Source organism: Staurois parvus, unplaced genomic scaffold (genome assembly GCF_062004578.1).
Source record: "Staurois parvus isolate SC_StPar_1 unplaced genomic scaffold, SC_StPar_1.0 ptg000321l, whole genome shotgun sequence".
Lineage (NCBI taxonomy): Eukaryota > Metazoa > Chordata > Amphibia > Anura > Ranidae > Staurois > Staurois parvus.
The window spans coordinates 11093392-11237570 of record NW_028318117.1 but is presented as its reverse complement, the minus strand read 5'-3'; the positions used below and the strand labels follow the sequence as shown (position 1 = coordinate 11237570).

The following is a 144179-nucleotide window of genomic DNA, read 5'->3' as shown; positions in this document are numbered from 1 at the left end:
CCGACAGCTCTTTGGTCTTTACCATAGTGGAGTTTGGAGTGTGACTGTTTGAGGTTGTGGACAGGTGTCTTTTATACTGATAACAAGTTCAAACAGGTGCCATTGATACAGGTAATGAGTGCAGGACAGAGGAGCCTCTTAAAGAAGAAGGTACAGGTCTGTGAGAGCCAGAAATCTTGCTTGTTTGTAGGTGACCAAATACTTATTTTCCACCATAATTTGCAAATAAATTCTTTCCAAATCAGCCAATGTGATTGTCTGGATTTTTTTTCTCATTTTGTCTCTCATAGTTGAGGTCTACCTATGATGCCAATTACAGGCCTCTCTCATCTTTTTAAGTGGGAGAACTTGCACAATTGGTGGCTGACTAAATACTTTTTTGCCCCACTGTATAATTCCCTTAAATATTTATTTCATATGTCTTCTTAATTAACTGATCGAGCTTTCATGGTTGAGAAGATCAGAATCACTGATTTTATTGCTGTATCCTCATTGGGAAGATTCTCTTTACTCCCTGTGTTTTCATTGGGACTTAAAGTGATAGGGAACCTCCCCACAGGGACAACAGTATGTGGGCATAATACATACCTGACAATGATTCTAAAGCTAGCCATACACTGGTAGATGATCATATGAACAATCTCAGCAATACATTTGGTGTTGCCAACAGAGACTTGATGAATGTCAAAGTATTGCAAAATTTATTTTGCTTCTAACAGTCAGTTTTGGTGTGAATTGCATCTCCCACATGCATTGTTGAACATTTGTTTGTGCTAGAAGAATTTTCTATCCTGCTCCATTGAATTTTCACTTTGGTCGAAACAATTGTCGATTTGACCCCAATAACCATGAAGAGATGAAATAAAAAACAAACATTTTTGAGCAAAATTCTACTAGTATATAGCCAGCTTAAGCCTTTTTTGCATTCTATCCAAATATATAATTCCACTTGTAAAAGTGTAATATTTTACTGATCACAAATTCAACTATACAAAATTCTCAGAAAAAATATTGTGTCCCTCGTGATTTATATTACATGATAATCTTATTTTGCCCTATAAAACATCTATGGATTATACCATAGGCAATATATTGTTTGCTTCCAACTTCATACAGACATACTACGTACTTTTAATGTAATGTGACCTAATCAAATGTATCTTGAACATACATACTGTACATGTCTGAAAAGAACGTACATATAAAAAAGTCATGATTTTGGAATGAGTAAGTGCAAACCAGTTCTTGATTTTTTCATGGTTCAATACAAATGCATCTCCGCACATTCTGATGTTTAGGGGCTTTGCAGTACTTGCAATGAGTGGTCTACAAGCATTTCCATATTTTTGCAATAGGTAATCAACTTCTCCACAACAGAATTAGGGCTTATTTTTATTGATGTTAGAGCTAAATTTTTAAGCAGATTAAAAAAAAAGTCATTAAAATTAATTTTGCTTTCACTTTTAAATTAAATTTGTTTAAATTAAATAAAAAAAATAATTTTCTTTTTAAAAATTACTTTTTGAATAACATTTTCCTAATTTCTGGTTTGCCTATGCACCTTCTGTATACAATACAAAATAGGTATATTGCAAGTAGCCATGAGATATTTGTTGCCTCCACTGCAAAGTTGAAAGCTCTTCAGTGCTGTGTTGTTGCTGACAGATATACTTTAGGCCTTATTCACACTGGCAATTACATCCATGCTTTATATGCATTTAAAGAACATTTCTAAATGCATATATACAGTCAGGTCCATAAATTATTATTCTGTCTTTTTTATTACTTTTGGTCCCTTAACAAGCGGGAGGCACATATGCAAACTGTTGTAATTCCTACACCGTTCACCTGATTTGGATGTAAATACCCTCAAATTAAAGCTGACAGTCTGCAGTTAAAGCACATCTTGTTCGTTTCATTTCAAATCCATTGTGGTAGTGTATAGAGCCACAAATGTTAGAATTGTTCGATGTTCCAATATTTATGGACCTGACTGTATATGCATGTAATGCTTTTGAATGGTATATTTTACATTGTGTGTTTACCCACATTTTAGGTGTATTCAGTTCAGCTGCAATTAGAGAAAATATAATTCTGTGCAGAAAATTTCATTTACAATTACATTCAAGCTAGCCTCCTGCGTTTGCTTTATTCAAAACGCAGGAGGCTAGTGAGAATAATATAATGTTTTGTTTCCTGCAACCAGGTAACTTAAGGGGGTCATAAAGTAAAATTTCTCTGAATATCTTCCTGTAAAGCCTGCTGCTCTAAATTCAAACATGCTGAAAGAACCCCTGAAATAGCTACCTGTCTTGGCAAAAATGCCAATTTCTGATTAATTGTAGGATCAATTGTCAAATTGGCTATTCTTCCTTCTCCACAGAGGTTACTATACCATATTTTCTGTATTTTCTACTACATTAATCAGAGCTCTCACATCATTACATGTGCACAGTGCAGTGCAGGACTAAGGATAAGTTTGCACTTGTTTTTTTCTATCAGGCATTCAGGATGAAAGCAGCCCTGTCCCTCCTAAATGCCTGTTTTTGTTTGTTGTTTTTTGTCAACTCAACATGGCACATTAAATTTGCCAGGCCATGTGAACAGCCCCTTTTGGCTGTATGGTAGGCTCTAGGTGGCTGGTTGGGGAGCATTAAAATTGTAGCTCAACTGCCTGTTTTTGCCACCTACCTTTCCCTCCTTTCAAGCAGCCTTGCCCCTCCTAAATGCCTGTTTTTTTTGTCAGCTCAGCATAGCACATTACATTTTTTGGGCCATGTGAACAGCCCCTTCTGGCTATATTGCATGCTCTAGGTGGGTGGTTGGGGAGCGTTAAAACTGCAGCTCAACTGCCTGTTTTTGCCACCTACCTTTCCCTCCTGTCAAGCGTCTGTGGTAGTGAGCCCTTGTAGATAGCCAACTCTGCGCTCCCAAGGGCACGGAGACTAAGCTCCACCCTGCTTCTTCACCAGAGCCCCTGATGGTGGGGATGGACTTGCAGCAAGCTAGAATCAGGACGTGGCCCCCAGGTACACCCACCTGTGAATGTGGAGACCGCTCGCGTGTGCAGAGTACAACCAGCAGGGGACAAAAGGAAATCCAGGAGACAAGCTGAGATCAGGATGGGTAGCAAACAAACTCAGATGATGAATGAAGCCGGGGTCAGAATACTGGTAGTCAGACACAGGATACACAAGTAACAATGACTGGGAGCTCAGAGAACTGTGAGGTTGCTCAGGCAATGTGGGCTAGACTGAGCATGTCTTATATAGGCAAGCAAACTAGGAGGCAGGCTAGGAAGTGATGGAAGTCAAGGAAGAGAATAAATAAAACCCACAGAACAGCAGGTGATGCCTATAGGTGAGCACAGCCAAACCACATATGTGAAAGGAAACAGGGCAGGAAAAGCACTGCAGCAAAGCAGTAAGAACACACAAGCAAGAAACTGCAGGCTAACTTGTGACACCTACCCTATGATACCAACAGCCTGGTCAGAAGATCCTTAATAGAAAGGTATGAATATATATTTTATTGCAAAACTGGAGTTCCTATACATCCCAAAGAGTGATTTTCACAAAATCAAAAATACCCAATTAAAGCAACTATCTATCCAAACAAAAAGTGCCCATAAAAATTGATCCTTTGAGAAGAAAGTAAGAACTTACCTCTATTGGTGAACACAAATCCCTTTCAGGGAAATCGTTGACTTAAGTGGTCTTCACAAAGTGATACTTTCAGGAGCCCCCCAAGAACAATAACTCTCAATGGGATAATTCTACCCCAAACTGAAATACTAGTTCTGGAAAGACAGACTCTGGCTGGCCATGAACAGCACATTTTGCGATTATTCAAAGATTTGATGAAAATATTTTTAATATTCACAAAAATGTTTTATCCAAATGATTGTAAGTGAAAGAACAGGAATATATTTTGTAATTATTTTGCATGACTGTAATTCCCCTGTGTGCTGATCACTGTACTAATAATACTTCATGAAAATAAAGCTGAAAAATCATTTAGACAAATATTTCCTACCTTAACAAAAATCAGTGATCGTTTTTGTCCGTGGAATGCTGTATAAAGAAAATGCAAAAAACACTCATTGACTCTTTGCCAACTCTTTCTGAAATCATCTATGGCCAGCCTTTAACCTTTTCTACATAAATAAAGAGAAAGATGTGATCTGTTTATATAAGAAGCAGCAAAGAAAGCTAAAAGCCCTTTAGTTGATGTAAGAATTTGAATAAGAAGAAGCATCTTATCAGGGTGTTGTGAACAGATATTTAATAAGAAGCGTGGATCATGAATCTCATCTGCTGTGCAATACACAGTTCCCTGTGACACTGCCGAGCAGCAAGATGAGCAAATTATAGATAAAATGTTTCCTTTTGATATGGAAATTCTGATCTAGATACCTGGAAATGGGTCTTTGGGTAACCTCACACAAACCAAGACCAGCAGACGTTGACGGGTCTAAGAAAACGTTTTCTCTGAATACACCTCTTGTTATGAAATAATAGTGAGGGGTTTTCAGGCATCTCAACATTTTCTGCTATGATTGCAGGGCGACTTTTGTATTGTTGTTGAAAAGGCTGAATATCAAACTAGCTGGAAAGGGTACAAGGTGTCTAAAATGTATTCTCTAACCTGCAATACATAGATTTATTATTTTCTCCAGCTTTACTACTTAAAATTTGAACATCTTTGTGTTTTTGGCCAACTTATATGAAAAGACTGCCATAAATGCAAACTGCAGGATTTTTTTTGTGCAGTTACTAGTCTAAAGCCAATTATAGATGGGTCAAATTTCAGCCGGTTCAGCAGGGACCATCCAAGATTAGAACCATGTATCAGGCTGAATGTACCCAAGTTGATCGATCGTTCAACTTGGGAACAACCAGCTTGTTGGATATTACATGCGATTATTGCTAGTGACTATTATAACTGCTAGCAGTAACCACTGTGTTCTCCCGTCAGGGATGGCTGCCCTCTGCCCCCCCCTTCCCACCGTCAGGAGAACACAATGGCTCCTCGGAAGGGATTTCTCCATCAACACTGACTGTGGTTGCAGGGAAGAAAATTGCTTTTTCTATGGCCAGCTTTACCCTCAATATAACTTAGTACCAAAAGGTTAACCAAGTTTTTTTCCCCAGTGATAAATGAAGTGTTAATTTAATTAATGGCCAGGTTCTCAGGCAGCTAGTGGTCTGTTTCAAGCAATGCGATATGCATTGACATACCTCCTTTAGACCTTGATCCATCTGGCTAGTGTGATCACCTGCTAAATAAGTGCCTGCCACAAACAGCTCAACTCTCCAGTAAGACACAGCAGTTTAATCCAAAGTAGGTTTACACGATAACTGTTCCAAAATAGCCAGGCCAAATTTACACGTCAGCTGGCAATTAGAGATGAGCGAATCGAAGCATCCGAAGTGGAATTCGAGTCGAATATCGGAAAAATTTCGATTCGTGCCGAATCCGAAAAACAGCCTAATTCGGACGCGCGAATCGAAATTTTTCCGAAAATGGCGGCTGACATGTGCGGCGACGGAGCGGGGATGTCGGGGAAGGCGCGCAGACAAGGCGCGCTGCCCCATAATGCATTCCTCAACGACATGTGATCGCATCAGCCAATCAGCAGCCAGCCAGCCAGCACTGTGTAATGGTCGAGGTATATATAGCGGCCATTTTGGAAATCTTCATTTGCCTGCAGTCATTGAACAGAGGCAGACCGCTCTGTACTAGGGACAGGGACAGAGTTAGGGCCACAGAAACGAGAATTGGGGACAGAGAGAAGTTACTTAGGGACAGAGAACCATTACTCAGGGACACAGACTTGTTAATGAGGGCCACAGAATCGTTATTTAGGGACAAAGAAACGCTAGTTAGGGCCACAGAATTCATACTCAGGGACAGACAGAATTGTTACTCAGTGCCAGAGAATTGTTACTTAGGGCCACAGAAACGTTATTAGGGCCACAGAATTTTTACTCAGGGACAGACAGAATTGTTACTGAGTGCCAGAGAATTGTTACTCAGGGACAGACAGAATTGTTACTGAGTGCCAGAGAATTCTTAGGGCCACAGAATTCATTCTCAGGGACAGACAGAATTGTTACTCAGGGACAGACAGAATTGTTACTGAGTGCCAGAGAATTGTTACTCAGGGACAGACAGAATTGTTACTGAGTGCCAGAGAATTGTTACTCAGGGACAGACAGAATTGTTACTGAGTGCCAGAGAATTGTTACTCAGGGACAGACAGAATTGTTACTGAGTGCCAGAGAATTGTTACTCAGGGACAGACAGAATTGTTACTGAGTGCCAGAGAATTGTTACTCGCACAGACACAAAATTGTTACTTGCACAGACACAGAATTGTTACTCGCACAGACACAGAATTGTTACTCAGGGCCACAGAATTCATACTCAGGGATAGACAGAATTGTTACTGAGTGCCAGAGAATTGTTACTCAGGGACAGACAGAATTGTTACTGAGTGCCAGAGAATTGTTACTCAGGGACAGACAGAATTGTTACTGAGTGCCAGAGAATTGTTACTCGCACAGACACAAAATTGTTACTTGCACAGACACAGAATTGTTACTCGCACAGACACAGAATTGTTACTCAGGGCCACAGAATTCATACTCAGGGACAGACAGAATTGTTACTGAGTGCCAGAGAATTGTTACTCAGGGACAGACAGAATTGTTACTGAGTGCCAGAGAATTGTTACTCAGGGACAGACAGAATTGTTACTGAGTGCCAGAGAATTGTTACTCGCACAGACACAAAATTGTTACTTGCACAGACACAGAATTGTTACTCGCACAGACACAGAATTGTTACTCAGGGCCACAGAATTCATACTCAGGGACAGACAGAATTGTTACTGAGTGCCAGAGAATTGTTACTCAGGGACAGACAGAATTGTTACTGAGTGCCAGAGAATTGTTACTCAGGGACAGACAGAATTGTTACTGAGTGCCAGAGAATTGTTACTCAGGGACAGACAGAATTGTTACTGAGTGCCAGAGAATTGTTACTCAGGGACAGACAGAATTGTTACTGAGTGCCAGAGAATTGTTACTCGCACAGACACAAAATTGTTACTTGCACAGACACAGAATTGTTACTCGCACAGACACAGAATTGTTACTCAGGGCCACAGAATTCATACTCAGGGACAGACAGAATTGTTACTGAGTGCCAGAGAATTGTTACTCAGGGACAGACAGAATTGTTACTGAGTGCCAGAGAATTGTTACTCAGGGACAGACAGAATTGTTACTGAGTGCCAGAGATTTGTTACTCGCACAGACACAAAATTGTTACTTGCACAGACACAGAATTGTTACTCGCACAGACACAGAATTGTTACTCAGGGCCACAGAATTCATACTCAGGGACAGACAGAATTGTTACTGAGTGCCAGAGAATTGTTACTCAGGGACAGACAGAATTGTTACTGAGTGCCAGAGAATTGTTACTCAGGGACAGACAGAATTGTTACTGAGTGCCAGAGAATTGTTACTCAGGGACAGACAGAATTGTTACTGAGTGCCAGAGAATTGTTACTCAGGGACAGACAGAATTGTTACTGAGTGCCAGAGAATTGTTACTCGCACAGACACAAAATTGTTACTTGCACAGACACAGAATTGTTACTCGCACAGACACAGAATTGTTACTCAGGGCCACAGAATTCATACTCAGGGACAGACAGAATTGTTACTGAGTGCCAGAGAATTGTTACTCAGGGACAGACAGAATTGTTACTGAGTGCCAGAGAATTGTTACTCAGGGACAGACAGAATTGTTACTGAGTGCCAGAGAATTGTTACTCGCACAGACACAAAATTGTTACTTGCACAGACACAGAATTGTTACTCGCACAGACACAGAATTGTTACTCAGGGCCACAGAATTCATACTCAGGGATAGACAGAATTGTTACTGAGTGCCAGAGAATTGTTACTCAGGGACAGACAGAATTGTTACTGAGTGCCAGAGAATTGTTACTCAGGGACAGACAGAATTGTTACTGAGTGCCAGAGAATTGTTACTCGCACAGACACAAAATTGTTACTTGCACAGACACAGAATTGTTACTCGCACAGACACAGAATTGTTACTCAGGGCCACAGAATTCATACTCAGGGACAGACAGAATTGTTACTGAGTGCCAGAGAATTGTTACTCAGGGACAGACAGAATTGTTACTGAGTGCCAGAGAATTGTTACTCGCACAGACACAAAATTGTTACTTGCACAGACACAGAATTGTTACTCGCACAGACACAGAATTGTTACTCAGGGCCACAGAATTCATACTCAGGGACAGACAGAATTGTTACTGAGTGCCAGAGAATTGTTACTCAGGGACAGACAGAATTGTTACTGAGTGCCAGAGAATTGTTACTCAGGGACAGACAGAATTGTTACTGAGTGCCAGAGATTTGTTACTCGCACAGACACAAAATTGTTACTTGCACAGACACAGAATTGTTACTCGCACAGACACAGAATTGTTACTCAGGGCCACAGAATTCATACTCAGGGACAGACAGAATTGTTACTGAGTGCCAGAGAATTGTTACTCAGGGACAGACAGAATTGTTACTGAGTGCCAGAGAATTGTTACTCAGGGACAGACAGAATTGTTACTGAGTGCCAGAGATTTGTTACTCGCACAGACACAAAATTGTTACTTGCACAGACACAGAATTGTTACTCGCACAGACACAGAATTGTTACTCAGGGCCACAGAATTCATACTCAGGGACAGACAGAATTGTTACTGAGTGCCAGAGAATTGTTACTCAGGGACAGACAGAATTGTTACTGAGTGCCAGAGAATTGTTACTCGCACAGACACAAAATTGTTACTTGCACAGACACAGAATTGTTACTCGCACAGACACAGAATTGTTACTCAGGGCCACAGAATTCATACTCAGGGACAGACAGAATTGTTACTGAGTGCCAGAGAATTGTTACTCAGGGACAGACAGAATTGTTACTGAGTGCCAGAGAATTGTTACTCAGGGACAGACAGAATTGTTACTGAGTGCCAGAGATTTGTTACTCGCACAGACACAAAATTGTTACTTGCACAGACACAGAATTGTTACTCGCACAGACACAGAATTGTTACTCAGGGCCACAGAATTCATACTCAGGGACAGACAGAATTGTTACTGAGTGCCAGAGAATTGTTACTCAGGGACACCTAATCGTTGAATTAAATAGTATGTCAGACAACATGCAGAGGAGTGGCAGAGGAGGCAATGTTTTAGGAGCGAGCAGACGTGGCAGCAGAGGAAGGGGTCGAGGCAGCAGTATTCGCAGCCAGAGGCCAGTGCTCCCGGTGTCATCCAGCGGTCGTGTCTCCACCGACAACCCTGCCGTCATTGATTGGTTGGCTCGGTCGTCTTCCTCTTCCCAGGTCACCTCTGACACCTACAGCCAACGGTCGGTGGGTACGTCAGACACAACCGTTAGTTGGCATGGCCCGGGACCAAGCCCACTGAAATCACGTGTCCTCTACCTGCCCCTGTCCTTTGCTGTTCCCTCACCAAGCGAAGTATCGCATGCTGTGGGCTCAGCCCCACTGTACAGTGAGGAAGAGCTAACAGAGGGCGGTCAGGAACGGGGGGAGACATCGGCCTTTTCAGCAGCCAAGCGAACAAGTACTGGCGAGGAGAGTGGCTCGGTAGCCGGTCTAGAGACAGGTCTGTCTCCTGACCCAGACGCAGCCGAGGGGGCTAGTAGTGAGGCGGAGACCCTACTTGATGATGAGGAGGTTGATCGCACTTGGCAGCCTCGTCGTCATCAGGCAATTTCTTCCGCATCATCAGGAGAAGAGGGTGGCAGCTTGGCAGCGAGCAAAACAGTCGGTGGGTTGCCCAGGAGACAGCAGCAGGGTCGCATCAGTGTCAGTGGAGCCAAACGTCCACGGAGTAGAGCACCAGCTCCACTGCAGCCTACCACCACGGCCAGTAGTGGTGCCGTTGCGCACGGAGGAAGTAGCAGTCAGCCAGTGAAGAGTAGCGGGGGCAAAGTTTCCTACTCGGTGGTGTGGCAATTTTTCCTCAAGCCGCCCGAGGAAGTAAACGTAGCCGTATGTCGACTATGTGGCCAGAAATGCAAGCGTGGCCAGGGGGCCCATGTTGGGACTACAGCGTTGCGTCAGCATATGCAGCGTCACCATTCGGTGGCCTGGGAAAACCGTGATAAACATACGGCGGTTCTGCCTGCCCCAGCCCCCGCTCCATCACCCGCTCCGTTACTTGCTCCGTCACCCGACGTCGTCAATCGCCCTCTATCAGCCAGTCAAGGCTCCAACACCTCTGCTGAGGGGAGTTGTCGCTCATTGGCATCTTCCGCTCGTTCAGATGCTCCTTCTCCTGCTACTCCTCTTCTCGGATTCCGTCAACAGTCTTTCTTGGAATCCGTATCCAAGAGACAACAGTTTGCGAGCACGCACCCGACGGTGCAAAAGCTGAACGTCCTCCTGTCCAAGTTGCTGGTGCTGCAGTCCCTCCCTTTCCAACTGGTGGACTCAGCACCTTTCCGAGAAATGATGGCTTGTGCCGCGCCGCGGTGGAGAGTGCCAAGCCGTCATTTCTTTGCCCAAAAGGCAGTGCCAGCCCTGCATTCACATGTAGAAGAGATGGTGGGCCAGTCTTTGAGCATGTCGGTCTCTGCCAAAGTGCACGGCAGCGCCGACGTGTGGAGCTGTAACTACGGTCAGGGACAGTACATGTCATTTACGGCCCACTGGGTGAACGTGGTGCCGGCACAGCCGCACCAGCAACTTGGACAGGTCACGACGCTTTTGCCTCCACGTTTGCACGTCCTTGGTCCAGCAAGCATGTCCGCCTCTACCACCTCTTTTTCCGCCGTGTCCTCAGCCGCCACCCCCGTGCCAAGTCCCATTACCCGACCGGCATATCACATGTGCAGGGCGCAACGGTGTCACGCTGTGCTGCACCTGGTATGCCTTGGCGAACGTAGTCACACAGGGGAGGAACTGCTGAGTGTAATGAACAGAGAAATCGACAGATGGCTGTCTCCGCGCAAACTAAAAATCGGAACCATGTTGACTGACAACGGAAAGAACATGGTGTCTGCTCTGCGTCAAGGAAGGTTGTGCCATGCGCCATGCATGGCTCACGTGTTCAATCTGGTTGTCAAGCGGTTCCTAAAATCCACCATCCCACTGCAAGACATCCTTAAAATGTCACGTAAACTGTGCATGCATTTCAGCCATTCCTACACCGCAAAGAACACCCTCATTGAGCTGCAGCGTCAGAACGGAATTCCACAGCATCGCCTGATCTGCGACGTTGCAACAAGGTGGAATTCAACCCTACACATGTTAGACCGCCTTTACGAGCAGCGAAAGGCCATCACCGATTTCCTGATGTTACAAGCGGATAAAGGTACTCCCCTGTGTAACTTAGATGTCAGCCATTGGCAGCTCATGCGTGACACCTGCCGCTTGCTCAGGCCCTTTGAGGAGGCCACGCTATTCGTGAGTCGGCAGGACTATGGGATGAACGACGTCATTCCTCTGTTGCACGTCCTGGAACAAATGCTGTTAACAATGGCTGGTCAGGGTGCGGTAGACGTGGCGCACAGATCTCAACGCCACATGACCCCTGTGGGGGCAGGACAGGAAGAAGAGGAGGAGGTAGAGGAGGACATTTGTGCTCAGGAATTATTGAGTGAAATGGGTGGTTTTTCCACTCAGCGGACAGGAGTGGAGGAGCAGGAGCATCTGGTAGAGGAGGAGGAGGAGGAGACAGAGGACCCAGACGCACCGTGGCAGTATGCTGTGGAGATGGAGGCAGGGAGTCCCTCGCATTCCTTGGCACAAATGGCCCATAGCATGCTCGGTTGCTTGCGTAGCGACAGCCGAATAATAACCATCAGACAGAGGGATGACTTTTGGCTGTCCACCTTGTTGGACCCTCGCTACCGGTCCAAAATGGTGGCCTTTTTCACACCTGCTGAGAGGGAGGCCAAAATTACGTACTATAAAAACCACCTATGTAGTCAGTTGGTCTCTGCCTTTGTGCGCCAACGTCCATCCTCAGACACTGTGGGCCCTGTGCGCTCGCGTTCCGCTGGCATGGCAGCAGGGGAGGGGTGGGGTGGTAGGAGCAGTGGCAGCTCCACCAGCAGCGGCTGCCTCAGTCTGCAGTCGATGATGAGTAGCTTTCTTCACCAGCGCAGTGAGGAAACTACTAACCAGCCGCAGCAGCAGCAGCAGCATCAGGTGGACCTGGAGCAGGAGCTCAAACAACAGGCTTGGGCCTACTTGGACAGCACCCTGCCAACCGAGGTAGACAATCCCCTTGACTACTGGGCAACGAAACTTGACCTTTGGCCCCAACTAGCTGAATTTGCCCTTGAAAGGCTGTCATGCCCGGCCAGTAGCGTGGCATCGGAGCGCGTGTTTAGTGCGGCAGGAGGTATTGTAACTCCGCGGAGGACACGACTGTCCACCCAAAGTGTGGAGAGACTCACGTTTGTGAAAATGAATCAGGCGTGGATTAGTCTGGATTTCAAACCACCAGTTCCTGACACAACTGACTAAATCCGCCATGAATCATGCCTCAAACATGTGCCACTTTCAGGTCTCCTCACACTGCTGGTGTGTTTAATTTTTTGACATAGGGTGCTGGCAGATTACGGGCCTCCTATAGCTGCTGCCAGGCCCCTAATCTGCCATAGGCCCCTATATACCGCCTCCTCATGCTGCTGCCAAGTCCAGAGTCTGTCATGGGTCCCTGTATGGCCTCCCATTGCTGCTGTCTCCATCGCCACACTCTGCTGCCATGTGCCACTTTCAGGTCTCTTCACACTGCTGGTGTGTTAAATTTTTTGACATAGGGTGCAGGCAGATTACGGGCCTCACATAGCTGCTGCCAGGCCCCTAATCTGCCATGGGCCCCTATATACCGCCTCCTCATGCTGCTGCCAAGTCTAGAGTCTGTCATGGGTCCCTGTACGGCCTCCCATTGCTGCTGTCTCCATCGCCACACTCTGCTGCCATGTGCCACTTTCAGGTCTCCTCACACTGCTGGTGTGTAGAATTTTTTGACATAGGGTGCTGGCAGATTATGGGCCTCCTATAGCTGCTGCCAGGCCCCTAATCTGCCATAGGCCCCTATATACCGCCTCCTCATGCTGCTGCCAGGTCCAGAGTCTCTCATGGGTCCCTGTACGGCCTCCCATTGCTGCTGTCTCCATCGCCACACTCTGCCATGTGCCACTTTCAGGTCTCCTCACACACTGCTGGTGTGTAGAATTTTTTGACATAGGGTGCTGGCAGATTATGGGCCTCACATAGCTGCTGCCAGGCCCCTAATCTGCCATGGGCCCCTATATACCGCCTCCTCATGCTGCTGCCAAGTCCAGAGTCTGTCATGGGTCCCTGTATGGCCTCCCATTGCTGCTGTCTCCATCGCCACACTCTGCTGCCATGTGCCACTTTCAGGTCTCTTCACACTGCTGGTGTGTTAAATTTTTTGACATAGGGTGCAGGCAGATTACGGGCCTCACATAGCTGCTGCCAGGCCCCTAATCTGCCATGGGCCCCTATATACCGCCTCCTCATGCTGCTGCCAAGTCCAGAGTCTCTCATGGGTCCCTGTACGGCCTCCCATTGCTGCTGTCTCCATCGCCACACTCTGCTGCCATGTGCCACTTTCAGGTCTCTTCACACTGCTGGTGTGTTAAATTTTTTGACATAAGGTGCAGGCAGATTACGGGCCTCACATAGCTGCTGCCAGGCCCCTAATCTGCCATGGGCCCCTATATACCGCCTCCTCATGCTGCTGCCAAGTCCAGAGTCTGTCATGGGTCCCTGTATGGCCTCCCATTGCTGCTGTCTCCATCGCCACACTCTGCTGCCATGTGCCACTTTCAGGTCTCTTCACACTGCTGGTGTGTTAAATTTTTTGACATAGGGTGCAGGCAGATTACGGGCCTCACATAGCTGCTGCCAGGCCCCTAATCTGCCATGGGCCCCTATATACCGCCTCCTCATGCTGCTGCCAAGTCCAGAGTCTCTCATGGGTCCCTGTACGGCCTCCCATTGCTGCTGTCTCCATCGCCACACTCTGCTGCCATGTGCCACTTTCAGGTCTCTTCACACTGCTGGTGTGTTAAATTTTTTGACATAGGGTGCAGGCAGATTACGGGCCTCACATAGCTGCTGCCAGGCCCCTAATCTGCCATGGGCCCCTATATACCGCCTCCTCATGCTGCTGCCAAGTCCAGAGTCTGTCATGGGTCCCTGTATGGCCTCCCATTGCTGCTGTCTCCATCGCCACACTCTGCTGCCATGTGCCACTTTCAGGTCTCTTCACACTGCTGGTGTGTTAAATTTTTTGACATAGGGTGCAGGCAGATTACGGGCCTCACATAGCTGCTGCCAGGCCCCTAATCTGCCATGGGCCCCTATATACCGCCTCCTCATGCTGCTGCCAAGTCTAGAGTCTGTCATGGGTCCCTGTACGGCCTCCCATTGCTGCTGTCTCCATCGCCACACTCTGCTGCCATGTGCCACTTTCAGGTCTCCTCACACTGCTGGTGTGTAGAATTTTTTGACATAGGGTGCTGGCAGATTATGGGCCTCCTATAGCTGCTGCCAGGCCCCTAATCTGCCATAGGCCCCTATATACCGCCTCCTCATGCTGCTGCCAGGTCCAGAGTCTCTCATGGGTCCCTGTACGGCCTCCCATTGCTGCTGTCTCCATCGCCACACTCTGCCATGTGCCACTTTCAGGTCTCCTCACACACTGCTGGTGTGTAGAATTTTTTGACATAGGGTGCTGGCAGATTATGGGCCTCCTATAGCTGCTGCCAGGCCCCTAATCTGCCATAGGCCCCTATATACCGCTTCCTCATGCTGCTGCCAGGTCCAGAGTCTCTCATGGGTCCCTGTACGGCCTCCCATTGCTGCTGTCTCCATCGCCACACTCTGCCATGTGCCACTTTCAGGTCTCCTCACACACTGCTGGTGTGTTACATTTTTTGACATAGGGTGCAGGCAGATTACGGGCCTCACATAGCTGCTGCCAGGCCCCTAATCTGCCATGGGCCCCTATATACCGCCTCCTCATGCTGCTGCCAAGTCCAGAGTCTGTCATGGGTCCCTGTATGGCCTCCCATTGCTGCTGTCTCCATCGCCACACTCTGCTGCCATGTGCCACTTTCAGGTCTCTTCACACTGCTGGTGTGTTAAATTTTTTGACATAGGGTGCAGGCAGATTACGGGCCTCACATAGCTGCTGCCAGGCCCCTAATCTGCCATGGGCCCCTATATACCGCCTCCTCATGCTGCTGCCAAGTCCAGAGTCTCTCATGGGTCCCTGTACGGCCTCCCATTGCTGCTGTCTCCATCGCCACACTCTGCTGCCATGTGCCACTTTCAGGTCTCTTCACACTGCTGGTGTGTTAAATTTTTTGACATAAGGTGCAGGCAGATTACGGGCCTCACATAGCTGCTGCCAGGCCCCTAATCTGCCATGGGCCCCTATATACCGCCTCCTCATGCTGCTGCCAAGTCCAGAGTCTGTCATGGGTCCCTGTATGGCCTCCCATTGCTGCTGTCTCCATCGCCACACTCTGCTGCCATGTGCCACTTTCAGGTCTCTTCACACTGCTGGTGTGTTAAATTTTTTGACATAGGGTGCAGGCAGATTACGGGCCTCACATAGCTGCTGCCAGGCCCCTAATCTGCCATGGGCCCCTATATACCGCCTCCTCATGCTGCTGCCAAGTCCAGAGTCTCTCATGGGTCCCTGTACGGCCTCCCATTGCTGCTGTCTCCATCGCCACACTCTGCTGCCATGTGCCACTTTCAGGTCTCTTCACACTGCTGGTGTGTTAAATTTTTTGACATAGGGTGCAGGCAGATTACGGGCCTCACATAGCTGCTGCCAGGCCCCTAATCTGCCATGGGCCCCTATATACCGCCTCCTCATGCTGCTGCCAAGTCCAGAGTCTGTCATGGGTCCCTGTATGGCCTCCCATTGCTGCTGTCTCCATCGCCACACTCTGCTGCCATGTGCCACTTTCAGGTCTCTTCACACTGCTGGTGTGTTAAATTTTTTGACATAGGGTGCAGGCAGATTACGGGCCTCACATAGCTGCTGCCAGGCCCCTAATCTGCCATGGGCCCCTATATACCGCCTCCTCATGCTGCTGCCAAGTCTAGAGTCTGTCATGGGTCCCTGTACGGCCTCCCATTGCTGCTGTCTCCATCGCCACACTCTGCTGCCATGTGCCACTTTCAGGTCTCCTCACACTGCTGGTGTGTAGAATTTTTTGACATAGGGTGCTGGCAGATTATGGGCCTCCTATAGCTGCTGCCAGGCCCCTAATCTGCCATAGGCCCCTATATACCGCCTCCTCATGCTGCTGCCAGGTCCAGAGTCTCTCATGGGTCCCTGTACGGCCTCCCATTGCTGCTGTCTCCATCGCCACACTCTGCCATGTGCCACTTTCAGGTCTCCTCACACACTGCTGGTGTGTAGAATTTTTTGACATAGGGTGCTGGCAGATTATGGGCCTCCTATAGCTGCTGCCAGGCCCCTAATCTGCCATAGGCCCCTATATACCGCTTCCTCATGCTGCTGCCAGGTCCAGAGTCTCTCATGGGTCCCTGTACGGCCTCCCATTGCTGCTGTCTCCATCGCCACACTCTGCCATGTGCCACTTTCAGGTCTCCTCACACACTGCTGGTGTGTTACATTTTTTGACATAGGGTGCAGGCAGATTACGGGCCTCACATAGCTGCTGCCAGGCCCCTAATCTGCCATGGGCCCCTATATACCGCCTCCTCATGCTGCTGCCAAGTCCAGAGTCTGTCATGGGTCCCTGTATGGCCTCCCATTGCTGCTGTCTCCATCGCCACACTCTGCTGCCATGTGCCACTTTCAGGTCTCTTCACACTGCTGGTGTGTTAAATTTTTTGACATAGGGTGCAGGCAGATTACGGGCCTCACATAGCTGCTGCCAGGCCCCTAATCTGCCATGGGCCCCTATATACCGCCTCCTCATGCTGCTGCCAAGTCCAGAGTCTCTCATGGGTCCCTGTACGGCCTCCCATTGCTGCTGTCTCCATCGCCACACTCTGCTGCCATGTGCCACTTTCAGGTCTCTTCACACTGCTGGTGTGTTAAATTTTTTGACATAGGGTGCAGGCAGATTACGGGCCTCACATAGCTGCTGCCAGGCCCCTAATCTGCCATGGGCCCCTATATACCGCCTCCTCATGCTGCTGCCAAGTCCAGAGTCTGTCATGGGTCCCTGTATGGCCTCCCATTGCTGCTGTCTCCATCGCCACACTCTGCTGCCATGTGCCACTTTCAGGTCTCTTCACACTGCTGGTGTGTTAAATTTTTTGACATAGGGTGCAGGCAGATTACGGGCCTCACATAGCTGCTGCCAGGCCCCTAATCTGCCATGGGCCCCTATATACCGCCTCCTCATGCTGCTGCCAAGTCTAGAGTCTGTCATGGGTCCCTGTACGGCCTCCCATTGCTGCTGTCTCCATCGCCACACTCTGCTGCCATGTGCCACTTTCAGGTCTCCTCACACTGCTGGTGTGTAGAATTTTTTGACATAGGGTGCTGGCAGATTATGGGCCTCCTATAGCTGCTGCCAGGCCCCTAATCTGCCATAGGCCCCTATATACCGCCTCCTCATGCTGCTGCCAGGTCCAGAGTCTCTCATGGGTCCCTGTACGGCCTCCCATTGCTGCTGTCTCCATCGCCACACTCTGCCATGTGCCACTTTCAGGTCTCCTCACACACTGCTGGTGTGTAGAATTTTTTGACATAGGGTGCTGGCAGATTATGGGCCTCCTATAGCTGCTGCCAGGCCCCTAATCTGCCATAGGCCCCTATATACCGCTTCCTCATGCTGCTGCCAGGTCCAGAGTCTCTCATGGGTCCCTGTACGGCCTCCCATTGCTGCTGTCTCCATCGCCACACTCTGCCATGTGCCACTTTCAGGTCTCCTCACACACTGCTGGTGTGTTACATTTTTTGACATAGGGTGCAGGCAGATTACGGGCCTCACATAGCTGCTGCCAGGCCCCTAATCTGCCATGGGCCCCTATATACCGCCTCCTCATGCTGCTGCCAAGTCCAGAGTCTGTCATGGGTCCCTGTATGGCCTCCCATTGCTGCTGTCTCCATCGCCACACTCTGCTGCCATGTGCCACTTTCAGGTCTCTTCACACTGCTGGTGTGTTAAATTTTTTGACATAGGGTGCAGGCAGATTACGGGCCTCACATAGCTGCTGCCAGGCCCCTAATCTGCCATGGGCCCCTATATACCGCCTCCTCATGCTGCTGCCAAGTCTAGAGTCTGTCATGGGTCCCTGTACGGCCTCCCATTGCTGCTGTCTCCATCGCCACACTCTGCTGCCATGTGCCACTTTCAGGTCTCCTCACACTGCTGGTGTGTAGAATTTTTTGACATAGGGTGCTGGCAGATTATGGGCCTCCTATAGCTGCTGCCAGGCCCCTAATCTGCCATAGGCCCCTATATACCGCCTCCTCATGCTGCTGCCAGGTCCAGAGTCTCTCATGGGTCCCTGTACGGCCTCCCATTGCTGCTGTCTCCATCGCCACACTCTGCCATGTGCCACTTTCAGGTCTCCTCACACACTGCTGGTGTGTAGAATTTTTTGACATAGGGTGCTGGCAGATTATGGGCCTCCTATAGCTGCTGCCAGGCCCCTAATCTGCCATAGGCCCCTATATACCGCTTCCTCATGCTGCTGCCAGGTCCAGAGTCTCTCATGGGTCCCTGTACGGCCTCCCATTGCTGCTGTCTCCATCGCCACACTCTGCCATGTGCCACTTTCAGGTCTCCTCACACACTGCTGGTGTGTTACATTTTTTGACATAGGGTGCAGGCAGATTACGGGCCTCACATAGCTGCTGCCAGGCCCCTAATCTGCCATGGGCCCCTATATACCGCCTCCTCATGCTGCTGCCAAGTCCAGAGTCTGTCATGGGTCCCTGTATGGCCTCCCATTGCTGCTGTCTCCATCGCCACACTCTGCTGCCATGTGCCACTTTCAGGTCTCTTCACACTGCTGGTGTGTTAAATTTTTTGACATAGGGTGCAGGCAGATTACGGGCCTCACATAGCTGCTGCCAGGCCCCTAATCTGCCATGGGCCCCTATATACCGCCTCCTCATGCTGCTGCCAAGTCCAGAGTCTCTCATGGGTCCCTGTACGGCCTCCCATTGCTGCTGTCTCCATCGCCACACTCTGCTGCCATGTGCCACTTTCAGGTCTCTTCACACTGCTGGTGTGTTAAATTTTTTGACATAGGGTGCAGGCAGATTACGGGCCTCACATAGCTGCTGCCAGGCCCCTAATCTGCCATGGGCCCCTATATACCGCCTCCTCATGCTGCTGCCAAGTCCAGAGTCTGTCATGGGTCCCTGTATGGCCTCCCATTGCTGCTGTCTCCATCGCCACACTCTGCTGCCATGTGCCACTTTCAGGTCTCTTCACACTGCTGGTGTGTTAAATTTTTTGACATAGGGTGCAGGCAGATTACGGGCCTCACATAGCTGCTGCCAGGCCCCTAATCTGCCATGGGCCCCTATATACCGCCTCCTCATGCTGCTGCCAAGTCTAGAGTCTGTCATGGGTCCCTGTACGGCCTCCCATTGCTGCTGTCTCCATCGCCACACTCTGCTGCCATGTGCCACTTTCAGGTCTCCTCACACTGCTGGTGTGTAGAATTTTTTGACATAGGGTGCTGGCATATTATGGGCCTCCTATAGCTGCTGCCAGGCCCCTAATCTGCCATAGGCCCCTATATACCGCCTCCTCATGCTGCTGCCAGGTCCAGAGTCTCTCATGGGTCCCTGTACGGCCTCCCATTGCTGCTGTCTCCATCGCCACACTCTGCCATGTGCCACTTTCAGGTCTCCTCACACACTGCTGGTGTGTAGAATTTTTTGACATAGGGTGCTGGCAGATTATGGGCCTCCTATAGCTGCTGCCAGGCCCCTAATCTGCCATAGGCCCCTATATACCGCTTCCTCATGCTGCTGCCAGGTCCAGAGTCTCTCATGGGTCCCTGTACGGCCTCCCATTGCTGCTGTCTCCATCGCCACACTCTGCCATGTGCCACTTTCAGGTCTCCTCACACACTGCTGGTGTGTTACATTTTTTGACATAGGGTGCAGGCAGATTACGGGCCTCACATAGCTGCTGCCAGGCCCCTAATCTGCCATGGGCCCCTATATACCGCCTCCTCATGCTGCTGCCAAGTCCAGAGTCTGTCATGGGTCCCTGTATGGCCTCCCATTGCTGCTGTCTCCATCGCCACACTCTGCTGCCATGTGCCACTTTCAGGTCTCTTCACACTGCTGGTGTGTTAAATTTTTTGACATAGGGTGCAGGCAGATTACGGGCCTCACATAGCTGCTGCCAGGCCCCTAATCTGCCATGGGCCCCTATATACCGCCTCCTCATGCTGCTGCCAAGTCTAGAGTCTGTCATGGGTCCCTGTACGGCCTCCCATTGCTGCTGTCTCCATCGCCACACTCTGCTGCCATGTGCCACTTTCAGGTCTCCTCACACTGCTGGTGTGTAGAATTTTTTGACATAGGGTGCTGGCAGATTATGGGCCTCCTATAGCTGCTGCCAGGCCCCTAATCTGCCATAGGCCCCTATATACCGCCTCCTCATGCTGCTGCCAGGTCCAGAGTCTCTCATGGGTCCCTGTACGGCCTCCCATTGCTGCTGTCTCCATCGCCACACTCTGCCATGTGCCACTTTCAGGTCTCCTCACACACTGCTGGTGTGTAGAATTTTTTGACATAGGGTGCTGGCAGATTATGGGCCTCCTATAGCTGCTGCCAGGCCCCTAATCTGCCATAGGCCCCTATATACCGCTTCCTCATGCTGCTGCCAGGTCCAGAGTCTCTCATGGGTCCCTGTACGGCCTCCCATTGCTGCTGTCTCCATCGCCACACTCTGCCATGTGCCACTTTCAGGTCTCCTCACACACTGCTGGTGTGTTACATTTTTTGACATAGGGTGCAGGCAGATTACGGGCCTCACATAGCTGCTGCCAGGCCCCTAATCTGCCATGGGCCCCTATATACCGCCTCCTCATGCTGCTGCCAAGTCCAGAGTCTGTCATGGGTCCCTGTATGGCCTCCCATTGCTGCTGTCTCCATCGCCACACTCTGCTGCCATGTGCCACTTTCAGGTCTCTTCACACTGCTGGTGTGTTAAATTTTTTGACATAGGGTGCAGGCAGATTACGGGCCTCACATAGCTGCTGCCAGGCCCCTAATCTGCCATGGGCCCCTATATACCGCCTCCTCATGCTGCTGCCAAGTCCAGAGTCTCTCATGGGTCCCTGTACGGCCTCCCATTGCTGCTGTCTCCATCGCCACACTCTGCTGCCATGTGCCACTTTCAGGTCTCTTCACACTGCTGGTGTGTTAAATTTTTTGACATAGGGTGCAGGCAGATTACGGGCCTCACATAGCTGCTGCCAGGCCCCTAATCTGCCATGGGCCCCTATATACCGCCTCCTCATGCTGCTGCCAAGTCCAGAGTCTGTCATGGGTCCCTGTATGGCCTCCCATTGCTGCTGTCTCCATCGCCACACTCTGCTGCCATGTGCCACTTTCAGGTCTCTTCACACTGCTGGTGTGTTAAATTTTTTGACATAGGGTGCAGGCAGATTACGGGCCTCACATAGCTGCTGCCAGGCCCCTAATCTGCCATGGGCCCCTATATACCGCCTCCTCATGCTGCTGCCAAGTCTAGAGTCTGTCATGGGTCCCTGTACGGCCTCCCATTGCTGCTGTCTCCATCGCCACACTCTGCTGCCATGTGCCACTTTCAGGTCTCCTCACACTGCTGGTGTGTAGAATTTTTTGACATAGGGTGCTGGCATATTATGGGCCTCCTATAGCTGCTGCCAGGCCCCTAATCTGCCATAGGCCCCTATATACCGCCTCCTCATGCTGCTGCCAGGTCCAGAGTCTCTCATGGGTCCCTGTACGGCCTCCCATTGCTGCTGTCTCCATCGCCACACTCTGCCATGTGCCACTTTCAGGTCTCCTCACACACTGCTGGTGTGTAGAATTTTTTGACATAGGGTGCTGGCAGATTATGGGCCTCCTATAGCTGCTGCCAGGCCCCTAATCTGCCATAGGCCCCTATATACCGCTTCCTCATGCTGCTGCCAGGTCCAGAGTCTCTCATGGGTCCCTGTACGGCCTCCCATTGCTGCTGTCTCCATCGCCACACTCTGCCATGTGCCACTTTCAGGTCTCCTCACACACTGCTGGTGTGTTACATTTTTTGACATAGGGTGCAGGCAGATTACGGGCCTCACATAGCTGCTGCCAGGCCCCTAATCTGCCATGGGCCCCTATATACCGCCTCCTCATGCTGCTGCCAAGTCCAGAGTCTGTCATGGGTCCCTGTATGGCCTCCCATTGCTGCTGTCTCCATCGCCACACTCTGCTGCCATGTGCCACTTTCAGGTCTCTTCACACTGCTGGTGTGTTAAATTTTTTGACATAGGGTGCAGGCAGATTACGGGCCTCACATAGCTGCTGCCAGGCCCCTAATCTGCCATGGGCCCCTATATACCGCCTCCTCATGCTGCTGCCAAGTCCAGAGTCTCTCATGGGTCCCTGTACGGCCTCCCATTGCTGCTGTCTCCATCGCCACACTCTGCTGCCATGTGCCACTTTCAGGTCTCTTCACACTGCTGGTGTGTTAAATTTTTTGACATAGGGTGCAGGCAGATTACGGGCCTCACATAGCTGCTGCCAGACATGTAATCTGCCATGGGCCCCCGTACCGACTCCTCATGCTGTGACGTTGCAACAAGGTGGAATTCAACCCTACATATGTTAGACCGCCTTTACGAACAGCTAAAGGCCATCACAGATTTCCTGATGTTAAAAGCGGATAAAGGTACTCCCTGTGTAACTTAGATGTCAGCCATTGGCAGCTCATGTGTGACACCTGCGCTTGCTCAGGCCCTTTGAGGAGGCCACGCTATTCGTGAGTCGGCAGGACTATGGGATGAATGAGGTCAAATCGGCCATGGGCCCCCGTACCGCCTGTTCACGCTGATGCTGGTCCCACAGTGTGACCTGGGTCCCTGTACGGCCTTCCATTGCTTCCACTCTGCCATGTGCCACTTTGAAATCTCCTCACACTCCTGCGGTTGTCCATTTTGTCATAGGTTGCTGGCAGATTACAGGCCTTCCATAGGTGCCACCAAGCCCCATATCGGCCATGGGCCCCCGTACCGCCTGGTCACGCTGCTGCTGGGCCCATAGTGTGACCTGGGTCCCTGTACCGCCTCCCATTGCTCCCACTCTGCCATGTGCCACTTTCAGGTCTCCTCACACACTGCTGGTGTGTTACATTTTTTGACATAGGGTGCAGGCAGATTACGGGCCTCACATAGCTGCTGCCAGGCCCCTAATCTGCCATGGGCCCCTATATACCGCCTCCTCATGCTGCTGCCAAGTCCAGAGTCTGTCATGGGTCCCTGTATGGCCTCCCATTGCTGCTGTCTCCATCGCCACACTCTGCTGCCATGTGCCACTTTCAGGTCTCTTCACACTGCTGGTGTGTTAAATTTTTTGACATAGGGTGCAGGCAGATTACGGGCCTCACATAGCTGCTGCCAGGCCCCTAATCTGCCATGGGCCCCTATATACCGCCTCCTCATGCTGCTGCCAAGTCCAGAGTCTCTCATGGGTCCCTGTACGGCCTCCCATTGCTGCTGTCTCCATCGCCACACTCTGCTGCCATGTGCCACTTTCAGGTCTCTTCACACTGCTGGTGTGTTAAATTTTTTGACATAGGGTGCAGGCAGATTACGGGCCTCACATAGCTGCTGCCAGACATGTAATCTGCCATGGGCCCCCGTACCGACTCCTCATGCTGTGACGTTGCAACAAGGTGGAATTCAACCCTACATATGTTAGACCGCCTTTACGAACAGCTAAAGGCCATCACAGATTTCCTGATGTTAAAAGCGGATAAAGGTACTCCCTGTGTAACTTAGATGTCAGCCATTGGCAGCTCATGTGTGACACCTGCGCTTGCTCAGGCCCTTTGAGGAGGCCACGCTATTCGTGAGTCGGCAGGACTATGGGATGAATGAGGTCAAATCGGCCATGGGCCCCCGTACCGCCTGTTCACGCTGATGCTGGTCCCACAGTGTGACCTGGGTCCCTGTACGGCCTTCCATTGCTTCCACTCTGCCATGTGCCACTTTGAAATCTCCTCACACTCCTGCGGTTGTCCATTTTGTCATAGGTTGCTGGCAGATTACAGGCCTTCCATAGGTGCCACCAAGCCCCATATCGGCCATGGGCCCCCGTACCGCCTGGTCACGCTGCTGCTGGGCCCATAGTGTGACCTGGGTCCCTGTACCGCCTCCCATTGCTCCCACTCTGCCATGTGCCACTTTCAGGTCTCCTCACGCTCCTGCTGGTTTCCATTTTGTCATAGGTTGCTGTATGGCCTCCCATTGCTGCTGCCTCCACCGCCACACTGTGGCTCCAAACACTGGTTTTGGCCCCGTGACTGGCCAAAGGAGTGAAGTGTGCAGTGATTCTAAGATCGACGGCACTCATCTGCATGTCATACTGACAGACAGTATTATTTCTCTTCCCCAGCAGACTCCAAGGGCATTTAAATTAAAGGTACAGTGTTCTGCACTAATATTAAGTCTCTCTGAAGCCTAGAAACACCCTTTTTTAAGTTAAATTCACAGCGAATTTATTCGACTCGAATCGAATATTGTCCACGAATTCGCCGAATCAGTCGAATCGAATTTTTCATTTCTTCGCTCATCTCTACTGGCAATCAAAAAGGGAATCTTTAATGATTTCAGGTTATTTTTTTAAAGATTGTAGGTTTTTAAACTATTGTCAAAACATGACATGGACACTTCCATTTGGTATTTCAGACCTAAACTTCTAAATCTTATCAATTTTCTATATACAGTGAGGAACATAAGTATTTGAACACCCTGCGATTTTTCAGGTTCTCCCACTTAGAAATCATGGAGGGGTCTGAAATTCACATTGTAGGTGCATTCCCACTCAGAGAGACAGAATTAAAAAAAAAATTCAGGAAATCACATTGTATGATTTTTAAAGAATTTATTTGTCTTGCACTGCTGAACATAAGTATTTGAACACCTAAGAAACTGCAAGATTTCTGGCTCTCAAAGACCTGTTACTGTGCCTTTTAAAAGTCCGCCTCTACTCCACTCATTAATCTAACTTAGTAGCACCTGTCTGAGCTCTTTAAAGACACCTGTCCACCCCACAGTCAGTCAGACACCAACTACTACCATGGGCAAGACCAAAGTGCTGTCAAAAGACACCAGAGACAAAATTGTGGACCTCCACAAGGCTGGAAAGGGCTACGGGGCAATTGCCAAGCAGCTTGGTGAAAATAGATCAACTGTTGGAGCAATTGTTAGAAAATGGAAGAGCCTAAAGACGACTGTCAGTCTCCCTCGGACTTGGGCTCCATGCAAGATCTCACCTCGTGGGATATCACTGATGATAAGAAAGGTGAGGAATCAGCCCAGAACTACAAGGGAGGAGCTGGTCAATGACATGAAGAGAGCTGGGACCACAGTTTCAAAGGTCACTGTTGGTAGAACACTACGTCTTCATGGTTTCAAATCATGCATTGTATGGAAGGTTCCCCTGCTCAAGTCACCACATGTCCAGGCCTGTCTGAAGTTTGCCAGTGACCATCTGGATAATCCAGAGGAGGCATGGGAGAAAGTCATGTGGTCAGATGAGACCAAAGTAGAACTTTTTGGCCTAAACTTCACTCGTCGTGTTTGGAGGAAAAAGAAGGATGAGTTGCATCCCAAGAACACCATCCCTACTGTGAAGCATGGGGGTGGTAACATCATGCTTTGGGGGTGCTTTTCTGCGAAGGGGACAGGACGACTGCACTGTATTAAGGAGAGGATGAATGGGTCCATTTATTGTGAGATTTTGAGCAACAACCTCCTTCCCTCAGTCAGAGCATTGAAGATGGGTCATGGCTGGGTCTTCCAACATGACAACGACCCGAAGTACACAGCCAGGATAAGCAAGGAGTGGCTCCGTAAGAAGCATATCAAGGTTCTGGAGTGGCCTAGCCAGTCTCCAGACCTAAATCCAATGGAACATCTTTGGAGGGAGCTGAAACTCTGTGTTGCTCAGCGACAGCCCCGAAACCTGACAGATCTAGAGGAGATCTGTGTGGAGGAGTGGGCCAAAATCCCTGTTGCAGTGTGTGCAAACCTGGTCAAGAACTACAGAAAACGTTTGACCTCTGAAAAGTGAAAAGTAAAAAATAACCAAAAACAAAGCTGCAGACACAAAAAGGAGAAATCACAAAAATACACTGTTTTTGCGCTAAAAAATATCAATAAATATCAATGCAATATTTAACTAGTCGATAAATGACAAAATTAAACTGTAGCCAAATTCATGCATAAATGATTTTGTGACACAATCAACAAATAGAGGTATTTAAAATATAACAATTTTAAAGTGTTCAAATAATAAATAAAAGTATATAAGGCGCACATACAAAAATAACTATAAATAACTATAAGGTCCCAAAAAGATTGAAAAGGTCCCTTTATGTGTACAAATAATTATTACCTTTCTTTCTCAAAGTAGTGCCAAATACATCAAACCGCCCAAGCTTACCATAAACCAATGACCCCCTATTTAAAGAGTAGTCAAAGAGAGCATAGGCGATGCAATCAGGTATCAATGGCGTTCCTCCATCAGTGTCACAGAGCCGTCACCGCGCAGCACAGTCGCTAAATGGTTAGCAGTTCCACCTGCCAGTACTAGGGTTGTTGGTTCAAATACCAGCCACAGCACCACCTGTCTGGAGTTTGCATGTTCTCCCTGTGCCTGTGTGGGTTTCCCCTGGGTACTCTGATTTCCTCCCACACTCTGGAGACATGCTGTTAGGTTAATTGGATCCTGTCTAAATTGGCCCTTTTATGTGTATGTACAGTATGAATGTAAGTTAGGGACCTTACCAGGGGCGGACTGACCATTTTGGAACTCGGGCACTGCCCGAGGGCCCAGGGTCAGTAGGGGGCCCTATGAGATGCCCCTGGTACCTTTCATAGGCTTTTTTGGGTGTGATTTGAGTGTGGGCGAGGACGCAGGGGCCCCATAATACCCTATTGCCCGGGGGCGCCATGAGTTGTCAGTCCGCTCCTGGACCTTACATTGTACACCCCTTGAGGGTTAGAGACTGATGTGAATGTACAATATATATGCAAAGGACTGTGTAAATTGATGGTGCTATATAAGTACCTGAAATAAATAAATCATCGAATATCATTCTCCAGTCACCTCCAGTCCTCAGCAATATAAACTCAGGAAAAGGCAAACATACAAATGCTCCGCATAGTGTAAAATATCACCTGGTGCCTTTATTTATTAAGATAAAGCACTCTCATAAATAAAAACAGCATTGCGCATTTATAAATCCCCATAGCTGGCAAACAGCAGCTATTCCCAGGTCACTTCCGGTACGCAATGACGTCAGCAGTAGGTTCCACCCTATGAGTTCCTTCTGGGGCATATAGTCAAATGACCACTTTTTGGAAAGTTGACAGTCCAATGTATTTAGTAAGATGCATGCTAAGGTTTGCATGCTGACTGAAGTCTCATTTTTGGGAAAATGAAGAAATTAAATATATTTTTTTCACAAATTTTTTTTATATATTGTCACCAGTGCAGTACAGCGTACTGACTGGTGACAGTATGTAAAAAAAAATTAAATAACTTTTATTCCATTTTTGAAACTTTTTCTTTTGCTTTTAAGTTATCATGTGATCACTATGATTGGACATAGTAATCACATGATACCCTGGCTGCTGTGATCTGCTGTCCACTGGGCAGTGCACATGTGCTGTGAGCCTGCAGCTGCTTTAAAATCTGGGCGGAAAATTGCTAAATATTATACTAATCATATTTAGGAGTTATCACACCCATAGAGAGCAATTGCCAACATCCCTGAGATGAACTATAGCAGGCATCACCAAATGGTGGACCGCGGTCTGGATGTGGACCTAGCCACTGTTACACCCGGACCCGATCACAGGGGGGGAGCAGTGCCATGAGGGGTTGATGTGAGGAGGGCAGAGAACACTACTGTTGGGGGGGATTTGTTAGGTGAGAAATGGGGCATTGCTGTGGCAGGGGTGATGTAAAGGGGGCAGTGTTGTAGTGGGGGGATGTGAAGGGGCAGAGGACAGTACTGTGGGGTATGGATGTGAAGTGGGGGGTGGGGTTGATGTGAGGAGGACAGAGTATACTACTGGGATGGGGTGTGAAGGAGGCAGTGCTGTGTGTGTGGGTAGGAGGGGGGTTGATGTGAAAAGGGCAGACAACACTACTGTTGGGGGGGGATTTGTGATGTGAGGAGGGGGGCATTGCTGTAGCTGGGGAAATGTAAAGGGGGCAGTGTTTTGGTGGGGGGATGTAAATGGGCAGAGGACAGTACTGTGGGGTAGGGATGTGAAGTGGGGGGTGGGGTTGATGTGAGGAGGACAGAGTATACTACTGAGATGGGGTGTGAAGGGGGAAGTGCTGTGTGTGTGTGTGTGGGGGGGGGGGGGGGGGGGGGGTTGATGTGAAAAGGGCAGAGAACACTACTGTTGGGGGGAGGATTTGTGATGTGAGGGGGTGGGGCAGGGCTGTTGGAAGAGATGTAGGGGGGCAATGCTGTGAGGAGAAATATGTAAAGGGGGGGCACAGTTGTGGGGGGATGTGAAGGGGCACAGTTCTGCTGGGGGTTGTGTGAAGGGGAAGAGGGCAGTAGTGTGGGGGAGAGATGTGAAGGGGGCAGTGGACAGTAGTGTGGGGCGAAGGTGATGATTTGAAGGGGTTTTGGGGACTGCACAAAATTATGGGGGTGTACTATAAAGGGGTGGGTGGGGGTGATGTTCAGGGGGCCTGAGAACACTACTGTGAAGGTGAAGCTGATGTGAAGTTGGGGACTGTGATGTATGGGGGGGGGGGGGGGGGACTGAGGACACAGAAGTATAGGGATTGTGATATACAGTAGGAGAGGGCTGAAAAAAAATGTGGTTTTGACCTCTTTTGGAAAACAGTTTCCTGGTGGGATCTCCATGAGTTTTAATTCAGTACCCCTGAACTACAGTAACAAATATGTTTAGGTGGGACTTTCTATGCATTCAGTGTATCCACACATATACATCAATAAATAAGTCATTTTTTTTAACAAATCCTAAAAAACATATATATGAGTTAAAAAACTTTAAAGGCTGACAAAGTAAATATACAATCCTAGTTGTTGTATACAGATCTAGTAATTCCTGACAAGTTTCAAAATTTCTTTCTTCCTCTGGGGAGAAGGGAATCTGTCCAAACAACCATATGGATGTGTGTGTATCCAAGCCAATAAATACAATTCCCACATTAAAAGGTTATGGTGTAGTCCTCTAAGCAAACCCAGGAGTCTCCTCCACTGCAAGAATCTCCATAGACAAGCCCTACTCTTAACTTCCATATAGGTATAGATATAGGTAGAGTAGGTGTAAAGTAAAGGAAACATTCACTCTTCAAATATGAACATCAAAAGGGCAAAAAGTTCAGATAACTCCATACAAGGATACTGTACCAAAATGTTAAAGGATTTTTTAAAATAAAAAATGACTTTATTGATGTACTGTATATGTGGATACACTGAATGCCTAGAAAGTCTCACCCAGACATGTTTGTTACTATAGCTTTTTAAAGAATAGTTCACAATTGTACTGGCTAGGCGGGTAGGCAAGAAAACTGCTGGTAGAATGGGTAGAAGGGCACATCGGTGGAAGAAACTGTGGATGAATGGCAGCCAGTGGTGGTTGATATGTAGGAAAACTGGTACTGAGCAGCAATTCTAAAGAGTGGAGGCAAACTCTGTGCAGAGGAAGATGAAACAGGAAGGCGCTTCTAAGTGCAGTATTCCAAGGTTAATGTTTAATAAAAGCGGTTAAAAACACTTCCAGTGTAGCAGTACAAACAGGCTCATAAGTAATCTGTCAATTGCGGGACATTTTCTCAAAGCTGCTGGCCAGCAGCTGTAGGGGGAGCTTGAGAAAAGGTGTCAAAGATAGCCACCGCTCTATCCGAACCACTGGAGCGCACACTAGAACACACGCTGTCCACCGACCAGAAGTGATGTGAGCATGGAGCTGTGACACGTTTCGGAGCATTTGCAGAGCTCCTTCTTCAAGACCGTAAAGGAGACATTCACTCTTCAAATATGAACATCAAAAAGTCAAAAAGCTCAGATAACACCATTCAAGGATACTGCACGAAAATTTTAAAGGATTTTTTAAAATAAAAATGACTTTATTTATTGATGTACTGTATATACAGTTGCAAGAAAAAGTATGTGAACCCCTTGGGATTATGTGGAGTTTTGCATGAATTGGGCATAAAATGTGCTCTGAACGTCATCTAAGTCACAACAATAGAAGAACACAGTCTGCTGAACATAATACTACACAAACATTAGATGTTGCCATGGTTTAATTGCACATAACATGTAAACATTCACAGTGCAGGGAGGAAAAAGTATGTGAGGCCCTAGCTTAATGACTTCTCCCAGAGCTAATTGGAGCCAGGAGCGAGCAAACCTTGACTCCAATCAGTGTGATGATATTGGATGTGTTGCTGACAGCTGTCCTGCCCTTAAAAAACACACACCTGTTTTGGGTTTACTGGTTTCAAGAAGCACTGTCTGATGTGAACCATGCCTTGCAGAAAAGAGTTCTCACAAGACCTACGATCAAGAATTGTTGACTTGCATGAAGCTGGAAAGGGTTACAAAAGTATCTCCAAAAACCTTGATGTTCAGTGTCTACAGTAAGACAGACTGTCTACAAATGGAGAAAGTTTAGCACTGTTGCTACTCTCCCTAGGCGTGGTCGTCCTGTAAAAATGACTGCAAGAGCACAGCGCAGAATGCTGCATGAGGTAAAGAAGAATCCCAGAGTGTCAGCTAAAGGCCTACAGAAATCTCTGGCACATGCTAACATTTTTGTTGACACATCTACAACAAGGAAAACATTAAACAAGAATGGAGTACATGGGAGGACACCACGGAGGAAGCCATTGCTGTCCAAAAAGAATATTGCAGCACGTTTGAAGTTTGCAAGAGAGCACCTGGATGTTCCACAGCACTAGTGGCAAAATATACTGTGGACAGATGAAACCAAGATTGAGTTATTTGGGAAGAACACACAACACTATGTGTGGAGAAAAAAAGGCACAGCACCCCAACATCAAAACCTCATCCCCACTGTAAAACATGGCGGAGGGAGCATCATGGTTTGGGGCTGCTTTGCTGCCTCAGGGCCTGGACGGATTGTTGTCATTGATGGGAAAATGAATTCCAGAGTTTATCGAGACATTTTGTAGGAAAACGTACGACCATCTGTCCGCCAACTGAAGCTCCGCAGAGGATGGGTGATGCAACAGGACAATGACCCAAAGCATACAAGTAATTCAACAAAACAATGACTGCAACAGCACAGAATACGCCTTCTGGAGTGGCCCAGTCAGAGTCCTGATCTCAACCCGATTGAAATGCTGTGGCATGACCTTAAGAGAGCGATTCACACCAGACATCCCAAGAATATTGCTACACTGACACAGTTTTGTGAAGAGGAGTGGTCCAAAATTACTCCAGATCATTGTACAGGTCTGATCTGCAACTACAGGAAACGTTTGGTTGAGGTTATTGCTGCCAAAGGAGGGTCAACCAGTTATTAAGTCCAAAGGTTCACATACTTTTTCCTCCCTGCACTGTGAATGTTTACATGTTATGTGCAATTAAACCATGGCAACATCTAATGTTTGTGTAATTTTATGTTCAGCAGACTGTGTTCTTCTATTGTTGTCACTTAGATGATGTTCAGAGCACATTTTATGCCCAATTCATGCAAAACAACACGTAATGCCAAGGGGTTCACATACTTTTTCTTGCAACTGTATGTGGATACATTGAATGCCTAGAAAGTCTCACCCAGACATGTTTGTTACTATAGCTATTTAAAGAATAATTCACAATTGTACTGGCTAGGCAAGACAAATGCTGGCCAAGACACAACACTAAACTTATACAAATATACTTTCATAAGCAAATAGGGGTAATCTTTAAAAATGGAGGTTATTAAACTCCAGGCATAATCCGCGACCAACCAGATTGTATTTGGAATCTGACTGTATTCTTTTTTTTTTTTTTCCTTCTAGATGAACCCTCTTCTATGGGAATTGAAGGCCACTGATCAAGTTATATTACACACACAAAAAGAAGAGGTAACACCAGATTTTTCTAACTTTTTAAATGACATTATTCTCCTATACTTCTACCAAGAGGCCCAGTGATTCACTAAAGAAATATTTACACTTGGCACACAGAACTATTTCTCTGTATGTCTTAACTAAATAGAGCAAGGGCTGAAAAATTAACCCCTTACATCTTCACATGATGACTATCTGATAAGCTGCGCAAGCTCACATAGAGCTTATGTCAACACTAATTTGAGAAGCTAAGAGCAATATAATCAAACAAAACAGGAATGTTATGAGCTGATGTAGTTTATGTAAAGAGCACGCAAGCCTGTACTCTGCTCCCATCTCACTTATTTTCCTTTGGACTATTTGCATAGGCTAACTGATCCTTTACACCTATTCCTATAGGCATGGAAAAAGACTGTTTATGTATGGGGACTGTAAACTATAACTCAACCTCTCAGACACATTGATGCTCTAAGAATGGTCAGAGACAGACAAAGATTTATATACACTGTACAGTGGAGATCGAAAGTTTGGGCACCCCAGCTAAAAATTTGTATTAATGTGCATAAAGAAGCCAAGGAAAGATGGAAAAATCTCCAAAAGGCATCAAATTACAGATTAGACATTCTTATAATATTTCAATAAAAGTTAGATTTTATTTCCATCATTTACACTTTCAAAATAACAGAAAACAAAAAAATGGCGTCTGCAAAAGTTTGGGCACCCTGCAGAATTTATAGCATGCACTGCCCCCTTTGCCAAGCTGAGACCTGCCAGTGTCATGGATTGTTCTCAATCATCGTCTGGGAAGACCAGGTGATGTCAATCTCAAAGGTTTTAAATGCCCAGATTCATCTGACCTTGCCCCAACAAACAGCACCATGGGTTCTTCTAAGCAGTTGTCTAGAAAACTGAAACTGAAAATAGTTGACGCTCACAAACCTGGAGAAGGCTATAAGAAGATAACAAAGCATTTTCAGATGTCAATATCCTATGTTCGGAATGTAATTAAGAAATGGCAGTCATCAGGAACAGTGGAAGTTAAAGCAAGATCTGGAAGACCAAGAAAAATATCAGACAGAACAGCTCACAGGATTGTGAGAAAAACAATTCAAAACCCACGTTTGACTGCACGATCCCTCCAGAAAGATCTGGCAGACACTGGAGTTGTGGTACACTATTCCACTATAAAGAGATACTTGTACAAATATGGTCTTCATGGAAGAGTCATCAGAAGAACACCTCTTCTACGTCCTCACCACAAAAATCATCGTTTGAACTTTGCAAATGAACATATAGACAAGCCTGATGCATTTTGGAAACAAGTTCTGTGGACCGATGAGGTTAAAATGGAACTTTTTGTCCGGAATGAGCAAAGGTACGTTTGGAGAAGAAGGGGCACAGAATTTAATGAAAAGAACCTCTGTCCAACTGTTAAGCATGGGGTTGGATCAATCATGCTTTGGGGTTGTGTTGCAGCCAGTGGCACAGGGAACATCTCACGAGTAGAAGGAAAAATGGATTCAATACAATTTCAGCAAATTTTGGATGGTAACTTGATGCCATCTGTGAAAAAGCTGAAGTGAAAGAGAGGATGGCGTCTACAAATGGATAATGATCCTAAACACACCTCGAAATCCACGGGGGATTACATCAAGAGGCGTAAACTGAAGGTTTTGCCATGGCCTTCACAATCTCCTGACCTCAACATAATTGAAAATCTATGGATAGACCTTAAAAGAGCAGTGCGTGACAGACAGCCCAGAAATCTCAAAGAACTGGAAGACTTTTGTAAGGAAGAATGGGCAAAGATACCTCAAACAAGAATTGAAAGACTCTCGGCTGGCTACAAAAAGCGTTTACAAGCTGTGATACTTGCCAAAGGGGGCAGTACAAGATATTAACTCTGCAGGGTGCCCAAACTTTTGCAGACGCCATTTTTTTGTTTTCTGTTATTTTGAAAGTGTAAATGATGGAAATAAAATCTAACTTTTGTTGACATATTATAAGAATGTCTAATCTGTAATTTGATGCCTTTTGGAGATTTTTCTATCTTTCCTTGGCTTCTTTATGCACATTAATACAAATTTTTAGCTGGGGTGCCCAAACTTTCGATCCCCACTGTACATATTCTATATGTGAAAACTGATAAGGGGTGCCCTGACTACCTGGACTACCTAGTCTTCATGCTCAAGGAGAAGACATTGCCTGATAATTAGAAGCCATGCTGAGGAGCATCACTTGTCTTTGTGGAGTCGTTTATAGTCAGTGAGATCATCAACTTTATAGACAGCATTTATTACCTACCTTGCTGCAATAATCCATGCCTGCAATAATCCTCTAAAGGCCATAAAAGCATTCTTTGTGCCAAACAGGAAATTTGTTCTGTGGGAGAAGTTCAGATACAGCTCTCTATGGTTCTAATTTGGATAAAGGACATGAGTTTGTAAAGCCCAAAGAGCCCATGTACAGTTGTGTTCAAAATAATAGCAGTCAGACATCACTAACCTGATCAATCACTGTTTTTGGTAGAGATGATATTTCTACATGGCAAATAATTTACTAGCAGTGTAGTAGAGTAATAGAAATCCAACAGACCCAACAGTCATGACATGCATGCTGCTGATTCTGTGTGATTGAATCACTAATTGAAAGGTGCATGTTCAAAATAATAGCAGTGTGGAGTTCTATTAGTGAGGTCATTCATTCTTTGAAAAACAGTTGGCAATTATTGCCCTTATTTAAGGAAGGAAGGCAGGAAATGTTGTACATGCTGGTTACAGTGCATTTCTCTCTGAAATTATGAGGAAAATGGGTCGTTCCAGACATTGTTCAGAAGAACAGTGGACCTTGATTAAAAAGTTGATTGGAGAGGGGAAAACATATAAAGAAGTGTAGAAAATGATAGGCTGCTCAGCTAAAATGATCGCAAATGCTTTAAAATGACAAACAAAACCTGAAAGACGTGGAAGAAAGCGAAAAACTACCATTCAAATGGATAGAAGAATAGCCAAAATGGCAAGGACTCGGCCAACAATCAGCTCCAGGAAGATCAAAGAAGGTCTAACGTTACCTGTGAGTACTGTTACAATTAGAAGACACCTATGTGAAGCCAAGCGATCTGCAAGAAGCCCCCGCAAAGTCCCACTGTTGAAAAAAAGACGTGCTGAAGAGGTTACAATTTGCCAAAGAGTACATTGACTGGCCTAAAGAGAAATGGCGCAACATTTTGTGGACTAATGAAAGTAAGATTGTTCTTTTTGGGTCTAGTGGCCAGAGACAGTTTGTCAGACGACCCCCAAACACTGAATTCAAGCCACAGTACACTGTGAAGACAGTGAAGCATGGTTGCGCAAGCATCATGATATGCAGATGTTTCTCATACTACGGTGTTGGGCCTATTTATCGCATACCAGGGATCGTGGATCAGTTTGAATACATCAGAATACTTGAAGAGGTCATGCTGCCTTATGCCGAAGAGGAAATGCCCTTGAAATGGGTGTTCCAACAAAACAACGACCCCAAACACACCAGGAAACGTGCAACATCTTGGTTCCAGACCAACAAGATTGACGTTATGGAGTGGCCAGCCCAATCCCCGGATCTTAATCCAATAGAAAACTTGTGGGGTGACATCAAAAATGCAGTTTCTGAGGCAAAACCAAGAAATAGAGAAGAACTGTGGAATGTAGTCCAATCATCCTGGGCTGGAATACCTGTTCACAGGTGCCAGAAGTTGGTTGACTCCATGCAACACAGATGTACAGCAGTTCTCAGAAACAGTGCTTATACAACTAAATATTCATTAAGTGATTCAAAGGAAAGCAAAATCTTCAAACATTTTTCAGTTTATATAGTGAATGTTTGAGTTTGTAAAGAAGAATACAAACACTGCTATTTTTTTGAACAGTCTAATATTCACTTTTTTTCAATTTTTTTTAGAGGAACAACACAAATTTGATCTATTTTTCTTCATGTTTTGATTTGGAATAGAATGTGTAGTGTTCCCAATGCATTTGTGTGTGTGGAAATAAAAGCTATTAGAAGGATTTTGAGCTTTATTCACTTTTTTCAACACACTATTATTTTGAACACAACTGTACATCATGATGCAGTGTACTGCAATACATGTGTTTTTGTACATTGAGATGCCTCAAATAATAAGAATTGGTATCAAAAAGCAAACGTTATCTGATTATCCCATATATCCTCTAAGATGGAGGAAGTTAACTATAAACTTCTGAGTAGATGGCTCTACACACCAGTCAAACTTCACTCCATGTTCCCAGACTCCTCACCTTACTGCTGGTGATATTGCCTTTTTGGAGGGAGTTGTTATCACTGATAGTTAAGATTCAAGGCTATTGAACTGAATCAGTGGTCAGTGTTATTTCATTCTACAAAAGAATCAACAGGTCGATATGAGTGCTCTATCACTCCGCATCTTCTTAGTGTGGCTAAATGTCTCATACCCGCACACTGGAAACAAACCCTCTGTTCCCGCTGTCATTAAATGGTTCCAGAAAATAAACAATATACTGTATGCTATATGGAAGACCTCACACAGATTAAACATGATTCCCATAATCAATGTAGCTCCCCTCTAGTTAGCCAGGGGGGAACTAGCTAGGTTTTAGCTGAGATGAGTTAGCCTGGGATAAGTTAGCCAGGTAACTTTAGGTCATGGCTGAGGGCTCTGCAGGTAAGTTCCCTGATACCTGCTCCTACTCTAGAAGTCTGAGAAGTTTCTAGAAGGCAGTGGGTGGGTGTGAGGAGGGGCTGATTTGAATATGTGAGGGATCTTGACCAATCACCAAGCAGGAGGCTTGGCATGGGGTCAGGACAACCCTCACATATGACTGAGCCTGATCAACAGGAAGGGATGAGTGTCGGGTGGAAGATGATGTGAGAAGGCTGGAGTGTGGAGCCTGGGAGGGGTCCCAGGGAGGTGTCCACGTGCAGGCAGGATCTTGAAAGGAGGATCTCTGAGCCTCAACTGACACCTGAAAGAGGACAGCTTGGGAAGTAGGGAAGGAGCCAGCCCAGCGTAAGCCCTGAAGACAGACACCAACCCACACGATTACAGGAGAGGACTGAGTGAGTAATCCTGCACCCCCTGGGCTGGATAAGGGGAGAGGGCAGTCAGGTGGCAAACCCAACTAGCTCCTCGTCTGGGGCTGCTCTACTACAGTGGCAGTTTCTGGGGCCACTGCTCAGGGATTACCTCAGGCAGCTGGGTGAAGAGGAGGATTCATCTGGGGTCTGAAGAGGTACACCAGAAGGGTTCGAGAACTCTTCAAGGAGAGACTATATGTCTATGGACTTGTACATAGTTGCTAAGGAGATTTGTCCTCAAGTTTGCAGTTCCTTGGGCATCCCATACACCCCTCAACCCCATCCAAGTTCAATACCCCTTAAAAAAAATCACAACAAACAAGCTCCAGGACAGTTTACCTTCTCCAGTGTGCAAGTTTTGAAGAAAATGCATGTTGCCTGGCTGTGCAGGACTATAGGGGGACCCAAAACTCAGTGACCCCTAAGGGAGTAGTGTTACATCAACACAGAAAAATATGGGCCTGCTGATTCGTTTTCAAAACGTCTACCACTTACCTTGATATTGTCTCTAAAATTGCATAATATTTGTTCATGTGGATCATTATGTTGTACATTGGATTCATCATATTATATTTAACAAAAGGTTGAGATGGGGACCCCCTGCCTCTCCCCTTACCTCCCACCTACCTACCACCATCCCCTCTCTCTCTATCTTTCCTTTCTTTGTGGTGTCAGCATATTCAGCATATTTCACCATTATACTTTAAAGGCCCCTTTCACACAGCAGGTCTAATCATGTCCACTTCTCAGTTTTTCAGTCCATTCACCCCTATGGACAGGCGGGTGTAAACACACTTGTGTTCATTTACACCTGCCTTCCTCCTGGTCCGATCCTGCCTGATAAAAAAAAAGTAAGGGAATCTATCCCCCTCTATTTAGGCAGATTGGATTGGAGTGCACATAGTACATAGTTAGTCTGGTTGAAAAAAGACACAAGTCCTCCAGTTCAACCAATAAAAAGGAGAAAAAAAACTATTTATACAATCCTATGTTGCACTACCCCATTAGGAGTTGCAATAGATTTGGATAAACTATAGTCCGTCACAGTTTTCATTCAGCCAGGAGACAGTGACCAGTCCTTGAGCTTGTTCTGATGTTTTATTAGGGGATGATAAAACTTGGATAGGGTGAGGGGTGTACAGGATGCCCAAGGAAACTAGAACTGAGAACAAACTTCCTGAAACTATTTACAAGTCTTTACAGCAAAAATCCTCTTCTGGAGAGCTAGCCATCCTCTCCTGTTGTACCGCCACAGACCCCAGATCTTCCTCAATTCAGGAGCTCTGGGTGAATCCCTTGACAAGGGATCCATTTATTCAAAAGATATACTGTTACTATGTTAGTGATCTTTATGAGACTGCTGCATGATATTTGTAATACATGTTGGTCTTTTCCTTTGGACCTTACTTCATCACCTTGTTTTTGCATATATATTCTTTTGTTGCAAACATATATCAAACAAAATAAAGAAGAATCGGCTGCCCACACACAAAGAAATTGGTTCTGTACAATTTGTTATGGCACAACCTACAGAGTATATCCATCTGTGCATTGCTCTATAATGGAGGTGTATTGTAAGGCAACATAGATGTGTTTTGCGGAGTAATTAACTTTGTAATGCAACACACCACATGGCACACCTAAAATATGTTACTAAGCACTACGGTAACATAATGTTGATCTTGAAGTCTTTCCCTGCCATAGACTGCGCTGTGAAATTAATAACTTTTAGATGCATTTGGAACGTGTCTCCACTATATTTTAGCCTAGAGCAGCTATTGTCAACCAGGATTCCGTGGATCCCTAGGGTTCCTGCAGAGGTTGGTAGGGGTTCCTCAAGCTGTGGCTGATTGACCTCCCATTTAATGGTGCCTTCATAGTTCCAGGGCCAACAACACCTGGTAAAGTCAGAAGCAAGACACTAATTATGTTTTTCGCTGTAGGTAAGGATGGTATTATGAAAAGTACTGTAAGGGTTGAATTCTTTCTACTGACTCCCAGTGCAAGGGTCCTTTTTCCTCCATTGACTCCTGTTGAATTGGTTTTAGTAAGGGCCTCTTAAAACTTGACACCTATTTTAGGGGTGCTTCAAGGGTTGAAAAGGCTAAGAAAGGCTGGTCTAGAGTGAGTGCCAATGGAAAAAAACAACCAGTGGTTTCTTATGTTTCAATGAAGGTTCCACAAATAAGGTCTCTCCATGTAGTCTCCCAGCTCTGTCTCCCAATGCCATTAAAAAACCAGCAAAGAGTTTAATTTCTCCTGCTGTATCTGCCACAATTCATTTGAATAAATATGTGTTTTTTTCTTGCATGAGTGATTTAGAATGGTGGTTAGAGATGAGCGAAGTATTCAAAAATTCGATTCGACTGATTCGGCGAATTCGTAGAAAAAATTCGATTCGAGTCGAATATATTCGCTGTGAATTTAACTTAAAAAAGGGTGTTTCTAGGCTTCAGAGAGACTTAATATTAGTGCTGAACACTGTACCTTTAATTTAAATGCCCTTGGAGTCTGCTGGGGAAGAGAAATAATACTGTCAGGCAGTATGACATGCAGATGAGTGCCGTCGATCTTAGAATCACCGCACACTTCACTCATTTGGCCAGTCACGGGGCCAAAACCAGAGTGTGGAGCCACAGTGTGGCGGTGGAGGCAGCAGCAATGGGAGGCCATGCAGCACCCTATGACAAAAATGGAAACCACCAGCAGTGTGAGGAGACCTGAAAGTGGCACATGGCAGAGTGTGGCGATAGAGACAGCAGCAATGGGAGGCCGTACAGGGACCCATGACACACTCTGGACCTGGCAGCAGCATGAGGAGGCGGTACAGGGGCCCATGGCAGATTACGGGCCTGGCAGCAGCATGAGGAGTCGGTAGGGGGGCCCATGGCAGATTACAGGCCTGGCAGCAGCAATGGGAGGCCGTACAGGGACCCATGACACACTCTGGACCTGGCAGCAGCATGGGGAGGTGGTACAGGGGCCCATGACAGATTACGGGCCTGGCAGCAGCATTTGGAGTCGGTACGGGGGCCCATGACACACTCTGGACCTGGCAGCAGCATGAGGAGGCGGTACAGGGGCGCATGACAGATTACAAGCCTGGCAGCAGCAACTTGGACAGGAGGACGTTCAGTTTCTGCACCGTCTGGTGCGTGCTCGCAAACTGTTGTCTCTTGGAAACGGATTCCAAGAAAGACTGCTGACGGAATCCGTGAAGAGGAGTAGCAGGAGAAGGAGCATCTGAACGAGCGGAATATGCCAACAAGCGACAACAGGGGCCCATGACAGATTACGGGCCTGGCAGCAGCATGAGGAGTCGGTACGGGGGCCCATGGCAGATTAGGGGCCTGGCAGCAGCTATGGGAGGCCCGTAATCTGCCAGCACCCTATGACAAAAAATGGAACCCACCAGCAGTGTGAGGAGACCTGAAAGTGGCACATGGCAGAGTGTGGCGATGGAGACAGCAGCAATGGGAGGCCGTACAGGGACCCATGACACACTCTGGACCTGGCAGCAGCATGAGGAGGCGGTATAGGGGCCCATGGCAGATTAGGGGCCTGGCAGCAGCAATGGGAGGCCCGTAATCTGCCAGCACCCTATGACAAAAAATGGAATACACCAGCAGTGTGAGGAGACCTGAAAGTGGCACATGGCAGAGTGTGGCGATGGAGACAGCAGCAATGGGAGGCCGTACAGGGACCCATGAGAGACTCTGGACTTGGCAGCAGCATGAGGAGGCGGTATAGGGGCCCATGGCAGATTAGGGGCCTGGCAGCAGCTATGGGAGGCCCGTAATCTGCCAGCACCCTATGACAAAAAATGGAACACACCAGCAGTGTGAGGAGACCTGAAAGTGGCACATGTTTGGGGCATGATTCATGGCGGATTTAGTCAGTTGTGTCAGGAACTGGTGGTTTGAAATCCAGACTAATCCACGCCTGATTCATTTTCACAAACGTCAGTCTCTCCACACTTTGGGTGGACAGTCGTGTCCTCCGCGGAGTTGCAATACCTCCTGCCGCACTAAACACGCGCTCCGATGCCACGCTACTGGCCGGGCATGACAGCCTTTCAAGGGCAAATTCAGCTAGTTGGGGCCAAAGGTCAAGTTTCGTTGCCCAGTAGTCAAGGGGATTGTCTACCTCGGTTGGCAGGGTGCTGTCCAAGTAGGCCTAAGCCTGTTGTTTGAGGTCCTGCTCCAGGTCCACCTGATGCTGCTGCTGCTGCTGCTGCTGCGGCTGGTTAGTAGTTTCCTCACTGCGCTGGTGAAGAAAGCTACTCATCATCGACTGCAGACTGAGGCAGCCGCTGCTGGTGGAGCTGCCACTGCTCCTACCACCCCACCCCTCCCCTGCTGCCATGGCAGCGGAACGCGAGCGCACAGGGCCCACAGTGTCTGAGGATGGACGTTGGCGCAGACAGGCAGAGACCAGCTGACTACATAGGTGGTTTTTATAGTACGTTATTTTGGCCTCCCTCTCAGCAGGTGTGAAAAAGGCCACCATTTTGGAACGGTAGCGAGGGTCCAACAAGGTGGACAGCCAAAAGTCATCCCTCTGTCTGATGGTTATTATTCGGCTGTCGCTACGCAAGCAACCGAGCATGCTATGGGCCATTTGTGCCAAGGAATGCGAGGGACTCCCTGCCTCCATCTCCACAGCATACTGCCACGGTGCGTCTGGGTCCTCTGTCTCCTCCTCCTCCTCCTCTACCAGATGCTCCTGCTCCTCCACTCCTGTCCGCTGAGTGGAAAAACCACCCATTTCACTCAATAATTCCTGAGCACCAATGTCCTCCTCTACCTCCTCCTCTTCTTCCTGTCCTGCCCCCACAGGGGTCATGTGGCGTTGAGATCTGTGCGCCACGTCTACCGCACCCTGACCAGCCATTGTTAACAGCATTTGTTCCAGGACGTGCAACAGAGGAATGACGTCGTTCATCCCATAGTCCTGCCGACTCACAAATAGCGTGGCCTCCTCAAAGGGCCTGAGCAAGCGCAGGTGTCACGCATGAGCTGCCAATGGCTGACATCTAAGTTACACAGGGAATACCTTTATCCGCTTTTAACATCAGGAAATCTGTGATGGCCTTTTGCTGTTCGTAAAGGCGGTCTAACATATGTAGGGTTGAATTCCACCTTGTTGCAACGTCACAGCATGAGGAGTCGGTATAGGGGCCCATGGCAGATTAGGGGCCTGGCAGCAGCTATGGGAGGCCCGTAATCTGCCAGCACCCTATGTCAAAAAATTCTACACACCAGCAGTGTGTGAGGAGACCTGAAAGTGGCACATGGCAGAGTGTGGCGATGGAGACAGCAGCAATGGGAGGCCGTACAGGGACCCATGACAGACTCTGGACCTGGCAGCAGCATGAGGAGGCGGTATATAGGGGCCTATGGCAGATTAGGGGCCTGGCAGCAGCTATAGGAGGCCCATAATCTGCCAGCACCCTATGTCAAAAAAATTCTACACACCAGCAGTGTGAGGAGACCTGAAAGTGGCACATGGCATGAGAGACTCTGGACCTGGCAGCAGCATGAGGAAGCGGTATATAGGGGCCTATGGCAGATTAGGGGCCTGGCAGCAGCTATAGGAGGCCCATAATCTGCCAGCACCCTATGTCAAAAAATTCAACACACCAGCAGTGTGAGGAGACCTGAAAGTGGCACATGGCAGAGTGTGGCGATGGAGACAGCAGCAATGGGAGGCCGTACAGGGACCCATGACAGACTCTGGACCTGGCAGCAGCATGAGGAGGCGGTATATAGGGGCCTATGGCAGATTAGGGGCCTGGCAGCAGCTATGGGAGGCCCTTAATCTGCCAGCACCCTATGTCAAAAAATTATACACACCAGCAGTGTGTGAGGAGACCTGAAAGTGGCACATGGCAGAGTGTGGCGATGGAGACAGCAGCAATGGGAGGCCGTACAGGGACCCATGACAGACTCTGGACCTGGCAGCAGCATGAGGAGGCGGTATATAGGGGCCTATGGCAGATTAGGGGCCTGGCAGCAGCTATAGGAGGCCCATAATCTGCCAGCACCCTATGTCAAAAAAATTCTACACACCAGCAGTGTGAGGAGACCTGAAAGTGGCACATGGCATGAGAGACTCTGGACCTGGCAGCAGCATGAGGAAGCGGTATATAGGGGCCTATGGCAGATTAGGGGCCTGGCAGCAGCTATAGGAGGCCCATAATCTGCCAGCACCCTATGTCAAAAAATTCAACACACCAGCAGTGTGAGGAGACCTGAAAGTGGCACATGGCAGAGTGTGGCGATGGAGACAGCAGCAATGGGAGGCCGTACAGGGACCCATGACAGACTCTGGACCTGGCAGCAGCATGAGGAGGCGGTATATAGGGGCCTATGGCAGATTAGGGGCCTGGCAGCAGCTATGGGAGGCCCTTAATCTGCCAGCACCCTATGTCAAAAAATTATACACACCAGCAGTGTGTGAGGAGACCTGAAAGTGGCACATGGCAGAGTGTGGCGATGGAGACAGCAGCAATGGGAGGCCGTACAGGGACCCATGACAGACTCTGGAACTGGCAGCAGCATGAGGAGGCGGTATATAGGGGCCTATGGCAGATTAGGGGCCTGGCAGCAGCTATAGGAGGCCCATAATCTGCCAGCACCCTATGTCAAAAAAATTCTACACACCAGCAGTGTGAGGAGACCTGAAAGTGGCACATGGCATGAGAGACTCTGGACCTGGCAGCAGCATGAGGAAGCGGTATATAGGGGCCTATGGCAGATTAGGGGCCTGGCAGCAGCTATAGGAGGCCCATAATCTGCCAGCACCCTATGTCAAAAAATTCAACACACCAGCAGTGTGAGGAGACCTGAAAGTGGCACATGGCAGAGTGTGGCGATGGAGACAGCAGCAATGGGAGGCCGTACAGGGACCCATGACAGACTCTGGACCTGGCAGCAGCATGAGGAGGCGGTATATAGGGGCCTATGGCAGATTAGGGGCCTGGCAGCAGCTATGGGAGGCCCTTAATCTGCCAGCACCCTATGTCAAAAAATTCTACACACCAGCAGTGTGTGAGGAGACCTGAAAGTGGCACATGGCAGAGTGTGGCGATGGAGACAGCAGCAATGGGAGGCCGTACAGGGACCCATGAAAGACTCTTGACCTGGCAGCAGCATGAGGAGGCGGTATATAGGGGCCTATGGCAGATTAGGGGCCTGGCAGCAGCAATGGGAGGCCCGTAATCTGCCAGCACCCTATGTCAAAAAATTCTACACACCAGCAGTGTGTGAGGAGACCTGAAAGTGGCACATGGCAGAGTGTGGCGATGGAGACAGCAGCAATGGGAGGCCGTACAGGGACCCATGACAGACTCTGGACCTGGCAGCAGCATGAGGAGGCGGTATATAGGGGCCTATGGCAGATTAGGGGCCTGGCAGCAGCAATGGGAGGCCCGTAATCTGCCAGCACCCTATGTCAAAAAATTCTACACACCAGCAGTGTGTGAGGAGACCTGAAAGTGGCACATGGCAGAGTGTGGCGATGGAGACAGCAGCAATGGCAGGCCGTACAGGGACCCATGAGAGACTCTGGACCTGGCAGCAGCATGAGGAGGCGGTATATAGGGGCCTATGGCAGATTAGGGGCCTGGCAGCAGCAATGGGAGGCCCATAATCTGCCAGCACCCTATGTCAAAAAATTCAACACACCAGCAGTGTGAGGAGACCTGAAAGTGGCACATGGCAGAGTGTGGCGATGGAGACAGCAGCAATGGGAGGCCGTACAGGGACCCATGACAGACTCTGGACCTGGCAGCAGCATGAGGAGGCGGTATATAGGGGCCTATGGCAGATTAGGGGCCTGGCAGCAGCTATGGGAGGCCCTTAATCTGCCAGCACCCTATGTCAAAAAATTCTACACACCAGCAGTGTGTGAGGAGACCTGAAAGTGGCACATGGCAGAGTGTGGCGATGGAGACAGCAGCAATGGGAGGCCGTACAGGGACCCATGAAAGACTCTGGACCTGGCAGCAGCATGAGGAGGCGGTATATAGGGGCCTATGGCAGATTAGGGGCCTGGCAGCAGCTATGGGAGGCCCTTAATCTGCCAGCACCCTATGTCAAAAAATTCTACACACCAGCAGTGTGTGAGGAGACCTGAAAGTGGCACATGGCAGAGTGTGGCGATGGAGACAGCAGCAATGGGAGGCCGTACAGGGACCCATGACAGACTCTGGACCTGGCAGCAGCATGAGGAGGCGGTATATAGGGGCCTATGGCAGATTAGGGGCCTGGCAGCAGCAATGGGAGGCCCGTAATCTGCCAGCACCCTATGTCAAAAAATTATACACACCAGCAGTGTGTGAGGAGACCTGAAAGTGGCACATGGCAGAGTGTGGCGATGGAGACAGCAGCAATGGGAGGCCGTACAGGGACCCATGAAAGACTCTGGACCTGGCAGCAGCATGAGGAGGCGGTATATAGGGGCCTATGGCAGATTAGGGGCCTGGCAGCAGCAATGGGAGGCCCGTAATCTGCCAGCACCCTATGTCAAAAAATTCTACACACCAGCAGTGTGTGAGGAGACCTGAAAGTGGCACATGGCAGAGTGTGGCGATGGAGACAGCAGCAATGGGAGGCCGTACAGGGACCCATGAAAGACTCTGGACCTGGCAGCAGCATGAGGAGGCGGTATATAGGGGCCTATGGCAGATTAGGGGCCTGGCAGCAGCTATGGGAGGCCCTTAATCTGCCAGCACCCTATGTCAAAAAATTCTACACACCAGCAGTGTGTGAGGAGACCTGAAAGTGGCACATGGCAGAGTGTGGCGATGGAGACAGCAGCAATGGGAGGCCGTACAGGGACCCATGAGAGACTCTGGACCTGGCAGCAGCATGAGGAGGCGGTATATAGGGGCCTATGGCAGATTAGGGGCCTGGCAGCAGCAATGGGAGGCCCATAATCTGCCAGCACCCTATGTCAAAAAATTCAACACACCAGCAGTGTGAGGAGACCTGAAAGTGGCACATGGCAGAGTGTGGCGATGGAGACAGCAGCAATGGGAGGCCGTACAGGGACCCATGACAGACTCTGGACCTGGCAGCAGCATGAGGAGGCGGTATATAGGGGCCTATGGCAGATTAGGGGCCTGGCAGCAGCTATGGGAGGCCCTTAATCTGCCAGCACCCTATGTCAAAAAAATCTACACACCAGCAGTGTGTGAGGAGACCTCAAAGTGGCACATGTTTGAGGCATGATTCATGGCGGATTTAGTCAGTTGTGTCAGGAACTGGTGGTTTGAAATCCAGACTAATCCACGCCTGATTCATTTTCACAAACGTGAGTCTCTCCACACTTTGGGTGGACAGTCGTGTCCTCCGCGGAGTTACAATACCTCCTGCCGCACTAAACACGCGCTCCGATGCCACGCTACTGGCTGGGCATGACAGCCTTTCAAGGGCAAATTCAGCTAGTTGGGGCCAAAGGTCAAGTTTCGTTGCCCAGTAGTCAAGGGGATTGTCTACCTCGGTTGGCAGGGTGCTGTCCAAGTAGGCCCAAGCCTGTTGTTTGAGGTCCTGCTCCAGGTCCACCTGATGCTGCTGCTGCTGCTGCGGCTGGTTAGTAGTTTCCTCACTGCGCTGGTGAAGAAAGCTACTCATCATCGACTGCAGACTGAGGCAGCTGCTGCTGGTGGAGCTGCCACTGCTCCTACCACCCCACCCCTCCCCTGCTGCCATGGCAGCGGAACGCGAGCGCACAGGGCCCACAGTGTCTGAGGATGGACGTTGGCGCACAAAGGCAGAGACCAACTGACTACATAGGTGGTTTTTATAGTACGTTATTTTGGCCTCCCTCTCAGCAGGTGTGAAAAAGGCCACCATTTTGGAACGGTAGCGAGGGTCCAACAAGGTGGACAGCCAAAAGTCATCCCTCTGTCTGATGGTTATTATTCGGCTGTCGCTACGCAAGCAACCGAGCATGCTATGGGCCATTTGTGCCAAGGAATGCGAGGGACTCCCTGCCTCCATCTCCACAGCATACTGCCACGGTGCGTCTGGGTCCTCTGTCTCCTCCTCCTCCTCCTCTACCAGATGCTCCTGCTCCTCCACTCCTGTCCGCTGAGTGGAAAAACCACCCATTTCACTCAATAATTCCTGAGCACAAATGTCCTCCTCTACCTCCTCCTCTTCTTCCTGTCCTGCCCCCACAGGGGTCATGTGGCGTTGAGATCTGTGCGCCACGTCTACCGCACCCTGACCAGCCATTGTTAACAGCATTTGTTCAAGGACGTGCAACAGAGGAATGACGTCGTTCATCCCATAGTCCTGCCGACTCACGAATAGCGTGGCCTCCTCAAAGGGCCTGAGCAAGCGGCAGGTGTCACGCATGAGCTGCCAATGGCTGACATCTAAGTTACACAGGGGAGTACCTTTATCCGCTTGTAACATCAGGAAATCGGTGATGGCCTTTCGCTGTTCGTAAAGGCGGTCTAACATGTGTAGTGTTGAATTCCACCTTGTTGCAACGTCGCAGATCAGGCGATGCTGTGGAATTCCGTTCTGCCGCTGCAGCTCAAGGAGGGTGTGCTTTGCGGTGTGGGAATGGCTGAAATGCATGCAAAGTTTACGTGACATTTTAAGGATGTCTTGCAGTGGGATGGTGGATTTTAAGAACCGCTTGACAACCAGATTGAACACGTGAGCCATGCATGGCGCATGGCACAACCTTCCTTGACGCAGAGCAGACACCATGTTCTTTCCGTTGTCGGTCAACATGGTTCCGATTTTGAGTTTGCGCGGAGACAGCCATCTGTCAATTTCTCTGTTCATTACACTCAGAAGTTCCTCCCCTGTGTGACTACGTTCGCCAAGGCATACCAGGTGCAGAACAGCGTGACACCGTTGCGCCCTGCACATGTGATATGCCGGTCGGGTAATGGGACTTGGCACGGGGGTGGCGGCTGAGGACACGGCGGAAGAAGAGGTGGTAGAGGCGGACATCTTTGCCGGACCAAGGACGTGCAAACGTGGAGGCAAAAGCGGCGTGACCTGTCCAAGTTGCTGGTGCGGCTGTGACGGCACCACGTTCACCCAGTGGGCCGTAAATGACATGTACTGTCCCTGACCGTAGTTACAGCTCCACACGTCGGCGCTGCCGTGCACTTTGGCAGAGACCGACATGCTCAAAGACTGGCCCACCATGTCTTCTACATGTGAATGCAGGGCTGGCACTGCCTTTTTGGCGAAGAAATGACGGCTTGGCACTCTCCACCGAGGCGCGGCACAAGCCATCATTTCTCTGAAAGGTGCTGAGTCCACCACTTGGAAAGGGAGGGACTGCAGCACCAGCAACTTGGACAGGAGGACGTTCAGCTTTTGCACCGTCGGGTGCGTGCTCGCAAACTGTTGTCTCTTGGAAACGGATTCCAAGAAAGACTGCTGACGGAATCCGTGAAGAGGAGTAGCAGGAGAAGGAGCATCTGAACGAGCGGAAGATGCCAACGAGCGACAACTCCCCTCAGCAGAGGTGTTGGAGCCTTGACTGGCTGATGGAGGGCGATTGACGTCGGGTGACGGAGCAAGTAACGGAGCGGGTGATGGAGCGGGGGCTGGGGCGGGCAGAACCGCCGTATCTTTATCACGGTTTTCCCAGGCCACCAAATGGCGACGCTGCATATGCTGCCGCAACGCTGTAGTCCCAACATGGGCCCCCTGGCCACGCTTGACTTTCTGGCCACATAGTCGACATACGGCTACGTTTACTTCCTCGGGCGGCTTGACGAAAAATTGCCACACCGCCGAGTAGGAAACTTTGCCCCCGATACTCCTCACTGGCTGACTGCTGCTTCCTCCGTGCACACCGGCACCACTACTGGCCGTGGTGGTAGGCTGCAGTGGAGCTGGTGCTCTACTCCGTGGCCGTTTGGCTCCACTGACACTGCTGCGACCCTGCTGCTGTCTCCTGGGCAACCCACCGACTGTTTTGCTCGCTGCCAAGCTGCCACCCTCTTCTCCTGATGATGCGGAAGAAATTGCCTGATGACGACGAGGCTGCCAAGTGCGATCAACCTCCTCATCATCAAGTAGGGTCTCCGCCTCACTACTAGCCCCCTCGGCTGCGTCTGGGTCAGGAGACAGACCTGTCTCTAGACCGGCTACCGAGCCACTCTCCTCACCACTACTTCTTCGCCTGGCTGCTGAAAAGGCGGATGTCTCCCCCCGTTCCTCTGTTAGCTCTTCCTCACTGTACAGTGGGGCTGAGCCCACAGCATGCGATACTTCGCTTGGTGAGGGAACACCAAAGGACAGGGGCAGGTAGAGGACACGTGATTTCAGTGGGCTTGGTCCCGGGCCATGCCAACTAACGGTTGTGTCTGACGTACCCACCGACCGTTGGCTGTAGGTGTCAGAGGTGACCTGGGAAGAGGAAGATGACCGAGCCAACCAATCGACGACGGCAGGGTTGTCGGTGGAGACACGACCGCTGGATGACACCGGGAGCACTGGCCTCTGGCTGCGAATAGTGCTGCCTCGACCCCTTCCTCTGCTGCCACGTCTGCTCGCTCCTAAAACATTGCCTCCTCTGCCACTCCTCTGCATGTTGTCTGACATACTCTTTAATTAAACGATTATGTGTCCCTGAGTAACAATTCTGTGTCCCTGAGTAACAATTCTGTGTCTGTGCGAGTAACAATTCTGTGGCCCTAAGTAACAGTTCTGTGGCCCTCAGTAACAATTCTGTGTCCCTGATTAACGTTTCTGTGGCCCCAAGTAACAGTTCTGTGGCCCTCAGTAACAATTCTGTGTCTGTGCGAGTAACAATTCTGTGTCTGTGCGAGAAACAATTCTGTGGCCCTAAGTAAAGTTTCTGTGGCCCTAAGTAACAATTCTCTGGCACTCAGTAACAATTCTGTCTGTCCCTGAGTAACAATTCTCTGGCACTCAGTAACAATTCTGTCTGTCCCTGAGTAAAAATTCTGTGGCCCTAAGTAAAGTTTCTGGGGCCCTGAGTAACAATTATCTGGCACTCCGTAACAATTCTGTCTGTCCCTGAGTAACAATTCTCTGGCACTCAGTAACAATTCTGTCTGTCCCTGAGTAAAAATTCTCTGGCCCTAAGTAAAGTTTCTGTGGCCCTGAGTAACAATTCTCTGGCACTCCGTAACAATTCTGTCTGTCCCTGAGTAACAATTCTCTGGCACTCAGTAACAATTCTGTCTGTCCCTGAGTAAAAATTCTCTGGCCCTAAGTAAAGTTTCTGTGGCCCTGAGTAACAATTCTCTGGCACTCCGTAACAATTCTGTCTGTCCCTGAGTAACAATTCTCTGGCACTCAGTAACAATTCTGTCTGTCCCTGAGTAAAAATTCTGTGGCCCTAATTAAAGTTTCTGTGGCCCTAAGTAACAATTCTCTGGCACTCCGTAACAATTCTGTCTGTCCCTGAGTAACAATTCTCTGGCACTCAGTAACAATTCTGTCTGTCCCTGAGTAAAAATTCTCTGGCCCTAAGTAAAGTTTCTGTGGCCCTGAGTAACAATTCTCTGGCACTCTGTAACAATTCTGTCTGTCCCTGAGTAACAATTCTCTGGCACTCAGTAACAATTCTGTCTGTCCCTGAGTAAAAATTCTGTGGCCCTAATTAAAGTTTCTGTGGCCCTAAGTAACAATTATCTGGCACTCAGTAACAATTCTGTCTGTCCCTGAGTAACAATTCTCTGGCACTCCGTAACAATTCTGTCTGTCCCTGAGTAACAATTCTCTGGCACTCAGTAACAATTCTGTCTGTCCCTGAGTAAAAATTCTGTGGCCCTAAGTAAAGTTTCTGTGGCCCTGAGTAACAATTCTCTGGCACTCCGTAACAATTCTGTCTGTCCCTGAGTAACAATTCTCTGGCACTCCGTAACAATTCTGTCTGTCCCTGAGTAAAAATTCTGTGGCCCTAATTAAAGTTTCTGTGGCCCTAAGTAACAATTCTCTGGCACTCAGTAACAATTCTGTCTGTCCCTGAGTAACAATTCTCTGGCACTCGGTAACAATTCTGTCTGTCCCTGAGTAACAATTCTCTGGCACTCAGTAACAATTCTGTCTGTCCCTGAGTAAAAATTCTGTGGGCCTAATTAAAGTTTCTGTGGCCCTAAGTAACAATTCTCTGGCACTCAGTAACAATTCTCTCTGTCCCTGAGTAACAATTCTCTGGCACTCAGTAACAATTCTGTCTGTCCCTGAGTAAAAATTCTGTGGGCCTAATTAAAGTTTCTGTGGCCCTAAGTAACAATTCTCTGGCACTCAGTAACAATTCTCTCTGTCCCTGAGTAACAATTCTCTGGCACTCAGTAACAATTCTGTCTGTCCCTGAGTAAAAATTCTGTGGCCCTAATGAAAGTTTCTGTGGCCCTAAGTAACAATTATCTGGCACTCAGTAACAATTCTGTCTGTCCCTGAGTAACAATTCTCTGGCACTCCGTAACAATTCTGTCTGTCCCTGAGTAACAATTCTCTGGCACTCAGTAACAATTCTGTCTGTCCCTGAGTAAAAATTCTGTGGCCCTAAGTAAAGTTTCTGTGGCCCTGAGTAACAATTCTCTGGCACTCCGTAACAATTCTGTCTGTCCCTGAGTAACAATTCTCTGGCACTCCGTAACAATTCTGTCTGTCCCTGAGTAAAAATTCTGTGGCCCTAATTAAAGTTTCTGTGGCCCTAAGTAACAATTCTCTGGCACTCAGTAACAATTCTGTCTGTCCCTGAGTAACAATTCTCTGGCACTCGGTAACAATTCTGTCTGTCCCTGAGTAACAATTCTCTGGCACTCAGTAACAATTCTGTCTGTCCCTGAGTAAAAATTCTGTGGCCCTAATTAAAGTTTCTGTGGCCCTAAGTAACAATTCTCTGGCACTCAGTAACAATTCTGTCTGTCCCTGAGTAACAATTCTCTGGCACTCCGTAACAATTCTGTCTGTCCCTGAGTAACAATTCTCTGGCACTCCGTAACAATTCTGTCTGTCCCTGAGTATGAATTCTGTGGCCCTAACTAGCGTTTCTTTGTCCCTAAGTAACAGTTCTGTGGCCCTCAGTAACAGTTCTGTGTCTGTGCGAGTAACAATTCTGTGTCTGTGCGAGTAACAATTCTGTGGCCCTAAGTAAAGTTTCTGTGGCCCTAAGTAACAATTCTCTGGCACTCAGTAACAATTCTGTCTGTCCCTGAGTAACAATTCTCTGGCACTCAGTAACAATTCTGTCTGTCCCTGAGTAAAAATTCTGTGGCCCTAAGTAAAGTTTCTGTGGCCCCGAGTAACAATTCTCTGGCACTCAGTAACAATTCTGTCTGTCCCTGAGTAACAATTCTCTGGCACTGAGTAACAATTCTGTCTGTCCCTGAGTAAAAATTCTGTGGCCCTAATTAAAGTTTCTGTGGCCCTAAGTAACAATTCTCTGGCACTCAGTAACAATTCTGTCTGTCCCTGAGTAACAATTCTCTGGCACTCAGTAACAATTCTGTCTGTCCCTGAGTAACAATTCTGTGGCCCTAATAACGTTTCTGTGGCCCTAAGTAACAATTCTCTGGCACTGAGTAACAATTCTGTCTGTCCCTGATTATGAATTCTGTGGCCCTAACTAGCGTTTCTTTGTCCCTAAATAACGATTCTGTGGCCCTCATTAACAAGTCTGTGTCCCTGAGTAATGGTTCTCTGTCCCTAAGTAACTTTTCTCTGTCCCCAATTATCGTTTCTGTGGCCCTAACTCTGTCCCTGTCCCTAGTACAGAGCGGTCTGCCTCTGTTCAATAACTGCAGGCAAATGAAGAATTCCAAAATGGCCGCTATTTATAGCTCGACCATTACACAGTGCTGGCTGGCTGGCTGCTGATAGGCTGATGCGATCACATGTAGTTGAGGCATGCATTATGGGTCAGCGCGCCTTGTCTGCGCGCCTTCCCAGACATCCCCGCTCCGTCGCCGCACATGTCAGCCGCCATTTTCTGAAAAATTTCGATTCGCGCGTCCGAATTAGGCTATTTTTCGGATTCGGCACGAATCGAAATTTTTCAGATATTCGACTCGAATTCCACTTCGGATACTTCGATTCGCTCATCTCTAATGGTGGTATTACAGATCCCATGCTGATCAGAGCAGAGCGGGTGGATTTCTGCAGAGAGTACATGGACAGAGCGCCCTCTGCTCTATGGGCGACTGGGAAAAAATGTTTACAACCGACTACCCTTCAATCTGCTCCACCTAAACGGAAGAGGACAGATTCCCTTCCTTTTTTTTAGCAGACCCGATTGGACCTTGTAGTTGGGTGCAAATGGACACAAGTCCATTTATGACTGCCTTTACATAGGGATGAATGGAGATTCCGATCAGGTCTTTTTGAAAAACTGACAGGTGGATCTCATTGAAATGGCCATGTGAAAGGGGTCTAAAGTCATTTTGTTTTGTAATTTGTGTATTCATTTTGGGACTAGACAAATATCTTTTCAAAACCATTTCCTTACATCTAGATCAGGGGTCTCCAGATTTTTCAGTACACGGGTGACACTGTTTATTTTACACCTATTTGCCATAAAAAAATACGTTTATCAAATCAAGTAATAGAATTTAAATGAATTAATAAGTTTTAAATGGAGCTTTCTTTCTAACCAGCATGATATGATTCAGAACAATAGAGAAATCATTTTAGTAAAACAGATCCTCCAAAACATTTACAGTATCTTCTCCCCAGCCACACCTTCTGGGCCTCCCACCCAGGGATTGGCTAAGGCCAATGGCTAATCCTCCTACTGTATTTCTGGAAGCTTCTTCCAGAGGCAGGCAGGAGTAATCAACCACAAGACTTAGGGTGACATAACCAGACCTAGAAAATAAATTGTTGCTCAGCTGAGGACAGCAGAGCCAAAATCTACATGTATCTGCTGCACAAAGCAAAGAAATTCCAAATAAACTCATAAAAGTCATTAAAGCGGAGTTCCAGTGAAAATAAAATAAATAAAAGTCAGCAGCTACAAAAATGTAGCTGCTGACTTTTAAAAAACAGCCACTCACCTGTCCCCCGATCCTACGGTGTCCCCCCCACAACCTGTTTCACCAGCCGCCCTGTGTTCCTGGCACCAGCATCTTCAGTGTGTGCACCCGGCTGTGACAGCTTGCGGCTTCACAGGCAAGTGCTCACTGCGCATGCGTGAGTAGCGCTGCGCTTTGTGAATGGTCCTGTAGTCTTCTGGGACCTGTCATGTGTCCTAGAAAACTACGGGAAGGGAGAAGGGGATCACCTAGGGCAGTGGTCGGCAAGCCGCGGCTCGCGAGCCACATGCGGCTCTTTACACACATTAATGCGGCTCTTCTGTGTGCCGGGCGCCCGCTCCCCTCCCTCCTCTCGGGAGGCCGCCCCAAAAGTCAGAACTCTGCAGCTAGCCCAGCAATGGGCAAACTACGGCCCGCATACGGCCCAGCGGACCTTTTAATCCGGCCCGCGGAGCATGGCAAACATTGGCTGTCAGGATGTAGGCGGGGCAGCGTGACGAACTCCTCTCCTCTCACAGTCCGCCCTGAAGACCGGAACGGCACGGGAACACAGCGAGAGGAACACGCGGAGCAAAGGTAAGTGAATTGACACAATATGGGGAATGAATTACTATAGAGGGGATGAATTACTATAGGGGGGATGAATTACTATATGGGGGATGAATTACTATGGGGGATGAATTACTATGGGGGATGAATTACTATATGGGGGATGAATTACTATATGGGGGATGAATTACTATATGTGGGATGAATTACTATGGGGGATGAATTACTATATGGGGGATGAATTACTATGGGGGATGAATTACTATATGGGGGATGAATTACTATGGGGGATGAATTACTATATGGGGGATGAATTACTATGGGGGATGAATTACTATATGGGGGATGAATTACTATGGGGGATGAATTACTATATGGGGGATGAATTACTATGGGGGATGAATTACTATATGGGGGATGAATTACTATGGGGGATGAATTACTATATGGGGGATGAATTACTATATGGGGGATGAATTACTATGGGGGATGAATTACTATATGGGGGGTGAATTACTATGGGGGATGAATTACTATATGGGGGATGAATTACTATGGCGGATGAATTACTATATGGGGGATGAATTACTATATGGGGGATGAATTACTATGGGGGATGAATTACTATGGGGGATGAATTACTATATGGGGGATGAATTACTATGGGGGATGAATTACTATATGGGGGATGAATTACTATATGGGGGATGAATTACTATAGGGGGGATGAATTACTATATGGGGGATGAATTACTATATGGGGGATGAATTACTATGGGGGATGAATTACTATATGGGGGATGAATTACTATGGGGGATGAATTACTATATGGGGGATGAATTCCTATATGGGGGATAAATTACTATATGGGGGATGTATTTTCAGTTTTAAAAATGTGGCTCTCAAAATAAATTTAAATCGTGGTTTTGGTGAGATTTGGCTCAGTTGAAAAAAAAGGTTGCCCACCACTGACCTAGGGGATAGCAGCGGAAGGGGGAACGGGTACCTGTCAATTTCGGGTACCCGCTCCCCAAAAGTGCCAATCCCTAAAGGGGGGTGGGGGACCAGTCCTTAAAGCAGAACTTCCCCTTTTAGGTGGAGCTCCGCTTTGATAAAGGTCCATCAAAATGGCATTCACTCTGCACCTATCTCATCAGTCCCCTTTAAATCAAAGTCCCCTTCAGAGTCCTTCTTATGTCAGAGTCCATCAGACATCAGAGCCTCCCTAAAATCGGGGTCCCTATCAAAACAAAATCTGTGCTTATCAGCTGTGAACTGAAGGTGTCAGGGTCTGAAGGTGATGATAGACCTTTCCTCCATGCTTCACATTAACTCATGAGGCACCAAGTCAGGGGCATCTGAGAGGACTGGTGGGTTCTTCAGTGATCACATGATCGGGACCTCGCACAGAGGTCCCGTATGATGATCGGCGTTCCACTGTGTCCGGAGGACACAGCGGGCACTGGATCGTGGTGCTGCGCGCTTCCAGGGATCACGCACAGTCCAGAATGGCGGGCGCCATTTATGAACAGCAACCCGCCCCTGGACTGCCACCGTTCGGCCGTTTATATACAGCGGCCGGACGGCAAGTGGTTAATAGGCTGAGAAGCATCCAAATACATTAAAGCAGAACTAAACTGTATTTGAGCACCAAAAACTGAAAACACTATTTGCTTCATTTTTAATAAAAGCAAAGTCACACATCCATCCATGTCTCTATGCTTTTTTTGTTGAGAAACCACTTTGAAAATCCCCCCCCAGCATATGTAGCCATTGCTATTCAAAGTTCAAAGCCTGGGATTTTTTTTACAACCTAACTCGGCTTTAAACTTTTCCCCAACTTTATTCCTGACCTGTCTGGTGTGTTCCTTGGCCTTCATGATGCTGTTTGTTCTCTAATGTTCTCTAACAAACCTCTGAGGGCTATAACAGCTGTAGTTATACTGAGAATAAATTGCACACATGCGGACTCTATGTACTAATTAACATCCCTAGCGGTCTGATTATGTCCATATTTCTGTGCTCAAAGCGGTACATTTATTTGCATGGAAATATGTATTTTATTATTGTAGGCCTCTAAATTTTAGGAATAACTCACTGAAATCTGTCCGAACAAGAGTCTAGTAAACATCCCGGGTATGTTACAATTTGAAACACGAAATTATAAATTATAATTTAATAAATAATCATAAAAAATAATAATATAATAATAATAAATTTAATTCAATAATATAATCAAACCAAAAACACTGAAATTTGAAATATAGCGCCAAGTTCGCACATCGCTGAGCAAAGTCGCAAAATTGTTTTCAGTGTCTGATGACGAATTTCCCCACGAATCATTATCACTCAATTCTGCAAGTGGTTCTAATTTACTATCGCTGTTCTCTAGCTGGTCTAAAACCACTTTTGACCTAACGGGATGCTTTTTGGACGCCATGGACATTTCTCAGTTTCCAGGCAGAAAGAACGGTAAAAATGTAGTCAGGCCACAGGACAAAGCACTAAGGACAAAATGTATGTGAAATGGTTTGATGCAGTAATGTTTTACTATGTGATTTTAGTGAATTTAGTGAATGTCACTTTTTGTCATTTTCAAATTTCCCGCCGTTCCGTTCCCGTACGTCCCGACGCTCACAGGGGACGGAACCCAGATGACAGATGACGGCATCCGCTGGAGGACATTACAGGTCCCCTGCAGGAGGGACATCGCGGGAGCGCAGGACAAGGCAAGTGATGAACAGATCCCGGTAAGCCCGAGTGTAGCTCGGGGTTACCGCTTGTGGTACTGAAACTTTACCCCAAGCTACACTCAGGAATACCGCCAGGGAGGTTAACTGACTTCTGAAGACAATTGGTTCCACTAGATTTTAGTTAGGGGTATCAGAGTAAAGGGGGATGAATACAAATGCATGCCACACTATTCAGATATTTATTTGTAAACAATGTTGAAAACCATTTATCATTTTCCTTCCACTTCACAATTATGTACAACTTTATGTTGGTCTATCACATAAAATCCCATTAAAACACATTTACATTTTTGGTTGAAACATGACAAAATGTGGAAAGTATGACTACTTTTTCAAGGCACTGTAATACGAATAATTGAGACACTGCATGTAACAGTACAGTAAAAGCAGCTAGGTGTTAGAGTGGCTTGAGACCCTGAAAGTAATATAGATGATAGATATTGCATGTAATAGAGAGGCATAAGGCATTATAGTGTGAGAGGCATAATGCACTGCGTTTACATTGGCCAAAAATGGATCGAAATTCAGCCGCTACAGCTAGGACTGGACAAATGTCGATCAATGTATGGGCAGGCTGGTTGTACAAAACTCTACTGATTGACTTCTGTACAAGCAGCCTGTTGGATTTTTCATGAATGATCTATGCCTTCGGCTATAGCTGGCAACACTGATCAGTGTGTTCTGAGGCAAGGAAGGCTCTGAACACAATAACATACAGCGGGAGTGATTCAACTCGCTGGTTGAAGGAAAAAATGATTAATGTATGACAAGCTTAAAGTGGTTGTAAACCTAAGACATGAAATATGAACACAGCATATCTCTCTATACTGAGTACTTATGTCAATTAAGAGCATTAAGTATCATTTCAGTCTGCTGTTTTGATCCTCTGCTGTCAGCATGAATCACTTCTGACAAGTTTTCCTGAGAAAAAGAGAAAAATGGTGACAGTGGAGGGACCTCAGCAGATTGACAGTTCCTGTGAGCTGTGTGGAGGTGGGTGTGCCCTTTCCCTCCAATCAGCACTTAGAGCTCTCTCCACTGAGCTATGCAGAGTGTAATTTCATCTCTCTTCCCCCTGTTTTCTGAACTCTCAGACAAGCTTTATAAATTCAGCACTTTGAATGGACGTAGAGAAGGGAATACTGCAGATAAACAGGTACAACTTACCTGTTCCATCGGAGGACTTGTTTGATTTCTGTTTATCACCTGAGGCCAGTCACTTCACTGGGTATATGTAAGGGTTTACAAATTAAGCGGTTTGAAGCAATGTGCACAACAAAGACAACAATTATGCTGACTCTAATCGTGATAGTATCTTATCCCTTCCTGAGACCCCATGTAATTGAGAGGCTCTATTATACGCTAGGTTTTGCTGTGACCCACTACATGCACTAATCCACTTTTTAAACCCTTCAATTTGTAGCAATGTGTGTTTAGCATGCTACTAAACTATCCCCATATTTCACCAGAGCATGCATCACAGTTCTAAATGTTTCCTGGCATGATCATTGCCTAACCAGACAGATAAAGGGAAGTTTATCTGAAGTCTGTAGACAGCACATCACCTCCAAAAATAAAAAAGACTGTCCTATGCAGGGACGGACTGACAACTCATGGGGCCCCCGGGCAATAGGGGATCATGGGGCCCCTGTGTCCTTGCCCAAACTCAAAAAAGCCTATGAAAAAGGTTCCAGGGGCATCTCATGGGGCCCCCTACTGACCCCGGGCCCTCGAGCAGTGCTCGAGTTTCCAAATGATCAGTCCGCCCCTGGTCCTATGCCTTCTAGGAAGGCAGAAGAACAAGAGGTGTACTGACCATGATTAGTATTCTTGTTAGTGAAGCATTGTTATATGAGATGATTAGATGTGATTTGCTTATTATGTCTGATAGCGGACTCTTGGCTTGAGACAACCATGCATGGAGTGAAAACAATGCCTGGGGAATAGGAGTTTACCACTGCAGCAGCTGCAGACCTGAAGCACAGACACAGATCATGCTGTGCACAGACACAGAGAATATTACATTTTGCAAGATATACTGCTGCAATTGTCAGTAAGAGGCCTACTCTGCTGTCCATCTGTCTCATTTCTCTCTTCTGCTCACAGAAATATAACCAGTAGAGGCGGGTTTTCTCTGTTAGTTTTGTCTTTGCATTATGCGGTGAAAGTATTTAAGCTTTAAAGACATTTAAGCACATCAAGCTTGGAAGTTTATTTATGTCATTGGCCACAATATTAATTTTTCCTGATGGTTCCATGTCCCATGGGGTATTGGGCCCACCCCTCCATACTTTCAGGACCTAACTCATAAATTTGACCCCACCTGCAGCCTCGGCGTTCCTCTTTTTTCCTTCTATGTGTAGGCTCTAGGCGTGCTCCTCTGTCTGGTCTAAACGCCTGGTTGTACGTCCATGTGTGTGGGATTAGGCTGGACGCAGGCCCTAGTGTACCAGCTAAATGACCCATAATCCAGAGAGACCCAATACTGGTCCTTGGGGTGGCTTTTATCATGGCTAACAGCCTTCCTTGTCTGGGGTCCACTATGTCCATGTGAAGTGGGCAGCGATGTTAGCAGATTCTCCACTAGCCTGCACAGTGTCAGTGTTTACAGTCAAATGGCAGAGGTTGGGTGAGCTAAATTTAAAAATGCATTGTATCCAAATGAATGCTGCACTGCTAGGTATTGTTGTGCCATGCTCTCTGCAGCCGCTGTGCATACCCTGAGCTCCTCCACATGTAGTACTCCGCGTAAGAGTTGCACAAAGTAATACTTCGTCTGTTCACACATGGCATCAGGGCAGCCATCAGAAATTTTGGGGCCCTTACACAGCTTTAGGCCTGCCCCCTGGGCCTGACCGCAAATATTCCCCAGGGCCCATCAACTAGCCGACCCACCAAATCTGCCCACTGGCCATCCCACTCCCAGTCCTTCAGTGCAACTACTTTTATATTAACATTCTTACAACCAGGGGTGGACTGACCATTTGGAAATTCGGGCACTGCCCGAGGGCCCGGGGTCAGAAGGGGGCCCCATGAAATGCCCCTGATACCTTTTTCATAGGCTTTTTTGAGTTTGGGCAAGGACACAGGGGCCCCATGATCCCCTATTGCCCAGGGGCCCCATGAGTTGTCAGTCCGCCCCTGCTTACAACTGAAATTTGTGAAAATGAAAAGTGTATAATCAGTGCTTTCAAGATTTAACAGTAAGCAATTATAGTTTGGCCAAAAAATATGAAGCTTCCTGATTCCGCAAAATGCATTTTTCACTTCCGGTGATTTGGATTCAGCCTGTGGAACACATGCCGGATCAGACATTAGGAGTGGAAGTGCTTAGCGGTGTACATCCATGCTATGTGGGTATTCCAGTGCCTGAAGTGGCATTTTTGAATGTGAGTGTAGTTCTACTTTTATCTTTTGCACTTTTAATAAAATTTATTACACTATGGGAGAAATCTCTTCTTTCTGAGTGTGTGTATTGTCATACTACATTGTCTAAAAAAGAAGACCGCTTCCTCTTTAGTCCTTTTATGCTATGCATGAATAGATGGAGATCTGGTAAGCCTCTAACCACTTTCCCGCTGCCCTATAGCAGAAATACTGCTATATGGCAGCAGGAGTGTGCAAAATCACGTATATATACCCTACGCCATTGGCAGCTTCACCTTACGATCACCGGGTCCCGGCTGGTGATTTTCCGCTGGCACCTGGCGATCACCGTGTATCACCGACAGGGGACAGACCTGTATGTAAACAATACAGATCTCTCCCCTGTCAACTCCTGCACATTGCTTTGTATTGCTCTGCATAGCTCTATCTGTGGGGAAAAAAAAGGATGTAAATTTCCTTTGGGTGCAGCATTGCATGACCGCGCAATTGTCAGTTAAAATAACGCAGCTCTGTATCGCAAAAAATGGTCTGGTCAGGAAGGGGGGTCATTCCTCTGGAGGGCAAGTAGTTAATCTTACCACATGTGGTGGTGATTTGTCTTCATGTGGAATTCTACATGAGTGTTGGGAACACAGTGGAGTGATGGTTTATGGAAAACCATTGAGTGGACTAAAGTTTTTTTGGACACTTTGATATATAAGTTGTAAAATGCTTATCATTTATTCACTTGGTATATGCATTTATACACTTTTTTGTATGATATTGAGTAGTATCATTTTATCACAATTGGGAATACCGCCTTGATCAGAAGGTATGGATTACACCCTGTATGAAGGCAAGGCTAAACCTGTGGTTGGAAAAGTGGAATCTCCTGCGATGTCAATTCCTTCTGAAGACCTAGTGGATGGTGGTGCAATTAGACTCCAGCAAAGTAATTGGGGAGCCCAATTTCCGGAACAATGCGCTCAGGACTAAGGACCTTTTTCAAGGGTCCAAGATTGTGTCCAACATCTTGGAGTTGAGAGCGGCATTTCAGGCTCTCCTAGCCTTCAGTCACTTTGTCTGGGGTGGGTTTGTCCTGGTGAAGTTAGGCAGCACAATGACTGTGGCCTACATTCAGAAACAAGGGGGTGCTCAGTCTGTCACAACCTGGTTTTCCTGCTGGCGGTGCTGTGGATCTCTGGGCAGAAAGCTGTAGTTTCAGTGTCCACCAGCAGGTGTCTGCCAGCAGGTTCCAGCAATCAGCTCCACCTGGCCACACCTGCTGGGAGAGTACTTAAGTTCCATCTCTGCTATTGCGCCTTGTGTCAGTGTTTAGATTGCCTCCCTTGCTAGAGCCTTATGCCTGTCTGTCCTACTCCTGAACTAGCCTTGGATCCTGTGCCCTGCTGCTTAATTTCTACTCCCCTTGTTCCTATACCCAGTCCTGATTTCCCCTTTTCTTGCATCCCTGGAATTTCCCTGTTACCCATCCTTTCTGTCTTGTCTATATCTTGTACATATTATATATAGTTAGTTTGTTAGTTTTCTGTTACTTAGACATTTTTGGTTGTGGGTCATGTGTTATTTATGTTTGCTATGTGCTGGTGTGTGATTATACTTTTCACTGTAAATAAATCTTTCTTTAAAGATATACATATGGTCTGGTCCCTGTTTTCCTTGTGTAGCACACAGATCTGTTCCTCTCCTGTGCTGACTCCTGACACAGTCTTTTCCTCCTGAAGGACATTTCTCCAGTTCTAAGGTCGTCTTTTGCAGCTTTGTGCCCAGCTGGAAGAATCTTCAAGCGAACTATTAGTCCAGGACGATCCTGGATGACAATGAATGGTCCAGACTGCCACAAGTCTTTCAAGAACTAACAGAGCTTGGTATTTTCTTCCAGAGGTAGACCTGTTCACATCCCCAGTCAACATCAAGTTGCCGAAGTTCTATTCCAGGGTACAGCATCCGCAGGCAATCAGGTTGGAGGTGCTGATCGCAGAGTGGATCTCCAAGACAGCGTATGCCTTTCTGTTTTTCTCTGATAACCTGCTGGGGCTGGGTAAGGTGATCGTTCTGGTGGTGACTCAAGCTAAGGAAAAAGGGGTCTTGGTACCCTCTGCTTCTCTTAATGAGTGTCAAGGATTCAGTCCCTCTGATCGAATCTTTTCCAAAGTCCCATTCGTCCAGCCCCCGATGGCTTGGGTCTTGAGAGGCAGAGGCTAATAGATCTCGGGTGCTCTGTAAAGGTTGTGAATATTCTTATGAAAGCAAGAAAGGACAACACTAACAGTGCCTGTGCAGAAAAGTATATGTAATAGGAGGATTTCATTTTTAAAAAATGATACATTTGGCCTGAGGTTTATGTGTATCTGTGGGGCACTTGCAAGGGGCATAATTTTTGGGTACAAAGACTATGGCATGTGTATGCCATGTATACAGTACGTTCAGGTTCAAGGTTCAGTTTGACTATGCCGCTTTATTTCACGCGCACTGTTCACTATATGGCCATGTCTGTGTTAATGTGATGCACTACAGCAAAATTTTTCTCTCTTCTGCATGTCTTGGGCCTTTCATAATTCTAGCATTGGCAATGCCTTCTAGCTATAAAGGCCCTATCCCTTAACCCTAGCCCTAACATGCGACTTTGGACACATAAAGGTTTCTGCACTACTTTGATGTGACTATGATGCTACTTGAATGCCAGAGAGCGTAAAGTTCAACAAGATGAACAGAAATACTTTTCTATTAGAAACAAAAAAAAGTTGCATCTAAGTCACACCCACCCAAAGTTGCATCCACCTAAAGTCGCATCAAACTTGCACCCATCCAAAGTGGCATCAAAGTCAATACTTTCCTATCGGCAAAAAAAAAAAACATCAAAAACGTGTGTTCAAAAAAGCAAAATGCATGTGAAATCGCACAATCTGCATAGATGTGGACCTAGCCTGAATGTTGACTGATTTGTACCTTAAGTACAATGAATTCTAAATGCTTTTTTTTCCCCAAACTATAAAAAAAACAATTTTTTATCCTTCAAACTTGTGATAATCCAACTGTCGCTGAAATATGTTACTACCGGGAAGACCGTAGCTCTAAATACACATTTTATTTGGCAGTGTGAGATCTCAGCTCTTCACTTTGTTTTTCAGATTTGTTGAAGCTTCCCTCCAAAAAATGCATGGCAGCAGTCACTTCCTTCACTTTCATCATCTTTTTAGAGTGGGCAGTGGATAGGCTAGCTGACATAATGATTCTCATATTTTTTTCTATTACCTTCAGCACCTGCTCTTCAGTGCTGTTCATTTTTAGCCATCAGAAGAATACAGTATTGTTACTCATTAGAGATTGTTAATAGTTCTACTAACAATCGTATGTCCAACATCTGAATTTTTATCCTCTGTTTGTTTGATATCATGCCATTCAAAAATAAAATCATTGCCTTTCTAGAAAGCAGAAAACAAATGAATATTTGATTGTGTTTTATGTTTTTGTTTTGTTTTTTTTTCCATCATGTTGTAAAAGCCTAGTCGCCAGAGCTGAAGACTGCCATAAAAACCAGCTGGTTACCTCTCTGGCTAATTAGACAATGAGGTTGATTTACTAAAACTGGAGAGTGCAAAATCTGGTGCAGCTGTGCATTTATATTGCAGAGCACTGAGCAAAATTATTATTATTATACAGTATTTATATAGTGCCAAAGGGTTTGCTCAGCGCCAGTCAGCTTCTAACTTGGAGGTTAAAAAAAATAATAAATGCACATTTTTTGAAGGTAAAATCATGGCATTTCCTTTTTTTTTTTGTAGGAGCCTGGAAAACTTTGTGCCAGCGATCAGCAGATTGTGGGTGCGATGCAGGACTCCTGCAGACTGTCATTGTAAACTGTCTGCCTGTACATTGTATGGGCAGGTTGCTACATTCTGAAAGGAAGAATCAATGAATTACTAGAGTGCTCAGCAGTGCCACGGTAGTTCATTGAGAACAACAAGCTGACATCCGCAAAGGATGTCAGTACTTGTAGTTGATTCATTCACAGAACTGAATGAATGATACAGCTGTGTGGGCCACACTCTTTTCAAAAAGTGACAGCTTGTACGGGGAACTTCTCCCTGTATTACTGTCACAGGGAGAGAGGGCATTGGCGAGCGGCTCCAGCAGTGGGAACTTGTTGCATGTTCCACCCTACAAATGGGTGGAACACGTAACATGTTCCCAGAGGTGACCTTATACTTTCAGCTTGTTCAATTACACCCTGTTCGCAGTGGGAGCGACTTGGCATGCAATCTGCATGCTATGCGACTTGCAATTCGTATGCCAAGTCGCACCCTATTGTCCGCAATTACAACGGTCAAATCGGTGCGTTTCTGACTTGGTCGGAGCTGCACTGACTTGTAAAATAGTACATGCACTACTTTTCATGCGATTTACATAGACATCTGTGTCAGATGACTTGCAAAACGCATCTGAAATCGGCATGTCTTCCGACTTTGAAACTGTGCAACTTCACTGTACGTCGCACGATTTCACAGTCGGGCTTGATGTGACCGGGGTGTAAACCACTTCAATACCAGGCACTTTCCTGCCCAGGCCAGTTTTCAGCTTTCAGCACTGTCTCACTTTGAATAAAAATTGTGCGGTCATGCAACACTGTACCCAAATGGAATTATTATCATTTTGTTCACACAAATAGAGTTTTCTTTAGTCATATTTGATCACCCCTGTGTTTTTCTATTTTTTGCTAAATAAACAAAAAAAGACCAAACATTTAGAAAAGAAATGCGTTTTTCTTCGTTATAAAATTTTGCAAATAAATATTAGTTCTTCATAATTTTAGGCCGAAATGTATTCGGCTACATTTCTTTGGTGAAAATTACCCAAATCAGCTTATCTTATTTAGTCTTTAGGAAAGTTATAGAGTCCACAAACTAGGTAGATCAATCCTGCCCAGAAATGTCAGGACTGTACAGATATCCCCCAAATTACCCCTTTTTGGAAAGTAGACAGTCTGAGGTATTTAGTAAGAGGTATTGCGAGTTTTTTGAAGTTGTCATTTTTGGTCATAATTTTTGGGAAAATTAAGAATAATTAAAAATAATGTTTTTTTCACAATTTTTTTTTCCTTTACATACTGTCACCAGTGCAGTACAACATAATTACATAGTTAGTCTGGCTGAAAAAAGACAAAGTCCATCCAGTTCAACCATATAAAAAAGAAAAAAAAAGTTATAATCTTATACCCACAGTTGATCCAGAGGAAGACAAAAAACCCAGCAAAGCATGATCCAATTTGCTCCTGCAGGGGAAAAAATTCCTTCCTGATCCCCCAAGAGGCAATCGGATATTCCCTGAATAAACTTTACCTATAAATGTTAGTATCCAGTTGTATTCTGTGTATCTAAGAAAGAATCCAGGCCTTTTTTAAAGCAATCCACTGAGCTGGCCAGAACCAACTCTTGAGGGAGTCTATTCCACATTTTCACAGCTCTTACTGTGAAGAAACCCCTCTGTATTTGGAGATTAAATCTCTTTTCCTCCAGATGTAAAGAGTGCCCCCTTGTCCTCTGTGATGACCTCAAGGTGAATAGCTCTACACCGAGTTCACTATATGAACCACTGATGTATTTATACATGTTGATTATATCCCCCCATAATCTCCTCTTCTCAAGAGAGAATACATTCAGTTCCTCTAATCTTTCCTCATAGCTGAGCTCCTCCATGCCTCTTATCAGTTTGGTTGACCTTCTCTATACATTCTCCAGTTCCCCAATGTTCTTTTTGTGAATTGGTGCCCAAACCTAACTGCATATTCCAGATGAGGTCTTACTAATGATTTGTACAGGGGTAATATGATATCTCTCTCTCTGGAGTCTATACCTCTTTTAATACAAGAGAGGATTTTGCTCGCTTTAGAAACCGCAGCTTGGCATTGCATGCCATTATTAAGCTTGTGATCTACCAGAACCCCCAGATCCTTCTCCACCATTGATTCCCCCAGTTGTACCCCCCTAGTATGTATGATGCATGCATATTCTTAGCTCCCAAGTGCATAACTTTACATTTATCAACATTAAACCTCATTTGCCACATAGTTGCCCAATTAAACAGTGCATTGAGGTTGGCTTGTAAAATGGAGAAATCCTGTAAGGACGTTATTCCACTGAATTTCATTGCTATAAGCAAGCATTTTACTGAATGAAATCAATTGTTGTGATTAGCTGTGTTTTGTTGTGATTAGCTGTGATTGGCCACAGCTAATCACATGACACAGATGGGCTGTGATTGGCCCAGTCTGTACCCACCTACAGGCAGGTCTCTGGAAAAGAGGATCTCCACTGCCTCAATGTCTCCCAGGGAGGACAGCCTGTGTCAGCAGAGTGTAAGGCCTGAAGGCAGCCACGAACCAACTAAGATAACAGGAGAGGAGAGTGTGAGTACTCTTACACCCCCTGAGCCAGATAAGGAGAGAGGGCAGTCAGGTGCAAGACCCAACTAGCTTCTCATTTGGGACTGTTCAAAATTAACAGCTCTTGGGCCCCCTTGCCCAGGGAATGCTCTCAGTGCAGCTGGATGAAGAGGAAGAAGATACACTAGAAAGAGCCCTTGGTGCTCTTCAAGGAAAGAGACTGTTGCTATCCACATTTTTGTACATAGTTGCTAAGGAGATTGTCCTCAGGTTCTATGGTTCCTCAGGCATCCCATATACCCGTATACCACATCCAAGTTTTTAACCCCTTAATAAAATCACAAAAACAAAGCTCAAAGACTGTTTGCTGACTCCAGTTTGCAAGGTGTGGAAAATGCATGTTGTCTGGAGCATAGGGGACCCAAATCAAATCCAGCTACCTTCACGGGGGGTAGTGCTGCACTCAGAACTACCCTAACAAAAGCAATACTAAATATCACTCTTCTGGATTGCCGTGATAAAGGCATTACTACAATTATATGTCAATAGCGATCCTAAATCATTTGAGACACTCAGAGAAAAATGTAACCTTCCCAGATTGTTACGAGCATCTTCAAATTTCTCACTTTTTAAGATCTCTAAAAACCCAAAACATATACCTCTAAGACATGGTATGACAAGTTTATAGTTTGGTACCAACACCCTCTAAAGGGATATCCACTTTTTATAATATATTTCAAAATAAACTTAGCTTCTCCAAAAGACCCCATTTTCAGAAATGGAAGGAAGATTTAGGCAAAACCTACACAATTGCTCAGTGGCAATATGCATTTAAAGCAATATATAAATCTTCCAATTGTGTAAACCACTGGGCATTATTCCAAAAAATAGCTGGTATCTTACCTCATTTAGGATGTCTAAACTTTTGAAGTCCAACTCTCTTCTCTGTTGGAGAGGATGTGGGAATGTTGGCCTTATCATGTATATGTTCTCAGCTTGTAAGCATCTTACTAGCTTTTGGAATAGCATCTTTTGCTGTATTTCTAGTATCACTGGGATCCTCACAACTGCTGACCCTGGCATGGCAATTCGAAACCTGAGTACAGAAAATTTCCTGTCCCTTTCCGTATGGTGGTGACCCATGTTCTAATAGCAGCTAGATTACGTATAACAAGGAGTTGAAAATCTAGTACCTAATGTATCTGAAGCACTTGAGATAATGCAAACACACTATCAATATGAAACATTACTTTCTAATAAGCATGTTAATAGAAATGGTTTTGAAAAAAGAATGGAAAATTTGGAATGACTGATCTAAGGCAACCAACTTCCCTGTATGCTGAAGATACATATATTGGTAACTATTATCTCTTCAGTATTAGTTCTTTTTCCTTCTCTTTTTGTCAGTCCTTTGTCCCCATATTCAAATATGTGAATTCCAGCATTCTACCATTTGTTCTGTTGCAAGTTGAACATCTATGTATTATGGCCTTGTCGAGTGTGGAACTATGGCCTTATATACTGTAGACTTGACTTTTATACCTGTAAGGCTGTAAGCCCTTTCAGCTTTTGGGAAAAAAAGATTTAATGCTTGGTACTCCTTTGGAAAATTATGTAGTTATTCTAGTTAATTAGCATTAATGTAAGTAATGAGAGTAGATTTTTATATTCCATTGATATCATCATGATATATTAGTTTTAGAGTCAGCAGAATTTTATCCAAAGATATTTTAATACTAGTGAAAAGTGTTCCTAAATGTCAGCTTCGTTCTATATGGTTTCATTAGGAAAAAGTCAAAATTTTAGTATCTAGAGAAAACAAGAGAGCAAAGATAAAGGAGAAGGTAGAAAAATGACATGGGGGACCAAAAACAGTCTCTTTTGCATTTCCTCTTTGGCAGATCCAGCCAAAAACAACTAATTGGGATGTCATCTAAAACCCAGAAGCACATTTACACATGGGCATGAAAAATGTGTCAGGTTAATTTACTACAAAGTGCCCATTGTACATCACCTTTAGTTAAAGATGCTATATGGTGTGAATCCTTGTGAGCTATTATGAGTCCAATAGGTGTTTTAAATAATAATAATATACTAATCTTTAATGTGTGGTGCGCTGGCACTTACACAAACTCACTTAGTGGTGTCAAATCAATATAAATGGTATTTAAAGTGCCGCGCTCCTATTATTGTGCATGTATATCTCTACATCCACTCTATGGTTGTTAAACTCAATCAATGAATATAGAAATCAAGTGTAAGTCATAATACTAATCATGAGTGGTGAGCCATAAATTAATCAATACAATAAAATTATTCCAGGTGAATAACCAATACACACATCATAACCTAGATGCGTGTGATGAAAGATGTGAAACCTTAATATGATGTGAATATTAAGTGAATATATATAATACATATAATTAGTGCCATTCTAATTATATACAATCAATCCAGTAATAGTTGTGCAACTATACACTCCCATGTGCATGGGAGGGGCTCTGACGTCACGACGTGGTAGCGGTGAGGCTCGGTAATTCCGACTGCAGACAGAGGCAGGCAGGGAGGGAGAGCAGAGATTGAGGATTGCTCACCCAGGATTTCTACATGATATATTTGCCGCCCTGTACTATCAAGGAAATGTATCTAGCTGTGTAATACCGCTACAGGCAGAAATAAACTTCCATCATTTTTAAAGGATAAGGCACTATCGTTTGTTTTATTTTCTCCACATCTGACCCCCAAATTGTATATGGGTAAGAGGAGGAAATGAGAAGGAGATGACCCCTGGAGGGGAATAAGGAGATAAAGCTGGTCTCACAATCGACATATGAGCAGTGGAATAAAGGAGAAAGAGGAGAGTACAGGAGTACCTACATCCACACCTTGGCACATCTTTAACACAGAGCGTTTATCCATTGATCCTGGAAGGATCAAAAAGCGTATTTGCCTGAATTCTTTCAGGCAAACATAAAGGTGAGCGCATAGGAAGATCATAAGGCACCTGGCGAGGAGAAACAAGGAATCACCCTCACTTTGGCACTTTTTTACAAAGACTTTTAATTTATTTATATTTATGCACGTGCACATGGGAGTGTATAGTTGCACAACTATTACTGGATTGATTGTATATAATTAGAATGGCACTAATTATATGTATTATATATATTCACTTAATATTCACATCATATTAAGGTTTCACATCTTTCATCACACGCATCTAGGTTATGATGTGTGTATTGGTTATTCACCTGGAATAATTTTATTGTATTGATTAATTTATGGCTCACCACTCATGATTAGTATTATGACTTACACTTGATTTCTATATTCATTGATTGAGTTTAACAACCATAGAGTGGATGTAGAGATATACATGCACAATAATAGGAGCGCGGCACTTTAAATACCATTTACCTTTAGTTAAAGAGTGGCCATAAACAGCCAAATCCCCCCCCCCCCCCCTCGATGCCATGCTTGGGAGATGATAGGGATGTTTGCACATTCAGTCAGGAATCATATGAGGTGTAGTCAGAGGGCTACCCATGATGTGCAGGTGTCTCTTGAGGCACCAGTGGGCACCCAGAGATGAAAAATGAGGGGTGAGGTGCTGAATGGTGGGTGTGGCCAATAAATAGCTAACCTTTAAGCAGTATGGTTAAATTAATGAGCTTGGCTAGGAATGGGTAAATGAACCTACTGACTGTATACACAGCACACATATACCACAGTCCTTGCACCCACAAAATACAGTATGCCTTAATTACTGTGGTACTAGTTTAACAGACATGCACAAACCTCAGCACCCTCATTTTTTTTTCAATGAAACTCCATTACATATGCTTTTCTACACCATGTCTACCTTAACAGAAAATGTCACAGGTATATAATGGATTTAAAGTGCAGTCATTGCCCTAAACTTCTTCTCCAGCACAGAACACCCTGCCAATTAACCACCTTAGTACAGACCCTCCCGTTCCTAGTACAGACCACAACCTACCAGCTTAAACCCTCAGTACTCACAACCCAATCAAATCCTATCTCAGTACAGAGTCCCCAGTTCAGACATCCCTTTCAATACAGACCCCCAGCTTGTTCCATAGTACAGATTATCCCAAAGCAGCTCCTTTCCCCCCTTAAAGTGTATCTATTGTCAAAATGTAAAATCGCATATTCATTTCCACATTAAATCTCATTTATTTCTAAGAGCAATTACTCAGCACCTCATCTCAATCCTAGTTATTTCTAGTCTACTCCTATAACTCTGAAAAATGTTGTAGGCTTACTTTGTGAAGAATCCCACATATTTATTACTTTAAATTCCATGGCAAATGTAGTTCCCTCTGTTGTTCATAGTTTGTTGGGAGTAGTTAGAGGCTTCCTAGAAGCTTGGGTTTAGATAGAATGTTAGTTCAGTGCAGGCTGGAGAGCTCTACAGGTTAGTTCTCTGGTACCTCTCCCTGCTCTAAAAACTTGGAGAAGCTTCTTATAGTTTGTGAGTGGAGGTGAGGAGGGGCTGATCTGTATATTTATGGTAGTCTGACCAATCCCAGGCAGGAGACCTGGCAGTGTGGCAGACCAGCCCATAAATATGACAGCCTGGCCAGCATTGGAAGATGGAGTGCTGAGAGATGCTGTGTAGCCTGGAAGGGCCCCCCCCAGAGAAGGGGTGTTCTGCCTCCAGGCTGGAGGCTGGAAGCTGGAAGACAAAAGAGGAGAGCTGAAAGAGGGAGCTCCACTACCCAGCAATCCACAGCCTCCGTAGCTTGGAGAGGAACCCTTCCAGCTAGAAGGCCTGAAAGCAGCTCTATCCACAGCTGCAGGACAAGGACAGTGTGAGTACCTCTACACCCCCAGGGCCTATGAGGTAGAAGTCTGCTGGATGCAAGTTCTTGGTAAGTCTTCAGGGGGCAGTTCATAGCTTACCCAATCCATTGTCCTGGAATCAGATACCATAGCCAGGTGGTATTTTGTTCACTTAGGGGACCCCTGCAAATGTTTACTTTGCTAAAGACTGTCAGGGTTCCAGCTGGAACACAGTCATTCGAATGCCATTTTTGTAGTATTTTTGAGAAAGAAATTGTCCTCAATTTGTTACTCTGAAATCAAGTTGGGCATCCCATAACTCCTTTTCCCAATCCAAATTAAATTCCCTAATAAAACTAAAAAACCAAGCCCATGAATTGTTTCTTGTGTCCGGATACAAGTGGAAAAAGCATGTTGCCTAGTTGTGCAGGAAGTAAAGGAAGACCTAAAACCAAAAGCTCTCAAGAGGGTAGCGCTACACATGCATTCACTTTACCCTGTGAGTAGGCCTTGCTGTACCACACATTTCACAGAACCTGCCTTCTGAACTACAGAGGTGCTGAGAGGAGGAGCAAGTGGAAGGGTCATTAACCGAAACCCCTTGCTTTCCGCAATCTTACAGCAGGTTTACCCTAGCACTAGGAAAAATGCTCACAGGTGGCCAGCAGGCGTCATTCTTTGTGAGTGATATAGATCCCCAAGTGTGTTATTTAAAGACATTATAAACCTCCATACCTGCACCTTGTGTTTTTCACCTGCATAAGCTGTGCAGTGGTCATGTAGTTTCATTTGTTGCCCTGTCATTTGTTTGACAATCACTGGCCCATTAGCAGCGAAAATGGCCATTACTGTTTTTTAACATTTGGCTCCTATTGACTTTAATGAGGCATCTGAACTTTCAGTAAGTTCACAAATTTACCCCAAGTAAATTTCGGAACCCTTGCCTGAAGCCACCATGAATGTGTGTTCACTCCATAAGCTGATTGTTGGCTTTCCAATTGCCTAATTACTTTCCATGACCTCCAAAGTGAGCCTCACTGGCACGACCCCCCCCCTCCACCCCACCATGCTTTCTGGGCTCAGCTGTCCCGCGTGGGCCCAGGACCTAAATGGGGGGTGTTGTTGAAGGGAGGGAGACCAGAGAACATCCATTCACTGATCTTTCCTAGCTGGAAGGTAAAACCTTGTCTCTGGTTCCTGCTGACACTTTCCCTGAGCATTAAGACCAGGGAGGAAGATAATGGAGCTTGATCGGTGCTCTATTAGCTTTAATGGAAGGCAGGGGAGACATGAAAGAGAATCATAAAACCTTGTCCTCATAAAGTTTTAGTGAAAAAAATAAAGTTACACCCATAGCACTGCAAATATCATGTGACATAAAAAATTGCATTGTATTCTCCAAAATCTCTGCTTTCAGAATATATATACCATTTTGATGTTTTAAGTGCATTTTCCAATTCAAAATATGTATTTTAGTATGTTTATGCAAAAATGAAAAAAAAAATTCTGGCAGTTTTTGTAGCTGGAGTTCTGCTATAAACCTATTGTCTGCCTATGTGTGCTGCGGTGTTCATTTTTTGTATTGTGCTTTCATAGTAGAATTTGATGTATTAAATGTTGGCGACAAAAGAATTATTTGAGACTGGTGCGATACAAGATAATCCAGAAAAGAAACTTGCTTGGTGCCCTTGATTCATTGGCTCTGATTCCCACTGACAGTATCACTTATATCACCTTCTGCTGCAATAACACTAATCTTTTTGATTTAACTACTTGCAAGTTATCTCTTGGAGGAATGAACTGTAAATTCAGTGTCAGGCTTTAAATATTTATGCACACAAGATATATCTCCCTTGGGGATGTTACAAGCTTTAGAGTCTGAGGCTTTGTGTTACAGGATTTGCTGGACAGACTTACTATGATCAATAATAGAGAATTACACTGAGAAGAAAATTAAAAAAAGATAGATCTGATTTCTAGATGGTCCCCTGAAAGGTGCTAAATGATAAGTGCCCTTTAAAACAAAGTGCATTTATTCTTTTTGCCTTCTTCCATTGACCTAACGTAACCCACCCTCCCCCTCCACAGGTGTATATTTACCTTGATCTGACATCCCCGATTCTGATGTTTGTTTACCTTATTCATAGTGTATCATGTAACATGTGCCTTTAGGTCTGCAAAGGATTTTATTGGGAACCCCACACCAAATTTTTTTTTATAAATAGTGTGGGGTCCCCCCAAAATCCATACCAGACCCTTAGGTCACCGAGTGACCCCGGACCCATGTTTATCTGTCATTTGGCAAGCGATGTGTCCCGTGGGGAGACACTCACCAAATGACAGGTAGACATGGGGCAGGGTTGCCAAGGGATGTCACCAGCTGACCCTGCCCCATGTTTACAGTGTGTGTCCGTTTTTTTCATGTGGGTCAGTGTCTACTGTGGGAGACATTTTTTTTTAACCACTTAACCTCCAGAAGATTTACCCACCTTCAAGACTAGGCCATTTGTTGCTTTTGGGCACTGAGGTATTTTAACTGACAATTGCATGGTCATGCAAGGCTGTAGACACATTAAATTTTATATAATTTGTTTCCCACAAATAGAGCTTTCTTTTGGTGGTATTTGATAATCACTGGGCTATTTTTAAAATTTTGAAAAACAAACAAAAATTTTTACTTTCTGCTATAAAACATATCCAATAAAAAAAACATTTTTCTTCGTAAATTTAGGCCAATATGTATTTTGCTATATATTTTTGGTTGAAAAAATCCCAAGAAGCATATATGGATTGGTTTACACGAATGTTATAGCAAACTATGGTATATATACTGGAATATACTAGTAATCGCGGCTATCAGCGACTTATAGCAAGACTGTAAAATTGGGGTGGACAATCTGACACTTACTGACACATTGTGGGAACCAGTGATATTAATACAGTGATCAGTGCTAAAAATATGCACTGTCACTATACTAATGACACTGGCTGGGAATGGGTTAAACAACCAGGGTGATCAAAGGGTTAAATGTGTGCCTAACCAGTGTTTTTATGTGTACTATGTGGTGCTTTCACTGAGGGGTGTGCTAGTTTTTATTCCCTGCTTTGCAGGGAAACAAAATCCAGCACATCGCCGCTGACAGGGCAGAGCTCTGTTCTGTCTTTCTCCTTGCCAATCAGTGGGTGCCGGCTGTCTTCCTGAGCCCCCCTACTCGAAAGTGCTGGTTCACGTGATCAGGCGCAGGAGAGCCACTCTGCCACTTTATAACTAAGTTATGTGGTCAACAAGTAGTTAATAAAGGACTTGTCAAAAATTGTGTTTGTATTTTTAATCACCTTTGAAATTTTTTTGGGGGGGGTAAATGAGTACCCCATACTCATTCATATGTGGAGCGGAATCTGGGGAGCCCCTTGTTAAAGGGGGCTTCCATATTCTGATAACCCCCTGCCTGCAGACCTCCACGACCATCACCCAGGTTTTATCAAGCTTCCTTTATCAAGTGTATCAAGGGGACTTGATAAAGGGGGCTACGCCCTCTGAAACATGTTGTCATAGCAACAGCTCACACACCCCAACAGCACCCAGCTGATTTAAACCTGAAAACATCCAACAACTCTGAGACCATCCATAGCTATTAGTAGATCTCTGTAGGTGGTTCCTGCACTGAACTCAAAATCTACGTCTCTGTAACACAAACCAGCAAACTAACAACTGATAGATTTTTTTTTCTATGGGATTTATGGATAGGAATTGGATGTGCTCTGAAAGGTATCCGTCTCCACATGGTCACCACCACAGACAAAATTGAATAATACTAGGTTATTTTCAATCAAGACTGGATGTTCTTCATTAATTAGAATAACATGAATCAGGTAAATACCATATTATGTCCACTAGATGGAGTTGATGATTTTAGGAAATGAATAATTATTGTGTACTTTAGCATATCGATAAAGTATCTTATCTTATTAAAGTGCTTATCTAACAGGTGTTGGCAGGGGCATATTTACCGCAAGACAAACAAGGCATTTGCCTAAGGTGGCATTTTTTAGGGGGGCATCATTGAAGGGACACGTGTGGCATGAGGACCAGGTGCGATCCCAGAGGGGCTGCTTGATGTTGTATGCAGAGCTGTGAAGGTGAGTGTCTTTTTCTGGGGATGGGGCAGGAATGTTGTTTGTCATTGTCATGCTCTCTCCGCCGGGGAGGGGGGGCGCCCGATTTCTGTGTTGCCTAGGGCAGCACAAAACCTAAATACACCACTGGGTGTCGGGGCAGTTACCAACACCATGTGAGGCAGTCACCTTAGGTGCACTCAGTAGAATATCATACTAGGGACAATTTTAGAAATTATAGTAAGTCAATAAACCTACCAACATGTCTTTTGGAGTGTAGGAGGAAACTGGAGTACCCAACAGAAACTAATATGGGCAGCACAGTGGCTAAATGGTTAGCACTTCCACCTGGCAGTACTAGGGTCGTTGGTTCAAATCCCAGCCACAGCACCACCTGCCTGGAGTTTGCATGTTCTCCCTGTGCCTGCGTGGGTTTCCTCCTGGTACTCCAGTTTCCTCCCACATTCCAAAGATATGCTGGTAGGTTATTTGGCTCCTGTCTAAATTGGCCCTAGAATGTGTATGTATGAATGTAAGTTAAGGACCTTAGATTGTACACCCCCTGAGGGTTAGGGACTGATGTGAATGTACAATATATATGTAAAGCTGCATAAATTGACAGCACTATATAAGTACCTGAAATAAATAATGCAAGCACAGGAAAAACAGGCAAAAGCCATGCACAGTGTCCTGGCTGAGATTCTAATTGAGGACCTCTAGTGCTGCAAGGCATAAGTGCTAGCTGCACACTTGCCATTAGCATCAATACAGATATGTTTAAATGATGGGTTATTTTTATTTGGTGCACATTCTTTCTTTTTTTATTCCTGGAAAGCAAAACTATACAGTTTGAGAACATCTCATATGGAATATGTAAATACAAAGAAACCCAATAGTGACATCTAGTGAGCAACTATGGGTTTATCAAGCAAAATAACCAGTCAATGTATGAACGGTATCATGTCACATCTTCATGTTGCTGGAGTCCTAAGAGAAAGCTGGAGCCCTTTGTACAATGTTCACCATTCTGCAAACTCGCATAAAATCTACACGTGCTTATAAAGATACTGACAATACCAGGATGTTGGGACAGGGAAGTGGCCTGTTAACTTGTATATTGGGGGGGGACATATGCAGCACATCTCTGCAATACATGCACATTGCTCCATAATTTATCCCTTTAAGGACCCCCGAAAGTGCAGAATAATCCCTGCTGATTTGCCAGAAGTGCACTTAGCTCCTAAATACTTTTGTGGGCTGACAACAATCAAGTTGTTCTAAAGAGAAGAAAAAAAAGTATTTAACCTTAACACATTCTATGCATTAAAGTAAAAATATCCCCATTACTTCTTGCCCCCACCCCCCACTTCATCCCCAAATGCTCACCTGCCTCCTCCACTGATCCAGCACTGTCCCATCTCTTGCAAAAGACACTGAGAGTAGCATGTAGGCAGGTGCCTACAAGGTGGGCTGTTATTAGCTAGAGGTTATGAGCTGCCCAGGTGGGGAGGGGTAATGCTGGGTCTGCCAGTTTCACTAGCTTTTTCTGGGCGATGTATATAAATAGGGAGGAATGCTGGGTCCGGGGTCAGCCAGAGCCAGAGAGGACTGCATGGGAAGAGGCTAACAGGTCCACAATGTAACCCAATGTAAAAAATTTTTTGCAATTGTTGAACAGATATAACAAAAAGGAGCAAATAAGAGAAGCATATTGGAAACTTCTCCTATTTGCACCTATCTGGTCTGTTAAGTATATCATTGAAAGCATTTTGTTATGACACCCAAAGTTTCTACAGATCTGGCGTCTCTGCCTTGATGTAGCCCAACTGTCTAGATTTGATCAGACCCTTTTGTCCATATGAGACTTTTTTCACCGCATCCCCTGGAACCCTATTATTCTTTTTTTTTCTTCTTTCTTTCCCTTCCTCTTCTCTGTTCTGTTTGTCTTCATGATATTTGTGCTGATTGTAACCTTTTTTTCTTTTTTATATAAAAGAACTGCACCAGCAATATTGTATCTATCTGTTGGACTTCCTCAGGAGTCCTGGATGCAGAATGCCAGTGTGCATCCGGTGAGGCTCAGTGTTCCATCTTTCCTGCCTTTTGTAAGTGGATCGTGTGCTGATCTTTGTGTACTAATTCCTTGGTCTCTAATTGCCCACCATTTTTGCAAATTGTGATGCTTTATTTTATCTCTTCATATGCTGCACTTGTGTACTAAGTTTATTTCTTTGTCTATACTTCTGTGCATTTTTTTGTACTATTCATCAGAAAACTTGTAAGTTTTATTTTTTGTTGGTCAGTGCTCTTGTTTCTGACTGTTATTTTGACATTGTCTATTCTATAATAAAATCCATTACAAAAGAAAGCATTTTGTTATATCTGTTCAACAATTGCAAAAAAATAGCTTTTTGTAAGCAGGTGCTTCCAAAAAGGGTTTTAAAGTGTTAACAGTTTTTCTTTTGCTGTGCTCATACCCTGGCGTTACTTACATCAGCTGTGTTGTGTACAAACCAAGTGTTACAATGTAACTGTTTGTAACATTTGTTCTTGGTTGACTTGCTAGGCTGGTGGATCTGGGAAGGAAGGGTTAACACTGCTGACTACGTTTCCTGCCATTTTTCAGTACGATGTTGCCCACTACAGGTCATACCATATAAATAAGGGTTTATTAGTGCCCCAATGGAGAGAAATGGGAGAGAAGTTCCAGATATACCGTCAAGATGTACCTGTTACTCTGCCGGTTTCCCCCCTTCTGGGAGCCCATTCGGGGTTCCAAGGGGTCTGGATCTACATGGATTTATACCAGACTCTTGTGTATTAACTAGTCTATTGCCTTTGTGGATTTACTGCTTCTGGAGCTCTTACCTTGCTATGGATTACTTGTATAAACTCTGCTGCTAAACACGGATATGGCCACCTCATGGAGCACTGAGAGAGCTTTGTACAGGAATGTGTACTAAAGATGCTCTGGAGAACTGTTTCTATGTTACCTTCAACTACTTTAGTAAATAATGTTGTACATTTCAAGTGCCTGGTCTGAAGCCTCTGAAGGGTTGCAGGCATTGTGTATCAAAGAATAGGGCTTAGAAGAGGGAACTAAAGAGGTTAGGGAAGATCCATTTCAGAGGTCTAATAAGCAGAATGCTGTCCAGAGGAAGGTAGCTTGCCATTGCTAATGACTACTGTATTTTTGTCACATGCTAAAGCAGCCGACCAGGAGACAGGTGACATGGCAAGGGTAATGGATACTCTGGTAGTGAAAGGGTATTATGCTTGGCATTAGTTCCCCACACTGTGAAGCGAAACAAAACAGAAAGCGCACCAACCTTGCGCATTACCTCAGTAAACCAAATTTTATTGAATACAGAATAATACTCACAAACAGCGAAGCAAATCAAGCATGTAAGTCCTCAAGTAAACTTTAGAATAGTAGAGCCTGCGTGAGTCCCATCAAAGGGGTAGACACTCAGGGTACAGCTGATGCATTTCGAAGGGGGTCCCTTCTTCATCAGTAGCTCTGATGTAGAAGGGACCCCCTTCGAAACGCTTCAGCTGTACCCTGAGTGTCTACCCCTATGATGGGACTCGTGCAGGCTCTACTATTCTAAAGTTCCCTTGAGGACTTACATGCTTGATTTGCTTCGCTGTTTGTATTATTCTGTATTCAATAAAATTTGGTTTACTGAGGTAATGCGCAAGGTTGGTGCGCTTTCTGTTTTGTTTCGCTTCGCAGTACTGGTTGGGCTTCTACAGCCTTGTTTGGAGGTGCACAACCCCATATGCACTGGTGGTCGAATTCTTCAAGTTCTGGTTCCATCTATCCACCCCTTCTTGGGTCTCCAAGCGCAGGAGAGTTCGTTTCTGGTTCTATTAGTTCCCCACATACTGGGACCAGCCTTTCGGCATAGAGTACCTAGGGGCCTAGCCTGGAGTCACAGGAGAGAGAGAGGTAGATAGGGGCCCACGAAGGAGAACAAGCATGGAGTTGTAGAGAAGTGAGTTTCCTTTTCCCAATTGTAACATTCAGGGCATTATAAAATAAAATATTCCTTAGCGTCCAATCAAATCAATGTCCTTAATATGTAGCCTCAAGTGAATGCCCAGTACGTGTGGGTACGAATGTTTTCCTGCTCCCGGAGCAGTGCCTCAGAATGTACTGCAGCTACAGACAGCTAGCATTTTTAGGACGAGGTCCCCAATGGCAGCTTATTTCAATTAGTACAGGGTTCTTTTATGATTATTTCTAATTCTGTCATTTTAACGTAATAAAAGCTGTGGTCAATGAATACCTGATTAGTTGTATTGTGTCTTTAGAGTGAACATTATCAGTCATCCACTGGTGTCCTAGTTGAAGATGATTTGCGTAATGAACTATTATGTATGTTTTAAGTGTCTTCATTACATAAAGATTAATTTAATATTCCACAGAAGCAAGTAATTATGAAGTTTTAGTTTAGATCCAATACTCCCTAGAACAAATGGTCCTATGAATAATAATAGGTGCATGGCATGCTAATGATCAGAGTTGGGTTTAGCATCCATTACCTAATGAAAGCTGCATTGGGCTGCAAGTGGCTTTGTCAGACTGCAAACCATATTGAGGGTGCCCATTCACATTACTATGCTGTGGTAACGTGTTATGTACAATGCAGTGCCAACAAACAAATATTACAGAGCATTGCTATACACATTATGTGGGTAAAGATTAGGTGGAGATACATGTACATCAGTGCAGAAAGAGCAATAAAGACAGGTGGGTAGCACTGCTGAGCACTGGTGGGTGGCACTTCTCTGTGACAGCTGCCAGTTATTGGCAGTACTTTCCTCACACTGTGACAGCATGAGGAAAGTGTTACCGATAACCGGCAATTGTATTTACTCCGTGATCTGCTGTGTCATTGGACACAGCTGATCAAGTGGTAAAAGGCTGTGAATGGCCTTTTACCTCACCACGTGGTCAGCTGTGTCCATAGGACACAGCGATCACGGAGATCGGCATGTGCGTGCCCGTGGGGGCGCATTCTGGAAGGACGTCATATGACACCCCCCAGAACTGGGTAACCCTGCTGTAGCTATCATTCGGCCATAACGCAGTTACCAAGTGGTCAGTCAGATTAGGGTGATGTTGCTGTTTGCAAGCCAAGCTAATTATAGAAAAAGAAAATTAATTGCACACAGTGTACAATTTCACTGACACTGTCATTGAAAATCTTACTGTTCCATAAAACCACGTACAGAGTTAAAGAGGTTGTAAAGGCTCAAGGTATTTTACCTTCATGCATTCTATACATGAAGGTTAAAAAACCTTCTGCGTACAGCACCCCCCCCCCCCAAGCCCCCTCAATACTTACTTGAGCCTCATTGCGATCCAGCAATGTCAACAACAGCCTCTGTGGTCGCAGGTATCTGCCTCCTCATTGGCTGAGACAGCAAGCTGGAGCCAATGATTCCAGCTGCTGTCAATTACAGCCAGTCATCCAATGAAGAGATAGTGGGGCAGGGCCAAGCCGCAGCTCCGTGTGTGAATGAACACACAGAGCAGCGGGTGCCCCCATAGCAAGCTGCTTTCTGTGGGGGCACCCCTTAGGCGCAAGGGGCCAGGAGAGCCTGTGGGTAACCCAAGAAGAGGAGGATGCAGGCTGCTCTGGGCAAAACCACTGCACACAGTAGATAAGTATAGACATGTTGGTCTTTAAAAAAAAAAAAAAAAAAAAAAAGAACCTTTAGAATTGCTGAATTTTCAATGTTGCCCTTGAATCTGCCACAAAACACACTATCCCTGTTGTACATTCATTTTATTTTTGCATATGTACAGTGGGGATCGAAAGTTTGGGCACCCCAGCTAAACATTTGTATTAATGTGCATAAAGAAGCCAAGGAAGGATGGAAAAATCTCCAAAAGGCATCAAATTACAGATTAGACATTCTTATAATATGTCAACAAAAGTTAGATTTTATTTCCATCATTTACACTTTCAAAATAACAGAAAACAAAAAAATGGCGTCTGCAAAAGTTGGGGCACCCTGCAGAATTTATAGCATGCACTGTCCCCTTTGCCAAGCTGAGACCTGCCAGTGTCATGGATTGTTCTCAATCATCGTCTGGGAAGACCAGGTGATGTCAATCTCAAAGGTTTTAAATGCCCAGACTCATCTGACCTTGCCCCAACAATGAGCACCATGGGTTCTTCTAAGCAGTTGTCTAGAAAACTGAAACTGAAAATAGTTGACGCTCACAAAGCTGGAGAAGGCTATAAGAAGATAGCAAAGCGTTTTCAGATGTCAATATCCTCTGTTCGGAGTGTAATTAAGAAATGGCAGTCATCAGGAACAGTGGAAGTTAAAGCAAGATCTGGAAGACCAAGAAAAATATCAGACAGAACAGCTTGCAGGATTGTGAGAAAAACAATTCACCCCCACGTTTGACTGCACGATCCCTCCAGAAAGATCTGGCAGACACTGGAGTTGTGGTACACTATTCCACTATAAAGAGATACTTGTACAAATATGGTCTTCATGGAAGAGTCATCAGAAGAAAACCTCTTCTACGTCCTCACCACAAAAATCATCGTTTGAACTTTGCAAATGAACATATAGACAAGCCTGATGCATTTTGGAAACAAGTTCTGTGGACCGATGAGGTTAAAATTGAACTTTTTGGCTGGAAAGAGCAAAGGTACGTTTGGAGAAGAAGGGGCACAGAATTTAATGAAAAGAACCTCTGTCCAACTGTTAAGCATGGGGTTGGATCAATCATGCTTTGGGGTTGTGTTGCAGCCAGTGGCACAGGGAACATCTCACGAGTAGAAGGAAAAATGGATTCAATAAAATTTCAGCAAATTTTGGATGGTAACTTGATGCCATCTGTGAAAAAGCTGAAGTTAAAGAGAGGATGGCTTCTACAAATGGATAATGATCCTAAACACACCTCGAAATCCACGGGGGATTACATCAAGAGGCGTAAACTGAACGTTTTGCCATGGCCTTCACAATCTCCTGACCTCAACATAATTGAAAATCTATGGATAGACCTTAAAAGAGCAGTGCGTGTCAGACAGCCCAGAAATCTCAAAGAACTGGAAGACTTTTGTAAGGAAGAATGGGCAAAGATACCTCAAACAAGAATTGAAAGACTCTTGGCTGGCTACAAAAAGCGTTTACAAGCTGTGATACTTGCCAAAGGGGGCAGTACAAGATATTAACTCTGCAGGGTGCCCAAACTTTTGCAGATGTTTTGTTTTCTGTTATTTTGAAAGTGTAAATGATGGAAATAAAATCTAACTTTTGTTGACATATTATAAGAATGTCTAATCTGTAATTTGATGCCTTTTGGAGATTTTTCCATCTTTCCTTGGCTTCTTTATGCACATTAATACAAATTTCTGTACATGTCCCCATGGCAATGTCTAGCTTACCATGCCTTATTGACAGTAGTTTTCCTATTATCCCTAAAATGGCCAAACGTTAACAAGATTCACCCCCTCCCCTCAATCCATGTAGTTCAGAAGGCAGGCTCTATGAAATGTGTGACCCAGCATTGCCTACCCACAAGGCATAGTGAATGTGTGCCACAGAATGCAAGGAAGTAAATGTGTGGGGATCTCCATAAAGTAAGTTTACAAACTTCAAGATTGTTCATAGTAATAGGAGTAGGCTAGAAATATTTTAAAAAAGTGGAAATGAGTATGTGATTTTATATTCTGCCCAGGGGTGTATTTACCACAAGGCATTTACCTAGGGCAGCATTTTTCAGGGGGGGCAGCACTTGGAAGAAGGGACACACGTGGCATGGGGACCTGGTGGGTTCCGAGAGATGCTGTGGGTTTCATGACGGTGTATGCACAGCCCGACTCTCTTTCCTGGGGATGTCCAGAGCTGTGAAGGTGAGTGTCTTTTTCTCGCCATGGGTGGCTGGTGTATGGGGGGCAGTGGTAGTGAAAGGCTTGGGTGGAGGGCAGGGGTGTTCTTGGTCAATGTCAAGCTCTTTCTGCGGGGTGGGGAGGCATCAATTTTTATGTTGCCTAGGGCAGCACAAAACCTAAATACACCACTGAGTCTGCCCATAGATAAGTTTTAAACCCGGTTTCATGCTTCCTTAGAAAAAGAAAAAACACCATTTCTAAAGCTCACCCTGAAACTTGTAATTACTTTACTTAGCAGTTGGACCTCATGCACACAGGGTGTATTTGCAGCCACTTTTAGAGGCATCAGGCATTTTTTTTGTACTGCTTCCAAATGTCCCTCCATGTTATCCTATGCACACATAGACTTTTAGAAGCTTTTAGTGGTTGGGACATTTATCAGCAGGAAGAAAAAACCCCAGGGCCTGTGTGTCCAGGAGCAGCAGCATTTTGGCAGAAAAAAACGTTTGACGTGTATAAACGCATCTAAACACGTGTTAATGCAAGGTGCATTATCCTGGCCAATAAAATAAATTAACACCCAAGTACTTGATGCCTGTATATGCGCCTAAATGCTTGTAAAACTGTTAGACACTTTTACATGCGTCAGGAGTTTTTTTCTGCAAAAACGCTGCTGCCAAGAGGAGGAGCGTTTTTAAAATGTCCTGTTTTTTGGGGGGTTTTTTGTATCCCTCGTTTTCTGCAATCCCCCTTAAGGCTATGCCATCTTTGAAAAATCCTTTCATTATCCTTCCAAAACCTTGCTTTTGCCCTTCAACCACATCATCGCTCAATCAGGTGCATGCACAGACTGGAATTAGCCAAGTCTCGCCGTGAATGCAGAGTTGCCTTGGTGCTGTGCCAGGTGGTAGCATCACAGCTCATCCCCATCAAGAACAGTGAACAATCCTTGTGATGTGGACAGTTACATGGGGTTCCAGGAAGTAAAATCGAGATCGGGTGCCCCTGCTGGGTACAAAAGCGCTGCATCACCACGGCAAGGCATTCAGAAGATCATAGCATGGACAGTGTGCTGTGAATAGAGAATAAAATGCTCATGCCCTAGTGATACCCTTGGCCAAAACAAATGACAAAATCTCAATAATGGCACAGCGTTGGGGGATTTTGAAGATGTCTACAAAAAGTATGCACACTATGTTTACAGATGAGGGACATTAAAAAAAAAAAGTTTAATTCTGCTTTAATGTAACTGTTGGACTAAAACTTGTGCTTTTACAATTTGCACATATGCCTATGAAGAAGACAATAATAATCTAGGGAAAATACAGCAGCATTGTTGGATCTTATTGATAGTAATCACATAACTACTGCAACATGTACAGTGTTTATTCCTGAAGAGCCAGATGCTGACAGGAAGAGAATTTCAAATTCAACCTGCTCTATCCGCTTATGTGCTCTCTTGGATGAGTGTGCTAAATGAGTCATGTCAGGATAACATGAGGGAATAACTGGGCTCTGGTATTTACGCGTCACTAAGGAAATAACAGCCAAATCTTCTATCTGCTTCTCTGGGGGCACATACTGTCATGATTACTAGTTTATCTCCTCACGGAGACCAATCTCATACAGTGCAAGAAAATTATATACAATATATACGAATATATTTTATATACATATGTGTGTGTATATATACGGTTGTGTTCAAAATAATAGCAGTGTGTTGAAAAAAGTGAATAAAGCTCAAAATCCTTCTAAGAGCTTTTATTTCCATACACACAAATGCATTGGGAACACTACACATTATATTCCAAATCAAAACATGAAGCAAAATATATCAAATTTGTGTTGTTCCTCTAAAAAAATTTAAGAAAAGTGAATATTAGACTGTTCAAAAAAATAGCAGTGTTTGTATTCTTCTTTACAAACTCAAACATTCACTATATAAACTGGAAAATATTTGAAGATTTTGCTTTCCTTTGAATCAATTAATATTTAGTTGTATAAGCACTGTTTCTGAGAACTGCTGTACATCTGTGTTGCATGGAGTCAACCAACCTCTGGCACCTGTGAACAGGTATTCCAGACCAGGATGATTGGACTACATTCCACAGTTCTTCTCTATTTCTTGGTTTTGCCTCAGAAACTGCATTTTTGATGTCACCCCACAAGTTTTCTATTGGATTAAGATCCGGGGATTGGGCTGGCCACTCCATAACGTCAATCTTGTTGGTCTGGAACCAAGATGTTGCACGTTTACTGGTGTGTTTGGGGTCGTTGTCTTGTTGGAACACCCATTTCAAGGGCATTTCCTCTTCAGCATAAGGCAGCATGACCTCTTCAAGTATTCTGATGTATTCAAACTGATCCATGATCCCTGGTATGCAATAAATAGGCCCAACACCGTAGTATGAGAAACATCCCTATATCATGATGCTTGCGCAACCATGCTTCACTGTCTTCACAGTGTACTGTGGCTTGAATTCAGTGTTTGGGGGTCGTCTGAGAAACTGTCTCCAGCCACTAGACCCAAAAAGAACAATCTTACTTTCGTCAGTCTACAAAATGTTGCGCCATTTCTCTTTAAGCCAGTCAATGTGCTCTTTGGCAAATTGTAACCTCTTCAGCACGTCTTTTTTTCAACAGTGGGACTTTGCTGGGGGCTTCTTGCAGATAGCTTGGCTTCACATAGGCGTCTTCTAATTGTAACAGTACTCACAGGTAACTTTAGACCTTCTTTGATCTTCCTGGAGCTGATTGTTGGCTTTAGAGTCCTTGCCATTTTGGCTATTCGTCTATCCATTCGAATGGTAGTTTTTCACTTTCTTCCACGTCAAGGTACGCTGTTCTTCTGAACAATGTCTGGAATGACCCATTTTCCTCAGAATTTCAGATAGAAATGCATTGTAACCAGCATGTACAACATTTGCTGCCTTCCTTCCTTAAATAAGGGCAATAATTGCCACCTGTTTTTCAAAGAATGAATGACCTCACTAATAGAACTCCACACTGCTATTATTTTGAACATGCCCCTTTCAATTAGTGATTCAATTACACAGAATCAGCAGCATGCATGTCATGACTGTTGGGTCTGTTGGATTTCTATTACTCTACTACACCTGCTAGTAAATTATTTGCCATGTAGAAATATGATTTCTACCAAAAACAGTGATTGATCAGGTTAGTGATGTCTGACTGCTATTATTTTGAACACAACTGTATATATATATATATATATATATATATATATATATATATACATACACACACACTGCTCAATAAAATTAAAGGAACACTTTGAAAACATCAGATCTCAGTGTGGAAAAATCTCATGCTGGATATCTATACTGATATGGACTGGGTAATGTGTTAGGAAAATAAGGATGCCCCATCGTTTGATGGAAATGAAAATTATCAACCTATAGAGGACTGAATTCAAAGACACCCTGAAAATCAAAGTGAAAAAATGATGCAGGAGGCTAGCCCATTTTGCTGAAATTTCATTGCAGCAACACAAAATGGTACTCAGTAGTTTGTATGGCCCCCACATGCTTGTATACATGCCTGGCAACGCCTGTCCTAGGGTATTTCCTCTCAGATCTGGACCAGGGAATCACTGAGCTCCTGGACAGTCTGAGGTGCAACCTGGCGGTGTCAGATGGACCGAAACATGATATCCTAGAGGTGTTTCTATTGAATTTAGGTCAGGTGAGCGTGGGGGCCATTCAATGGTATCAATTCCTTCATCCTCCAGGAACTGCCTGCATACTCTCGCCACATGAGGCAGGGGATTGTGCACCAGGAGCAACCCAGGACCCACTGCACCAGCGTAGGGTCTGACAATGGGTCCAAGGATTTAATCCCCATACCTAATGGCAGTCTGGGTGCCATTGTCCAGCCTGTAGAGGTCTGTGCATTCCCCCCAAGGATATACCTCCCCAGACCATCACTGACCCACCATTAAAATGGTCAAGCTGAATCATATTAGAGGCAGCATAACATTCTCCACGGCTTCTCCAGACACTTTCAAGTCTGTCACATGTGCTCAGGGTGAACCTGCTCTCATCTGTAAAAAGCACAGGGCACCACTGGCGGACCTGCCAATTCTGGTGTTCCATGGCAAATGCCAATCGAGCTCTATGGTGCCTAGAGGACATTGGGCCCTCAGGCCAACCTTATGCAGTCTGTTTCTGATTGTTTGGTCAGAGACATTCACACCAGTGGCCTGCTGGAGGTCATTTTGTAGGGCTCTGGCAGTGCTCATCCTGTTCCTCCTTGCACGAAGGAGCAGATACCGGTCCTGCTGATGGGTTAAAGACCTTCTACGGTCTGTCTCCTGGAATCTCCTCCATACACTTGAGACTGTGCTGGGAGACACAGCAAACTTTCTGGCAATGGCAAGTATTGATTTGCAATGCTGGTGGAGTTGGACTGCCTGTGCAACCTCTGTAGGATCCAGGTATCACCTCATACTATCAGTAGTGACACTGACCCTAGCCAAATGCAAAACTAGTGAAAAACAGTCAGAAAAGATGAGTGAAATGTCAGTGGCCTCCATCTCTAAAACCATTCCTGTTTTGGGGGTTGTCTCATTGTTGCTCACCTAGTGCACCTGTTGTTAATTTCATTACCACCAAAGCAGCTGAAACAGATTAGCATCCCCCAGCGTAATTCTAGCCACTAATCATTAGATGTGGTGGCTGCATTAGTTTTATTTTAGCCTTTTTCACCTCTGTTTATCACTTGATGATCTGGACAGTAACAAACCTCCTCTGTTAGAGTGCCCCCACTCTGGAATTAGCACAGGGGGCACACCTAACAAACTAAAGCAAAATTCCAGCTAACACTTTATAAGCAGGGATAAAGGTTTTACATAAATACATAAAAGCTGATCATTGTAAGCACCCATCAGTGTTGAATGGTTTGTCTCAACTTTGTAACTTATACAATCTGCAAGAGAGCTTGTTCTTTTGAAAAACAACAGATTTACTGGCCAGATCACAAGATGAGAAAAGTGCCCTCCTCTAGTTGTGCTGCTAGGTTAACTTTAGTATTTGGCTCCACTGTAGTGAGTGGAGTGGTGATGGATTTTTTTTGTTCTGTTCAGGGTTTCCCAAGCTGAGATTTTATTTCCTTTCACCTGCCTCTGTAAGAAGATTCCAGAGTATAGAGCAAGGAGATTTAAATGATCAGTTGAATATTTATCATGCAACAGCCAGTAGCTGGAAGGAGGCATCCAGAAGATGACTGGGAAGGTGATAAATGTTTGGGAGGACTGAACACTGTGTTCTGGCTCTCTTGAGGTGGCTGCCCCTGAAGCCAGCTCCACCAAGACAAGAAACTGCAGTCTGGGCCCCAGCAGCTGTTGGGCGGAGGGCCTGGAGAGGATTGCCAGATGATTATATTTTCTGAAAGGCACTGTACTGAAGACCTGGTCTGAAACAGGTTCTTGTTATCTCCCTCAATGAGGATCTACCTACTGGGTGGCTGGGACACTGAGTAAATACCTTGCTTCAGACAAGTAGTTCTGCAAGTACCAGAAGGAAACTAAGCGCCAGACATGGCTATGTGGACTGCTGCTGTAGGGTCTTAGAGATACTGGCCATCCCCCCAGAAAAGCTGCTATTTAGATTAGAAGATTAGAGAGAAGTTTGTACTCTTATCATTGCTATTGTTTTGGAGTTTCCTGTGACCTTAAACCCCTGCCCTGTTAAAGTTCTTCAACAATAAATAATAAAAAAGACATCCCTAGACTGAGCCTAAATTGTTGGTGTGTGGGATGGTGCTTGTGCGTTTGGCAGCCTCTGTACTACTTTGAGAGAACCCGTCTCTTTCCAGTAGCCCTTCTCCTAGGGTAGGCACTACAAAAGAAACCCTATAAATAAAAAAGGATGCAGCCATTATATAGCAACCTCTAGGGTGCTACTAGAATACTGTAGTGTATTGCAGGCAAAATCATTGTGACATAATTGCGTGAGTCTGTTATTGAGGACGCATTATTACAGGTCAGCTGGATGACAGGTGTGGCTCGCTCACGTCCTCCTGACTCTGGAGGACCACAGGACCTCCAAGAAGCTGGTAAGCAGGAAGGGGTGGAGACCTAATCTGCATGTTCATGGGAGACTGGCCATTCCCAGATTTGGAGACCTTGGTAGAGTGGTGGACTGGCCCATAAATATGGGAGAGTCAGGCTGATAGACAAGTCAGGTGGAAGATGGAGCGCTGAGGAGACTGTTGGCACCTGGGAGGGGTCCCCTAGGTCTAGGAGGTCTGGGCTCAGGCTACCCACAATACAGTGGTCCTTATGAGGGTAACACTACAACTACATCTAAGAATTGATATGCTGCAATATTAATAAAGGTTTGCTTTTGTGTTTAATACCACTTTAAATGGATTGTTTAGTTGGGCTCTTACACAACTTCGTTTTTTTTTTTAACCCCTAAAGGTGATTATACAATTAGGCTCTAACATGTGTGGCCAGTAGGGATGAACTTAGGTGTCCTCTGAACTTCCTCTAAGCTCATTGGAGTACAAAAAAGTTAAAGCTTAAGTTTGGAGGACGCCTTCACTCCTCACTAGTAGCCAGTACTCTTAGACTTCACTACAAGTTGGCAAGGCACCAACATCTGAATTACCTATCCAAGTCATGGGTGAACAGTTGCCGATCTTGTTTGTTTAGAACAGTGGGGGCAATTACTGGAACTGATCCCCTGTATGGGTCTCTTCTGCAGCAGCTGAAAGCTGGCTTCTTCTCCTCTCCCTCCCACTTTTGGCAGCTGCTGAGCCATAGAGGAGATTGGTTCCAATAAGTGTCCCCTCGCCACACCGATCACCCTCCCTGTACACCATATGTTTCCCCCTTCTTCCCAGGCTCATATGTGTCCCCACCCCTGCAGTGCTGCCAGGTTCCATCCTCTCCTACCCACTGTCAGCTGCAAGCACACAATAGGGATCCTTCAGGATGGAGAGTGGGGGAAGGGTCCGGGAAATATGTTACCAGTCGCTCCTTTGAAGAAAAGTAAACTTTTTTTTGGGGGGGGGCCCAGTCAGGTTAGCTGTATGGGTCCTTTGGTTTCTAACAGCAGCCCTGCATGCTCCCAATGCAATGGACCAAAAGAAAAGGAACATGACCCCTTTTCTCCAAAACAGTTGTGGTGCACTGCAGTGCATTTGAGTGCCATTCACAATAAACTGCACTGTAACACATTGCACTAGACCAGACATGTTCACGTGGTTGCAGTAACACAAATTTTGTTGCATGTTTCCACTGTACATGTCTGAATGGGCCCTTAAGGAAACTGATTGCTTTTACAAAGAGCCAACCGCTGGCTCTAAAAAACAATACCAGGATGATGCTTGCAGCTGTAAGTGAATGCTGCAGTTGAGGACTAGAGGAAACCCCCCCCCCCCCCCCCTTTTCCTTCCTTGAAGATATAGTGCCTTGAAAAAGTACTCATATCCCTTGAAATTTTCCACATTTTGTCATGTTACAACAAAAAAAGTAATTATATTTTATTGGGATTTTATGTGATAGACCAACACGAAGTAGCACATAATTATGAAGTGGAAGGAATATGATAAATGGTTTTCAAATTTTTTTTACAAATAAATATATGAAAAGTGTGGCCTGCATGTGTATTCAGCTCCCTTTACTCTGATACCCCTAACTAAAATGTAGTGGCACTAGTTGCCTTCAGAAGTCACTGAAGTAATTCATAAATAGAATCCAACTATGTGTAATTTAATCGCAGTATAAATACAGCTATTCTGTGAAGCTCTCAGAGGTTTTTTGTAGAGAACATTAGTGAACAAACAGCATCATGAAGGCTAAGGAACACATCAGACAGGTCAGGGACAAAGTTGTGGAGACGTTTAAAGCAGGGTTACGTTATAAAAAATTAACCAAAGTTTGAATATCTCACAGTGCAGGACAACTATTAGTCATGCGCTCCACAAATCTGGCCTTTATGGAAGAGTGGCAAAAAAGAAAGCCATTGTTGAAAGAAAGCCATAAGAAGTCCCGTTTGAAGTTTGCGAAAAGCCATGTGGGGGACAGCAAACATGTAGCAGATAGTGCTCCGGTCTGATGAGACCAAAATGCTGTATTTCAGAATCTGAAATCTGCTTAGAAGTTGAGGATTATATTAGGCTACAGTCACAAGGGCAATTAGGGCCAGTGCAAATTGTAGCAGCAGTTTCTTCTGAGGCTGCCCGCAGTTCTCAGCAGATAAATACAGCCACCGTCCCCATTCACTATGGCAACAGGTCGCTGGTGGACGCAGCTATTGTCTGCACAGCCAGCAATTACCTGCAGTGATTGCTGCTGGGTTCACGCAAATGCAGTTTTGGTAGAAAACTGTATTTTCTACCAAAGCTCTTCCACCAATTTTTCCCACAGCTTCACTGTTGGCTTGGGCATCAGAACCTAACTCAGATCCTCTCATAGTGCCACACAGGTTTCTCAGATCGCTACTTCACCCTTGTCACCTTTGCAGGGAAATCCAGAGAGGAGGGGCTAAGCCTGTAGTTTCTTTGTGCTCAGAATACAGCTCTGCCTTCCTCCCCAGAGCACCCTGTAAAGGAAAGCCAGTCCGCTTGGGGCACTGTGCAAACTATATGTATCCTTGGGGAAAGACTTAGAGGAAGAGGGAAGTCAAACACTTGATGTTATCATCAAGACGTTCACTGCCTACAAGCAACCCTTCCATTGCAGCAGCCATTGTCTTGAACTCCAACATCCATATTTACTATTACTTATTTAAACTACAATGGGACTTATTTATGACCTCCCCCTTCTAAAATATTCAACCTTCTATAATTTTATTTTGAATATACACAATCTATATCAGGCTAAAACTAAAACTCAATTTTACTTCCTGTATTCTTTTATAAAAATTTAGGATAAGTCAGAGTCACAGTACCAGGGATAGCTTTATTCAGAAAACCAAACAGCATTCCACATAAACCAGGAGGCCACACAGTTTCCGGAGACTGAAGACTGGTGGTGACTAAATTGATGAAAACTAGAGCGGCTGCCATTAGCGATGACCAGGATTCATTCAGAAGAACCCAAAACTGTTCATTGCTGACAAAAGACAGGACATGGCGAGTTGTGCTGGGCCTCCTCTCCGGGGCTGAGCTGCATTGTCAAGCAAGGACAAGAAACAAACAATGTAAGGAAAAGCTGAAGTGACTCGTATTGCCACCTGTGGGGTCTTAGCTGAATTGTATGTCTATTGTGTCCTGCAGCATTACCCCTGGAATATACCATATCTATATCAATGACTTCTGTAAAAGGAAAGACATCACTATCCGTTTCCAAACATAAAAATTGCTGCTTTGCTTTACTAAAAATGCAATTTGTAAAATGAACAGAGACGACACAGCTAATATTTTAGGGTCTAAATAAGCCTGCATTACAGTCAGTAAGTGCTGGGAGTATTAAATCTGCTGGTTTAGTTCAGCCACTGGGCCCTAGAGGTGCATTGCCTTAAGGCAGCTATTAATTGTTAATAGGATGGTAAAATGCTCCAACACACATAAAACATACCTGAATTAATTTGAAAATGCAGTGCACCAAAAAGCACAGGATGTGACTTATGATGCCATTCAAAATGAATTCCACCACACTGCAGTGCATGCATACCCATGTATTAATAGGAGTTTCCACAACACAGATGTAAAACCAGCATTATTGGGAATCTACAATACTCCTAAAATGCAGATACATATTCAGAAAGTGAACAGTTTACTTTAAGACAATTTAGATATACTTAAAGTGGAACTTTAGTCAGAAAATAAGGTCCAGTTAGATCACTTCAGGCCGACCCATTTTGCTGGTATAGCTATGTAAAACATTAAAAATAAGTGCCTACACGGTTTACAATTAAGTAATACACTGTCTCACCCTGCCCTGCACATGCTTAGTTGCTCTCTTTATTTTAGGTACTGTGCCAAATTTGTAGAGGGCAATCTGCTGACAGCCTAAAGATTTACTGCTGCTCAGGGGCTCTGGGCTTCCACAAAGTGGCAGCCTCTGGCAAGCAGAAACAGGAGCAATGTGGGAGGCGATTTACAGCACACACTAACTTTGTTAGCAAAATTATTAATGTGGAATGTATATTTCATGCTAAATAACAGTATTTTTATCAAGCTGTTACTGGGTAAAGTTCCACTTAAAACAGTTGGCATTTTGCTTTTTCAGTTGCCTAGATCAGGGTTAATATTGGTAGAGTGCAAAACAGCATGTACCAAAAGCTTTAAACCATGTTAGGTTGCTCTATCCCAGGCAATTTGCTTCTCAAATGACCGCACAATGAATAGTTTCTCTGTTACTATATAGCCAAGTTTGGAGAACAGCAGAAGGAAGCAGCCACTGCATTGTTACCACAGCAACGGTTATTGGTTTCTTGCCCACTGCAGTTTTATTCTACTCAGTCTGGTAAGCCCTTGCCAAAATAACCAATGAAAAGATAGGGAGCAGAGGATTTGCAGAGAAAGTTGCTATCTCCAGAGTCTTTTGAATAATGTAAAGAATTAAATGTAATTCTTAAGAATGGTAAAAGACTGTGCCTCCTATAGATGTAGTGGGGTCCCACAGTAAGAGAAGGTGGCTCTGCTCTACTGTATTGTCAACAGTTAAGATACTCCGAGTATGACTAGAATGCAAAATAGTTGCTTTGCAAATAAGCCCCATTATATATGTAAATGATTATGATTTCACATTCAAACCAACATTTGATTACTTAATGGATCTACAGACTCTCCAGAGCAGGTGTGTTATGAAGAATGATGCTTTTAGACATACAGCTAACAGAATAAAGGTGTTTTCCATGCAGCAATGACATTTCATCCTTTTAATTCAAACAAATTTATCATTTCGCTAGATACTGAAAAACAAATAAGTGCAGAGTTGCTTGAGATCAGGATCTCATTCATTAAACATATGAATCAATCAGGCAAGTCATACTGCCCACTATACACAGCCACTAAACATATCTACACGAGAAAACAACGGCTAGTCCACAGGTACAAGGAGTAAAACACAAGTTCCTGCGATGCAGTACATTTGCACCAAGCCTCTTTAAATGTACCTATTTATAAATATGTACAAATCAATTACAGGCACTTGAAATGTCTTTGGTTGGAAGAAACCAACATTGCAAAGTTGTGTGTTCCTCCCTCCCCCTTAGAAGGACACATTCTCCTGGTGGGGTCAACAGGCAATGACTCCAGTTCATATCGGATGGTGCAGGAAGGATGGCTATGCTTCAGAAAGAGCAACCTGAAAAATAAAAGAAAATGGTTTATTTTTTAATCTTGAAACATGAGTAAAAAAAAGAAAAAAAAAAGATTTTTTTTTTTACTTCACTTAAATCTATTTCTTTGAGTCAACATGGTGTTCAGAAAAAATCAGGTTATACTGCTGCCTTCAGGAGGTTGGGAAACGAACAGAAAAAGCTGTGTGCACCAACCCTCATAAGCCAGAATCCACAAGACACTCCAAGTTATTTTGATCAAGCAGACATATTGTCAACTGAGAGGTGGGCAACAGTTACTGATAGAATCAAACAAATTTGGGAACTATCCGTATTTCAGAGGAATCTGAAGGACCAATGCCTGAATCAACTCAAGATGAAGTGAAACCATTTGCGAGTTAGGAACTGCTATGGCTAAGGGGAGAGAACTGGTGCTCCAGACCAGGACAGACCACCGCCAAAAGGAGACTCTTCAACCCGAAGAAACAATGGGCCTCAACCAGCGAGAGACAAGCGGGCAAAACAAGAATATACCATCAGATGAAGGAATGGAATACAATGCTGATCCTCTAGATGCAAGGTAGAACACACTGCACCAATCAGGTTTTTACAAAACTTTGTAAATCTGGGTCATCTGCAAGTGGCACCAAAACAGCCGCTCTATGAATAGACTGTTGGGACTCCGAATCAAAGATTATAACAGGGGCCTCGGGCACAGTTTCATTCAAGAGCCCTGAAGGGTCAGAGACAGACTCTGCTGGAGATGGTGCTGGGGTGCACATACAGCCTCTGCGAGTAGATTGCACCAGTAAATGGGCACAAATAGACAGAAAGTCCAAAGAATATATCCTAGTCCTTGTGGACATAAGAGAGACCACAGCTTAATAAGACACTGATGAGGACAACCCTATAATGAGTATCAGGTTCTAGATCAGGATTCTCCAAATATGGCCCTCCAGGTGTTAAGAAACTGCAAGTCCCACGAGGTCTTGCAAGAATCTGACAGCCACAGGCAAGAGGCAGAGGCATGATGGGACTTGTAGTACTTCAGCAGCTGGAGGGCCATAGTTTGGAGACCCCTGTTCTAGATCATAGGCATCAGTTTCTCCTGTAGATACAACGTAAACAGCCCCAGAACCTCTATTCGAGTATGGGCTGAGGTTAACCATAGTAGCAATACTGTCTTCTGTGTTTATTTGAGAAGACGTGTTGCACCACATAATGGAAAGCAACTAGGCTCAATGAGAGGCAAGGCCTTAGGTTAGGTACTTACAAACCTAGGAAGCTCGTGTTGATGAGGGTCTCATACAGAAAGAGGTGATCAAGTAACTGTATGTAGGCAGTGGAATGGAACAGGATGATCCACATGTTGTGTCAGGAGCAGGATGGTTCTTCGGAATGGTATGAAGGAGAGCACGCTCATGCAAGACTCCACCTATCAGATTACATAAGTGCTTGATCCCTCTGCCTTAACCCTTACTGCAGTAAAATCAGTAGTGGTAGAAAATGGGCCCAACACTGCAACAGTAAGTTAGCTGGGTTACAGCTGAGGCTGTGCCACAACTCTGGAGAGGGCTCTGCCACTAACACAATACACAAAGGTCTGGAAAGCACCACAATGCAGTGCCCAGTGCCCGAAAATCACATTGCAGGCTGGTCCCACAATCATCCAGTTCAGCGGGTTGGTGGTACAGACTTCAAAGCTGTTGCTGAGGATACTCCTTTAGGATAGCTGCTATGTAGAGACCAGCTCAAGCAGCGATGTGGAAATCCTACTTGTATACGAATATCATATATATCAAAAAGCTAGAATGCCAGAAAGAAAAACAAAATGGCTAAACCTTTCTTAGCAGAGCCAAAGAAAACACCTCTAACCACTTAGGACACTAGCATAAAAACGTAGGCATGTTGGATATAAGGTATGGGGTATAAGGGGCTCAAGTACACCCTGAATTCCAGTGTCCCTCAAAGGATGATGGAGAAAAATAATGATCCTTATGCTACATAACGGGCATCTATACAATTTTTGCAGACCTCCCCAGAAACCTTGAATACTGAGGCACAAAAGCACTTATGGCTGTTAGCACTCCTGACCACTTCCCATCTCTCACACTTTGCTACTTAATAGCAAGGGTTAGGGAAAAGCAAATTAGCTTGTCTAATCTAACCATGCAAACTTAAATGTTTTTTTTAAACAGTAAGGCCATAGAGCTGCATGATGAATAAGGCCCTCAGTGCCCTGGGGCTCTTGGACATGATTTAACAAAGACATAAGCATGTTTAGACACCTTTGCCTACCAAGTATTAACACTTGCTGTCTCTTAAACCACTTTAAAAAAAAAAACAGGTTTTATTATTTTTCATTTGGCAATTACCTTCTCTTGGCAGAAGTCTGCATTGTTTTGCCTTATCTTGCTTGGTCGACCTCTGATGACTGCATAGCAGAACATAGTGATGACCATTACAAACAGGAAGTAGCTGGTGTCCATCAGGTGTAGATTAATAAGGGAGCGGTCATCCTATAATCACAAAGAAAGCACATATTGAGAAGTCCAAAATGAAAAGAAAAGAAATCACCGTCATTTAAAGTCTCTTACTATACCACTTGAAATATATGTGAAGCCAACATACTGAAAGGTCCTGAAGTTCATTTGAATACACCTGTATGGTCAATAAAGGTGTATCAAAGCGGAATAAAAGAGTGCCACTGCATTTGCTTAAACTTCACCCACACCCTTCCTTTTGACTTTTGTAGGGGGTGGGTGTGTGTGTATTTAAATATATAAAAGAAAAGTTGCACTGTACCATGTTAATCAAAAATAAATATTAACTAGTTAAGAACACTGCAGGTGCAAAACGTCACCACAAAAGAATCAAAGTACATAGTATGTGTGTAGCATGTCCAGTCCTATCCAGCTGCTGCCTCCATCCCTTCCCACTTACCAGTAATTAATCAGCTTTTAACATAAAGCTGGTAGTTGCTGTGTAAACGCAGCAGCTATATCACAAAAAGAACCAACTTCATCAACATCATCCAGACACAACATAAAAAGATACAATGTAATATTGTTGCTTTTGTATCTACTCTATTTCAAAAATTAATGAGTAGGATTGAGCTTCATTCTGCAGATGATGTCAGTTAAAGCAACCTGACAAGTTCAAAAACAATTGTTTTCAAATAAAATTTGTCCAAAACAGCATCCTGTAATTCCCACCAGGGGACACAGGGATGCAAACTGACCAATGCAGCATGGATGTGCTTCTCATGGCCAGTTTAATACAGGAACCCAGTAGTATTGGCATGATCACCAGGTTTTTTTTTTAAACAATGGACTTTACTAGATTAAAAAAGAAATAATAATTTGCACGCACGCACACACACTTTTTTTGGGGGGATAGGGGTGGAGGGGCGAAATTCAATTTATCTCCTCCGTCCTCTTCAACTATTATTTTCCTCCTTTTTCTTATTAACCATGAAATATTTAAACTTTTTTCATATTTGTTTTGTTGGTTAATGTTTTAGTGCCACATTTAAAAAAGGGGGGAAAAACTATGCTTTGTACAATAACTTTGCAATGTTTTGTACCAGAATCATACATTTTGAATCATTTTAAGACGAGACAAATTTTAGAATTAAAAATGTAATTTTTTTCCACAGCAGTAACATTTGTTTAAACACTGGTCAAAAAAGTAAGATTTTTTTAGTTGTTACTTTTTTGTCTAAGGATTGGATTAAAAAAAATAATTGCTGGACAATATCATGTAAAGAAGGTAACGTAATCCACATTAGTTTGTCATCTTAGGTAATCATGTTGTTATTGCAGTATAAACAGGTCCACAGCAGAAAAGTAAATTTGCTCCGGTCCATAGGGGGTGTACATGTGTGAGAAGTGAAGTAGTTAAAGACAAGTATTACTATTGAAGTATATTTATTATATACACACACACACTGCATATACAGGGATGTTGGAATATTTTGTGAGCAAAGATCAGACTATGAATGAAAGAAAAAAAAAAAAAAGACAACTTACCATAATTTTGCAATTATTAGGGGATACAGGGATATATATTCAGAGAAAACTATACGTTATATTGCTGCATACAAGGGAATTTGATACTGGTAGCAGTTTCATTTAGGTAGTATTCAGCAGTTTTGTGGCACATCCCCTACAATCCTATCCCACTGCATGAGTTCTCAATTTTTCAGCAAACAATGCAGAGTAACCAAGGAATGGAAGGGAGGGTGGTCTGTGTCCTGTACTGCACTCCAAAATACAGAATGTACAAGAAAGTTAGCATTCCTCATGGCCTTAATCCTAATTGTACACAGTACAGGACACAGGCAACGTATCCATAGACCCTAGGACATCCCCAAGCAATGAATGAAAAGGGAAAACAGAAATGTACCAACAAGCCAACAACGATCAGAAAAGGACTCAACTTCAGAGTGTTGCTGTAAGAACCTTGCGGCCAAAGATTTGACATCCACTTGGTAGAACCTTGAGAAGTTATGAATAGAGGACTAGATGGCAGGCTTACACAGATAGGTTACTGAGGCCTGGTTCCAAAATACCCAGGGGACTCTCACTGATTGGGTGGATTTGTTTTCCTTGAGTGTGTAAGTTCTTAGGAGCTCTAACGATCACAGATGTAACCCATCTCGTGATCGTGGACTTGGAAGCAGGATGTCCCTTGCAAGAACAGGACAAGTAGGAAATACGTCTGATCAAAGCTGTAAGAATATCCCTGATGGGTACAAAGGGTGGTTTCTGCAAAGAAAACAAAGTTGTAAACCCAAAAAAGAACAAGGTGTGAGAATGAGTGTCTCTAAGAGATGAGATGACAGAAAGACACAAACAGCCCCTACCGCATCCCAGTAATGAAGGGTGTTCTCCTAGGACAGTGGTGGGCAACCTTTTTTTTCAACTGAGCCAAATCTCGCCAAAACCACGATTGAAATTTATTTTGAGAGCCACATTTTTAAAACTGAAAATACATAGGATGGTACACTGTTTTTAGTTTCAATAAGTTTTTATAGTAATTCATCCCCCATATAGTAATTCATCCCCCATAGTAATTCATCCCCCATATAGTAATTCATCCCCCCTATAGTAATTCATCCCCCCTATAGTAATTCATCCCCCCTATAGTAATTCATCCCCCCTATAGTAATTCATCCCCCCTATAGTAATTCATCCCCCCTATAGTAATTCATCCCCCATAGTAATTCATCCCCCATAGTAATTCATCCCCCATAGTAATTCATCCACCATAGTAATTCATCCCCCCTATAGTAATTCATCCTTCATATAGTAGTAGTAAGTAGTAAGCCAAGTCCCCCGTGTCAATTCACTTACCTTTGCTCCGCGCGTTCCTCTCGCCGTGTTCCCGCGCCGTTCCGGTCTTCAGGGCAGACTGTGAGAGGAGCCTAGCTCCCCTCACGTTCGTCACGCTGCCCCGCCTACACACATCCTGACAGCCAATCACTGGCTATCAGGATGTGAGTGGCAGCAAGACTGGCCAATCATTGCATTTGAGCGCGCTGCCCTGGCTGTTTTTTTTTGGATCACGCTGCAGAGTCCCTGCCACCCGAGAGGAGGGAGGGGAGCGGGCGCCCGGCACACAAGAGCCGCATTAAAGCGTGTAAAGAGCCGCATGTGGCTCGCGAGCCGCGGCTTGCCGACCACTGTCCTAGGATGTCTGGGGTAGGACAGAGAAGTATGGAAGTATGATATCCTTGTAAGGATGAAAGGAAGAGACCACCTAAAGAAAAAAAGGAAAGCACTAGGTCTCAAGACAACCCTATACCTATGTAGAATAAAGAAAGTTAATTACAGGATAATGCTGCCAATTCAGAGGCATGCCTCACAAAGGTGACAGCAACAAGGCAGATCACCTTGTGTGTGCTACTGGAAAGGGGGTCTTTAAAGGGTTCACAGGACCAGGCTGAGGTCCCACTGAGTCATAGAAATGCATATAGGGAGAAGTATGGGGGCTCCCTAAACAGGGGTCTTAATCAGAGAATGAGATACTCAAGGCCAGTCGATGGTCCAGACTGGATTGGAGAATGTTCAAAAAAACAAAAGTCTAATAGAGAGTACTTCCTGGGATGAGAACTCTCTTCTCGCACTAAGCAAATATGCTTTGTACATACGATGGTGCACCTTGTGAGAGATGGAATTCCTAGCCTATAGCAGCACATGAATACTGGAGTCAGTTAGGCCTCTCTCTCTGGGCTGGGCTTTAACAGCTAACTGCCATGGCCAGTGACTGAAGCAGGAAGCCGGTTCTTGGGACAGGAGGTCCTGAAAATCAAGTAGCGCTCACGAAGAGTCTGCCAAGAGTCTGATGTGGTCCGAGTACCGCAGTTTCCTGGGCCAGCTTAGTGCAATGAAAATCACCTGGATAGACTCCCTCTTGATCCTGTGGAGCAGATAAGGAAGGAGCTTCAGAGGAGAAGCATTGATCAGGTTGTACTGATTACAGAGTCACCAATTCAATATCACCGGTAGAGGATCTTTGCCTCTGGAGACAAACTAGCTCAGTTGTTTGTTGTTGAACCTGGATGCCAAGAGATCCACATCCGATGTTCCTTACCTGTAGACCAAAGGTACAGGCTACCAGCATACCCAGAACCATCATGCAGAAGAGGAGGATCAGACATTTCCTGGATTTACATTTCTAAACATGGGGAACAGAGAGTCAGGAGCTTGTCCAGTGGAAGGAAAACCCCTGGACTGAGCAGTATGTAGGAGAAGACTGAAATACTCCAGATGAGTTGGCTTCAGAATGGATTTCTGGAGATACATGATCCAACTACACAGTTTGAGAGTCTATTGAACATTGACTGAAAAAGACTGTACTGGCTGTTCCCTTGTCCAGAGACCTCACATTGGGAATGCCCTGTGATCAAAACAGAGCAGACACTGGGGATAAAACCCAGGTGAATATGCAAGGAACAGTGAACAAAGTGTTGTATCCCCACAGCAAAACGCAGATTATGTTGACGTGCTGGAAGATGGGGAATGCAAAAAGGCATACTCGACGACCACAGATTGAGGAAATCATGTAACTGAAAGAAAGTGATTGACTGAACTGGTGGATTTCATATGTAATTGCTGTACTCAAATGAAGCCACTGAGCGTTTACAATCCAGAATGGAACATATGCCCCTTTTTGCCTTGGAAACCATGAACATGTTTGAGTAAAAAACCTTGAAACTTTTCCTTGTTTAGCACAGGAACGATAACACCCTGAGAGCGAAGTTGTACCAGGTTCCAACACTAAGACACAGATGACAGAATCCGACTCAATAAAAAGTAGTAGTAAAATGATGATTCTTATCCCCAGAGGAGAGTGTGAGAGGTTATTTTGCCTCACTTGAAGTTGTCTCTGAATTCATGATCCCCTAATGAACGATTAATAAATTGGACTATCTATAAAAACTAGCAACAACATCTGATCAGTCCACAAAATGTACATGTGCATGGAGCTGGTAAGCTTTGTGCCACTGATTAGGTATTAAAAGTAAAACAGTGCAAGGATAGAATACTAAATGAATGAATAAAAGTCATGTATTCACCTCTGGAACAATAACTGTAAGCTTAGGGTTTAATGCATGGTAAACCTTCCCAATGGCTCCCTTATAACACCAGAAAGGGTTGTAATCCTGTGCATATTTTGTGCCAGAGTCTCGAGCAGTAGTGAAGATTTTGTACCACAGGGTGGCATTGCTGTACGTTTCGGGAATGCAGTGAGGTGGTTGTCTGAAACAAACAAGACAATACATTAATGTCTTCTTTTTAATAGGCTATAATTAGCATGCTGCGACAACGACTTTAATGAAAAATAAGCTGCTCACACAGTGACTGGGAACACGCTGCTCACTGCCGTCACAGTCATGCAAGTAGTAAATACCACCTGCTCACAGTGCCCGTGGAGGATACATTCATCAGAGTTCCAGGCAGCCGGCAGAGTGAATGTTATATTCATTTCCTCGTGGGATTCTCTGCCTTAGATAGGGAAGCAAAAGGGAGATATAAATAGACAGGCTTCAGAGAGCAATAAAAGCGGAACATACAATTCAGTAAAATGAGAAAAAAAAAAAGCAAAAAAGGTCAGAAGAACCAACAGGAACTGAAAATGACATACATTCTACATAAACTAAACCCTGTCAATCACTTCTGATCATTTGGAGGTCACTAGAATCTCAGCAAGCAAAATATCCATATTTAAAAAATGACAAACCACCCAAAATCCCTGTATAAACATAATGCACTATGCTGAGGTTACATTAATATATGATACAAATGATATTTGAAAGCTAAAATTGAGACTTTGTTAGATGGCAAACGTGGCTAGGTGGCAAAATAGCCATGCAGTTAGACAAGTTAATCAATGCATATTGACGCTACTAATTTTGACCTGGGGATCTAGGCTTCAGTGACTTCTAAGCACAAAAGGCTAGAGCATAGCTCCAAACTGTACACTGTAAACCCCAGCAGTGAACTAGTCAACCTAATGGTAATTTCTTATTATCACCCTTCTCACACAGGGAAGCAGAATGAAAAGTGTACTTTTATTTACAAGTTCTTTACATTATGTTGGCCAGATGTACATCCAGATCCCCTGTTTATAGTGCAATAAAGAGCCTAAATATTATAGAGCCATTTATTCCAAACTGCATACAGCTGTTTCAGGCTATTTGGCTATCATCAGTGCAGCGTAAGGAAATCATGGATGTAAAGCAATTAATTGTATGGTTCCACCCATGGTCCTGAGATAAAGAATAATCCTTTGATTTTTGGGATATGTGTTGAAATGAGGTACCGTATTTTCCGGCGTATAAGACGACGTTTTACCTGTTGAAAATCTTCTCAAAAGTCGGGGGTCGTCTTATACGCCGGTATACGGCATGCTGACACTTTTTAGGGGGGCGGCGTGGTGCCACCGCTGCCCCACCCCCCCTTCCAACGGAAGGGACACTAAGTACAGGGGTGGGCAGGGGCTGCTGTTTCTTATCTGGCTCCGATCCCACGACGATCCAGTTCAGGAAGCGCGGCTGCTCCTTCATTCAGTTCGGCCACTGGATGTCCGCGCGACTGCTCGGCTCCGCCTCCTCACCGGTGATTGGCCGCCAGAACTGTAGCTCAGGAAAGGCACACAGGCGGCCGATCACCGGCGAGGAGGCGGAGCCGAGCGGCCCCGCGAAAATCGAGTGAAGGAGCGGCCGGTAAGTGTGCCGTGCAGAGGTGCTGCTGCAACCACATATGCTGGCTGCAGCAGCACCATACTGGAACAGGGGTCAGCAAGTGTCATTGGTGTCAGTGGGAGGAATAGTGCCCCATCATTGGTGTCACTGATACCAATGATGAGGCATTATTCCTCCCCCCACTGACACCAACGATGGGGCATTATTCCTCCCCCCCCCCCCCCCACTGACACCAACGATGGGGCACTATTCCTCCCCCCCCCCACTGACAACAACGATGGGTCACTATTCCACCCCCCACTGACACCAATGATGAAACACTATTCCTTCCCCCACTGACACTAATGTTGGGACACTATTCCTTCCCCCACTGACACCAATGTTGGGACACTATTCCTCCCACTGACACCAATGTTGGGACACTATTCCTCCCACTGACACCAATGATGGGGCACTATTCCTCCCACTGACACCAATGATGGGGCGCTATTCCTGCCACTGATACCAATGTTGGGACACTATTCCTCCCACTGACACCAATGATGGGGCACTATTCCTCCCACTGACACCAATGATGGGGCGCTATTCCTGCCACTGATACCAATGATGGGGCACTATTCCTCCCACTAATACCAATGATGGGGCACTATTCCTCCCACTAATACTAATGATGGGGCACTATTCCTCCCACTAATACCAATGATGGGACACTATTCCTCCCACTGACACCAATGATGGGGCATTATTCCTCCCCCTGCCACCAACGATGGGGCACTATTCCTCCCACTGACACCAATGATGGGGCACGATTCTTCCCACTGGTGTGCACTGGAAGAGGGGTAGTCTCATACGGCGAGTATAGCCCAAACACTATATTTTAACAGGAAAAGTAGGGGGTCGTCTTATACGCCGGAAAATACGGTAAGTGCTGAGGGAATAGGCTGCAGTTCTGCTTGAAAGCATACATAAAGCCAAAACCTTTTTTTGTGTGTTAAATACTGTAGGAAATAGTAAACCCCTCTCAAGATATTTTTTGCTGTGTCCTGTTGGAAAAATTTCCCTTCATGACCTGTGTTGGAGATGCAAGAGGAAATCCCCAAAAAGTGAATGATTTTTTTAATTTAAGAGACTTGTCCCCCTTTAGCAGACTTTTCATCACCTCTTGATCTGGTGACACTTCCAAAATGTTGGGATTTCCCATCACTCTCTGTCTCAGAGACAATGGTCACCACAGACAGCAATAAATACCTGACAGAGTTTCTATTACCTTACCTATTCTATCCAAAATGAAAGTGGGTGACCCTGTAAGCTGCCTTCCACCTGACATCCCTTGATTGAAAAATTGAAGGGGCGTGGAAAACTGTTGGCCAAACAGCACCTGCATCTAAGTAGACACTGGCATTGTTTGGGTATTTTCACAGCTAGCGGAGCCAGCTGTCAAAATACAACAGCTAGATATTCTTTCATCAGCTCTGTGTAACATGGATAGATGAATGTGTTAGATTTTTTCATTCAGCCCACAGGCTGAATGGAATAAAACTATGTGTATGGCCAGTCTTAGATAAAAGAACGCTTGTTTAAAATTGTATTTCTTCAGACTGCTATCTGACCTCTATGAGTTGCTTAGAGGGTCAGTAAGTTAGTAAGGCTTTTAGTGTATGATATATATATATATATATATATATAAAAAAATAAAAAACACAACATGTTAACACAACGCTCCATACATTGTGGAACAATCTGCATTATACTGACCTGCCTTCCTATTCTCTGTCACAAAGCTAGCAGAGACAAGCGATGTATTTAATACACTGCTTCAACACATGATCTCTTCGATCAAATCAGAGCATTTTGTCAGTTGCACTTGCAAAAAATGCAGTTTGTGCATGTTACATTACATATGTTTAGGTTAAACATTCCTATCCAGTACAGATTGCAGAAACATTCCCAAAAAGTACTGTAAAAGTATAGTTCAACTTTGTAACCGTGTTTCAGGTTACATCCATATTTAGGGTGTAACATGAAACATGGTGACATTCCTCAACCTACTATCATCAAACTTCTTATGCTTTTTATTGTTTTTCTTTTTTATTCAGCATGACTGTGCGTGGCTCCATCACAGGGATCTGTGAATGTAATAAAATGCTCCCTTGCAGCAAACAGACTTGCACATCTCAATGGAGCACTAAATGGGGCGTTACTGCACTTGTAGCTCAGGGTTCCAGGGTTTACTTCCTCCAGCCTCATAACAGAAGATCCATAGTTCTGTATGGACCTGAGGCTGGGGAAAGAGGCTGCAGCAGCATGTGCCAATGTATTGGTCACTGTTGCAATGCTCTACAGGACTGAATGCAAACATTTTATATTTTATTTAACAGTTTCGTGTTGTTAAATTTATAGTCCACTAAATACAAGTTGCAAATAATAACATAACACAGTTCCCAATTAGCTGTTCGAAACATACCCACAAAGACCAAGCACTTTTCACGTCCAATCTACACATTAAAAAAATACAGATCTTTGTCTGTGATCACTTTCTTCACCAAAAGATAATTCATCCTTTGCTTGTATGCACAACTAGCCCTCCAGCATCAGTACCAAGGAAAACGGGTTACATGCAACAAACGGTTTAATGTAACCCTTACTCTTGAAATGTTTTAGGTGCTTTCTATTGGCACATAGGTAAAACCTGAGAACTTCCACATTAAAAGGGGATAACAAGAATAAAAAAAAAAAAAAATACACTTTATCTAATTACACATTTATGGGAAATGCACATTATGTATTGCTGCAGTCTAGAATTCTCTTTTAACCACCTCATGCCCAGCCTATAGTGAAAAGACAGCTGGACGGGAGCACTGTTATTCCAGACAGACATCATATGATGTCCTCCCATTCAAGGGCTGGACATTGGCAGATGACAGGTTGTTGTACCAGGATGGCCCCGTTACAATGTGATCACTGTGACCAATCACAGCAATCATGTCAAATGAACACAACAGCTTTAATTCACAGCCAATAATTGTGTACTATTGTGATCTCTGATTGGCCACAGAGCAAATCACAGCACACCTGTACTGTGTGATAGCTGTGGCCAATCAAAGCTACCACAATTGTACATGAATGGACAATGGATGCCATTCATAAAAACGATTGCTTATAACAGTGATCATCACTGATATAAGCAATCATAGTGCAAGGAAAAAAAAATCCTGATCACCTCCCAAGAGTAGTACAGTGTCACTATGGTGACACTGCCCTGCTCTGGTCACAGCATGTAAAAAAAAGTTGTGGAAAACAAAATTTTATTTAATTTCTTCACTTTCCAAAACACTGTGAAAAAAAATGACACCGCCAAAAAACTTATGTCTCTTACTAAATACCTTGGACTGTCTACTTTACAAAAAGGGGTCATTTGTACTGTCCTGGCATTTTAAGGCCTCAAGAAATGGGATAGGTAAACAGTACATAAGGACTGATCAATTTTCAAATATATATATATACCATAGTTGTAGACTCTTTCACACAGACTAAATAATATACAATAATTTGGGTTATTTTCACCAAAGAAATTTAGCAAAATAAATTTTGGCCTAAATTTATGGAAAAAAAAATTGTAAAATTTTATAACAGTTTTATAACAGAAACAAAGATTTTTTTTCCCTCAAAATTACCAGTATTTTTCATTCATATAGCAAAGAAAAACAAAACAAAAAACGGTGATTAGTGATACCACAAAAAAAAGGAAGAAAATATTTTGGGTACAGTAATTGCCATGTGACAGCACTGAAAGCTGAAAATTGGCCTTTGCAGGATGGGGGTGAAAGTGTCCAGTACTGAAGTGGTTAAACAGGTCACAACATTATGGATACCTGAAAGTCCAATTTGATGACCAAAAATGGTTGAGCTGAGATGCGTGATGTTACGAGAGTAGCCTCCAAAAGGTTTCAGAGGATCCAAAGTCAGGGTAATGGCTACAGATATATTTATAGGTCCGGTATCTTCCAATGCCTGGGGGGTCTGTGTGGATGACCTAGCCTGGCCAGTGGTGACTGTACTCTCTGGTGGGCTGGTATCATTAAGAATATGCTTCAAGGTTTCATTTTCAGATATACAAAAGTCCAGATTATTAAATCTTAGGAGAAAGGTATTCCAGTCCTGCAGTAAAAAAAAAATGAAAGCTGAAAGTTATGTAAACATGATTGATTACCACAAAATACAATACTGTGCAGAGCATGGCTTAGAATAATATCATTTGATGCAGAAAATCTGTCTTTGTTTATGAAAGCATCAGAGAGCAGTGTCACATGACAACATGGTTGACAAAACTTTTTTAAATATTTGGGGGCAAAAAATGGCACAGGAGACATGAAGTTGAGTTTTGTAAATATTAAACTGAGTTAATGGTTTAATGAACTTGTTTCCGTGCAATATTTGTACATGTGCAGCTGAGACCAGCTATATTTGCTCATTACGTAAGAAGTCCTTATTTCAGTGCTACAGAAAAACAACAGACTCTCTGTAGTAATGACTAAAAGCCATAGATTGTGAAATCTAGTCTGGCTAGTTTGAAGCTGGGAACCAACAACCATTTATCTATAGCTAGAAAGAAGTACTTTTTTTTTTCTTTAAATAATAAATTTGGAATCACATTATTCACTGGCACCCTAATAATATAAAATTTACAATTTAGTGACAGTTCCACTTTGAACAGTATATTAAAAGGAGTTAAAAATTAACTTCAGTTATAAACAAAACCTTGAAAAACTCAATCTTGTACCCTCCAGATCAAATTTCCAAAAGAAGTCCCAGACCTCAGATGAAGACATATAACACCTTTCACAACGGAGGTATACCAAGTGCCTGACTTGAAAGAATGCTACAAAATGACCTAAAGAAAGAGCCAAAGAAATTGTGAGTTACATTGGTCGCTTATATGTTCTGCCATTTCATTGGTATATAGGGTGTTGTCTGCAATTACATTCACATTTTAAACGGTTTACAGGAAGGCTGTAAAATCAATACAGCCCTGAGTTGCCGTAACTCAGAGGGCCATTTACCTTCAGAGAGACCTGCTGAGACCATCTGGTTATTAAGATGTGTGTCTGTAAACATTAAACTATAGCCATAGCCAATTATGGATCGAGTAGAGAAGGGTCAAAATCTGTTTATTTTTTTGCTGTCTGAATCCTGTGAAGGAGATTTACCTATACTTCCTGTCTCGAAGACGCAACATTAACCATTTCAACTTCCCTCAGGTTGAAGCAGGTGCAGGCATCATCCCGGTAACACAATTTTCAGCTGGTGATAGGCTTTCACGTAGAAGCAATCCAAGCAGCTATCTAGCCACTAGACCACTTCTATAGGGTGCCTCTCACCTCCCCTCTGTAATTTAAGAAACCAGAAGGGACGAGGATTTTGCCACCAATGGTTTTGGTTTGATGTTTACAAGCCGTTACGGACAGGGTATCTAGAGAAAATTGGCTCTGAAAATCATTCAGGTTGTAACAGCCACGGGTATCTGTCCTCAAAAGCTGTCAGAGTATAGCCTATGCCACCCCAATAGGACAACAAAGGGGGAGCAGCAAATACATTACAGATGAAGAATAATGAGCGTCACAGCTCATAATCACACCAGACATAGGCGTGTGAGGAGCAGGTGAGCACTGCAAGGTCCTAATGGCATAAAGCAGGCGTTCAAATATTAATAAAAAAGAAATCCCATGGGCATCCAAAATGTATTGCTGGACTTTAAGTGTGAGCAAAAACTTTAAATTGATGGATATTCTCCCCTTAAAGAGCTGGAGCAGGTGTCCACATTGGAAGATTTACCCTCACTTCCTCACTGCCAACCTTTGTGGAATTCCTATCACATTCTGTGACACTGAACTTGGTCAGCAGGACAAAAGCAAAAGGTGTCCATGTCCTCCTAACAGGGACACAGGCACCAATAAAACCTGACAACAGTCTTCTATATCTAAGACTTTAATTGTTCTTTTCCTGTATATATACTTTATTGAAAGTAGCCCATTAAGGCTGCAGTGGTCTTTATTACACAAATAATAAAAAAAAAAAAGTTCTTCCACCTGGACATCCATACCTCTGTCATTTCAGGTGATTTGATCTCTTTCATTTTGAAGAAGTAGCCAAGAGTCAGGAAAGCTATGGCCATGCCACTGACACTGACCATAAACACCACCAGAGGGGGCCGGCTGCTGATGTAGGACTTGAGGTTCTCCAGGGGATGTAGATTCAGCAACATCGTGGTGCGAGTGCCCTGGAAACAGAAGTTAAAGATTAAAGAAAAACTATACACAAGAAGCTAAAAACATTTTTGAAATACATATTTTTGTACAGATTTAGAATTCTGTTCAGCCATGTTTGACCACAGCAGTTAAAGCAATTAAGCTTGCTCAAGGACCTGCTCTATTTCGCTACTGACAAAACACTGATCTGGAAACTACTGACTGAACAGCAATGTGTTGCAAAATCAGTTACCTCTGGATTTCCAGACTGTCAACCCCATATTGTTCTAAGCCCTGAATGAGAAGGTGTTTTTGGGCCCTTGAAGCAGATTGGCTTCTACACCGAATTAATAAACTCCTTTCTTTATTATAGCCTTAATGTGTGGCGCTTTAATCTCCAGATCAGAATTTTGCCCAGTGGAGGCCTACCTGCCAATCAGATGATCCACAGGGATCATATTGACATACTGGTGACATAATTGTGAACAGAAGGCTATCACCCACTTCCATAATTTGCAGCACCATCTACCTACCCCCCCAGAACTAGTTTGTGATTGAAGAGTGAAGGAGCAGCAGCTCACCCATGAGTCATCCCAATGCATTCTTTTTATAGCAAGCTCTCTATTAGTTTGCCAGCATGTGCAATTCAGTACAGCCTGACACATTAACCCTTTTGCTGCCAGGTCCATACATTGTACGTCTTTCGTAATGCTAAACCGATGATCTATAGGGGGCTGTTAAAGTGTCGACTATGGAAAATATAGAATATTGAAGCTTGCCACTATTTCACGGGCAAACGCAAATTTGAGGTTTGACTTGTTGAATATCCATTTACTTCGGCCAACCTCATCTTTTATATATTACCAATAAATTGGGTATCTTATTGCGTCCGTGGGCCCCAAAATTAACTTTAGTGTATTACTAAACCTAGACCTTTGTGGTAATAGGCAAATTAAAAAAAATCAGAACTACCACTATTTTGTTCTCAAGGGTATCTGCTTTCAGAAAATAGATAATGCTTGAAGGTTTGTCAAACCTAAAATTATTTTTTGTCCAATCCAATAAAACACTGCCCTGCAATGTGAATGGCCCCTTGATATGAAAGGGGAAAACCCAGGCTGAAACATAAGTATGCAGGTCTCAGAAATCTGTTTAACTCTATAGAAAATAAGAATTTAAGATGAACAATCACAAGGCACTAGATTTAATAGGTACTCAAAAGATACCTTTCTGTGTTTATGCAGCTGAGCGATCACGTTACTCACCAAAGACAGGAGACAAGACATGAGACATTGGCTAAATGCCAACTTAGTTACAGGATAAGTCATTGTGATCATGTTTTTTTTAATCAATACAACGCTGTTCTGCAACTATCAAACTATTCTACACTAGTTCAGGAATCCATGGTATCCACATTTCCAAGGTTTCTTAGTCCACAGATAGGATTATAAGATTATTTCAGAAGTAAATTACAAAATAACTCAGAACATTCATTTTTTAACCATAGCAGTAAGGTTATGACTGATGGTTTGAATCATACACAGGTTTTTGAATAAACAATGCAATTCTACAAAATGTAGTGCAATGAGATCTGTTGTTCCATTATTCATTTTTAAAGTTCTGTGGAATACGGCTTTTGCTCTTCTGTATCAGATTTAAAAATAAGCCCATAGATTTTCTACATAAATGACAGTTTTAGCAATCGGGATCTGACTGTAGTGGCACAATGACATTTCTTACAAAAAGAATGTACAGAAATGATTGAAGAAGAATGAGTCACACCAAATGTACACATTGCAATCAATTGAGCAAAAGGTACAAAAGAACAAAAGACCTGTCATATGGAATACAAAGCTGTTTGAACCCTGAAGAAACATTTACCACCGCCTTGGGCACCTCTGTACTGAATAGCAGCTCGATATTAAAACATTTTGCTACTTCATATTTGCCAAACCATTTGTCATCAGAATACAGCCAAATTTAAAGTGGTACTTAACTCCCAAAAGGGAGTTAGTTCAATTATAACGCTCCCTCCCTTCCCCCCCAAGCAGAATTGCTGGAAAAGTTTTTAATTTTTGTTTTCATTATTAAAAATGTTTTATTTTTGCCCCCAACTCCCATTGCCATTCTGGCCTAGGCCAGAATGTGTACTTGGTCCTGCAGCTTCCTGGAATACTTACAGTGAAGGAAATAAGTATTTGATCCCCTGCTGATTTTGAATGTTTGCCCACTCACAAAGAAATGATCAGTCTAAAAATCAAATGGTAGGTGTATTGTAACACTGAGAGACAGAATAGCAACAAAAAATTAAAAAGGAATGCATGTCTAACAAATTATGCACTGATTTGCATGTTCATGAGGGAAATAGGTATTTGATCCCCTTCACAAAACATGACTTAGTATTTGGTGGCAAATCCCTTGTTGGCAATCACAGAGGTCAGACGATTCCTGTAGTTGGCCACCAGGTTTGCACACATCTCAACAGGGATTTTGGCCCACTCCTCTTGGCAGATCCTCACCAAGTCATTAAGGTTTGGTGGCTCACGTTTGGCAACCAAACTTTCAGCTCCCTCCACAGATTTTCAATCAGATTAAAGTCTGGAGACTGGCTAGGCCACTCCAGGACCTTAATGTGCTTCTTCTTGAGTCACGCCTTTGTTGCCTTGGCCGTGTGTTTTGGGTCATTGTCATGCAGGAACACCCATCCACGACCCATTTTCAATGCCCTGGCTGAGGGAAGAAGGTTCTCACCCAAGATTTGACGGTACATTGCCCCATCCATCGTCCCTTTGATGCAGTGCAGTTGTTCTGTCCCCTTAGCAGAAAAACACCCCCAAAGCAGAATGTTTCCACCACCATGACAGTTGGGATGGTGTTTTTGGGGTCATAGGCAGCATTCCTCCTCCTCCAAACACAGTGAGTTGAGTTGATGCCAAAGAGCTCAATTTTGGTCTCATCTGACCACATCACTTTCAACCAGTCCTCCTCTGCATCTTTTAGATGTTCAGTGGCAAACTTCAGACAGGCCTGGACATGTGTTTTCTTGAGCAGAGGGACCTTGTGGGCACTGCAGGATTTCAATCCTTGTCGGCGTAGTGTGTTACCAATTGTTTTCTTGGTGACTGTGGTCCCAGCTGCCTGGAGATCATTGACAAGATCCTCACATGTAGTTCTGGGATGATTCCTCACTGTTTTCGTGATCATTGAAACTCCACGAGGTGAGATCTTGCATGGTACACCAGACCTAGGGAGACTGACAGTTGTTTTGCGTTACTTCCATTTGCGAATGATTGCACCAACTGTTGTCATCTTCTCACCAAGCTGTTTGGCGATAGTTCGGTAGCCCAGTCCAGCCTTGTGTAGGTCTACAATCTTGTCCCTGACATCCTTGGACAGCTCTTTGGTCTTTGCCATGGTGGAGAGTTTGGAATCGGATTGGTTGATTGTTCCTGTGGACAGGTGTCATTTCTACAGGTAACAAAATGAGATTAGCAGCACTCCCTTTAAGGGACTGCTTCTAATCACAGCTTGTTACCTGTATGAAAGATACCTGGTAGCCAGAAATCCTGCTGAATGATAGGGGATCAAATACTTACTGTATTTCCCTCATGAACATGCAAATCAGTGCATAATTTGTTAGACATGCATTTCTTTTGAAATTTTTTGTTGCTATTCTGTCTCTCAGTGTTACAATACACCTACCATTCGATTTTTGGACAGATCATTGCTTTGTGAGTGGGCAAACATTCAAAACCAGCAGGAGATTAAAATACTTATTTCCTTCACTGTACATCGCAGGGAGGGAAGCTGCATGACTGGCACAGAGTGGCAAACAAAGGGGGGGGGGGTGAGTGCTGGAGGGGCAGAGTAGAAAGCCAGATCTCTGCTCACTGTGCTCACTGAAGACCAAGAACTGAGCGATCAGCGGTCTTTGATGGCTCAGTTCTCAGTTTTAGAGGCGGCAGGTGACATATGCACCATCAGATTGATTTTGCATCCAACTAGGTGAGTATGATTGGTTTTTTGTTGTATCCCAAACTTCTCTTTTAAAGGGCCTGTGTTGAGAGGACTTTTCGGCTCATTCAAAATTCACCAACAAGGGACTATTATCAAGGGAGTTTTACATTTCCATAGACCTGTATGGAAACGCAAAACCTGTCTGATGCAAAAACAAAATCCTGTAGACACAGGTCCTCAACTGCTTCCCACCCTTAGGGCATAGTATATCTTTGGATGGAAGCAGTGACATCTGGGGTCATGTCTGAAGCTATGATCCAGACATTTTTTATAGCCAGCAATGTAAAAATAATCAGAGCGGCTATATAGTTGCCTAATTACTCTTACAGGTGGTCCCCCCCACCCTTTTATCGCCTTTACTGGAGTCTCCAGTCCCACCAAAGAGCCCGGTACCAATGTGACCTGTTGCATCAGATGCCATAGATTGAGTGAGAGGAACTTATGTTGTTCCTCCCCCTTTGTGATGGGGAACCAGAAGCGAAGGTTTTTGCCACTTCCAGTTTCTAGCTGCTATCAGCTTGTAAAGTGGCCAATCAACCTGATCTCAAGCTTGATCAGCTGCTTCGGAGGGCAGAGGAGAGATTTGGGGTCTAATTGACCCCAGATCTCTCCAAAAAGAGGACCTGTCATGGCCCATACAAAGGGATGTTGTTCATATGAATAAAGTTCAAATAAAAAATAAAAAGGTACAGTGTCAAAAAAAGAAATCTAAAGCATTAGCTCATTCATAACAGCTGCACTTACTGTACTTCCTATAATGATCCTGTGATTAGCCCAAAGCATGTCAACAGTAGGCAAGCTGTCATGAATGAAAGAAATAGTGCAGCGCTTAAATCAATAGTCCTCAGTTATTCCCGATCAGTGGATGTTCCTCAATACGGAATGTAAGAAATGCCCACTCACCAGAACCACACTTGATACAGTGCAGTGTATAATAGTTATTCCCTGGTGTCACTGGAAGTGTACATCTGGTTCAGCCCTTGGAAGAGTATCCCTCTTTAGATCAGACAGGTCCAGGGTCACAGCAAATAAGGCTCCGACACAGAGTTCCCCTTAAGGGATGTGTGGGTGTTGCTTTTGCAGCAAATAGAAACCTCCCACTCTGGATGGAATCGGAGTAACACCGCTTCTGAAAAAAAAGGGGGTTCTCCCCATGCGGGGTTAAAGCAGAAAGATATACAAAAAAGGGGGGTTGTGAAAAGGAATTCACAAAGAAAGCGGCTACACAATGAACAGAATGCGATACTCAGAAAAATTTCCAAAAATTATGCTTTATTACACATACAAATTTGACATATGGGCAATCGCCCTGGTTTACCATCACCTCAGTATGAGACAATACACACAGACCTAAAACCATATAAAATGACACCAAGACCGGTTCAAGTACTAGTGCAACAAAGACAGTGACTACTAGAGCCTAAAGTCTTTGTAGCACTAATTCACAGGTGAACACTTTGGTCCTGACAAAGCTGAGTGAGATACGCCCATCGGCGAAACGCGTTGACGTCATACGTCAGATACGTCACTTCCGGTCATGCACACCAGGTGGAACGCACGCTGACCTACAAGGAGGAAGCCATCTTCACATGCCACGAGGCAGGCTTAAGCAGCACAGGCGCCGAGAAGAGGCTGGAACCCGCGGTATATCGGCCGATGTCAGCGGTTGTTCCCTGGCCTCTTTGGCCCTATAAGGCAGTACCTATGAAGGACATCTTTTCCTCTCCTACTACCCATTGCGCAGGTGGTGAGTGGACTGTTACAGGACATTAGTTACATGGTCCTCTGTGATCGATATAACCTATACATCTTATATAGAGTAAAGCTCTTCCAGTGACTTTCCACATATTGTTTGTTTCACTACAGGATGGGGACATCATGGTGCTTTTCATAGGAAACAGGATATACCACGTGTATCTCAACAGGCAGAAGGTTTATTGGGATTTGTCGTGTTTTCCTTACAAAAAGTGGTATGTAGTCCACATACAGTGGTGAAGAAACCATTTCAAGCAGTGCTCTGCTATTTGCATCTATCCTTCCATCCTGGTAACAAATGGGGCTTATTCTCATTCAAGAGCCCTAAAGAAAATAGTCGCTTAGATTACAGATGAATGGGCCCCAACCACATGTGCCGGCATAGGAGTGTACTGCATTTATTCATGACCTTTCATTTTTTGTCTTTTATAGGCCTTGAGGCATGCTTCTCTTTTTGACGCATACTGTGCTTGCTGCACTGCATACATGTGATATTTTATATCAATAGTGTAATGTTTTGATATTCCCTGCTCGGGAAATAACCATTTTGGTAGTAGCATATGTCTACATGTCACAACATGTTACATGGTATACCTTTGGTATAATTTTTGCATACACCTCCTGTGGGAAGTGTTCACCTGTGAATTAGTGCTACAAAGACTTTAGGCTCTAGTAGTCACTGTCTTTGTTGCACTAGTACTTGAACCGGTCTTGGTGTCATTTTATATGGTTTTAGGTCTGTGTGTATTGTCTCATACTGAGGTGATGGTAAACCAGGGCGATTGCCCATATGTCAAATTTGTATGTGTAATAAAGCATAATTTTTGGAAATTTTTCTGAGTATCGCATTCTGTTCATTGTGTAGCCGCTTTCTTTGTGAATTCCTTTTCACAACCCCCCTTTTTTGTATACCTTTTTTGGCTACTGAATGGAGACCATTTACTGGGTGATACGGTAATTTATTGTACGACCTCTTTATAACTATCTTTAATTAAAGCAGAAAGATGCCCATGGTGTGATAACATTTGGATAAAGCAAATTTTATTTGAAAGGACAAAAGGATGCATCCAGTAAATGGCAATAGGAACGGCAGATGACAGTAAAACACTAACCGTCCCTAGAAGGAAATGGCCGCCGGAGCTCCACGATGCTTTTTTTTTCTTCTTAATTTTGGCCAACTGGCTAGGCAGATTAAAAAAGAAAAACATCAAAAACGAAACGTGTTTTTGATGCATTTTTGCTGTGTTTTCAATACACTTCAGGCCTGGTTCACACCAATGCAGTTTCCTTTTTGTCCGTTGTGCAGGGTTTTGTTTTTGCACACACATTTTTTACGCATTTTTATTTTTTTTTGGCCAACTTGTTGCTGGGCAAATTAAAAAAGCGGAACGCATCAAAAAAACACATGCATTTTTGCTGCGTTTGCAATGCATTTCAGACCTGGTTTACACCAATGCAGCTTGCGTTTTGTACGCACATTTTTTATGCGTTTGTGATGCTTTTTTTGGGCCAACTTGTTGCTGGGCAGATTAAAAACCCAACGCATCAAAAACGCAAATTGTGCGAGTTTTTGATGTGTATTCAATGCATTGCAGGCCTGGTTCACACCAATGCTGTTTGCGTTTTGTCCGTTTTACAGTGTGTTTTTACTTTTGATGCATTTTTTGATGTGTTTTGCAAATGTGGCAAAATTACACTGCATGCGTTTTCTGCAGCGTCTCAACTAAAGTCTATTGAACCAAAAATGCAACATATTGCATTTAAAAAAAAAAGTCCCTAGCCCTATCCAAAAACACAGCAGCTCAGGAAAAAAAATCATAGATATGAACGTGTCCCATAGGAAACCGTGCTAAATGGACTGTAGTGCGGGCAAGCAGGATTTTTAACACTGAAAGGGAAGAACAACGGACCAGTGTGAAGACATACATTGAATTTAAAGGGATGCTTTATCTTGAGCTTTTGCTGTGCCTTTTTTTGTAGTTAACGCAAAAGCCCTGCAAAAACTGCTCAGTGTAAAAGCAGTCTATTGGCTAAAAGGTCATTTAAATTTATGACATTAAAATGTCAAATATAATACAATTACATAAAAAAATATATATATTTTTAAAAACTGTCCATTTCGGTTTTCGGCCAGATGCATCCTAAAGTTTCAGTTTCGGGCCAAGAATTTTCATTTCGATGCACCACTATGAATTACCATGGCTAAATTTAGGGAGATGAAGTCTGACGCCTAATGGGAGTTCACGACTCCAAGATAATTGAAGCTCTTGACCCACTGTAGTTGGGTATCTGGAGAAGCCGTAGTCAGGGCCTGGGGGTCAGTCACCCTGTGGTCTTTTAGCACTTTCCGTGCGGCCCTTGGAATCACCAATCTGTGTTTTCCTATAGCCCTGTTATAGCAGTGATTTCTAGCAGTCTCATGTAATGTGTCTCCAGTCCGTGACTGCATCCTAAAGCATGACCCACTCCTATAGAATGTTCGCAATCTCGGACTAGCTCATGTATCAGGTCTGCCATTTCTAAACATCTCCTGTATCATGTCTGCTGTCCCTGACCATCTTTTGTATTATATCCATCGCCTCCGACCAACTCTTATATCATGTCCACAGTCAATGACCATCTTCTGCATTATGTCCACAGTGTCTGACCATCTCGTATCATATCCACTGGCCATGACCACCTCTGTAATGTCCACAGCATAATGCCCATAGTCTTTGCCTGTATCCTGTTCTATATCTGGAATCTGACAGGTAATATTTACTGAATTTTCTGAGCAGCACTTTGGTGACGTTGGGGGCTGCACTTGAGGTTCCCCATATTAAAAAAAAAAAAAAAGGAGCACCACTGTGCTATAAAGTAGAGATTAGCTGTAGTGTCCTGGGCTTGCTTTGAGCAGGGTTCACCAAACGTCAAAGAAATTCAGATGCTAAATCCCACTGAAATCAATGGGAGCCGAATCTGTTAAATTAGAAATGCTCTTCTAGGCAGATAAGCCAGGGGTTGGCAAAAAATAACATAGGGGCAGGCACTGCCATAGGGAACATATACCAAAGCAAAAAAAATTAATTCTATTCGGCAAGTTGCAGTGATTTTTGTAAGTGCTTACATTGAAACATTAAAAATGTCCATATCTTTTAACCCTACTGTCAATGCCATACGCCTAAAAGCGGTAGCGAGGGGTTTTACACACATTCCTGTACTTACACTCCACAAGACAACTGTCAGCTTTCCAGTGAAAGTGATCAGGCTGTCCATTTGTTTTCTGTGACCCCCAGAGTGTGGCCACCTGATGCAATGTCCTCCTGCCCAGGGTTTACTGTCCCACCTGCAGGCCCAGGACATACATTGCTAGCATCGCTGAGTGAAGGGGAGGGCGACCGGCGAACATCCATTTGCAGAATTATTTAAAAAACGGGCTGCAGTAACTTTATTTTTTCAACCAAAATCTTGAAAAGGTAAATATAACCATGGGCTCAATATACTCCGGCTTGTGCTCAGTACCTTGTTGATATCTGTCTTAAGCTACAGTACACATTGTTCAGCCAAGTACTAATTTGCTTACATTTCTGCAACGTGTCCCTTTCCTGTTCTATGTCCATAAATCTGGCCAGCACATGAGCAGTCTGATGCATGCAAAAAACATTTCTCAGAAATCATTAATATTCTTAAAGCTGGGCACAAGCAAATCTTATACGACCTTCATATAACCCTTTCTAATTTATTTTGCAACTAATGAAACCAATTTCCTTCGATACTGGTTAAAAATAAATTCAAACATTGTGTTAAAGTAAGCATAAACACAAAAGCAAGATCCCTCTTTCTACTTTTGTTTTAATTCCATAGTATAGGTATTACCATGATGTTACTTTGTTTTCACCAATGCATAGTGAAACAACTATAATAGTAATTATACTAGTAAAATCAAATTTACTATTCTTTTGCTCTTTCACCTTTACTCTGACCTTTCCAAGGAATTTTTTTTTTACGGGTGTATTTGTTACCCGAATGAAACGTTTCTATATGTTTCTTAGCGCTTACTGAAACCACAACATGGTTTAAACATGGAAAATGTTTAAGCTTTTCACATTTGAATGTACCATATATAACTTTGTTGAATGTATAGCACTGTAATATTTATTTCTTTCAAAACAATAAATAAATGGGTTCATCCTCTGATCCGTAATGCCGGGGTTCTCCTTAGTACAGCATATAAGGCAGTAATAAGGGGTGTCAGATTATACTCGATGAGCTTTAACCATTTGCCGCCCGCCCTATGGCCGAATGGCGGGCAAATGTCATCAGCATTCCGGGTGGATGTCATACGGCGTCCTCCTGCACATGCGCAGATTGCGCTCCTGCAGAGTCGCGCAGCGGCGCAATCTGTCACCAGCCGTGTACCTCGGACACGCCCGATGACAGATCTGAGTATCAGCCCCTGTTGCCGGTACCATGTGACCTGCTGTGACCAATCACAGCAGGTCACATGACAGTTGTATACAATGGATGGCTTCATTCATGCCATCCATTGTATACTAGTGTCTAGCTGTGAATGGTCACAGCTAATCACATGCACTTGTCATGTGATTAGCTGTGGCCAAATCACAGCTAAGCACAAAAAAAAAAAAAAACCCTGAATGAATCGATCTCATTCAGGTAAATGCTTGCTTATAGCAAAGTAATTCTTTGCTATAAGCAAATTGTGTTAAAAAAAAAAAAAAAATACTGATCACTTCCCCAAAGTAGTACAGTGTTACTGTGGTAACATTGTACTACTTTTGTCATAGTGAAATATGAAAAAAAAAAAATCTTAAAAAAAAAAAGAAAAAAAATTTAATTAAAAAAAAAAAAAAATAATAATAATAATAAAAAAAAATATATATATATATTTTTTTTCTATACTGTCACCAGTCAGTGTCCCTGATCACCGCCATGCCAGTTATATGATGATGCTGTACTGCATTAGTGACAATATGTAAAAAAAAAAAATAATAAATTGTGAAACTAATTTTTTTAATTTTTTCATTTTCCGAAAAATTATGACAAAAAAAATACAACTTCAAAAAACTCGCCATGCCTCTTATGAAGTACGTCGAACTGTCTACTTTGCAAAAAGGGGTCATTTGGGGGATATCTGTACTGTTCTGACATTCTTGGACCTCAAGAAATTAGATTGGCCGTCAGTACTTCAGGATTGATCAATATTCAGATCTATACCATAGTTTGTGAACTCTATAACTTTCCTACAAACTAAAAAATACATCCTAATTTGGGTTATTTTCACCAAAGACATGTTGCAGAATACATCTTGGCCTAAATTTATGAAGAACAATTATTTATTTGCAAACTTTTATAACAGAAACAAAGAAAAACGTGTTTTTTTCAACATTTTTGGTCTTTTTTTGTTAATTTAGCAAAAAATAAAAACCCCAGCGGTGATTAAATACCACCAAAAGAAAGCTCTAGTTGTGTGAAGAAAATGCTAAAATTTTACTTTGGGTACAATGTTGTATGACCGCGCAATTGTAATTTAAAGTGTGAGAGCGCTGAAACCTGAAAACTGGGCAGGAAGGTGTAAAAGTGCCCGGTATTGAATTGGTTAACTATAAAGATGAAAAGATTGGACAAAACCTATCTGACCTTAATGAGTGTCATACACATTAATGATTTGATCATTTCAATGGAAAAAAAAAAATCATACCATCTTGCTATGAAGTCTAACTGGATTTCAGCAAATGTATCTTTTCCTTACTGAGTCAGGTTTTTAAAGAAAAGAATCTGAAACAACCAAACCTATATCCGTTAGATCAGTGATTGCAATTCAAACACTGGTAACCCAAGGGGAGACAGTATACTAGAATTACTACAACATATATGGGAAGATAACCTCGGTTACAAAATTGCTCACCATCCAGATCTATTGTGACTTCTCGATTACATTTTTAAACCACTGCAAACTTACTGAAAACATTTTTATGAATCACTCCATTTTAGGTTGTGTTTTTCCTAAAACCAGACATTTTGCATGCAATATTGGCCCCTGTGGAACAAAAAGGATTCGCATGATTCCTCAAACTATCTTTTAATGAATGTTACTGTCATTAGGATAACAATCATTTAAAGATCTTTAGCCCTGGTTCACAAAAGGTGCGGCTTGGAAGTCGTAGTACTTCACCGTGATTTTAAAGCCGACGATCAGCGTGCCTTGCTGACATCTGTGAGACGTTATACACAGATGTCTATGCAAGCCGCACAAAAATAGTGCAGGAACCCTTTTCAAAGTCACTGCGACCAATTGTAACAGTTCCATAGCAGCAAATAGTGTGTGACTTGTCATGTGACTATAAAGTGACAAGTCGCACCCGGAGTGAATGGGGGCTTATTGTGGAACATTTCTCCAAATTGCATTTAAAACCTAAGTGGGAGCTACAACAACAAAAAATGGAAAAATCAGCAAAAGGGACATAACGTACAGCCAGTAGAATATGTCCCTTGTGTGGATTCCTCTTCTGTTAGTAGAAATGCTTCTCAGTCCATAACCACCCCCCAATCCTCCAGAGTGGCGGTAGTTAATACAAGTAAGGTGTTTTCACAGGCTCTCATCAAGATATCCTAACTATGCCTCGCCTTTCTGCTTCATTCACAGAAACTGTATCACAACTTCTATAATTGAAACATGATCTATTAATGAAGGGGGCAGACCTATCAATCATCCACCTGTCCTCCATTCTTAGATCCGGTTTCATTCACAGAAGCGGTCGTATCCACTGCAGTAGTATGAGGATCCCTAGACCTGCAGACCAACTAAGGCAGACTGCTGGTGCACCTGGAAGCTAGAAGGTCCATGCCCTTGGCTCTTCTACCTGTGGCAGGGGCATAGAACCTAATCCAGGTTAAAAAAGAAAACATAAGTAAATGTTAGTCCAGAGTTGTTAATGTAGAAAATACACCCCCCCCAATCTGTTGATCCACGATGCCTGAAAGGTGCCAGGTGGACAGGCCAAATTGTGAAGTTCCATTAAATGCAAAATATACCCTGCTTCCTTAGAGTTGCAAGATTCTTACAGTAGTGCCTTTCTGATGAATGTGAGACATAGGTGCCCTGATACTCCTGTGGCACAGATCAAGTGAATTCCGGATGAATCTCACAGGACATACAACCTCAATTTCAAAAGTTAGGAAGCTGTGGAAAATCTACATAAAACAGAATGCAATGATGTGCAAATCTCATAAACGTATATTTTATTTACAATAGAAAACATATCAAATGTTCAATCTGAGAAAATCATTTTGAGAAAAAAATAAGGTGATTTTGAAATTGATGGCAGCAACACTTCTCAGGAGACCTGGCTGGAGTTTTGGGAGAGGAATACTGATATAGGATTCTAACTGCTCAACTGTTCTGAGTCCTGCGAGAGACAGAGATCAGGTCTGATCCCACAAAGTCACTAGAGGATGTAAACTTGACCAGTTGGTTTAGGAAGCCAGGAGGTCCACACTCAGTGTTTCCCCACCCGCTCCAGAAGACTAAAACCACCCCTATAAAAAAAACCCAAGGGTGAGCCACCAAACCAGATAACATATGGTCTTAGGAGCCAGGCCAACCTGTAGGACAAGAGACTGTACTAATCCAGTCCCCATTAAGCCAAAATGTAATGTTCTGGATTGGAATTGAGCATATGGTACCCTTTTCCCACCCAGGAGGCATCAAACTCCTCATGCAAGGTTAAGAATTCTGAGTTTTGAGTTGCAAACTTGGTAACATGTCTTGCAGAAGATAAATGCTCTGGACTGAGCACCATCTAGGAGAAGACCTAGATACGCCTACGATGAGCTAATTCCAGCGATGACTGCCTAAAGCTCAGGAACTAACAGAACCAACAAAGAGGCTAGACTGTTCTCAGTGCCCTGACTTTCAGAATCATAGCTAACACTTCTCACCGTAAATAAGGCTGTCCACATATGGGATCTATCCCTGGACATTATCATTACATATGTTAACCACACAGTGCCGTCAGAATACAGTATCCCTCATAATGCTTTCACCTAGCAGCCTTATTAGTTTCTAATGTTATCAAGTTATCCATGGAAGTCTTCCACAGAAGGAAGTGTGTAAGGTACAAAAGAAAGCTCTGCAACCGCAGCCATGCTATAACAGTGATGTCAGCTGATAAAAGCCGTGCATTGTGTATCAGTAGCTCACATGTGTCACGATCAGAACATCTTCTAAGGGGCTGCTCAATGAACTGATATAAAATTAGCAAATCCACAGAAAAAAGTTTTTCACTCTGCAAGCACTGTATTTAGGAATAATGAATGAAAATACATTATGTGACTAAAACCGAGCACTCTACGGTTTTATATACAGCAAAACATCTATTATAATAAATACAATCACAGGTCACCTGTACAGTTTAATATCTCTACAGACAACGCTACGGTGACTGGGCAAACTATAATAAAAATGAATGCTAACAACTGGGAAGTATGGCATACTATAATGGAAAATATACCAATTAATTGATGTGCTTTTACTTCTTTACCCTTCTATGTACATTAAATGGGGATGAAAAACCCAAGGTGGGTTTCTACCATATCTTTAATGAAACCAACAGGAAAAAAAACAGAATCACCCATCGCATTTTAAGTTCAAGTTAGGAAAAAGTTAGAAACAAAAACTAGTACATGCAATTGACAGAAACAACAATTTCGGCCTAGATTTTTGTGCTAGATCTCCTAAACAGAATAAAGAGCAATATGTTACCCCCAAAGAGATTATATATCATTATAAACATTGTATGTCTCTTCTGCAAAAATAGGTGTCTTACCTGCCTGCCAGCAATGTCATCTAAATGTACACCAAGCCACGCATGCGCATCTCAGTGTAAAATCCCAGTAACCACTGGGTTTAATAAATTCCAATGGGCAGGCACTATATCATTCAAGGTCAGCTAATCAAGATGGCTGAAGACGCCGCTGAAGCCCAGGCAAAAATGTCAGCAGTGGTGACAGAGGGAAAATGGACACTGCAGCTACCGCAACACTGGAGGGGTCAAGACTGTATAGACACATTAAAACCAAAACCCTTGGAATCTAGAAACTTCCACTTGAGATTAGATTTAGATTAAAACCCTGTACATACGATGAGAATATCGGACACACGTCCGCTTTTTTTTTTGCATGTTAGTCTCCATATTGAAAATGAAGAGGTTTCTAAAGCTATGAAAATGCTTGTACGACAAAATAAACATTTGGAAGCAATGTAATGCACTGTATTTGTATTGTATTTTGGACGAAAACTGTACTGATTAACCACTTGCCTACCGGGCACTTATACCACCTTCCTGTCCAGGCCAATTTTCAGCTTTCAGCGCTGTCACACTTTGAATGACAATTGGGCGGTCATGCAACACTGTACCCATATGAAATTTTTATCTTTTTTTCACACAAATAGAGCTTTCTTTGGTGGTATTTACTTGCCACTGGGTGTTTTAATTTTTGCACTATAAACAAAAAAAAAAAAAAAAAAAAAAAAAAGGAGCAAAAAATTTGAAAAAAAAAAAAAAGTTTTTCTTTGTTTCTATTCTACAATTTAGCAAACAGGTAATTTTTCTCTTTCACTGATGTGCGTTGATGAGGCAGCACTGATGAGGTGGCACAGATAGGCAGCACTGATGGGCACAGCCCAAGAAAAGTGCAGCCGGTAACCGGGAATACTTTCATCATGCTGTGACAGCGTGAGGAAAGTGCAGCCGATAACTGGCAACTGCATTTACTGGTGATCGGTGGTGTCATTGGACACGGCTGATCACATGGTAAAAGGCCGCTCTGATTGGCCTTTTACCATATCACGTGATCAGCTGTGTCCGCAGGACACAGCAATCACGGAGATCGCACCCCTATATGATGCCCTCCCAGAACTGGCCAGCCGTAGTGAAGCTGTCATTCGGGCGGCAAGTGGTTGAACAAAAATCGGAATATCTGGTCTTTGTCTCTTCAAATAATTTTTGGATGAAAGCGGTGTACTAATGACCACAGAGGTGTAGAAAGTTTTGTATATTAAGAGTTGATGTTATATTCTTAAAGCAGAACTTCCTGCTGCACTGAATGTGACTATGAGCAGCAGTATAGTGAGCCTGGGCTCAGCAGAAATAGGCTAAATGATGCTCACCAGGACGACTTGCCATATCTACACCCTGTTAAGAGAACAATTCAAATTTTATTGAACAAACCTCCTAATGATAACAGTATTTTTGTTAAACATAAAACACTTACAATGCCCTGTTCCAAATTATTACACACAGTAAGTTTCAAAACACTTTATAGGTTGTAAAGAACTGAAAACTGCCATTTGTTGTGTTTGCAGCATATTTACTGAAATCAGAAGCTATTTCAATCAAACTTTTAACAACATTTTAACTTTTTAAACATTTTAACAGGTCACATTACATTTTAACATAGGACCCCTTATTTGATAGCAGCTTCACAAGTCTTGCATCCATTGAACTTGTGAGTTTATGGACAGTTTCTGCTTGAATTGGTTAGTGGTGGCTGAATAGAAGGTTTATGCACAGTTGCAAGACTCTGGAGGACTCTACACCTTGATGTCTGTGGGACTCCAGAGGCACCAGCAGCTTCAAATATCTGTTTGCTGCTATGTAATGGTATTTTACCAGCTGCTCTCTTAATCTGATGCATGGATCTGGCAGAAATCTTCCTCAATGTGCCTTTATCTGCACGAACCCATCTGTGCTCTGAATCAGCCACAAATCTCTTAATAGTGCGATGATCACGCTTAAGTTTTTGTGAAATATCTGACGTGTACCTCGTCCAAGGCATTGAACTATTTCACTCTTTTCCGCAGCAGAAAGATCCTGTAGTTGCTGATTTTTAATAAAATGGAACTTACCTGTCCAGGGATCCAGCGCAGTCCTCACTCGAGCTAGCTCTTCTCTAGCCTTTGGGTTCCTGGCACCGACATCCTAACTATGGGCAGCCGCCAGCTATGATAATTGCACCTTCAAAGTTGCTGCTGACTGCGCTTGCGCGGGCTGTGCTGCATTTTTTTGAATGGTCCTGCAGTCGTCTGGGACTTGTGATGCGTCCCAGAACACTGGGGGGGGGGGGGGGGGGGGTGGGGGTGAAGAACTTCTGCTTGGATCACCTAGGCAATCCAAACAGAAAAGGGAGAGGGTACCTGTCAAAACTGACATGCCAAATAAGGAGGGAGGGAAGGGGTTGAGAAGAGTACTTCTCAAAAACTTGCTCTTTGGGTGAAGTTCCACTTTAAATAAATTAATTTGTATATGGCAATCACAGCAAACCTGGCTGAATGTAAAGAATGTGGCCTGACAAAACCCCAGTGTAAACATTTCAAAACAGGTTTATTTAGCTAAATAGGACTGTGACAATTCACAGACCCATGGAATTCTCCAAATCATCAGATCAGAATTCAGACTGATATTACTTTATCTGTCATTTCATAATGTGTAATATGTAGGTAACAGGATGGAGTTTCATGCTAGACATGGACAGATTCAGAAAAGATTTTTAAGAGATCGAAATGGCAAATGTCCAGGGTATGCTTGTAAGAAACTTGGTGCTTATTGATTTTCTAAATTTCAGCCTGAAAAGCTTCCAAACTTAGGAGGCCTTCAAATACATTTACTATAAAAAGCATTCACCCCTTTAGGGTGAATCCAACCACATTTTACACTGAGATATGGATATAAAAAACTGTTGATTTTAGACTGTGTTTATGTATATTTGGCTTTAAGATTTGGATCATTTTGTTTTCTGGAAGGCAAATCTTCTATATTAATGCTCAGATTCTTGAAGACTGCATTAGGGTTTCCTCCAGGATTCTGCTGCATTTATTTTACCCTCTACATCATGCCATGTTTCAGAGTAGCATCTCCACAGCATGAATCTACCAAAACCATGCTTCATAGTGGGGATGGTGTGTTTATGAAGATGTGCTGTGTTTGGAATACGACAAACATGACGTTTAATGACCAAAAAGCTCAATTCTGGCCTAAACATACCAAAGAATCTGCTTCCAGATGGCTTCAGAGACTCCCAACATGCCATTACCAAACTGTAGTTGAAATATCATGGGCGTTTTTTTTCCCCCACTCAATGGCTGGTGAAGCACCCAGGCAACAGTTATTGTATGAATAGAATCTAAACCAAATCTGCATAAAGGAACCTTTTCTCTGAAGCCTATGGACTACAATCGTTAGACAAAACTAAACCTGTTCATTAACACAACTAAAACATGCCATGGTATGTACCCCCATAAAAGCATACTGGCTATTTGAACAACTGGTACCTATAAGCCATCATATAAAGGCTTCACTACAGAATTTCCACCAATACCAATGTATACTGTCCACCACAGCATTCATGAAAAGATGACAGTTTTCATATATCTCTTTACCACAATGTTTCAAGAAAAAATACTGCTCCTTCAAGTCTCATTTACCCACGGGAGCATTATAAATAGACATTTAAATAAATAGTGTTTGCACTTCTCAGGTTAAGATTTGAACAATAAGTTTTTTCTCAATCACAAACAGCTGTACAAAATGCTTGTATAAATGAACCTCTTGCATTCATTTAATCTAGGGTATAAGCCTCTTGGTCCAAGTCCTCCAAAACATGTAAGCATCCCAACTCTCTCCATATAGAGATTATGAAAAAGCACTGTATGAAAAGATGAATAGAGATAAAGCTTTTTACAGTCCCACATACACACAAATAGAGGACTTATGATAATTAAGCCATTTTATGTTAACTCCATGTTTCCAAGGATGTTACTGGCTCAGAGGTGGTCCATATCCTCTCTCCCAATATGATACCATATAGAATAGCAACATATATTCTGTAGAAAATCATATAGGTTGGTTCATTATGAATGCCATTTAACAAAATGTAGGGAGATACATTACAAAGGTTCCTCATAAGGGCCAGCATATGCCATCATTCAAAAGCCCCTTCACAAGACAATTGGTTCTTCAAAATCAAGGAGCTTCATCTATTATGTGGAAATAAAAAAAATTGTCTCAAACACTTTCTGCATACTCCACTGCTGGTTTATTAAACACAGTCCATAATGATCCCCAAGTTTAGCCTTGAATACATCACCAAATGTAGCAAAAACTTGCTGACCACTTTACAGTGAGGAACCCAATCAATTAGTAAAGGTCTTCCCAGTGTCACAAATAAGTCAGTCTAAAAATGCCTGCCTGGTTTTGAGGGTGAAATTGGATTCCTCTGAAGAGTCTGCAAATGGTCTTTTAACTCTTGGAGGCCCCTAGTCTCATGGCCACCAACTTTTGGTGGAAGGTCTGTTCTCTTTACTTAAAGCTGAACTCAAGAGATTATGTACCCTTGCAGTGTTCCTGCCTCTGAAACTCAATGTCTACGTGACACTTACTTTACTCCTTGTTCTTGCAGGGCCCCTTCAGCTGTGCAACCGCTTCTAAAGGCGCTTTGGGCCTGGTCACATGCTCCCCTCCTTAAGTATAATGTAGGTTCAAAAAAACCTGCACTGCATGTGATGATGCAAAGGGACCATCCATAGCCAATGCTTACGGCAAATGAGAACAGCGTTGGAGCAAGGGATAGGGTAAGTAACAGCTAATCTCTGCACCCCTAGACCAAACAACCTTTAAATCACGTGTGAAAAACAATTCCCACGGGCTGAAACCAGCCCACCAGGCCATTTCATGTGGCCCACGCACCTTTCCTGCAGCTGTGGCACCCTCCTTATCTCAGCATTCAGCAGCAGAAAGGAGGACCGAACTCCTACTACAGATACTACACCTCTTTGTGCAGCTGCAGCACCCCCTTGTCTCCGCTTTCCCTGGTCTCAGTATTCGGTAGACTCCAGCAGCTGACTGTAGTCCTTCTCTGGTCCTGCTCCAGACCCTGCACTTTCTGCTTCCCAGTTCCACCCCCAGCTTCTTCCCGGCAGCACCACAAGGGACTGCCCAGCCTCTTGACTTCTGATAGTGGGGGAGCTTTTGACATTTGATTTAAGGAGGGAGGGGTAGGGCGCTCTGGACATCTGCTTATAATTATTATGATAATAATACAATTCAATGCCAGTTGAAAAGGTGGGTGGTATCGTCCACAAGAAACTTTACTGGAGACTGCTTAGACAGAACACCATGGCAGAACTATGTTCTATCTGAACAGTCTCCAATAAACTTACTTGTGGATGATACCAGTGGTGTGTGACCCTCCTTTTCAGACTTACATCATCTCCTACAGGAGTGGGCTCCATGCTGGTCTGCACCTGCCCTTCACAGCCAAAGTCTTAAGTTATTACTAAAACCAGTAATATGCAGAGAAATGCAGAGAAAATTGTTTAATATGAGTAGAGTAGATCAGAGTAGACATTAATATAGTCTTACAGATACAACCAGCCTTTTGAGGACAACCATAATGCTGATGCAACCTGTGATGAAATTTAATTTGACACCCCTGCTTTAAACCGTGTCTGTGTGTGTGTGTATAGGATAGTTTTTTGCTTTAGACTTGTAATGGTAATTGTATTTGGAAACTTGTGTGTGGGCTCACTGCAAGGGTAGATTTTATCTAAGTTCTGGAATTCAGCTTTAATTATTTAATGGCATTGAGTGTCTTCATAAAAGGGGCTCTATATTCATGCAGTCAATTTTGCTTTTTCATTCAAAATAATTTAAATCAATTTACAGAGATGATTTGTTTTTACTTTGATATGAAAAAGTCATGTTGAAAAATGCAAAAGAAAAAAAATTCACTATTCTCTACCCTAAGTGGAAAAATCCCACAGGATCCCATACCCATGCTAGTTCCAATTATGTTTTAGATTGCATGACTGCCCGAAGCCTGTGCTCGGTTTGAGATACACTTACAGTTGGATGCATGGGACCCGTGCAGAGAGATGACCAGGAACTGCTGTGAAAGTGAAAACATGTTTATGTTTAGAACCAGAAAAAGGTACTGGGTCCAATAGGAGACTTGGTACCAGGAGAAAAATGGGCATCAATTACATTAACAATTAAACCTCACTTATCCTTTAAAGTTAACCTGTAGCCAAGCTATGGGCATTGTTAACAAACAAGAAATGAACTTCAAACAAGCCCTTACTGACTTCTGTAGCTGTGTAGCAATTTATCCTAAAAGCTGTCAGCAGAAGCACTGAAGTAATTTAAAGGAGACAGCCAAAACTTTTTTGGCTATACTTCTCCAATGGATCACAGGAGTGCAGTTTGGTTTGCACTCCTGTGACCCATTTTCAGCCGACGGCAGGCTAAAGCTCGCTGTCAGTTGATGTCACAGAGGCAGTCCAAGCTCTGAAAAGATCCCGACCATTTGGTCAGGATCCACCCAAAAGCTTGAACTGGCATCTGGCTCAGCCTCTCAGCATTCTGCGGACAGCCTGAGCCAGCTGCTCCCGCCCCCTCCACAGCCCAATGATCCAGTGAGAGCTGGAGGGACAGAGCAGAGAGTCACAGGTTGACAGTCACCGCTCTCTGCTCAGAGCGAAGGGAAGAACTGAGTGAAAAGTGGTGTTTGATCACTCAGTTCTCAGTGCAGAGTCAGCGGGGGATTGATGTTATATCCATCTAGGTGAAAATTATTTTTTACTTTGGTGAACCCCATACGTCTCTTTTAAAGTGAGATTTTGGATTTAACCCTAACTAATATGCTTACTAACCTATGTAAAAAAGCTCAGCATACTTAACTATTTTTCAGCAATTTCTGGTATGATCTTGTGATTCTGCTCCCCTGGGTCAGCTGGAGCTAACAGGTTTAGGTTTTTTTCCCCCAATTTTTACATGTACGTGTGGCTACGCACCTTCACAGGTTTTGGAAAACAGATGTCTACAGGAGAAGTCAGTAGCTGAACTTCTGCCCTCTCCCCTGCCCCCAGGGAGTGTGGATTGCCTGGATCCACATTGTCCAGTTAACAAGATGGTAGCAGCTGTGCTTTCACCCGAATTGGTCTGCCAATCACCAAAATGGGGGCAGTTTGTCCTTTCCAAATGGCTTCAGTAGTGTAGGAGGGGTGGCGCCACTTCTTCAATGACTGGGGCAGATCATGGGAGGTGGGCAACAAGGATATGATGTGAGTAACTCTGGCATGCATTAAGTTTCTTTATAAAAATAATATTGCATACATAAAATATATTTATGTAAGATCCAGAAAATTACCATAGGATAAAACTGACCGAAATCCTTCATAGTGGATAAAGAAAATACACACATTAAGTGCACAAATACGTCAAAATTAAAATATTAGATTTTTTTTTTTTTTTACTATGAGCAGGCAATTCAAGTAATGAGACCCAGTTTTAGGCCATTTGACCAACTCTAAAGCTAAAAGCTTGTTGAACAAACTTTAAAAAAAAAAAAAAAAAAAAGAAGAAAAGCTTATAAACTAACCAAACAGGTGGTATGTTCAGAGTGCCAAAAGTAACTTGTTGGAGAACAATACCACCCTTTGTTTTTGTCAAGTATGTTTAGTCTCCTATTAAGAATGTGCACTGTGAAAACAAAGCCTAGCACTGCCAATTATCTGCTCTCTTCTAGACGGTTCTCATTTTAAAATATAAAACCACTAAAGATATCAACTTATTATAGTACGGATTTAGATATTGCTGATTCTTACTGTTCACTGTAAATTAGTGACCCCTCTACAGTTTTTTCTTTATACTGGTTTTGCATTCTTGCTTTTTCTGAAGATAAGGGATCGTCAACCAAGCATAGAAATGAATGGCTTCTGTCAGAATATGGAAAATTAGGAAGGAACAAACCTTAGATGTTGCAACACTAGCAACATCCTTATGTCTGAATCAATTTGCAAACTGAGACAGTCTACTGATGTACTAATGGACATTAGTAACCTGTGCTGTTTTCACTCCTCGTGACAAAAACGCAGAGCCTGCCATTTCTGATACCAAGTTTCTGAGCTACTGTTAATGAACACGAAGCACTTATGAAGCAAATGAAGTGACAATAAAGTCAGCCTAACAGCAAGTCAACTGGCATTTCTAGACGGCATGTTTAACCAAGGCAGTACCTGTATTTCCAACAATGAAGCCATGTGATAATTTGAAAGTTAAGAATAGTAAATCAAGTGATAACTATCCCCTTATACAAAAGTCTATGTTAACAATCTACTTGTTGGTGTAATGAAGTACTCGCTCACACATTATTTCCCACTTGTGGGAGCACTGAAGCATGCCGCAGTCTGGGAACATTTAATGATAGCACTTAGTAACCGTTTCCTGTACGTGGCCTAAGCTTCTCTCACACTAGGGATAGTGGTTTTTTATGAATGCAATTCTGAAAAATGTTTTTTAAAATCTTCACAAACAAATGTTAAGTAAAACAAGTCAGTGCAGATACAGAATTTTAGTTCTCAAAATCCAAATGAATAAAAATGCAAATTTGTCAGGTGGAGAAGGTAAGTAAATCCACTTACATTTCCCACCACTGTGAAGACACACTGTGCCTGTATTCCATAGGCTGTTCACACTGCCATAACAACTGGAGTCACAGAAGGCCCAGTTGTGACCTGGCCTCTGCTCCAGGGGGTCATGGGGGCTGCCTGTCAACTCCTGTTCTTTAAAGCAGATTCCTCCAGTGTATTACAATGTGCTGTTTTCCTTCTTGTTTCCTGAAAGAGTTAATATCCACCCCTTAGTCATCCTGTCAAGAAGCCTGGTCTGATGAAATATATTATCTCCACTGCACAGCTCCCTCCTCACATGTCCAGTGATCTTTTATCTAGAACTGGACACAAGATGAAAGGAGAACAGGAAGTTTCAGCTGTTTTGAAGGCCAAAGCCGATCTCACTGTGTCAGTCCAGTCAGTTCTCAGTGTAGGGCAGAGAAGGAATCCCCCTCGGCTCTGTAGTCTAAACTCTGTGCAGACAGGTAAAATGTGTTAATGTGGCACTTGTTCACCAGACAGCAGCATTAAATGGAGTTCCACTCAAAAGTGGTAGCTCCGCTTGTTTGCCTACTCACCCCCTCCACGGCACCTTTGGTGGGGGAGCAGATACCTGTTATAGAGAGGTACCCGCTCCCACTTCCGGCTCAGTTCACCCCCTACTCCCTCCCACAGTCTCCTGGGAACTTTCACAGGTCCCAGGAGACTGCTGGGCCAATTAGGAGGCGCAGCGCGACTCGCGCATGCGCAGTGGGCTCCAGGCTGTGAAGCCGCAAGCTGTGAAAGCCTGGTGCCCACAGTTCAGATGTCAGCACCATGGCGAGAGAAGGCGAGAAGGGACCGTGCAGGTGAGTACATTGCTGCACCCTGGGACAGGTAAGTGTGTGTTTATTAAAAGTCAGCATCTACAGTTTTTGTAACTGCTGACTTTCAATAAACACAAAAATGGCTGGAACTCCGCTTTAACTTTCACATTATGGATACTACAGTCTTGCCTGCAAAGCGCACTGGGAATGGTTAGAACACTGACTGCCTGTAATATTTGATCATGTGTAATGGAAATATCCTTCAATGTGCAGTAAGCCAAACGTTTATTTTTTTGCATACAGACAAAAGAAAGATGAACACAAAGAAACCAGGGCTGGTTCACATCATACCTGCAAAGGAATCACAGGGGAACATGCTGTGCATTCCTGTGCAATTCACCCAGCATACAAAACACACTCCATTTGCGATCTGCAGTGGGTGTCAGTAAGATCTTAATGACACCCCAAACACAAGTCGCAAGTGCAGTGTGTTTGCCCACACCAGATCGCATGGTACTTTTGTTGCAGTGCATTATAAAAAAGTAGTGCATGCAATACTTGTAGTGTGGTGCAGTTTCTGCCCATTCTAAATGAATGGGCTGAGATCACACTGCACAGAACTGCATGTGAATTGCACAGGGCTGAGATCTCACTGCACAGAACTGAATGTGAATTACACAGGGCTGAGATCACACTGCACAGAACTGAATGTGAATTACACAGGGCTGAGATCACACTGCACAGAACTGAATGTGAATTACACAGGAACTGCTGAGTGTCACTGTGCATATCACATGCAGTTACTGGTGAACCTACACTGAACTACTGGAGTGAGATTAAATGAAGATGAAAGAGAGGGGAAAAAAAATGAGAGAGGGGAGAGGCAGGGAGAGAAATGGAAAGAGAAAAAGAGAGATGTGGGGGAGAGAAAGACAAAAAGAGAATTAGACAGAGGTAAAGTTTGAGAATTTAAAAGACAGAGACAGCAAAAAAGAATGAGTAGAGAGCAAGAAGGAAAGAGAGAGGGAAAAAGAGAGGAGGAAAGAGAATAGGAGAAGAGAAGAGCGAGAGTTTAATGATTTTACTGGGGGGATTGATGTAAAAGGTTGTATTATATTCTTGCAAGCGTTTTTACATTCTACACTGGGGTCTGCTTACAAGTATTCAAAATAATTGGAGAGGTATATCTAAATGTGGACAGGTTCTCCAAAATCTTTTGAATTACCCTATCAATATGTAAATAAAGGTCTGAAATAACTGAGTATGTTGGCACATGGTGGAAGACTACACTATTTTTATGGGACTTTTATGAGTTTAAAATAATACTTTATTTTATGTTTACTTTTTTAATGTTAATTTCTTGTCATATTGAACAGATGATATACACAGTTGTGTGGTAATTTGATGACATATGAGTTTGGGGATATTATTTTAAAGAGAAGTGCAGTACAATTTTTTGAGTTTCTGTTACAGTACCTTGAAAAAATATTTCTATCCCTTGAAATTCTCCAAATTTTGTCATGTTACAACCAAAAACCTAAATGTATTTTATTGGGATTTTATGTGATAGACCAACACAAAGTGGCACATAATTGTGAAGCGGAAGGAAAATGATAAACGTTTTTCAACGTTTTTTTAACAAAAAACTATCTGAAAATTGTGGCGTGCATTTGTATTTAGCCCCCTTTACTCTGATACCCCTAACTAAAATCAAGTGGAACCAATTGCCTTCAGAAGTCACCTAACTAGTAAATAGAGTCCTCCTGTGTGTAATTTATGCTCAGTATAAGTACTGTGTACTTAGATCTGGTATTGGCCTCTTGCAGTCCCTGTAGGGAGGGATAGAGTGTAAAAGGAAGCAGAACAAAGAACAAATCAGTTCATGAGCTGAGAAGAAGCATGCCAAGAGTAGAAGACAGCAGAGGGACAGAGGCATGAGCTTATTACTGCTTCTCCTTTTACTGTTCAGTAACAGTCTGCCGAGGGTCCAAGACAACCTGAGCACAGAGGAAGTAGGTTGTTGGACATCTAACATTAAAAAGTACTTTGATGAAATCTTTGGATTGAAGTTAAAAAATGCAGCAAAACCTAGAATTGTTATTTTATCTTTCAACTAGTCATGTATATCTGGTCATTTTTGGCTGGAGTTCTCTTTTAACAGAAATGTATAGCCAAGGCATTTTTGGCTGTACTTCTTGAGGGTCACAGGAGCAAATTTACTTTTGTACTTCTGTTATCCAGAGCCAGCTGATGCAGAAGAGCCATGCCAGAATCAGGGAAGGATCCCAACAATACAGTCAGAATCCCCCCCCGGCTGCCTGACAACTGGCTCTGCACTTCACCATGCAGCAGAGGGCCAGAACCAGCTGCACCGACCCCTTCCCCAGCATGGTGCTCAGGTGAGTGCTGGAGGAGCAGAGCAGAGAGCAGTGACAATCACATGACAAGTGGGAAGATTACATCAATCAGCTTTGTATGAATCACAAATGGCTGGACAATATTTACTAATCAGCAGATAAGACAGTTCACAATCATTATATGTAGTCCAACTATGCATTTAGATGTTTGCCTGAACTTGCTGATCCTTCTGCTGTCATTGTTCACGTAGCCTGCAGAAGAACTAAATGTGTGGACATTGGAGGAAAGATGTTTGTATCTCTGCGGTCTGCAGGTCATTGTCTACATCCTGTAGCTCATGTAAAGTAGCTGCTCCTGGAGCATCTCATTCAGAGTCCATATCCTATATTGATATAAAATGATCCCAGGAGCAGTCTCTCAGGTCTTGGCATAGTCTAATGGTGCCCATACACTAGATTAAATATTGTTTGAAAAACTGTCATTTGGCCAGTTTTTTTAATCTTTCATCCAGTTAAAGTGCACAAATAGAAAATGTTTTTTGACTTTGCAGAGCCAAAAAAAAAAAATATCAAAAAGAAACAGGTTGGAAAACTACTGCCAAACATGATAAATTGAAAGGTTAATGTGTTTCTTTGCCCGTTAAAATCACACTGCTCGTACTCCACATATTCATTTATGTCAATAGAACGATTTATTGTTCAATATTCTGTCATTAGATGATGGCACTATCGTTTGCTCTCACAACTGAGTGTACGTTATTAAAAAATGAGGTTGAACGATTTTTTGGCTAGCATATGGTTAGCATAAGTCTGGGGGATTAGACTACATTCACACCGGCGATTAGGGCCGGAGCTAATTTTAGCGACATTAATCAAAGATTCCTACTGCAGCTTTCAGAGGCTAGGTGTGGCTGCCGGCCCCATTCACTATAATAACAGGTCACCAGCAGCCACAGGTATCCGCAGCTGGCAGGAATAGCTGTGGCCACCGGTTATCTGTCACTATAATGAGCAGGGCCAGTGGCTACACCTAGCTGCTGAGAGCCACAGCAGAAATATCTGATTCTTCCCATTACAATTTGCTCCTGTCCTAGTTGATGGTGTGCATGTAGCCTTAGGGTGAGCCCCTTCCAGGATCAGGCACCCGATCTTCTCAGTGACCCAACTTTTGGGCTTCTCAATGACACAATCTCTTCTACAGGCCATGGCATAGTCTTGTGGTTATTCCAAGGCACTGGCCAGATTACCTGTACCAAAGCATACTGGGAAATGACTACAACAGGCTGTCCAGCAGAGATCACATGACCTTGGCAAGGGGTCACATGACTGGATATTAGCTGGTAAATAGTTTTATCTACACATCACGCCATGCTATTCCTGCAATTCTCTAGGGCCACATATATACATTGAGAAGATTATTAAAGCAAGCAGTATCTGGTCACGGTTTACTAAAAAAACAAAACAATGTACCTTCCACTCTTATCATTGCCAGCCAACTCTCAGTACAATAGCCGTGTAACTCTACAACACCACAATAATGTCAGTGCATGGGGTTTAAAATGTTCCCAGATATACTGTCCTTATTTGTGGACATGATGACATATTTTATAGGCAGGTATAACAGGTTGTTAAATATTATCATTTGTATTCTAAATGAATTCATTAAATGGACTGGAGCTTTGCATAGGATTACCCACAGCAACCACACACCATAAACATACCTGCAATCCCGACTGCTATTAGGTTGGCCAAGATGTCTCTGGTGTCACCATCATGTCCTCAATGTCCCTATTCCAGGTAACACCATAATTATCCTGGCAGTCCTCTTCTGTCCTTGCAGGTCCTTTGACCTGCCCCAAGATGCCCTCATCTTTTTACCCACTGACCACATTGTGCATTTGAGGACCAACGCCTCATTAACATGGCATTTCAGTGCCAGCTGTGGCAACAATCCACAGTATTCCTGTGGCTGAATTCACAAGTGGATGTGGAGAGTCGAGGCTGCTCAGCCTGTACAAAGCAATGGCAGGCTGGGAGCTCCAACTGTCCAATACTGTTCAGATGTAAGTGCACAATGAATGTTTACCTGCAGTTAAAGTGTCATTAAGCCCACATCATAAAACAACTATCAATAAATGTTGCATTACATGCTGTTCATACTCACTATGTGTTTTCTGTATTCCGCAAAAAATCTGGTTTATTCTGCTGTTCCTTATTCCCACCTTCTGTTCATGTCCCCAATGCAGTTGGGGATTTTGCAGAGCAGCGTTGGCAGCTATTGCATATGCTCAGTTTTTAGTGAGTTTCTACTCTGAGCATTTCCTCCCTATCAAATCTGAGCAGTCCATGTGACTATAGTCACATATGTGGGCATATAAACAGTGGTAAATGACAGCCTGCTCACTCCCTCCTCCTCCATGCCAACTAATCACCTAACCACAATGAGGGGGTGGGATATTACATCTGGATGGATGGAGGCTTCACCTCCCTGTTATCCTAAGGCACAGGCTGGAGGGAAGTGACAGCCTGTGACTGGCAGAAATGCACCCACAAATGTCAAATATATAATTGTGTGACAATTTAAAATGGTTAATTGATATAATTTTTACACTGTATCCCAAAGGCTTTTTTTTTTTTTTTTTTAACATGCGACCAGCAGCAGTGGACTAGAAGCTCTTCCTGCTTATGTTTCCCTGCAGACAGGCTGGGAAAGATCTGGGTCATGTGACAGCTGTATACTGATTAGTTAAAAAGGCACTTAGATGTTTGTTTTTTTTTTAATTAAAATAATTACAGTGCCATCATCCCCATAGAGGGACAATGTAAATTAAATAGTGTTTGGTCAGTATCATTTTAAGGACAGATGCAAGCTGCTTGTGTCCAGCCAGAGGTGACCATCAATCCCTGACTGTAGGTGATCACTCCATGTGCAATTAGATCTGAAAACTAGTGGACAGCTGCAGCCACTACCAGCCTATCATTCATACAGGCTGCACAATCTCAACTCTCCACATCCACCTGTAATTCAAAACGCAGCAGGAATACTCTGAATTTTTAAAGCAGCTGGCATTAAGTTCCCCTGAGAATGAGGCCTCAGGCTGGCCATACACTATACGATCTGATTGTATACTCTATGTACAATCTCATTCTTGACAAACCTACATAATAGGACAACAGAGCTAAACAATCCAATCAGACTGACCCATGCACTATACAGTTAAAAGAGAAGTATGCCCAAAGCTTTTTTTGGTCATACATCTCTGGCGAGTCTCAGAAGTAAACTAACTTGTTCTCTCCTGTGACCCAAAGTCAGCCGACACTGAGCTAAAACACTGTATTAGAGTGCCCCCCACTTTGGATGAAGGAGCACAGGGGTACCTTTGGACAGCGGCATTGTCAGTCTGGGAAGAGGGGTGTGTTAGATGGGCAGTGATACCACAAATTGAAGGCGAACTCCAGATAACACTGCAGTTACAGCAACAGTTTTGCTCCATTTGGCATAAAGGGTTTACATGAAAAAACTGATTACTGGAAGCACCCCTGTCAGTGGTAAATGGTTTGTTTCATCCCTCTAGCTGTTATATTTGCAGGAGAGAGTGTTCTGTTGAAAAACAATAGACTTATTGGCTGGATCACCAAATGAAAATAAAATAAAGTAAGCCTAAAAAGAATCAAACAAATGAACCACCACATCTAAGAATTTGTAAGCTGCAATATAATAAAGGTTTTTTGGGGGTTTAATTCTGCTTTAAAGTATAACTAACAGCAAAACGTGCTGTCTGTGCCCAAATTAGGGAGATTTACCCTATTTTATTTGTCCTGCTTACCATTATCATTGAAAGTAAAAGAAAAACCCACATTTTGGGTTGTCCCAAAAAGAGTAATAGAAGGGAGATCTTCCACTGGGGACATTAGTTCACATGATCTGGGGGGTCTCAAGGGATTCTCTTAATTTGCAGGGATTTCCTATCACTTCCCGCTTGGCTACAGGACAGGAAGTGAAGGGAAATCTCCCCAATGGGTCACAGATGGCGAAAAAAAAAAAATCTGACAGGGGTTATAACCCTCCCTTACTCTATCCAAAATGAGAAAAAAAAGTTTTGCCTATAGTGCTACTTTAGGTGTAAACAGTGGATTTAAAATTAAACAAAAAAAAAAGTTTTGCCTTTGGTACACATTCATAGTGGCCTAAAGATGATTGTACAATTAGACTGTATAATCTAAGGTCATCTTTAGTCTCCGCCACTGTCAGGAAAAGAAGCCCTGAGAGCAGTCCATGTTCCTGTGCAACCCAGTGTGGTGCAATTTTCAGTCATTTGAATGGACTGGATCGCACCACAGTAGTGCATGCACTACTTTCAAAAACACATTGCAACTGGATCGCATGGTACTGTGATACCTTGTGTTCTGGTCCAGGAAAATGACTGCGTTTGCAACTAGCGCTTAGGGTGTCGTTAGCAATATGTTGACACCCGCACAGATTGTACAACCCATTGGCATGGAAAGAAGCTTAAAGGATAGGTTTGCCATCGATCTTCTACTCCGGCTAGCTGTCAAAATTAAAAAAAAAAAAAACAAGGCCATGTGGGGCTCTGCCCATCTGACCGGGTCACTCATTCAGAGTTCTGTGAATGAGAAACTACAAGTTCCGGCAGCCTTAGCAGCTGTTGGCTTGTAGTTCTCAATTAACTACCACAGTGCTGTGGAGTGCCATGGTAGTTCATTGAATCTTCCTGTCAGTAGATCTGCTTCCACGCACGGGATGTATGGGCAAGCAGATATACTGACAGGTCTGCAGGAGACCTGCATGACATCAGCAATCTGCTGATCGCTGGTGCAATGCTTTACAGGCTCCTGCAACCAAAAATAATAAATGCACATTTTTTTTTTACAGGTAAAAAAAAATGCATATTTGTCGCAAAGTGACGCAAGCACTAAGAGGCGCATTACTATAGACTTGTATGGATGGAGTTGTTTAGCTCTTCCCAGATTCAACATGTAGCTTAATTTTTGCTGCAAAGTGAAGCACATTTTTTAAAACGTTAATAGCTCTGTCTGTCTGCTGTCGATATTATCTGGTCCAATAGCTCTGTCTGTCTGCTGTCGATATTATCTGGTCCAATAGCTCTGTCTGTCTGCTGTCGATATTATCTGGTCCACGTTCCCGTGCAATTCAGTGTGGTGCGATGTTCAAGCCATTCATTTGAATGTTCTGAAATCACACTGGATCCTACCAAAAGTACTGCATGCACAGCTCTTCAAAAACACACTTCAACCGGATCACACGGTATTCTGCGATTCAGTGCAGGCAAAAGCACCACGTTTGTGATCTACATTTGGGGTGTCATTAGGACACCCACAGCAGATCGCACTTCCAGTGTGTTTGGAACGTGGGCGTGGGAAATACGTACAGAACACAGATTTCCTGCACTGCGTTCTGACATGAATGAGCCCTGACATAAATGAGGCAGAAGTGATTGCAAAGGGGCAGCAGGGGATCAGCAGCACTGAGAGGCAGGGAAACACAGAAATAAGGTGAACACCAGCAGTTATAAAACAAAATGTATTCTATCATAGACCCAGCAAATAACATGGCTAGGAGTCAGGCTTTAGTTCCCATGACTTCTGCCGGGTTGGTGGCGGTAACAAGAAATCCTCCCATCATTATATATATATGGGTGAGCAGACCAGCAGCGCCCCCCTCCTGTCATGGGTGAAGCCCCCTCCGTCGGGGTGAGGTTCCTCCCTCTCACCTGCCCGGGCGTCCTTCGCTCTCAGTCTCTCCCCGGCTCCCGCTCTCAGGCGGCCAGTGGTGCCCGGGGCTCTGTCATGCCTGGCTCTCCTGTCTCAGGCGGAAGATTGTGCGCACTGCTCTCTTCTTCCCCTCCACTTCCTGGACGTCTACTTCCGGGGACAGCCCGGCCTGTCACTCACACTGATTTTTTTTTCTTCTTTTTAAACAACTTTATTGTCAGAGCTTTGTGTACACTTACACAGAGACGTTCATGTATTGTGTAAAGCCCAGTACACGTCGTCTAAAACAATCGTCCAATTTTCCATGTTGAAAACAAGAACACCATTATTAGTGCGAAAATTCAAATAAACTTCCCACATAGGTAGCTACATTGCAGCATAGAATTGGTCATACTTTGATTCCTATCATGCATGGCCTCTGTCATTTCATTTTTTTTTTAAGGCCAAACATTATAATAATTTGTCATTGTGGCAAAAAGAACAATTTTCCAACACATCCTTTTGAAAATGTTCCTCTGAACTGTTCGCATTGGCTTTCAAAAGCAGTTTACTAATGATAATAGAATCGAACGATCGTTCTGAATATGGAGATTTACCTCAGGCTTTCTAATAAGGTGTATTAGGCTTTATCAACTGTAAAGTAGGGTGCACACCAGGTGCGGACTGACAACTCATGGGGCCCCCGGGCAATAGGGGATAATGGGGCCCCTGTGTCCTTGCCCAAACTCAAAAAAGCCTATGAAAAAGGTACCAGGGGCATCTCATGGGGCCCCCTACTTACCCCGGGCCCTCGGGCAGTGCTCGAGTTTCCAAATGGTCAGTCCGCCCCTGGTGCACACTATAGGAACATCAGAACAATTGCATGCGAGGCACGATTGGTCGATTTTTGTATAGCACATACACCAGGGGCAGACTGACCATTCGAGCACTTGGGCACTGCCCG

At 44.1% G+C, this 144179-nt stretch overlaps 1 protein-coding gene and 1 long non-coding RNA gene across 3 annotated transcripts; both read right to left on the bottom strand.

Annotated features, from left to right (window-relative positions):
* Positions 1–93299: 93299 nt before the first annotated feature.
* On the bottom strand, positions 93300–143395 carry TMEM248 (transmembrane protein 248). Of its 2 annotated transcripts, none has more exons than XM_089683805.1 (7): positions 143236–143395; positions 110957–111133; positions 108729–109014; positions 103507–103657; positions 103228–103411; positions 98021–98164; positions 93300–95671 (listed from the first exon to the last, which is right to left on the bottom strand). In XM_089683805.1, the coding sequence occupies exons 2-7, from the start codon at positions 111116–111118 to the stop codon at positions 95651–95653; spliced, it is 948 nt and encodes a 315-aa protein (XP_089539931.1). In that variant the 5' UTR covers positions 111119–111133; positions 143236–143395; the 3' UTR covers positions 93300–95650. The 2 variants fall into 2 exon arrangements, with proteins under 2 accessions (XP_089539931.1, XP_089539930.1); XM_089683804.1 differs by lacking the exon at positions 143236–143395 and adding an exon at positions 131774–131797.
* On the bottom strand, positions 99558–100764 carry LOC149457438 (uncharacterized). The gene is made up of 2 exons (XR_016313633.1): positions 100513–100764; positions 99558–100414 (listed from the first exon to the last, which is right to left on the bottom strand). It is a non-coding gene; the product is annotated as an uncharacterized LOC149457438 (long non-coding RNA).
* Positions 143396–144179: the final 784 nt, after the last annotated feature.

Excerpts from the sequence above, each read along its gene's own strand:
- TMEM248 (XM_089683804.1), bottom strand. Across the intron at positions 103,412-103,506 it reads AGCGTGTTCCCAGTCACTGT|ACAACCACCTCACTGCATTC; the intron begins GTGAGCAGCTTA and ends TGTTTGTTTCAG. Across the intron at positions 98,165-103,227 it reads TTACAGTTATTGTTCCAGAG|GATGACCGCTCCCTTATTAA; the intron begins GTGAATACATGA and ends TTGTGATTATAG.